At 46.6% G+C, this 144179-nt stretch overlaps 1 protein-coding gene across 1 annotated transcript; it reads right to left on the minus strand.

The window, feature by feature from the left end:
• Positions 1 to 43342: 43342 nt before the first annotated feature.
• On the minus strand, positions 43343 to 104134 carry WNT9A (Wnt family member 9A). The gene is made up of 4 exons (XM_080974247.1): positions 103951 to 104134; positions 53987 to 54246; positions 52661 to 52923; positions 43343 to 46304 (listed from the first exon to the last, which is right to left on the minus strand). Exons 1-4 carry the CDS (start codon positions 104058 to 104060, stop codon positions 45831 to 45833), a joined length of 1107 nt encoding a protein of 368 aa, XP_080830373.1. The 5' UTR covers positions 104061 to 104134; the 3' UTR covers positions 43343 to 45830.
• Between the last annotated feature and the right edge of the window lie 40045 nt (positions 104135 to 144179).

The following is a 144179-nucleotide window of genomic DNA, read 5'->3' on the forward strand; positions in this document are numbered from 1 at the left end:
GGCTGCTGCCAGCCAGTGTAGACAGTACTGAGCTAGACAGAGCCATGGTCTGACTCAATGCAAGGCAACGTGTGTTGCAATGTCAGAAATCACTGCTGAAAAATGCCCTGGGGAGGAGATCCCCCCCCCTTTGTTCCTCTTACAGATCTGTGTGTAATGCAGACGTTGGCCGAAGGCCGGCGATTCCACAATCACTCCGACCAATTCTTCACGCTTGCGCTGCCAGCTCCCGCATCACCCTGAGAAAACGCCTTCCCTTGGCATTCCCTTGCACTTTCTTGGCATGGCGACCCCTTCCATTTCGTTAGAGCTTTTTGCTTTTTTAAAAAAAACGAAGAAGAAAAAAATCTCCCTCGTATCAAATCGCAACCCCAACATCATCTTGCGGTGAGAATTCAATCCCTCCTTTCCCTCTTTTGTTTATTCTGTGGTTAGTGGAAGAGCCAGCGTCCGCTTCTCCTTGACGCTCCCGGCATCCCATAGATGATCCACGCCCCTCTCTCCGCAGAGGACGGCAGAGCAGAAATTAAACGCTTTCGGCCTGCGCTTGTTTGCAAAAGCCGAGCTCTGAGAACAAATAGCTCCCTTCAGCCAGCTGCAATAATCATATTTGTTTGCGCTTGGCACGTATCCTGTCGACTTCAGAGCAAGTTCCATAGCTGTCAAGTGCCCCTTATTTGAAGGGACAGTTCCTTATTCCAGCACCATGTCCCGCTGCTGTCCCTTATTGATGGATGTCCCTTAAATTTCAAAGGAAGCAGCTCCTCTCCCTCCCTCCCTGCTGGCCAGGGGGGAGGGAGGCTCCAACTGTGTTGCTTGGCTGTGTTGCTCACCCAATAAGAAGTCTAAGAATGACTGGGTGGTGGAGCTTGCATGCCTTGTGCTGATCAAATCAGCTGCATTCCCTGGGGACTCGCCTTTGCTCAGCGCTTCCCAGCGGAGAGGTGACAGTGGTTTTGTTGACTTGAGGCTTCGTTCGGCTGCTGGCTGGGCTTTCGGCCTTTGGCTCAGAGGGGCTCAGAAGTTGAGCATACCTGTGCTGAGTGCTCGGATCGGAATCGGATGGATACGTCATTGACGGCCCACTCACCCTTGCCAGCGAAAAGGTCTGTCTGAAGTGGGGGCACATGGTGGGGGAAAAGGAAAGGAGATCTCGTGTGGGGGGGGAGGCTGTGTGTGTGTGGCTAGTTAATGCAAGCTGAGGGGTTTTTTGAATGCCTGACGCCATTTTGTTGCATGTGCTGCTGCAAACTTTGCAGTGCAAAGCCAGGCCGGGGAGCCATCTTAAGTTGAGGCTGCATAGGCCTTGTGATGCATGTGATTCAGATTCTATTCAGTTGAACCTCTGGTTACAAAGTTGGTTGGACAGTGTTCAGACTGCAGGAGGACACGAAGACTGGAGTGCCTGGAACAGGTGAGGCTGCAGGTCCCTTATTTTCAAGGCTGCTGGTCCCTTATTTTCAAGGCTGCTGGTCCCTTATTTTCAAATCTGTAAGTTGACCGCTATGGCAAGTTCGCCGGGGCTCCCGAGACTTTGGGAAGGACCTGGAACCAAGGCGAAGGGGGAATGGGCAGAGGGTCTTTCTGCAGGGACATGCCTCTCAGGATGGCTTCAGGACAAGAGTATGGAACTGGTCTCCGACAATATGCTGCATGGATCCATGTACAGTGGACGCTTAGGTTGCAAATGTGATCCGTGCGGGTTGCGATTCGGCGCTTCTGTGCATGCGCAAAGCGTGATTTAGCGTTTCAGCGCATGCGCAACCGCCGAAACCCGGAAGTAACCCATTCCAGTACTTCCGGGTTTTGGCGGTCTGCAACCCGAAAAAACGCAACCTGAAGCGTCTGTAACTTGAGGTATGACTGTAGTTCATGCACTGAACATAAGAATGTCAGAAGAGCCTGAGGGATGAGGCCAGTGGCCCATCTAGTCCAACTTCCTGTTCCCACACTAGGAAACCAGATTCCCTAAAGAGAAACATGCAAGCAAGACCTGGGCAGAAGAGCCCTCTCCCCTCCTGAGGTTTCCACAACTGGTCTTCAGAAGCACTGCTGCCTCTGACTCTGGAGGCTTAGCATAGCCAATGTGGCTGGTAGCCATTGATACCCTGCTGTCCCATCAGCTTGTCCAGTCACTTTGCTAACTGTTGGCAAGTAACTTCAGAGTCTCCTCTCTTACGGTTCTTTACCAGGGGTCAGCAACCTGTGGCCCATGGGCCACAAGCGGCCCACAGGGGTTGTTTAAATGGCCCACTAGCCACCGCTGAACCGTGCTGCCTGCTTGGCGAGTCCCCACATGCTGCGCTAAACCGGTGCAGCGCAGAGCGGGGACTCACTTCCGCAGCACTGAAAATTGCATCTGTGCATCCACCGGAAATTGCATCTGCGCAGACACCGGAAAACGCATCTGCGCAGATGCGATTTGGCCAACAAAGCAATCTCCGCAGGAGTGAACTGGCCCAGGTGAGGCAAACCTTGCCGACCCCTGTTCTTTACCATTAAACCAGACAAACCTTAGAACAGAGGATGCTCTCAAAATTGGCTGCCATTTTATGGCAGTCAGTGTGGCAGAGTGGGTTGAGTGTTAGACTAGGACTCGTGAGACCAGGGTTCGAATCCCCTCTCGGACATGACGCTCACTGAGTGGCCTTGGGCCAGTCACTGCCTTCTCCCAGCTTAACCCACCTGACAGGGTCATTGAAAGAATTAAAGGAGGAGGAGGAGGACCGCGTGTGCCACCTCAATGGTGATGGTGGCGATAGTTTTCCCTACAAAACCCTGGAAAGATACAACGACCAAGGCATTGTGGGTAAATAAAATGGTGGCCTTCTGAAGGAGCCACAGAACTTATCTCTGCTGCAGCTCCCACTGCTAGGGAGACAAAAGACCCCCCCCCTGCCAGCACCCAATGGCACGAAATAAAACAAATGGGTATCTTGAATGGGAGTTCAGAAATGCCTATTCATTCATCTGCACAATCTTTTTGGGACAGATGAAAAGTGGACCAAAAGGGGAAGCAAGAAGAAATACCGATGAAAGAAGAATGGCAGACAAAATTAATGGACTATACAGAATTGGATAAAATGACAGGAAGGATTCGAAACCTGCGGGACCAGAGATTTACAGAAGATTGGAAGAAATATATGAACAATTTGAAGAGCAACTGTAATCGACAAATTACGCTAGTAGGACTACAAGAAGTTTTGTAAGGTGAAATATTTTAAATATTGCAAAGAAGAGAGAGAAGAGAGAGATTTAAATGTAATAGGGAAAATAAGAAATGTAAATCAAGTAAATAGATTGGAAAATTTTCAGATGTGATTGATGGACGTAAAAAAATAATTGTATAAGATGTTAAAGTACGTTTAATTATTGTTGAAAGTGATATGTTGAAAATTAATTTTAAAATTATAAAAAAGAAAAGTGGACCAAAAGGGGTGCCTTATGGCTCAATTCTACCTTCGCTTCAGATGTTTTTAAGGAGACCCTCAACAGGCGTCCATCAGGGACTTTGCAGCAGTGAATTTCTCAGAATTTCCCGGTCCCTTCCACCTCTGTGCTTCTGCAAATGCACACCCCTAGTCAGTCCAGATGAAGCTACCTGGGATGGGCATGTGGCCTGACTCTGTACCCTTCGTGCGTTCCCCACACGGAAAGCAGATTCCTCCGAGCTCGCAGGCAGCCCAACAGTGCCCCCTGTCGCCAGTCATCCCACCCCACAGCAAGCTGTCATCTGGAAGGAGCCTTCGGACTTTGCTACGGACAGAGACAGCTGTGGAGAGAAAATGCGCCACGTCAGACCTGAGGCCTGCTGGGTATTTGCTCGCTTTCTTTAGGCACAGAGTCTGAGGGCTGCGCGGAATTTGTTTGGGACGCATCCCTGGACATTTGACCTGCCTCTTGTTGAGTGAGGAAACATCAGCTCTGGGCATGCTAGCGATGATCTGCTCTTTGGGAAATGTTCAGCGGAGATGTTGAACTTCCTCCCGGATGGACACCAGAGAGAGGTTTTGGGTTTAATGGCCCAGATGGAGTTACTCATAGCAGAGCTTCTTGCAAGGGTGGGCAGGCAGTGGAAAGGAGGCCGGGGGGGGGGGGGGAGAGAGAGAGAGAGAGAGAGAGAAAGTCCCAACTATTTAGCTTGCATTGTACCAGTGGGGTTGTATATCTATTATCTGAGCTCGTTTCACCAGACCGGCAAGAATAGAAATTCTATGCTGGGGGACACTGAGGGACGGAGAGAAGCACCTTGCCCCAGGGCAGCAAAGGAATGCTTAGTTCTCCTTTGTGCCCATTAGGCCCATTTTACAGATGGGGATCACTAAAGCCAAGGAACTATGGCCATGGCAGGGGATTCTTATGCTGCCCAAACTGAAAGCAGTCCTTGTTCACAGCATGGATTGACTTTGTTTTAACAACAACAACACAATCAGGTGTTGTCTTAATTATATTTTGGGTTTTTGAGAGTTTTTTTAAAAAGCAGTTCCTTATACAGTACAGTCATACCTCGTGTTGCGTTTGCTTCAGAATGAGCATTTTCAGGTCCCGCGGCAACCCGGAAGTACCGGAAAGGGTTACTTCCAGGTTTTGCTGCTCGCGCATGCGCAGACGCTCAAAATGGACGTTGTTCGCATGCGCAGAAGCAGCGAATCGCGACTCGCAGACACGGGTTGTGTTCTGCTCATGTTGTGAACGGGGCTCCGGAACAGATCCCGTTCGCAACCAAAGGTACCACTGTATCTACATGCCTAAGGCTGCAATCCGGAGTGCATACAATTAGTATAGGTAAAGGGACCCCTGACCATTAGGTCCAGTCGTGACCGACTCTGGGGTTACGGCACTCATCTCGCTTCATTGGCCGAGGGAGCCGGCGTACAACTTCCGGGTCATGTGGCCAGCATGACTAAGCCGCTTCTGGCGAACCAGAGCAGCGCACGGAAATGCCATTTACCTTCCCGCCGGAGCAGTACCTATTTATCTACTTGCACTTTGACATGCTTTCGAACTGCTAGGTGGGCAGGAGCAGGGACCGAGCAACGGGAGCTCACCCCGTCGCAGGGATTCGAAGCGCCGACCTTCTGATTGGCAAGTCCTAGGCTCTGTGGTTTAACCCACAGCGCCACCCGCGTCTCAGAGGTACCACTGTATCTACATGCCTGAGTGCAATCCTGAGTGCATACAGTTACCTTACAGTGAATCGTATCGGACTCAGTGGATTTACCTCTGAAGTCATATGGATACGGTGGTGCTGTAAGCGACCCTTTAAGTCCAGCTGGTTTAAAATGGTATCTGACAGAGCAAGCCTGTGCGTTGTTTACTCAGGTGTAAGACCTGCTGAGTTCAGGGAGGCTTTCTCACAGGGAAAATGTGCACAGGATTGCAGCCAGAACTTAATACAAGTAGCTCTATTCAAGTCTGTATTCATAATTTCTAAACTTAATCCGCAACTTGCTATGTATCAGACACGATGAATTTGAAGTCTGCTTTTCTATGCAAAGAAAAAAGTGAATTGGGGGCAGAAATGTCCACCTTTGGAGGCTATTGTACATGCAACACAATGGACCTCAAACTGTGTGTATTATTGTGTAAATAATGAATATTTAGACCCCGTCATCCAAATAGCACTCTCTTTCAATGGATAAAAAGTATGCACTCCAAAGGCATGTGGAGTGGGGAAATGATTAGAGCAGGCTTCCTCAACCTCAGCCCTCCAGATGTTTTTGGCCTACAACTCCCATGATCCCTAGCTAGCAGGACCAGTGGTCAGGGATGATGGGAACTGTAGTCTCAAAACATCTGGAGGGCTGAGGTTGCGGAAGCCTGGATTAGAGGCTTGGGATTACACTCCCAATGGCCTGTTAAGTTGCAAGTAGATGTGTTTTAGTTGTTATAGCCATCGGTTCACAGGTTAAATAAATGGCATGCATTGTGTAGGTTGAAAAATCCTATTTTACGCGGCGCACCCTTTGGATCAGCTGAGTGCAAAACTGTCATTTTAGTTAATTTTTGCGTGGGTGGCGTTCTCACAGAACTGGTGATCGATCTCTCATCCAGGTGTAGAAGCTGTTTGACAGTGGAAGGGATTCCCTCAGAAGTTTTTAAGCAGAGGTTGGATAATAATAATAATAATAATAATAATAATAATAATAATAATAATTTATTTATTATTTATACCCCGCCCAGCTGGCTGGGTTTCCCCAGCAACTCTGGGTTGTTTACAACAGAATATTAAAATGCAATAACCTATTAAACATTAAAAGCTTCCCTAAACAGGGCTGCCTTCAGATGTCTTCTAAAAGTCTGATAGTTGTTGTTCTCTTTGACATCTGGTGGGAGGGCATTCCACAGGGTGGGTGCCACTACCGAGAAGGCCCTCTGCCTGGTTCCCTGTAGCCTCACTTCTCACAGGGAGGGAACCACCAGAAGGCCCTCGGAGCTGGACCTCAGTTTCCGGGCAGAACAATGGGGGTGGAGATGCTCCTTCAGGTATACTGGACCGAGGCCATTTAGGGCCTTAAAGGTCAGCACCAACACTTTGAATTGTGCTCGGAAACGTACTGGGAGCCAGTGCAGGTCTTTCAAGACCGGTGTTATGTTATCTTGGCAGCCGCTCCCAGTCACCAGTCTAGCTGCCACATTCTGTATTAGTTGTAGTTTCCGGGTCACCTTCAAAGGTAGCCCCACGTAGAGAACACTGCAGTAGTCCAAATGGGAGATAACCAGAGCATGCACAACTCTGGCAAGACAGTCTGCGGACAGGGAGGGTCTCATCCTGCGTACCAGATGAAGCTGGTAGGCAGCTGCCCTGGACACAGAATTGACCTGCACCTCCATGGACAGCTGTGAGTCCAGAATGACTCTCATGCTGCGCTCCTGGTCCTTCAGGGGCACAGTCACCCCATTCAGGACCAGGGATGGCCCTCTGCCATGGATTCCCCATTGCTGGAGGTTGCAAGGCTTCTGAATCCCAGTTGCTCCTCAGCTCCTGCTTACCGGTTTCCACTGGGTTATCTGGTTGGCCACTGTGCAAAGACTGATCCAGGGGGCCCTTTCATGTTCTTAAATAGTAGGGACAGTTCCTGGAAAATAGGGGCCACTGGAGCATGTGAAGTGCAGAGACCCCACCCCATCTAATAGCATCATCGCTTTAAAAAGAGATGACTCCTTTGACCTCCCCCATCGGCCTTGTCTATCAAGTTCCTTATAGCCTCCATCCGGCTGCTGTTTCCATATCCCGAGCAGCGAGAGAGAGTTTGTATACAACGCTGTCAACACCCGTACGAGTGGGCGGATTTTCCAAATCATCAGTAACCCGAGTGGCACTCCGAGCCCGAATTCTTTCTTCCTCAGTGTCAACAGCACACGGCCCCGGGGCTATCCCGTTACAAATGATCTCCCGTCCACTTGATGGGCAGAAGGGAACCCTGCCAGCAGTAACTGTGACAGGCTCGGGTGTTTTTATAGGCGCGGTAGTTAATAGGCTGGATAATGTGAAGGATTATCCCCTTTAACCCCAAGACGTCGGAGGCGGTGGCAGTCGAGGGAGAACCCTGTCACAGAAGCCCCTTTAGGGAAGTGGTGGCCAAAGAAGCTTCTGCTCCCAAGTAGGAAGGGGCGAAATTCCCCGTTTCGATTTCACCCAGTTTCTCGTTTTTCAGATCTTAAATTAGGTCCTTCACGTTGCCACGTCAGTTTTTTAGCCATTCATTTTTTAATAAATGTATTTTGTTGCTTATAAATGTAGTGCAATCTGCAACAACAAGAGCAGCCGGTCGGTCGCTTCTTCTCATTCCATTCGTTTTTTTTTAAAGTCCTTGTGAAAGTTCGTCAACATCATAGTGCGAGTTTTCCCCAATACAGTGGTACCTCGGGTTAAGTACTTAATTCGTTCCAGAGGTCCGTTCTTAACCTGAAACTGTTCTTAACCTGAAGCACCACTTTAGCTAATGGGGCCTCCCGCTGCCACCACACCGCCGGAGCACGATTTCTGTTCTCATCCTGAAGCAAAGTTCTTAACCCAAGGTACTATTTCTGGGTTAGTTGAGTCTGTAACCTGAAGCGATGTAACCTGAAGCATATGTAACCCGAGGTACCACTGCATACACTATTTTTTTCCAGGGTAGCATAGTGGTTAGAGTGTTGCACTAGGACCTAAGAGACCAGGGTTGAAATCCCCATTTGGCCATTGGGTGACCTTGGGCCAGTCACTCCTTCTGTCATCCGAACCTGCTTCACAGGGTTGTGGGGACTGAAGGAGAACTTGAGCTCCTTGAAGAAAAAGCTGGGATATAGATGCAAAAGCTAAATAACGTGCGTTTTTTGTAAAGCGATTTCCCCGGGTGCAATACATTTTTCTCAGTCAATGTCACAAAGTATATTCGCTGTTCGTGCACGCTTGACCCCAGTTCAATGCAATCTGTGTTCTCATTACTTGGCCTTGTCTCTTCCCAGGGCTAGCAGAATTAAGGGATGCCAACTATGGAGATGCAAATATTCTTAAATTGCATGATTTGCACAGGATGTGGAGCTGAGCTTTGGATATTTTGTGATGGATTCAAATTACAAGAAAGGAGATTCCAAGTGAACATTAGGGGGAACTTTTTGCCAGCAAGAGCTGTTCAACGTGGAACAGTTTCCCTCGGGAGGTTGTGGACTCTCCTCCTTGGAGGTTTCTAAGCAGAGGTTGAATGGCCATCTGTCATGGATGCTTCAGTTGAGATTCCTGCATTTCAGGGGGTTGGACCCTCTGGGACCCATCCTACCCTACAATTCTATGATTCTAAGAAGATAAGAAGAGCCTGGCTGTTGGATCAGGACCAATGGCCCTTCTTGTCCAGCATCCTGTTCCCACAGTGGCCAGCCAGATACCTATAGGAGGCTAACAAATAGGACATAAGAATAACAGCTACTTTCCCCACTTGTGGTTCCACCTAGCATTCAGCAGCAGAACATGGACTTATCTTCCAACGGGATAGATTAAGAAAAGTGATGGATAATGAATATAATAAGAAGCAAAATGTATAAGGAGATTAATCTAACTAACAGTAGTTGTAAATGAATACAGACAGACAATGAGAATTGTATAAACAGGAGGGTTTATTTGTTTATGGTTATACAAAGGACAAGGGACGTGGGTGGCGCTGTGGGTTAAACCACAGAGCCTAGGACTTGCCGATCAGAAGGTCGGCGGTTCGAATCCCCGCGATGGGAGGAGTTCCCGTTGCTCGGTCCCTGCTCCTGCCCACCTAGCAGTTCAAAAGCACGTCAAAGTGCAAGTAGATAAATAGGTACCGCTCCAGCAGGAAGGTAAACGGCGTTTCCGTGCGCTGCTCTGGTTTGCCAGAAGCGGCTTAGTCCTGCTGTCCACATGACCCGGAAGCTGTACACCGGCTCCCTCGGCCAGTAAAGCGAGATGAGCACCGCAACCCCAGAGTCGGCCACGACTGGACCTAATGGCCAGGGGTCCCTTTACCTTTACCTTTACACATTAGCTAGAGAATGGCATTGCAAAATTCAGAGAAGTGCAGATTTCATAGAACAGGGGTGTTTGGGTTCACATATTGTTTTGGAAGATGCCAATTGGATAGATTTGCCTTCCATTTCTTCTCTATGCCAAGGCTCTTCTCTCTCTCTCTCTCTCTCTCTCTCTCTCTCTCTCTCTCTCTCTCTCTCTCTTTCCTTCCTTCCTAAGATCTGGGTATGCTTTAGGATAATTAGGTAATGAGGGTTGTCAATGGCTTGGAGCAGGTTTCTGCACTCTTTGCCAAGACTAGTGGAGTGGGAAAGAACTAGGAAAGAGAAGATGGGGATAAATTTGTCCCATCAGGTTTTAATAAAACAGCCTGAGGCCGGGTGAGAAGTTGGTGGGGCAATTGCAGCAACTCGCTTGATGTCATCCCAAAGCCATCGCCTACAATTTGAGGGAGTTGGAATGCTCCCTTTGATACAATTTTTGGACCTCCCTCGATAGGGCGGGGGAGAGGAAAGTGTGGGCACGCAGAACAGTCAGGGTCACATATAGTCTCTGCTTAAGAAGAGGGGGTGGGAAAGGAAATGGGTTTGCTCCCGAAATTTCTCAGAATTCACTTTGTCACTTTATTATTTTATGTATTGCAATTATATACAGTGCAATGGTGCTGGAGGAGACTCTTGAGAGTCCCATGGACTGCAAGAAGATCAAACCTATCCATTCTGAAGGAAATCAGCCCTGAGTGCTCACTGGAAGGACAGATCCTGAAGCTGAGGCTCCAAGACTTTGGCCACCTCATGAGAAGAGAAGACTCCCTGGAAAAGACCCTGATGTTGGGAAAGATGGAGGGCACAAGGAGAAGGGGACGACAGAGGATGAGATGGTTGGATAGTGTTCTCGAAGCTACCAGCATGAGTTTGACCAAACCGCGGGAGGCAGTGGAAGACAGGAGTGCCTGGCATGCTCTGGTCCATGGGGACACGACTAAATGACTAAACAACAATGGTGCAATCGCCCTGCCTCCAGCCAGCCAGCCTTTCTTGGTGCTTCTGGCCTCCACTTCTAGGTGATCTCTGCTACCGATGAGAACCTCAACGTACCTAACCAAACTGTGCCTGGACACAAGCTATTGGCAGTGTGATACATTGGGCAAAAGACTTTGGATATAATATACAGCTTGAGGAATGGGAAAGGCTGTGGAATGAAAGGATAAAATTTACAGTCTGTAATGCTTTGAAAGAGAATATGATGAAAATGATGTATAGATGGTATATTACACCAGTGAAATTAGCTAAAATGTATAAGACAAATAATAAATGTTGGAAATGTAAAGAAAAAGAAGGAACATTTTGTCATATGTGGTGGGAATGTAAAAAAGTAAAGAACTTCTTGGAAATGATATATAATGAGATGAAAAAGATGTTGAAATACACATTTTTTTAAAAACCAGAAGCATTTTTACTTGGTATTATAGGTCAGGACATTAATAGGCAAGATGTTAAATTGTTTTTATATGCAACAACTGCGGCAAGAGTATTGTTAGCCCAGAAATGGAAACAAGAAGAAATTCCAACGAAAGAAGAATGGCAGACGAAATTAATGGACTATGCAGAATTGGACAAAATGACAGGAAGGATTCAAAAGCTGCGGGACCAGAAATTTACAGAAGATTGGAAGAAGTATATGAATTATTTGAAGAGCAACTGTAATCAACAAATTACGCTAGTAGGACTACAAGAAGTTTTGTAAGGAGAAATATACGAAGTGTTACAAAGTGGAAAAAGATAGAGATATTGGTTATGAGTTTGAAAAGTAATAGGGAAAATAAGAAATGCATACTAAGAGATTAGACTGGAAAATTTTCAGACAGGACTGATAGAAGTCAAAAAAAATGAATAAGATGTAAAAGTATGCTTAATTACTGTTGAAAATGATATGTTAAAAAACTAATAAAAAAATTAATATACAACAAGCTACTGGCAGTGGTCTCCCCACTGGTGCCAGCCAGGCTAACTTCCAGAGGCAGACAGACTCATCAGACAAAGGCCTCTGAAGCCAATCTCAACTGGAAGAAGTCCATCTGGAAGAAGTCTGTCCTTTAGATAATCTGGGCCTATGCCATCTAGGGAATCTAAAGCAGAGATGGGTAATAACTCTACAGATTCACCTAGAAGTGGCTCAAGGCTTGTTGAGCCTTTGGTGAACCCTGAGAAAGCTCTCCTCCTCCTCTGCCTCTCCAAAGGCCCCAAAATTTACCTCAGATGGCACATCCTTCACCACCCAGTGTCCCATAATACCCAGCAGGAAACAGACAGACTTTTCATGAGGGAAAAGGCAGGCAGGAAATTGAAACTGTGCACCTATATAGACAAAAATGGTGAACATTTTTAAAACTGAAATTCGTTTGTGTCAGGGGTTCAGGAGCAGAGGCAAGGGCAAGGGAGGAAACAGAGAGCGAGGGGGAGGAGGCAGAAGAAAAGATGAGTGATGACGACGACCCGAGATCTCCGAGTCTTTCCAGTGAATCAGAAGATTCACAGAAAGGAGCACCAGTGGCCAGGGCAAGGGGGGAGCCTAGGGGGACACCCCAGGAAGATAGAGCCAGAGGGGACTCAGAGGGGAGCAGTTGGAAATCGGGACCAGCGTCACCGCCAGAGAGCAGGGAAGAGGAAGGGCGCCAGGGATCAAGCGCTGGCAGCTCACAACAGGGGGGAGGGCACGAGTCAGGAGTGGCCACACCTCCATCGGGGAGCGAAGAAACGGTCAGACGGAAGGTGGAAGGTTGGGCGCGCGCGCCAAGTTCAAATGCACAGGAAAGTGGCGCAGTAGGCAGCCCGGAAAGGGAGCCAGGTCCTAAAGCCCGCCGAAAGGAGGGAGAAGAGTCGGGGGGTCAGCGTCAGCGTCAGAGGAATCCCGGAAGGAAGAGACCCCGGGGGGCAGAGGGACCCAGAGAAGAACAGTCAGGCGGAAAAGGTGGAGCAAGGCTAGGATATTAAGTTGGTGTACAAGGGGCGGAGACTCAGATGGAGCTTCGCCGATCTAACCATTAGACGTAGGGTTGCACGCAGCAGCTTGAGAATGGAAACTGTAACTCAATAAAGACTTTTATTTAATGATCGCTGGCTAGCGTGATCCTCTGTGAGCTAGGATCTGGAAGCAACTCTGACAGTTTGTTTCAAAGCAAGTGGGTTTCTGTTTTGTTTTTTAAACCCAATTCTTTGAGAATTTTGCCTCTTTCTAATTGCAAAGAGTAAAAGTAAAGTGGCCCCTGACCACTAGGTCCAGTCGTGGCCGATTCTGGGCTTGCTGCGCTCATCTTGCTTTATTGGCCGAAGGAGCCGGCGTAGAGCTTCCGGGTCATGTGGCCAGCAGGACTAAGCTGCTTCTGGAGAACCAGAGCAGCGCACGGAAATGCTTTTTACCTTCCCGCCAGAGTGGTACCTATTTATCTACTTCCACTTTGACGTGCTTTCGAACTGCTAGGTTGGCAGGAGCAGGGACTGAGCAACGGGAGCTCACCCCATCACGGGGATTCGAACCGCTGACCCTCTGATCAGCAAGCCCTAGGCTCTGTGGTTTAACCCACAGCGCCACCCGCGTCCCTAATTGCAATATGTACGGCCTTGCATTTAAGGAGTATGACCCTTCTTTATTTCCTTTCACCTGCGAAAGATCTCGAAGGAGGATCCCAGGTGGAAAAAAATATCCATCTTGACTCAAGCGAGGAGGACCTCTTTGGAAAAAGTCACGTCACGTCGGGAGATATGGAGCCTCCCTCCGTCTCCTGGCGTCTGTCCTCCCACCTGCTCCAGGAGGTGCAAAATATTCCATGGTCTTTAGCAGAGGCATTCTCCACAAAGGGAGAATGGGCTGGAAATCTCTTTGGGGGAGAAGTCTGCCATTACCGACGTGCCGAAGGGATGGAGTAGGAGGCAAGTTTGGCAGGCAGTTCAAGGGACAGGAGAACAATAAACCAGGCGCGCAAGTGGAAAGTCTATTTCATTTTATTCCCTTCTCTCTCCCCCACCCCCCCCGGTCTTGGGCTGCCCCTGAGCGTTCTTGGGGGCTCGAAATGCAACTGGTGCCTTAGCATCAAGGCAGGAGTGATATCACCGCGCTGATTCATCTCTCTGCAGTTGTTCCGAATCTGAATGGAACTAGGGTTTCCCATCCTCAGAGGATTTGGGCTAGTCAGACAGGATTGCTTGGTATGTAGGGCACTTTGCCAGCCCATCACAAGTGTTTGCGCTGCTGGCTGCTTCGTTCCCGGACCTCCCCCCCCCCCCCTCTTTCCAGAGAACCCTCGCCTTGCAAGCAATATTGGATAATCTTTAATTAGAGTTCTTTACTGCTCTGTGCTTCAGAGAGAGGGGGAGGCTGCTGTGACTCGCAGCGTAAGCCTAAGATGTCTAATCAGAAGGCCTACTGAATCCAATGAGGCTTCCTCCTGGGTAAGTGGGGTCAGGATTGCAGCTGTTACCCAGGCAAGGCTGAGACGGCTACATGGACGGATCACACAGGGTCCCCGGACAATTGACTGTCTATTGATCCCTGTGCCACTGCTGTGATCGCTTCCCCGCTGCCACCAACCCGTTTCTCTTGGGTACACACGGAGTCCAGACAGTTTTAACATTAATCCAAATACAGTGGTACCTCAGGTTACATACGCTTCAGGTTACAGACGCTTCAGGTTACAGCTAACCCAGAAATAGTACCTCGGGTTAAGAACTTTGCTTCAGGATGAGAACAGAAATTGTGCTCTGGCAGCGCGGAGGCAGCAGGAGGCCCCATTAGCTAAAGTGGTGCTTCAGGTTAAGAACAGTTTCAGGTTAAGAACGGACCTCTGGAACGAATTAAGACTTAACCCGAGGTACCACTGTAAACAAGTTTATTTTATAAGCATTAACAAGTTTATGGTTTCGGATAATTTTTCTTGTCAGTTTCTTAATCTTAGTTTCTTTACCGGCCTATACCTTCCTAATAACTTCTAACTGATTATCCCAACTGTCTATCTGACTCCTCTTAACAGATTCTCTCACTCTCTCATATCAAACTATCCCAACCCACAGACTTATCCTCCCTCTCTCTTCTCTAACACCCGACTGACTCCTCAACAACTCTAACTCCTCCCCTTGGGTTCCCACTGCCAATCACTTCACACTCATTTAACCCTTTCCTTATGACCCAGCATGATGTCACCTAGGAGAGCAAACGCCACAGGCGTCACACCAAGGCTGGCACAAACGTGAAGTTGGGAGGCTGGAAGCAGGCGTGGTTGGAGGGCCGAGCAGGCGTGAATGACCACGGCCTGGCAAGGCTTTCAAATCTCAGCTCAAGCATCCATGACAGATGGCCATCCAACGTCTGCTTAAAAACCTCCAAGGAAGGAGAGTCCACAACCTCCCAAGGGAGACTGTTCCACTGTCAAACAGCTCTTATTGTCAGAAAGCCCTTCCTAATGTTTAGTCGGAATCTCCTTTCTTGTAACTTGAATCCATTGGTTCGGGTGCTACCCTCCAGGACAGGAGAAAACAGGCTTGCTGCATCTTCCATGAGACAGCCCTTTGCTTGGCATCCATCTGTCTCAGGAGACAATGGGAAAGTGTGCCTTTGTGGGTGAGGTCAAGCTCTTGGAGGGTTGCAGCGCCTGCTGTGGCAGTAGAGCCCAATGTGGGAGAGACATGTTTTGTTGCAGCGGGAGCAGATGAAGGCATCTGGTTGTGCTACTTAAGTTGCACCATGTCCTTTCTTCTGTCTCTTTCTTCTGTCTCATCTGTCCTTTCTGTCCTTTCTGACCACGTCCTTTCTTCTGTCTCTTCTGTCACTGAGAGCCAGTGTGGTGTAGTGGTTAAGAGTGGTGGACTCGTAATCTGGTGAACCGGGTTCGATTCCCCGCTCCTCCACATGCAGCTGCTGAGTGACCTTGGGCTAGTCACACTTCTCTGAAGTCTCTCAGCCCCACTCACCTCACAGAGTGTTTGTTGTGGGGGAGGAAGGGAAAGGAGATTGTGAGCCGCTTTGAGACTCCTTCGGGTAGTGATAAAGCGGGATATCAAATCCAAACTCTTCTTCTTCTTCTTTTTATTATTCATTTTTTTCTTTTCATTCATTACATACATCTGAAAATCTTAACATTTACTATATATTCCTTCCTCCCTCCCCTCCTAGGCTTCCCCCAACTGGTTTGTTTCTCTTTTCAACCACTTTGCTACCTCTTAACAGTAAACGTTATTAACAACATAACATTAAACTTAAAAACATAAAAAGAAAAGTAAATACACCATAATACTTCTCTATCTTCTAAACAATTTCTAAGCTATGTTTTTCCCAGTAGTGATGTATGGAAGTGAGAGCTGGACCATAAAGAAGGCTGATCGCTGAAGAATGGATGCTTTTGAATTATGGTGCTGGAGGAGACTCTTGAGAGTCCCATGGACTGCAAGAAGATCAAACCTCTCCATTCTGAAGGAAATCAGCCCTGAGTGCTCACTGGGAGAACAGATCATGAAGCTGAGGCGCCAATACTTTGGCCACCTCATGAGAAGAGAAGACTCCCTGGAAAAGAATCTGATGTTGGGAAAGATTGAGAGCACAAGGAGAAGGGGACGGCAGAGGACGAGATGGTTGGACAGTGTTCTCGAAGGTACCAGCATGAGTTTGACCAAATTGCGGGAGGCAGTGGAAGACAGGAGTTCCTGGCGTGCTCTCGTCCAGGGGGTCACAAAGAGTCGGACACGACTAAACAACAACAATAGTGTGAATGTTTATTTAAATCCTGCCATCAAGTCTATCAACTTTCTTTGTTTCTGCAGCTATAATATAAATGGTCCCCATTCTTTTTCAAAGTCGCTGTTGTCATTTTCTATTAGTCTTTCTGTCATTTTTGCCAGTTCTGCATAGTTCATCAACTTCTCTTGCCATTGTTCTTTGGTTGGTATTTCTCCAGTCTTCCAATTTTGTGCAATCAACATTCTTGCTGCTGTAGTGGCATACATAAATAAAGTCCTCTTTTCTTTCGGTATGTCTTGACCTAAAATACCTAATAAGAAGGCTTCTCATGCCCTTCCTTCTCTCTACATTCCTCCCAGTGGTCATTTGAAAATGGCTAGCGTATATCCTCTCCTCTTTCCTAGACTGAACTCCTTCAACCTTGCCTCCTAAGGCTTGGTTTCCAGACCCTTGATCATCTAGGCTGTTATCCTCTGCACACCTTCCGACTCGTCAATATCCTTCTTAAATTGTGGTGCCCAGAATTGGACACAGTATTCCAGGTGTGTCCTGACTAAAACAGAATAGAGAGGGCCTATTACTTCCCTATGGAAGTGAAAGCTGGACCATAAAGAAGGCTGATCACCGAAGAATGGATGCTTTTGAATTCTGGTGCTGGACGAGACTCTTGAGAGTCCCATGGACTGCAAGAAGATCAAACTCTCCATTCTGAAGGAAATCAGCCCTGAGTGCTCACTGGAAGGACAGAACCTGAAGCTGAGGCTCCAAGACTTTGGCCACCTCATGAGAAGAGAAGACTCCCTGGAAAAGACCCTGAAGTTGGGAAAGATGGAGGGCACAAGGAGAAGGGGACGACAGAGGACGAGATGGCTGGACAGTGTTCTCGAAGCTACCAGCATGAGTTTGACCAAACTGCGGGAGGCAGTGGAAGACAGGAGTGCCTGGCATGCTCTGGTCCAGGGGGTCACGAAGAGTCAGACACGACTAAATGACTAAACAACAACAACAATTACTTCCCTTGATCTGGACACTATACTTCTGCTGATGAAGCCTAGAATAGCATTAGGGTTTGGGGGGTTTTGCTGCTGCATCACACTGTAGACTCATGTTTTCCTTGTGGTGCACTTCAGAATTAAAAAACAGTTAAGCAGAGTCACGGTAATAAGGCGGCACTGGAATCAAACATCTCAGGTGTCCCAGGTCAGGTGCATTCTTAGCATTCAGTGAAACCTGTACAATGAGGAAGGATTTCCACAATTTAGGGACTGCCGCAGAGCATGCTCTCTTCTGGTCCACCACTACCCGAATTTCTGAGGGAAGGTAAAACTAGCAAGAGGGCACCTTCTGCTGGTCTTAGCACCCAGAAGGTCTGTAGGAAAGGAGGCAGCTTTTCAGATATTTAGGGCGTAAGTCATGTGCCATTTGCTGCCACAAAAGAAAATATTCATTCGCACGGCACAGAGCCTAACTCTGGAACTTGCTCCTACAAGAAGCAGCGAGATGGTTTAAGGTGCTGGTTTTAACCTTTAAAGCCCTATATGGCCTAGGACCCTCATACCTACGGGACTGCCTCTCCCACGGAGGACCTTATGGTCCTCAAATAAAAACATCTTGGAGGTCCCAGGCCACAGAGTGGTTAGGCTGGCCTCAACCAGAGCCAGGGCTTTTTCGGCCGTGGCCCCAATCTGGTGGAACGCTCTGTCACAAGAGACTAGGGCCCTGAGGGACTTGACATCTTTCCACAGAGCCTGCAAGACAGAGCTGTTCCACCAGGCCTTTGGCCAAGGCACAGTCTGACCCCCTCTCTCCTTTTTTAATCCTCAAAGAACTCTAGCCCAATGATTGCCATGAATTTGACTCTGAATTGATTTTAGAATGAATTGATTTTAGAATGTATTTCAATTAATTGATTGTGATTTTATGTAAACTGTGTTATTTTTACTGTTGTTAGCCGCTCTGAGCCCGGCTTCGGCTGGGGAGGGCGGGATATAAATAAAGAATTATTATTATTATGGCCAAAATGGATGTCTTTGAAAGAGGATAGATAAGTTCACAGAAGAGAAGACAATCAGTAGCTACTAGCCACAAGGGCTAAGTTATGTCTCCACTGCCCCTGAATATCACAGGGAATCACAGTGCTGTGGCACTTAGGTCCAGCTGAAGAGATGCCTGGTTGACTGCCGTGGCAACCGATTGCCAGACTAGATGGACCTTTGGTCAGATCCAGAAGCACTCTGCTTCCCTCTACGCTGCCAACATCTCAAGTGAGAGCCTCGCATAAATCCAGCAACTTTGTCGTTGCCTGCTCTCTGCTGCTAACCCCTGCGGGAGCATCGACCCTTTCGTTCTCCGAGAAAAGCATTTCAGCTTAGATAACATGCTTTGGATAGTTTGATACTGAGCGTCAGTGTTTCCAATTACATCTCCCTGTTTTTATCTCCTTTGTATAATCTATGCAATCCCTCCCGCTAATTGGATCCTTATTTTCCATTTTTAAAAAAGAAGAAAAAAGATTGATTTATTTATTTTAAAAATGCAATGTTTACCCTTCATATTGTTCCTCGCATCTCAGCTGAGCTCCTTGTTATCTTTACTTCTGAAAGATACATTTAGGTTTTATTGGCACAGGCCGGTGTTCAAACCCTCCAACTATTCATCAGAGACCCTGCAATTTTCCATAGTAAATTTGCTAGACAATCAAACACCGATCAACGTTCGTTTACTTTTTTCATCCCATTCCACATACTTTCAAAGAGGGGTGGCGGGGGAGGACAGATTCTTACCTTTCATTCGCAACATGCCCTTAGGATTGGTTCGTATCTGATGATATTCCAATGGCAGCGTGCCCAGACATTTTCTTTTGTATATCATACTTGGCTCTCTCCTCCAGACTGCGTCCAGGCTATCCTCTGATCTCTCAAAGGTTGTTCAACAAATTCTATAAGGGAGACGAGTTATGTTATGTGGAGAGATCTGACATCAAATCAAGGGAGTTGAGATACAGCCTGGTGAGTGATTCTGCAATTTAGTATCCTGTCCAATATGCATGTAAAGCAAAACTGGCTGTAACATCTGAACTTGGGGGGGTAAGTGTGCCAAAAAAATTCAAGCGCATGCGTGTGTGTGCATGCACACACAGCCCATCGTGGGAAGGAGAGGTTGTGTTTATTTCACACCCTGAATGGTGCACACACAATTGTCTGCAGAATTCTGCACCTTCTTATCGTAGAAGCATAGATGTCCTCCATCTTCTCCAACCCACTGAAATGCAGGAATCATAGCTAGTTCTCGTATACTAGACCACACCTCCCCAACTAGGGATGGGGGTAGATTTGATTTTCATGAGAAACTGTCGGGAGCAGGTGCCTGGAGTACGTCAGCAATAATAATAATAATAATAATAATAATAATAATAATAATAATAATTTATTTATACCCCGCCCTTCCCGGTTCAAAAACCAGGCTCAGGGCGGCTAATAACAAATTTAAAACACTTAATTATAAAAGCAGCATAAAATACAGTATAAAAACAGGAATAACAATAAAAATCAAAAATCAATTTGATAAACCCCCAGGGCTAGCTGGCTGAATTGGTCCTACTTGGGCCAACGAAGAGGCCAGGGGAGAATTAGCTGTGGGGTCTCAGAGCGGGTGATCTTCATAAAAGGGGAGGGGGAGGGAAGAGAAGTAAATTTTGCCCCAATGAGGCTGTTCTGGGGACAGAAGATCCCTGGCTTCCCAGAGCCGCCTAAGTCCCCTCCATCCCTGGTTCCTTCCCAACTAATCTGAGCCTCCGTCGTCTTGCCTGCCTTTACTCCGCTCTCTTCATACCTCTTCGTGTTCTGGGAGACCAGATGGGAGGGGAGCTGGTCGCAGCAGGAGGGAGAGACAGCCTGGCTTCCTCACCAGCCAGACTCATCTCTGCCTCTCAGCCTCCCTTCTCTCCAGCCTCCACTGCTGCCTCTAATTCTAGACTGCACTCTGCCCCAGCCTCTCCCAGCTCACTAAGGACACCCCTAATGATAAGAAAAGAATATTTTTTTATATGCCACGGCTGCTGCCAGGTTGTTGATAGCTAAAAATTGGAAAGGGGACGTCGTCCCCACAATAGAGGATTGGTTAAACAAATTATGTGAATTTATAGAACTGGCTAAAATGACAGCAGCCATTAGACGTTAGTCGAATCAAAAACCTAAGAAGGAATGGAACTGCTTAGAAAGTATCGTTCCAAAACCATGATATGCATGGATTAAGTTTGTAAACATAAGGAAAAATTACTGTTAAGATTGTTCGGGGGGCCAAAGTAGTCAACATATATAACACAATGATAATTTCAAAATATATTAAAGGATGTCGAGCTGTGGTGGAGGGAAGTCACTATAATAGAATGATACAGATACAGAATGGAAAACAGAGATTTTATTAATGTAATACATTACACTGCATACCTTAGGCAGTGTTTCTCAACCTGTGGGTCCCCAGATGTTGTTGGACTACAACTCCCATCATTCCTAGCCAGCATGACCAGTGGTCAGGGATGATGGGAGTTGTAGTCCAACAACATCTGGGGACCCACAGGTTGAGAACCGCTGCCTTAGAGCATATATTCCATGTTATAATAATTAAATGAAATAAAGATTTAAACAAAACAAAACAAAACGATCGGTTGCCTCTTCAACTTCTGACACCACCTCTTCCCAGTCTTCTCCCTCTGACTGCTCATCGTCCCCCCCCCCAACCAATCCTCTGGCTCTGAGCCGTCTTTGCTTCAAAGGATCCCCAGCTGGTGCCTCCCACCACTCCTCTAAATCCTGCCAGTCCATGACAGCAACTACGGTATTTTTCACTCTATAAGACGCACTTTTTCCCTCCAAAAAAGTAAGGAGTGAATGAATCTTATGGAGTGAATGCAGGCTGCGCAGCTATCCCAGAAGCCAGAATAGCAAGAGGGATCGCTGTGCTCCCTCTCGCTGTTCTAGCTTCTGGCTTAGTCATGCTCTGTCCCTTCCCCCACCTCCCAGAAAAGCCCGCAAGAGCCGCACTCCCTTTAAAGAGCTGCATGGAGCGTGTGTGCAGTTCTTGGGGGCTTTTCCCCGAGGAGGGAGAAGGGCAACCAGTCAGTGACGGGCTGCCCTTCTCCCTCCTCGGGGAAAAGCCTGCAAGCGCCGCACCCATGCTCCACGCGGCTCATGAAAGGGTGCGCTGAGCAGAGCCTGGGATGCATACAGGCTCTGTTCAGTGCTCCCTTTAAAGAATATTTTTTTTCTTGCATTCCCCCTCTAAAAACTAGATGCGTCTTATGGTGGGGTGCATCTTATGGAGCGAAAAATACAGTGCCCAATTCCCACTTTTCAAAGCAATGTGTGATCCAGAACACATCTACGTTTTTAAATCTGCCAGCCCTCCCAACTGTTCCCAGGCTTCTACCTGAGATGATGGCCTCACCAAGGCTAATGGGCCCTGCCCCTGGCCATTGGCTATGGCATGATGGGATCTGGAGCCCCACAAGATCTGGAGGGCTACAGGCCCCTCGCATCTCAAATAAGGATGTGCAGGTGAGCCTGTTCTGTGCATCCTCGCCTCTGTTGCATGCGCCACAGCCCCTCGCATCTCAAATAAGATGTGCAGGTGAGCCTGTTCTGTGCATCCTCGCCTCTGCAAACAGGATATTGCTGGGAAATGTCAGAGATTTTGCCTAGTTGGGGGCAGCCAGCGGACAGAGGAGAATTCCCACCAGATGGCACGGCCGTGTTTCGGGGACAACGGCCCTCCAGCAACTCAGACCTCTAGGCTCTCTCGCTTTCCCAAAGCCAAGGCAACGTTGGACATTGTGAGAAGGTCCTCTTTTGCCTCCTGATTAAAACAAGCAGAGCGTTTTCCTGCCCTTATTGAATTCAGTTAGCAAACACTCTCCCAAACAAAACCTCCAAGCCGGGGAGCATTGAGGGCTGCACTGTCTCGCATTTGCCAAATGGATTAAGCTACTAAATTGCCGGCTCTGTCAAATACTAAAGGGTTTTAATGCATTGGGAAAGGGATTTTTTGAATTATTATGATGTTGTTTTCCTTTGTGAGGCCTCGAGATCTTGTTCTTAAATCCCCCTGTTTCATTAGGAAAAGCAACAGGGCCTTAAAAAAAACCCCAAAAAACAACGCCACTGATTTGGGGAACTGAGTTATTACTCTGGAAGGTTCTTTCAGTCCTGCGTTACAAGGAATAATCCCACATTCCACAGCATGTTGGGAAATACATTTAAAATAATATAAGTGAGGGCAAAGATCAGATCAGACATTGTGCAGAATTTACATAGGGCAAAAGAAAGGAAAGGAAGGCAAGCATTAAAACCAGGACAGAGAGAGACAATCAGCTTTGGTTTGGATTTTGCTGTGAAACTATGTTTTGCAGGGACATTTCTGGAAGGCTGAACAGTCTCTCCAGTGAAGGCTATAATCAACTGCATGGTGCAAATGGATACGTTCCAATTAACTAGGGGCAGAGGCGGAAAACCAAGGGCCACAATCCCTTCTGGGCGACTTTCCCGAGGCCACAGGTTAGTGTTTGGTGGGGCCAGAGGCAGGACAATGAAGATCATGTTTGCCTTTGAACAGTAGGCTGGTTTCCACAGACATTCGCACTCAGCTCTCTGTCCTCCATTTACACAAGGAAGAGGCACCTTCAGAGTCCAAGGATGCACCTCAGCCAAGCAAAACCCCTCAATGAGGGTGAGAAGTATTGCCAGTAAGTTTGCCACCCGTCGCTAGAAAAATGGGATGGGACCATTTTTGTGTGGGATGCGAAACACAAGAGCAGTCAAGTACAACACTCCTAGAGTGAACATGTTTACACATGGGGAGGAATGTTTGTCCAGCCAGCAGATCATAGAATCATAGAGTTGGAATAGACCACAAGGGCCATCGAGTCCAACCCCCTGCCAAGCAGGAAACACCATCAGAGCACTCCTGACATATGGTTGTCAAGCCTCTGCTTAAAGACCTCCAAAGAAGGAGACTCCACCACACTCCTTGGCAGCAAATTCCACTGTCGAACAGCTCTTACTGTCAGGAAGTTCTTCCTAATGTTTAGGTGGAATCTCCTTTCTTGTAGTTTGGATCCATTGCTCCGTGTCCGCTTCTCTGGAGCAGCAGAAAACAACCTTTCTCCCTCCTCTATATGACATCCTTTTATATATTTGAACATGGCTATCATATCACCCCTTAACCTCCTCTTCTCCAGGCTAAACATGCCCAGCTCCCTTAGCCGTTCCTCATAAGGCATCGTTTCCAGGCCTTTGACCATTTTGGTTGCCCTCCTCTGGACACGTTCCAGTTTGTCAGTGTCCTTCTTGAACTGTGGTGCCCAGAACTGGACACAGTACTCCAGGTGAGGTCTGACCAGAGCAGAATACAGTGGCACTATTACTTCCCTTGATCTAGATGCTATACTCCTATTGATGCAGCCCAGAATTGCATTGGCTTTTTTAGCTGCCACGTCACACTGTTGGCTCATGTCACGTTTGTGGTCAACCAAGACTCCTAGATCCTTTTCACATGTACTGCTCTCAAGCCAGGTGTCACCCATCTTGTATTTGTGCCTCTCATTTTTTTGGCCCAAGTGCAATACTTTACATTTCTCCCTGTTAAAGTTCATCTTGTTTGTTTTGGCCCAGTTCTCCAAAATGTCAAGGTCATTTTGAAGTGTGATCCTGTCCTCTGGGGTGTTAGCCACCCCTCCCAGTTTGGTGTCATCTGCAAATTTGATCAGGATGCCCTTGAGTCCGTCATCCAAGTCATTGATGAAGATGTTGAATAAGACCAGGCCCAAGACAGAACCCTGTGGCACCCCACTAGTCACTCTTCTCCAGGATGAAGAGGAACCACTGATGAGCACTGATGGGTTCGGTCAGTCAGCCAGTTACAAATCCATTGAGTGGTAGCATAGTCAAAACCGCATTTTACCAGCTTCTTTACAAGAATATCATGAGGCACCTTGTCAAATGCCTTGCTGAAATCAAGGTAGGCTACATCCACTGCGTTCCCTTCATCTACCAGGCTTGTAATTCTGTCAAAAAACGAGATCAGGTTAGTCTGACATGACTTATTTTTCAGAATCCATGATAAACTTCCTGTTTCCTTCTAGGCTGGAACAGACTTCCTCTGCATGTGACTAGAGGTGGGTGTGGCCTCACCTGTGCAGGTAATGACAAAAGCACAGGGCAGGGCAGGGCAGGGCAGCCATCTCTCTCTCTGTGACTACATGCATCTAAGAAGCAACATCTGCTTAGCCAAAGATGCCCTTTTGGCTTCCGGCCAAGAGAGGACAAAGGGACTGTCTCCTTATGAGATAGTTTCCAGGTGTATGTTACTTTTCTAAGCTAAGTCTGCCTTCTGGGATCCGATTGTGAAGAAAATGTGAGTAAACTCTTTTTATACTTTTATAGAAGACTGTGTCGTGTCTTATCTTTTATGAGGGAATGAGGGGAAAATACCAGAACAGTTATTATAGAGGCTTTAGCGAGCCTGAGCAAATAATTCCGCTGTGAGTTTAAAAGGGGGGATGTTACTCTGCTAAATTGTGAACTTGTTTACCCAAGTTGGAAAGGCTATAATCAAACAACATATCCTCCCCTGCATCCCTGAACATTCCCACATTTTGAACAAAAGTGTCCCCTGCCTGGTTGCACTTCAAACAGGACGCCTTTTCCCCCTAGATTGAAGCTTGGCCAGCCCAAAATAGTGGTTGTGTCTCTGTTGGTGTGGCTGACAAGGAGCCCAAGCCGACATGAGCAACAATAGAACAAAAGGGGAAGGAGCAACCTCTTCTCCCTCCCTCATTCCTTCCCTCTCACTGGTGCTCAGCTGATGCCGCCAGTCTAGCATGGTGCAGGTCCACCGCTGCTTGGCTCCCTCCATGGCCCCAACATGATTTCTCCTCCTCCTTCTTGCCTCACCCTCCATGCCTGAGTCTCTTCTGGCATCAGCATGGGCAAGAGGCTGGAGCTGCAGCTCACTTCACCCATGGGAGCCAGCCATCTACCCTGGCACCTGCCCATCTACGTGAGCCAGTGTGGTGTAGTGGTTAAGAGCGGTAGTATTGTAATCTGGTGAACCGGGTTCGCGTCTCCGCTCCTCCACATGCAGCTGCTGGGTGACCTTGGGCCAGTCACACTTCTCTGAAGTCTCTCAGCCCCACTCACCTCACAGAGTGTTTGTTGTGGGGGAGGAAGGGAAAGGAGAATGTTAGCCACTTTGAGACTCCTTCGGGTAGTGATAAAGCGGGATATCAAATCCAAACTCCTCCTCTTCTTCTTCTTCTTCTTCATGGGCTTTGGTGACTCTCGAACTCAGGACGCAAGGGAGAAATGCGCTAAGAGGAAGGCACACTTGGCAAACCCTCACCGTGATCAGCTCCCACCCGGAAACCTATGTCCCCACTGTGAAAGGACGTGTGGAACCAGAATTGGCCTCCACAGTCACTTACGGACTCACTGTTAAAACCATGTTTATGGAAGACAATCTTACTCGGCTACGAGGGATCGCCGAAGAAGAAGACGATGTGAGTTGAGGGGAAGAACAGGGCTGGTAAGGTGGTAAGGGAGGTGGGAGGCTTAATGTTGGAGACCCCGCTCCACAAAGGAGCGGGAAGATTTGGTGTAGTGAATGTGTGTGTGCTCCCCCAATTCCCACTCCCGAACTGTCCTCTATTTTGCCCAGCCTTTGATGGCAACCCTAACTGCCAGCATGGGATATGACTTGAGGAGAGATGTGAGGGCCAGACAGAAAGCCCTGGGGGGCCACATCTGGTCTCCAGCCCCAACGTTTCCTAGCACAGACATCAAGCAGACCTCCCTCCCTTTAATTAATCTACTATTAATAGACAAGTAGCAAATCAGGTTTACTTCACTGAGTTTTGCAACAACAGGTCTCTGGCCTGTTCCAGCTCTATGAAAACTGAGGGAGGGATACAGGAGGGAGCAGATTAAGTTGCCATCCTTTGGGAAGGGTGCGACGGCTGGCAAAGATCAGTTTCCTCTGCCCTAAGCACTTCTCGGAGAAAGGAAAGGCGGGCGGTTTTTCAGCGAAGAACAACAGGCCTTATCTTGACCCGAAAATATTATTCTGAAATCTCCCCAGATTGTTTTGCTAATTTCAAAAAAAAGAAAAGAAAGACAGAGAAGGGGGGGGGATGATCAAATAGTGAGCGATTCTTCTTCGTCTGCCAATATTTTTAATAAGCAACTTAGTCAATGTTAGCACAGCTGTTTGTCCAGATCGGTTCTCGGGATGACTCACTTTTGGAAGCGGGCGGCTTCCCGGAGTTTATCTGCTCTTTTTAACACGTGCGGCGAATATATGTCCCCGTCTCCCGTCGCCCAGAAGAGCGAGGGGTGCTACCGGATCCAAAACACACAGGCTGCAAGGCCGAGGGCGAGGGAAAGTGGATCAGAGTAAGCAGGGAAGCAGAAGGAAGGGATCCGGCTGAGGCTCGGTCTCTGGATTTCGATGGGACGTCTGAAACCGGGTTGCGTTTCTCCAGAGGCCACCGTGGCTGCTTTATTCATGGGGAGCTTTGCATCACCTGGTTTCCCCTGTGAGTTGTTGTTTCCAAAGAAGACGTTGACTTCCTGAAGCGGCGCCAAGAGAAATCTTAGCTACAGAGGAGTTTTCAAACGAAACAGGAAGGAGGAGTCTGGGCGTGGCGAAGAGCGGAGGGGGGACTTGGCTCCCCGGTGGATGCTGGCTGAGGATCCAGAGATGATTCAAGGCTAAGAAGGGAGAAACGCGGCGAAAATGTGTGGACGCAAGAAGTAGCTCTTGTGGAAGAAAACTCAGGCGGGGAATCAGAAGAAGCTGCGCCGGGGGGATGTGTGTAGTGGTTAAGAGCAGTGGACTCGTAATCTGGTGAACTGGGTTGGATTCCCCGCTCCTCCACATGCAGCTGCTGGGTGACCTTGGGCTAGTCACACTTCTCTGAAGTCTCTCAGCCTCACTCACCTCACAGAGTGTTTGTTGTGGGGCAGGAAGGGAAAGGAGATTGTGAGCCGCTTTGAGACTCCTTTGGGTAGTGATAAAGCGGGATATCAACTCCAAACACTTCTTCTCACATAAACAGAGAGGGGCATAGCTCAGTGGTAGGGCATCTGGTTTGCATGTAGCAGGTCCCAGGTTCAATCCCCGGGCTCTCCATTTGGGATGTGTATAGATGCTAAGGGAAGATATTTTTATATTTTTATACTTTTCAGGTTTATACATTTTATTAATTTTACAATCATTTTAACATTTCAAAGCTTGACTTCCTTCCCCCTCTTTCTGCAGTTCCTTAAATTTATTTTTAATATCTTCTGCCTGGGACGTGGATGGCGCTGTGGGTTAAACCACAGAGCCTAGGGCTTGCCAATCTGAATGTCAGCGGTTCGAATCCCCCGCAACGGGGTGAGCTCCCGTTGGTCAGTCCCTGCTCCTGCCAACCTAGCAGTTTGAAAGCACGTCAGAGTACAAGTAGATAAATAGGTATCGCTCCGGTGGGAATATATTTATTAGATATTATCCTTCCTCCCTCATGTTTGCGAGTTCAGCAGAGTGCATCCCTTTGCAGCTTAAAGGGGAAGCTTAGATAGGCTAGATTAAGACTTTCGGTTTAAGTAATTCAGGATGCTTTAAGGCAGACTGGGTTCTCATGACATTTAGCCCTTTTCTCCCCCTTAAAACAATAATCACACAAACGGTCTTGTAAAAGGTAAACATAACATTTACTTAGAACACTTGCTGAAGAATAACAGATAGCAGCAGCTTTGTTTAGGCAGGCTTAAAATGGTAATCTACTTACAGAGACATCCTTTAGCTTAAAGTGGTGTCTGAGCTATGGAGCTCAGACATGCAGATGTTCTGCGTTGCTAGAATGAGGTGAAAGAGCAAAGAGGAACTTGCCCAGCCAGGTGAGGAGATTATATGTATGGCTTCACCCTCCTCCTGACAGGGCACAGTGGGAGTGTCTCTCAGAGTCCTCTCTGGGCTGATGCTGGAAGCTGGAGATACTGAGATATGTCTGCTCTGTGATGGAACCCAACCTGTGACTTGGGGCTTCCCTGGAAACCTAAAGGGGAAGCAAAATCTGCTGGGGTATTAATGCTCAAAGATTCTCCATTCTATGATCAGGGTGTGTGTGTGGGTGTGTGTGTGTGTGTGTGTTTAAATACAACCGTATATTCTAAAGATACCACGTTGACTTCCATTCAAAGGAAACTGAGCCTTGGGTAAGTGCTGGAACCCCTGGTGTGTCTTGCCACTTGGAGATCGGGGTGTATAAACATCATAGGAACTTAGGAAGTTGCCTTACACTCACTCAGACCACCATTCATCTAGCTCTATATTGTCTATACAATATGGCAGCGATTCTTCAGGGTTTCAGGCAGGGAACATTCCCAGCCCTTCCTGGAGTGTCGGATGTTTACGGTGCAGTCAACCCAGCAATGCATGCTTGCTAGATAGGAGGTGAAGTGCAGAGTTTTCCTGTAAGTTTCCTAGAGAGGGGGAGTGTCTCCTGATACAGACATATGCTAACAACATCAATAGAAGAAGAAGAAGAAGAGTTTGGATTTGATATCCTGCTTTATCACTACCCGAAGGAGTCTCAAAGCGGCTAACGTTCTCCTTTCCCTTCCTCCCCCACAACAAACACTCTGTGAGGTGAGTGAGGCTGAGAGACTTCAAAGAAGTGTGACTGGCCCAAGGTCACCCAGCAGCTGCATGTGGAGGAGCAGGGATGTGAACCCGGTTCCCCAGATTACGAATCTACTGCTCTTAACCACTACACCACACTGGCTTTCAATAGAATACAAAAGGCCAGTTCTGAGTCCTCAGACAAAGTTTTGCGCTCCCTCATTGCCACACCCCAAAACTGAAATGCTACCTCTCTTAAATTCAGAATTTGGTGTGGGAAGGAATATAGGAACCTACAAAGCTGCCTTATATCGATTCCAACCACTAGTCTAGTTACCTCAGCATTGTCCACACTGACCAACAGTGGCTCTCCGGCCTCTCTTCCACAGAGCCACAACCATTCCCTCAACTGGTGTGGCCACCCGTCCCTTGCCGTTCCCTCGTTTGACCAGAGCCAGGTGGTGGCACGCTTCCGTTCCTGTTCCCAGGTCACCACTTTGAGACCTTGCGAGTGCCTGGCCTAAGCCCCTTTTAAATTTGGAAAGCACAGCTGCAAATCCCGCCTGCATTTAGGCTCCTTAAATCCCATTGATGTCAACGAGGTTTAAGGAGCTTGTGCTGAAGACTGCGCCCCAGTTCCCTAATGGCTGGGCTGTCTCTGTTCTGACACACGGACAAGCGTGATCTTCACAAGGCTTGAAATCCTGGCCCAGAGCTGTCCTTTGAAGCCAAGTCCCATTACGCATTCTTTGCGGGCTACGATTTCCTGCATTGATTAATCAAGTCGTATCCCCACCGTTTGAAGTGTCAGCTGTGTAGTATTGATTAATAGGTCTTCTTCTCTATACGGAAAAGAGTGAGCGGTCCCAGTCTCGACAGTCGCCAATGAAAATAAAACCCATGCTAACTGCTCCCCTCAGATTTATCTGGAGAATTCAGAAGGGGCTGGCAGGGTGTGGCAGAGATGGGGATCTTGAGTGACAATTGACACCTGTAAGGAAAACCAAAACAAAATCAAAGTTGGATCCTTCCCAACAAATGGAATAAGCCTAACACGTTGAAATGTGGAAGGGGCAAGCAGAGGGAGGGAGCAAGGAGGGAACGGCAGACGTTATACTTTCCAGGAGTTTAGAAAAAAAGGACAGGTTCTTTCCACAGTGCGAAGGGGAAACGGGTTTACTAAACAGTGTGACATAACTTGTTTGCCCAGCGCTGAGGCGACAGCTGCTTTTATTACCCTGCGCTACCTCGCAGAGTACACCCCCCCCCCGAGCCTTTTCGAGAGAGGGGCTGGAAAAAAGGATAACGTTTGCGTGGAGCTGGGTGGCATCTCTGGGAGCAGGGAGGGAGCCCCAAGCAAAGCAGACCCACCCGCCATGTGGAGCGTAAACAAACCCTGCTGAGGAGGGAAGGGTGAGGTGGGGGGGAGAGAGAGAGTGAAGGGAAGAAACTCCATCTCCCTTTGCTCCATGCCAGCGAGAAGTTGGGCATAATGTCGACTGACATATGACAGGTACGCCCAAGTTGAATTTGCCTTCCCCACGGTGGTCGCAAAGCCGGTGGAAAGATGGCAGCTCCATCAATGGCTCCTTGTTTGGGTCCAAGAGCTTTTTCTCTTTTTTTGCAGAAAGTATGCACACCAATTAACGGGGGTTGTCGAAACAGGGAGATGTCTGCAGCTACAACCTTTGATGGGACACGGGTGGCGCTGTGGGTTAAACCACAGAGCCTAGGACTTGCCAATCAGAAGGTCGGCGGTTCGAATCCCTGCGACTGGGTGAGCTCCCGTTGCTCGGTCCCTGCTCCTGCCAACCTAGCAGTTCAAAAGCACGTCAAAGTGCAAGTAGATAAATAGGTACCGCTCCGGCGGGAAGGTAAACAGCATTTCCGTGCGCTGCTCTGGTTCACCAGAAGAAGCTTAGTCATGCTGGCCACATGACCCGAAAGCTGTACGCCGGCTCCCTCGGCCAATAAAGCAAGATGAGCGCCGCAACCCCAGAGTCGTCCACGACTGGACCTAATGGTCAGGGGTCCCTTTACCTTTACAACCTTTGATGCCATTAGAAGGGCCCATCGTAGAGGATTTGTCTCGCATCTCAAAGCTTCCAGGTTTGAGTCCTGGCATCTCCAGTCGAAAAGGATCTTGGGTAGTGGCTTTCTCTGTCAGGAGACAAATCAACCAAACTGTTGGGAGCTTTTGATCCAGATGTGGCAAGCAGCTGTCCTCCAGAATCTGGGAGCAAAGGTCACTTCAGACCAACGGTCCGTAGCTCAATTTTGGCTACAGTGAGAGCTGCCAAGGGATGCGGGTGGCTCTGTGGTCTAAACCACAGAGCCTCTTGGGCTTGCTGATCAGAAGGTTGGCGGTTCAAATCCCTGTGACGGGGCGAGCTCCCGTTGTTCAGTCCCAGCTTCTGCCAACCTAGCAGTTCGAAAGCACATCAAAGTGCAAGTAGATAAATAGGTACCACTCCAGAGGGGAAGGTAAACAGTGTTTCTGTGTGCTGCTCTGGTTTTGCCAGTAGCGGCTTAGTCATGCTGGCCACATGACCTGTGAAAATTGTCCGCAGACAAACGGCTCCCTCAGCCAGTAAATTTAGAGCAGGCTTCCTCAAACTCAGCCCTCCAGATGTTTTGAGACTACAATTCCCATCATCCCTGACCACTGGTCTTGCTAGCTAGGGATCATGGGAGTTGTAGGCCAAAAATATCTGTAGGGCCGAGTTTGAGGAAGCCTGATTTAGAGGCCACTAGTTTAGATACCCCTGATCTATAACAAGGGTCAATGGCTTTCCAGAGTTTCAGACTGATTTTATTTAGTAAGAATTGCATCTGGACATTTCTACATGCAAAGAACTTTTTCTTCCACCAGAAGCGTTCACCCAGGCCTCAGCTGACAATACTGGAATCTAGTGTTGATTTGGATTTTAGAAATGGTGGTCCCTTTTAGCAGGTGGGATGTGTTATGCCTCTTCTGATGTATAAGAATGCTGCAATTAGATTCAGCAAAGCTTCTGAATGCTTCTGAAACCACTGGAGGGGAGAGGGATCTTGTGTTCGAATCCTGCTTGCTGGTTTCCCACAGGCACCTGAGAACAGGATGCTGGACTAGATGGCCCACTGGCCTCATCCAGCAACCTCATCTTATGCTCTAGCTTCTATTCTGTTTCAGTTTTAGATTAGTTGTAATTTTTGTACTTATATGCAGAATTCATCATGCGAAAGGCTGGGCTGGATGAATCTCAAGCCGGAATTAAGATGGCCGGAAGAAATATCAACAACCTCAGATATGCAGATGACACAACCTTGATGGCAGAAAGTGAGGAGGAATTAAAGAATCCTTTTAATGAGGGTGAAAGAGCAGAGCGCAAAATATGGTCTGAAGCTCAACATCAAAAAAACGAAGATCATGGCCACTGGTCCCATCACCTCCTGGCAAATAGAAGGGGAAGAAATGGAGGCAGTGAGAGATTTTACTTTCTTGGGCTCCATGATCACTGCAGATGGTGACAGCAGTCACGAAATTAAAAGACGCCTGCTCCTTGGGAGAAAGGCAATGGCAAACCTAGACAGCATCTTAAAAAGCAGAGACATCACCTTACCAACAAAGGTAAGTTAAAGCCATGGTTTTCCCAGTAGTGATGTATGGAAGTGAGAGCTGGAGCATAAAGAAGGCTGATCGCTAAAGAATTGATGCTTTTGAATTCTGGTGCTGGAGGAGACTCTTGAGAGTCCCATGGACTGCAAGAACAACAAACCAATCCATTCTGAAGGAAATCAGCCCTGAGTGCTCACTGGAAGGACAGATCGTGAAGCTGAGGCTCCAAGACTTTGGCCACCTCAGGAGAAGGGAAGACTCCCTGGGAAAGACCCTGATGTTGGGAAAGATGGAGGGCACAAGGAGAAGGGGACGACAGAGGACAAGATGGTGGGACAGTGTTCTCGGAGCTACAAACATGAGTCTGACCAAACTGCGGGAGGCAGTGGAAGACAGGAGTGCCTGGCGTGCTCTGGTCCATGGGGTCACAAAGAGTCGGACACGACTAAACGACTAAACAACAATATAAGACACATTGAGCTATCTTTTTATTTAAAAAATGACTAATTCATATAAATGAATGAATGACTGTAATAATGTTTCAGCTACTGCACCTGACCTCAATTTCAGGGTATGTCAATGGATTCCATCAACAAACGAACTATAAATGAACATATGATATTGCGTATGTGTAGTGCTTTTTTTCTGGGGGGACGCATACCCCTAACCATTTGGTGCACCTAAATTTGGCCTCATTGAGGGGCAGTGTTTCAATATGAGTAAGAAAATGAGAGTACCCCTTAATATTTGTAAGGGGGGGAAAGCACTGTGTATGTGTACAAACTTCCAGCTGCTTTTTAAATGAAAAACCCCAGCCATTCCAATGCTACGTTCAGTAAAGATACGGGAAAGATTACGGCAGGCATAGGCAAACTCCAGCCCTCCAGATGTTTGGAACTACAATTCCCATCTTCCCTAGCTAACAGGACCAGTGGTCAGGGATGATGGGAATTGTAGTCCCAAACATCTGGAGGGCTGGATTTTGCCTATGACTGGATTACGGCCTTCGCCGCAATCACTCTCATCACCCTCTATGATTTGGGGAGGGGGCGCTGTCCAAAGTGGGGACCTTTTCATACTCGTGAAGATGCATTTTAGAAGGTGTGAGTTTCTAAAAGACACAGGGAGCCTCTGCAATTGCAGGGGGCTCCCCATTTCAGCCATTTATTCTCCAGTCTACGGAAAGTCAGGTAACCCAACCACTACTGAGAAGTGAAAGAATGAGAGCATGAGAGCTGTGGTTGTGTCCTGATTAGTGTTGGACTAGGACCTAGGAGGAGGACTAGGACCTAGGAGGAAGGGACGCGGGTGGCGCTGTGGGTAAAACCTCAGTGCCTAGGACTTACCAATCGTATGGTCGGTGGTTCGAATCCCTGCAGCGGGGTGAGCTCCCGTCTTTCAGTCCCAGCTCCTGCCCACCTAGCAGTTCGAAAGCACCCCTAAGTGCAAGTAGATAAATAGGTACCGCTTTATAGTTGGAAGGTAAACGGCGTTTCTGTGTGCTGCGCTGGTGCTGGCTCGCCAGAGCAGCTTCATCACGCTGGCCACGTGACCCGGAAGTGTCTCCGGACAGCGCTGGCTCCCGGCCTCTTAAGTGAGATGAGCGCACAACCCTAGAGTCGGACACGACTGGCCCGTACGGGCAGGGGTACCTTTACCTTTACCTTTACCTAGGACCTAGGAGACCAGGGTTCAAGTATACAGTCATGGGGTAGGAATCATAGGAAGCTGCCTCCTACTGAGCCAGACCATTGGGTCATCTAGCTCAGTGTTTCTCTACACTGACTGGCAGTAGCTCTCCAGGATACCACACGGCGAGTCTTTCCTAAGCTCACTGAGTGACATTGGGGCAGCCACTGCCTCTCAGCCCAACCCACCTCAAAGAGTTGTTGGGGTAGTGATTAAATGAGAAGAACCTAGAACTCCTTGGAGAACTCCCATCACCCCTGACTACTGGTCCTTCTAGCTAGAGATGATGGGCGTTGTGGTCCAACATCATCTAGGGACCCAAGGTTGAGAAAGGTTGCTCTAGGGCCAATCCACAGCCAACCAATGTATGAGGCCTGTGGAAGATGCTCAACCATCTCAATGGTTGCACCAGGGCTGCGGAACTCCTCCAGGTATTACGGGACTACAACTCCCATCATCCCTGAACATTGTTGGCAGGGGTTGATGGGAGATGTAGTCCAAAGTATCTAGCTTAAGAAAGGCCATAGGCATTCTACACAGCCCTCTAGATCAGGGATGGGGAAGCTGCTGTCCTCCAGATGTTTCTCCACTGCAGTGTCCATCTTCTCTGACGTGCTGGTTAAGGTTGATGGGAGTTGGAGTCAGCCAGAGGTTTCCCCATCACTGCTCTAAGGCGGTAGCCAGCTACAGAGACCAACCACCATGAGGAACTGAAATTCATTAAAGGGTTGAGTGATCCTGTTCCCAGCCTGCACTGGAAAGACTTTTGTTTTGTTTTAAACAAGCACATTTGTGGTTTGTGAAATAAATAGGGTGTTTTAACATCTCGGCAGTATGAGGCCCATATGGCAAAAGCCACATTAAGGGAGAGATGGGTGTTGTGCGTCTGTCGTCTTAGTCAAAGAGCCAAAGTAAACAAAGGCATCGCAATATCAGCCTGTATAAAGGCAAGACAGCAAATGACAGGAGGAGGTCTGGATTAAGGCTTAGGGTAAGTACACTGCAGCAACGAAGTCTCGATTTAGGGTCAAAATGGCCCTCACTTTCAATGCATAAATGGATATTTGACCCAACTCAGTCTCATTATACATTTCTGAGAGCAGGTAGTGTCTGCCTTATATGTGGAACCCATTTTCCATTGGAGCTCAATGTCCAGCCGTTCAAAGTCAACAACCCTGAAGAGATATAGATAAGGGAATAAATTCCATCAGCTAAATGGAACTTTGAAGTGAACAAAGAATCTACAAATGTACTGAGTCCAGTTCTGGGCATCACAGTTTAAGGAGGATATTGAAAGACTGGAACACACACAGGATGAGGAGGACCAGGATGGTGAAGGGTCTGGAAACCCAGCCTTAGGAGGAACCATTGGAGGAGTTGGGTATGTGTAGCCTGGAAAAGAGGAGACCGAGAGGTGCTATGACAGGCATCTTCTGATATCCGAAGGGGGGGTCACATGGAAGATGGAGCAAGCTTGTTTTCTGCTGCTCCACAGGGAAGGACTCAACCCAATTGATTCAAAGAATGGAGGTTCGGACTAAACATCTGAAAGAACATTCTGACAGTAGAAGCTGATTGACTATGGAAGAGTCTACCTAAGAAGGTTGTATCTCCTCCTATGGAGGTTTTAAAAAAGAGCTTGCATGGACCATCTGTCAGGGATTCCTGCATTGCAGAGGGATAGACTAGAGAGGACCCTCTAGGACCCTTCCAACCCTACAATTCTATGATTCTAAGAACATAAGTGGAACCTGGCAGTTGGATCAGGCCAATGGCCCATCTAGTCCAGCATCCTGTTATCACAGTAGCCAACCAGATACCTATGGGAAACCTGCAAGCAGGGCATGAGTGCAACAGTGCTCCCCACTTGAGTTTGATTCTGGGGTTGAGGTGCTCATCTCGCTTTACTGGCCGAATAGCCGGTGTACAGCTTCCGGGTCATGTGGCCAGCATGACTAAGCCGCTTCTGGTGAACCAGAGCAGCGCACGGAAACGCCGTTTACCTTCCCACCGGAGTGGTACCTATTTATCTACTTGCACTTTGACGTGCTTTCGAACTGCTAAGTTGGCAGGAGCAGGGACCAAGCTGTATTCAGAGGCAAAACATGGCCTTTTCCTCCATATATTCATCTATTCTGCCTTTCTAAGACACCAGAGTTGGTGGTTATCACTACCTGCCATAGGAGCAAATACTTTTTAAAAAAAAAATGAAGTTTTTATCTCTACAAAATAAAAGAAAGAAAGGTTTAAACATGTGTACATGTTAGTAACACAAAGCATCCCCCTACCTCACCCCCCCACCATTGCTTCGAAATAACTTGAAATGTGAGTTAAAATTTTACTTCCTTCCATCGTTGCTTGACCTTAATTCTATAACTTATCTTTACAGTTGTGTTGTTATATTGTATTTGACATTCTGATTTTACTTGCATTTGTAACCTTTCCCCCTTACAAACCTTCTTTACACATCAATATTTCTGTACCGGAGCAGTGTTTTTTCATATATTCATTCACGCAACTCCATTCTTTTATTAAATTTTAATTTGTTTGACCTCCGATAGCTGTCGTCATTTTGGCCAATTCAACAAATTCAGTAAGTTTGATTTGCCAATCTATTATTGTGGGTATTTTGTCTCCCTTCCAGTTCTTTGCTATAAGAACTCTTGCGGCAGCAGATGCGTATAAGAATATCCTTTTCTTATTTATGGGGATGTCATTTGTTATTAATCCCAGAAATTACGCATCTGGTTTCTTGTTGACCATTTTTAAAAAAATCTTTATTATCGCTTCATGAACTTTATTCCAAATTCCATAGCATAATCATGGACTGTGTGATTGCACTCCACAAATAGTTTAGCTGAATTGGCTATAGAAAGCTTCTAACCCATGTTATCTGGATTGTACTGTACACCAACCTTCTATTACTGGGCGGTGAGGGGAACCTTGTAGTTCAGTTGTTGCTGAACTACAACTCCCATCACCCTTTGCCATTGGCTATGCTTGCTGGGGCTGTTGGGAGTTGTAGTTCAGGAACATCTGGAAGGCTAAAGGTCCCTCACAACTCCTCTATGATTAAGAGTTGGACACAACATCATACTACATAGACAGCTGCTCTACCGGTGGAAAGCACTCTGTTTTTGGAGACTTCTAGAAGTCTTGGAAGACCCATGGGACCCACACTCCCTCCCCCCACCCCCCGGGCCATCATTCCACCTCAGCAAGATATCAAGACAGGCTCCATGATATAATTTAAAATACATTTATTGTTTCATTTGTTCTCATTTGTTATACAAAGATGTTAAATAATTTAAATACATTCTCCACAGTCACTCAAGAATCAGATTTATACCTAAACAAAGCTGTACATATGAGGTAGAGAAAAATAATTTAGGCTCCCATAAGACATTAACCACCCCAAACCCGCCCCCTGGAAAATATAATAATACATACTACAAATCCTTCATATGTCAGAATTTGCTCCTCACAACCCTTCCCAAAAGGAACTCAGTTTGCACAACAAGTCCCCGTTCATGCTTCCTAGATGAAAAAAATGGAATCAGAGACCATTAATGAGCTAAACAATACTTTTTTTTTTTTTACTAAAAATCGATACACCCAAAACAGAAACGGAGGATGCTGATCCAATTCAGATGGCAATTTTAAAACTTAATCATTCATACCCAAAGGCTGGTTTTGTTTGTTTGTTTCATATTCAAGGAGATCACCTCTCCGTGTCTTTCTCCAAAGCAATAAATAGAGGCTGAAACGATGAACCTTGAAATTTAAGAAAAGTGCTGCTGAACACATCTCCTGCAGAGTTCTCCACCTCCCCTCTTGCATTGGCTTAGGTAAACAAGAAGCTCTCTTACACAGACTCAAACCTTTAGCCCATCTAGTACAGTGGTGTCTACACGGACTGGCAACAGCTCTAGAACATTTCAGGCAGAGATCTTTCCCAAACCTGCCCTGAGATGCCAGAACCTGGGAGCTTATGCATACAAAGCAGACACTCTACCACACAGCTACAGCCTTTCGACATCATTTTAAGACTCCCCACCCCTACAATCTCCACTCCAAATTGTGACATGCAAGCGAAAGAGATCCTAGCGATTTTTTTGGCAGGGAGAGAAAACCAGCTGACATGGGGGTGCCATTTTGGCTGTACTTTTAGCTTCAAAAGAGAAGCATTGTACTTCCCCCTTTCCTCACACGTCTTGGAAGTAAGACCCTAACAGGGCCTCTATTCATAACCCTTTTATTACGGCACCTGACATCAACTTATCATATCCTGGGTCCATCTCAAGGACAACCACATGGCTGCCTTTACCATCTGAAAGGACGTTGACAACTTTCTATGCACACTACCAAATCCTCCACCTTCGGCCTAGCCTTCCCCAAGTTGGTGACCTCTAGCTGTTGAACTACAGCTCCCATCGTACCTAACAATGGGCAAAGCTTGCTAGGGTTGGTGGGAATCGGAGCCTCAATACCACCTAGAGGTCAGCAAGTCAAGGGCTGCCTCAGGCAGTCTTAGAAGACAGAACCTGGTGTGGTGTTTTGTGGGTTTGAATGTAACACTGGAAAACCTACCACAAAAGCTGTCTCAGTTACATCAGCTTGGGGAAAGTAGTTTGCAACTATATTATTGAATAGTAATTTATATAAATAATGGGTGCACCCCACTAGAGGAAGAATGTCGGTAAGACAAGGTTGATTGGGCAAGGAGAACCTATTATTATTATTATTATTACTATTATTATTATACATTTATTTATAGCCCGCCTTTTCCCCTGATAGGACTCAATGTGGTTTCCATCAAGACTGAGAGAGAGGAATAGGAAATCAGTGAGAGGCAAGATGGCCACCACAGCAGTCCAACTCATGCACTATCCACTGGTGCTGTGCTCAACCAAGTCTGCTTTGTGCGCAGAACATTCCAGGTTCAATTCCTAGCATCTCCAAGAGGAGCTGAGAATGTTCGCCTCACCTGAAACCTTAGAAAGGGGCCACTAGTTAGGATAGACCATGCTGAGCTAGATGGACCAATGTTATGACTTGCTATGTTATGACTTGCCTATGTTCCAGCCTTCTCTAGGTTGCCCCTAGCTGGCCCTGGGCTAGCACAGCTGTGGCAGGTTCTTCTCCATTCTCTCCCCTTCCTTGATTAGGTTTCATGTGGAGTCAGATTTACACTTTGCCTGGAAAAGACTGACAGTCAAAGTGTACTGTCGCTCCATGTGTCACAAAGGAGCCAATCCTTATGATTGTCACAATAGAACCAGATGCCTTAGATTGAAGCAGCAAAAAGTGTTCTAGACCACCAGGAAAGTGTCTACCTTAAGGCATAACCAATGTGTTAAAACAACACAAGATCATTTTCAGCTTTGGGTCAACGACCTACTTTTGGGCTACAAATAGGAACAGCCCACTGCTAGGTCATGGAACAAAAAAACCCATTAAGAGCAGATATTTCTTGGACCCAGTGAGAATTTGGCAGATGATGAAAAACCCAACTCCATGAACACCATGATCATGACCCAGTACAATTCAATAGGGGAGCAACAGTCTCAACATGCCCATTTAAGTCAATTGGTGACTGCATGGACGGCCACAGGTTCTTTGCAACTTCAGTAGGTTCAACAAAACACATCCTCCTGGGTTTGTTTCGTTTTGTCTTGCAAAAAGACACCCTAATGCTGACTCTCCTGGCTTTCCACAAAACTGCCATAAATATGCAGAAGACAGATGGTCACAAGGGCATCTGCTACAAGGCACCATGGCTGAGCGAAACATCCTCTGCAGTGTGTGCACCCATATTGCATATATATTACTACAAAATATCGTTGTGTGTAGGTATATTAGGAGCATTTGCTAAACATGTTAACTTATGAAACAGCCGCAAGAGATTAAGCAACAAAGAAGCAAAATTGGAAGATGTAGAATACAAGGGATCTGCTGGCCCTCAGCTACTAGAGGACACTTTCATTAAAACTTAATGGAATTTAAGGCCTCTCTTCACCCACCTGGTACCCTCCAGATGTTGTTGGACTGCAACGCCCAGCGGTGGCTGATGTGAGCTACAGTCTAACAACACCGAGAGGTGGGTGAAGGTTGGATTGAGGGCTCTCTCTCTCTCCCTTGTTCTGTTTCATAGGGAGCATCTAAAGAACCAACAGGCTAGCTAGTTACGCAGAACCTGGCGGGCTTTCGACTTGCAGTTCCACAAACAACAGAAATTCCCTCGCCCATCTCCATGACACAAAAAGGTTTTTTCAGAAACCAAGGAGAGTCGAGAGCAGTTCTGAGATCCAGCTCGGGGGTTAAGTCAAAATCAAAAGTCTCACTGGACACAAGCCAGCCTTTGGAAGCTTTTCCAAAGGGTAGCGTGTTGGATCCTGGTCAACTGTCTCTCCACCAACATTGATAGCAGGGGGAGCCAACATATTGTCCTCATATTGTGTAGAGACTCATAACCCTCACCACGCTCAGTCTGCATGGGCCAATGGTCAGGGCTGGAGGGCAGTCTGAATCCTACATAGTATGTAAGACACCATGTTAGTTTCCCAGGATTCAAGGCAAGGAAAGCACTGCACACTAGCATCAACCTTACTGAGGAGGACAACTTGTAATATGGCCTTGGGTTGATGAAAGCCCCATAAAAGCTAGCCCAATCTCAAAAGGGGAATAATAATAATAATAATAATAATAATAATGTGTATTACACCTGCCTATACAATTCAATGCATGTGCCTCAATACTATTTATATATATATATATATATTTTAAAAAACCCACAGGAGAATAAACCTTACTATTTACAATATATATATATCTATATAACATGAAAGCAATAATATTTGCATTAACATAAATACATTTTTAAATACTTACAGAAACACCCGGGCTTCAGTGCGCGAATTATTATACAAAGAGGAGTTTCTCCCACTCAGTAGTTCACTCACTCCTTTGCCTCTCAGCTCAAAGGCCACAATCCTACACACGCTTACTCAGGAGGAAGTCCTATAGAATTCAGCGGGACCAACTTCTGAGCAAACGTGGGTGGGGAAAGACTGCAAGAGATGCTCTGCTTCTCCTTTCTTTGCACAGCTGCACATAAGACCATGTTCACACATCAGGGTAAGCCATGGTTTACTGTGCATAAGCCAATTATGTTCATTTTGCACCTCCCTGCAAGAGTTGGGGAATAACAAACCATGGTAGTTGGCTTGCATTCATTCAAACCAAGGAATAGGATTTATTTTGCTCCCCAAGCAAACCATGATCTGTAGCCAATTATGGTTTGTTTGAGATACACCACAGTCCCTGGTTTAGACATAACACTAGGCAAGGAGTCATGACCCTTTTCCTCTGTACGCAAGAATAGGTGTGTTCATGCAAAATCGCTGACTGTGGTTTACTGTGATGTGTGATCTGGGACAAGGTTTCAACAAGGCAAGCATGTACAAAAAAATGGGGGCCACATTCCCAGAATGTACACCTGCAATTTCACTATTCTGCCTATCTGAAGTCCTAAAAAGTTGGCCTTTTACTACTGCAATGCTCTCAGTTCAGAAGGTTGACACATTTTCACCCACAAGGGAAATCCATCCAGGATTTGGGGCCTAAGACATTTTGGTGTTGGAGGCAGAAAATGCAGAATCCCTCCTTCCCCTTTACTGGGGGTAAAATTACTAATTTGAAGCTGCAGTCCAATGCACACTTACTTGTGCAAGTATCTCAATAGGGCTTACTGAGGAGTAACAATTCACAGGATTGTCTTTGATGGTACACTCAAATTTGCCACCCAGTTAGAGGCTGACCAACTTTGAGATGCAATATAATTTAGGGCTGTGATCCTATGCAGATTTCTACAGGAAGTCCTAAGTGAGCCCAGAGATTTGCTCCTTTTTAAATTGCACAGGACCAGTGATGGTTTCCCCCACGTTTTGAGAACGTTTTTGCAATAGAATGCGGGCATTTTGCGGGTTCCCCCAACTCCAGTTCAAACTGGCATATCAATATTTGCAGCAAAGCTGGGTTCCTACAGTCAGCTACAGCGCCATCCTACCCATACGGGCAAGATGTCAAAGAAAGAAAAAGCCCATTCACACTTTTTGTTTTCCGGTGAACACAACATTTAGCCAGATCTCCATGGCAAAATACCACAGTGGCATCCATTACAAGGGTTTGATTCCTTACAGCCAGGTTTATCACCAGCGGCAATCCATTGAGTGAAACTAGCTCAGTATTGTCTGCCAAGTATCAGACTGGAACTTTTTCCAGCCTGACCTGGAGATATTGAGGATGGAACCTGGGATCTTGTGCAGGCAAAGCAACTGCTCTGCCACTGAGCTACAGCCATTAAGACTATCACCTAGCCAATAGCACTCAAGGTGGGGCTACCCCTTCTTCCACTTAACTTAAAGCCAATTCATTGCACGCTGGTCTCAATCAGGATGGTTTCACAAGAGAGGAACCCCAGCAAAAGCAAGAAACTGGTGTGTGTGTGTGTGTGTGTGTGTGTGTGTATAAGGATGTCTGCCTTTCATCAGCCAGCCTGGGCAAAGATCCAGAAAGCAAGGTCATCTACAGCTGATAAGGGGGACAGGCCCAGGAAGGCACAAGGCTACCCCAATCATGGGGGCTGCACAGGGCAACAGGCAAAGTTGTCGGCTCGGAAAGGGGGGGAAGAAATCCCCTCACTTCCTCTTCAACACAGATCTTTGGGGTCACAGTGTCTTTGGCAAAAAGTTTCCCAGATTATACACTCGTTCTTGCCAATTGCAAGTTGGGAAACACTCCCTAGGGAGAAAAACATAAATGGTGGCCCTCCACACCTCAACACACTCAAACAGGTTTCACCTGGGGCAGCAGAATAGCTCAGTCTGGCCCTGCCCCCAGTTTAGAATGGAGCATAACTGTAATAGTTAAGGTACCATAGCGAGATCAGGCATGGATGAGTCAGTACCCATAGCCCAGGCATAGGCAAACTCGGCCCTCCAGATGTTTTGGGACTACAATTCCCACCATCCCTGACCACTGGTCCTGTTATCTAGGGATCATGGGAGTTGTAGTCCCAAAACATCTAGAGGGCCGAGTTTGCCTGTGCCTGCTCTACCTCATATCAAATTCTTAAGAATCAGTCCCTATATCTGTTTGGTTCTACCCCATTTTTGCATCTGGAAATACATTTTTTCCCCCAATTTGGAGACGGGCAAGATCCAAAGGAAAATTATGTTCCAAGTCGCACATCAAACCCAGCGGGTGTAAATTCAGGTCACTTCACTGAAAAAATGTGGACTGGCCTAAACTTTCCTCCCTGACTATTTGCAATCCATTCTTCCAGTGAGCTAGGACTGAGCTGAGTAGTCCAGATCCCACACACAAGAAGAAAATCTGGAGAATGTGGCATGCGGCATGCATCTTAAATTTTGTCAAAGAAGTAATGATTTGGATAAAGTTATGTGTATGTGCAAAACAAGGTGGGAAGGAGAGATCAAGCATGCTCAAGAGAGGACTGGACATAATACCACATTGAAACCATAAGAAGGTACTTCTGAAAGGCTTAATAAATAAATGTTCCATATTTATATTTAGGCGCATATATATATATATTTATATATATCCACATTGAATAATAGGTTTCTATTCAGCCTTTTCTTAAACCAATTTGCACAGAACTTCAGGACTGGTCCATCTGGTGTGACACCCAAGGACAGTTCAGATTGAGGAGTCTGTTGCATGGAGAGCCACCAGGGCAGAGAGGAAGGGGAATAGGTGTATTTGAGGTTCAACATCTGTTGCAACCGGTCTCATCTGGCCTTCAAAAAGATGGACAAGAAGTACCGTCTTCCAATTTTGCAGAATCCTGGACCAGCAAAAGCAGTCCTTGCCTCTTGACCACCCTCAATCAGTTTTCCAATCTGACAGTATACAAAGCCAGTCAAATCCATCCCCTCCCAGTAGATGCTCAATAATATAGCTTAGATACGAGGCGAGTGGCTACTATTTTTTATTATTATTTTAGAGAAGCGGCAGTAAAGGAAAAAAAGATAGAGAGGGCATCCTTCGAAGATTGGGCAGCCCCAGGCACACAAACGGAAACCATGCAGAAGGTTTTTTTCTTATCCAGCTCCCCACTGAAAACCAGGTCAACAGGTTAAAAAAAAAAAAAGTTTTTTTAAAAAAATGCTACTACTGGAGAATCAGAAATGCTGATCACTGCCTACAGTGGGCACTTTGCCAAGAAGTTAGCTAGCCGCTTCTGATCCAAGTAGTATTGTTGAAGGAGGAAAATCGTCGCAGCCAAGTCATCAGATTTGTAACGTTCCAATTCTAAAAAGCAATGGAAGAATCGCAAGTAGCCCAGACCACCCTTTGGTTTTGGTCACTGCTGTTGGTTCTTTTCTGGCTTCCCTTCCCCTCTTGATGGTTGCCAGTCAGTCACTCAGAACCCAATATTTGCACTGCTGTTGTACTCGATTCCTAAAATGCATGATGCCTCAATCTAGAGACTTCAGGAGGGAAATGTTACAAAGATCATTACAGAGATCTGTGCCGGTATAAACCACTATTGCTGTTGAGTGTAACTGGAATGAGATCCGAAGAGATGTAGAGTAAGTTGGGTTGTGCGATCCGGTCAAGAACGGCTTACGAGGAAAAGTCAAAGCAGCATTGTAGCCTATAAGGCAACAGGGTTTCTCCATAAAACCAGGAAGGCAACTTGCATGTCCAGAAGTTAGGATTTCAATACGTACTGGAATTTAAGGCAGCATCCACAGGGTGAGTTTTGGAGCAATAAGAGGTACAAAATAAAAACAGTAATAATAAGGAGTTATAGAGTGCTGGTGTGTCCCTGGGAAGGTTTAAGAAGGCCTCTAGTGGTTTTCATCATTTACAAAAGTAGATCATGAAGGTGACAAGAAGTGAGAGGGGGATTGAAGTGGGGCAATGCAATGGGACGTCTTGAAATCTGGAAGGAAATCTCACAATGTCTGCTTCAAAGTTGAGGTGGTCAAACCAAACCCTCCACGTTGAGGAACCACAACCGCCTTCCATCAAGCAGGCCACATTGAAACATCCTATTTTAGGAGATCCCAGTATGTAACTTTTTAAACTTTGACTCTCCTCCTTTAAAGAGGTGCTGAAGTCCGACATCACCACCCCTTCCCTTGATACGCTTTCGGTATCGAATTCTTCATAAAACGGGGTGGTGCTTTTTTTCCGTTCCTCACCATGAATCTCAAGGCAGCCATGGAACAAATAGGACAATCCAGATTACAGGCCAGAAGGTTCTCTACCCAAAAGAGAATGCCTGATGTAGCCAAAGTTTCGTGAAGGTCAGTGATGAGGGAAAACCGCTAGGGATCCCATCTCAGTCACCACAAATTATTTTGTTGCATTTTTCGCAACAGCGCACAATTGACACGGACTCCGTGCAATAGGCACTTGTCTCCAGAAGCGTCAGCTGGGTTTGCAGAGAAGGGGGCAGAAGGTCGAGGAAACAAGAAGGCAAGAGTTGGGGGGGTCACCTGTACCCTACAAAGTGCTTACACCATCTCGGCATCGCTTCTCAAGTCAACCGTGAAAAACACCCTTTCAAACCCTGTTTCACCTCCCTGGGTGGGCCCTCTCCCGTCATCAGCAAAGACAATCGGCTGGTGTGCAAGACCCCTCTCGTGCACCACATCAGTCCTTGCACGTGTAGACCTCCTCCCTCTGCGTACACTGTTTGCACTCCACGTAGCAGCACCAGCGGACCTGGCACTGGCAGGGCCTGGTCACCACGCGGCTCTGGGTGTTGTGCCCCCGGCCGCAGCAGATGCTCTCACAGTTCTTGTCCTTGTAACACTTCCTGCCCGACGTGCCGGGCGAATAGCGGCTCACCAGGCAGAAGCTGGGCGAGTCGTCAATGTAGACGAGGTCCGTAGTCCGTGGGATTTGGTCGCCGTGGCCCGGGATGGACTTCTTGGGCGGGGAGATGTCCCCCTCGCCCGTGGCCTCGTTGGTCGTGCTGCCCACTTTGAGGGCCATCTCGTACCTCTGCTTCAGCTGCTTGCCAATCTCGTGGAAGGGGGAGAGCTGCCGCCAGCATGTCCGGACAGTGCAGGATCCAGAGACGCCGTGGCACTTGCAGGTGGTCTCGACGCCAGCTTTGATGACCTGCAGGTAAGGAACTGAGCGTTAATGATGGGCAAGGCAAGCGAGCCGGCAGCAAAATGGTGCTGTGGGGAGCAACTGAGTTCAGGCTTCCAGGCAAATGAACTGTGCCCTCTTTCCTTTTTAAAAAGAACGCTTCTAAAAGCTACGAAGACAAGTGTTCTCTGTTAACATTGACAAGAGGTTCCCAGAACTCTACACATGAGAAGAGGAGCATAGCCTTTGCTAGATCACGTCAATGAGCCATTACGTCTAGCATCCTATTCTCACAGTCACCAACAGGGCCGGATTTAGGTTGGATGAGGCCCTAAGCCAGGGATCAGCAAACATTTTCAGCAGGGGGCCAGTCCACCGTCCCTCAGACCTTGTGGGGGGCCAGACTAGATTTTGGAGGGGGGAAATGAACGAATTCCTGTGCCCCACAAATAACCCAGAGATGCATTTTAAATAAAAGCACACATTCTAATGTAAAAACACGATGATTCCCGGACCATCCGCGGGCTGGATTTAGAAGGCAATTGGGCCAGATCCAGCCCCTGGGCCTTAGTTTGCTTACCCATACCCTAAGCTACTGAAGGTAATGGGGCCCTTTATATGTCCAGCTGTCCCCGTCAACAACAAATTGCCACAGTTTTTTGTGTTGAATATATGCTATATGGTAATTTATGGACCTAACAGGTGGTTGTTGTTGTTTAGTCGTGTCCGACTCTTCGTGACCCCATGGACCAGAGCACGTCAGGCACTCCCTAAAGCCATTTGCATATGCAGAATGTAGGTACCCTATATACAGAAATGAGCAAACCAGTGATATTTTAGGGAGCAGGCTAGCAGGCGGGGGCCCTGACTTACATCATAGGAGCCTACACAACACAAAACACTGTTGCTGCATGTAGGTTTTTATTTGTTTTTTATCTTGTATTTTGGAAATGTACATCCAGTTTCTATTCCTTTAAATTTTTTTTGGGGGGGGGTCCCAAGAGAGTGGGGCCCTAAGCTTGTTTAGCGTACAGTGGTACCTCGCAAGACGAATGCCTTGCAAGACAAAAAACTCGCTAGACGAAAGGGTTTTTTGTTTTTTGAGCTGCTTCGCAAGACGATTTTCCCTATGGGCTTGCTTCGCAAGATGGAAACGTCATGCAAGTTTGTTTCCTTTTTCTTAACACCGTTAATACAGTTGCGACTTGACTTCGAGGAGCAACTCATAGAACGCGGTGTGGTAGCCTTTTTTGAGGTTTTTAAAGACTTTGGTGATTTTTGAAGCTTTTCCAAAACTTTCCCGACACCGTGCTTCGCAAGACGAAAAAAATCGCAAGGCGACAAAACTCGCGGAACGAATTAATTTCGTCTTGCGAGGCACCACTGTATACGTAAATCCAGCACTGGTCACCAACCGGATGTCTCTGGGGAAGCTCAAAAGCAGGGCTTGCAAAGTTATCCCGCCCCCAATGTCTTGACCATTCATTTAACTGGTATAATTCATTTGATTTCCATTCTCTTAGAATACTTGCTCCTCTTTTGTAAGAAGTCAGTATTTTCGTGGGAGCACCCACACTTTGGATGAAATTCAAAGACAATTCAACTAATTCATAGAGGAGAGGGCTGTCAGTGGCTCTTCCTCCACGGTCAGAGGCAGCAACGCTTTTGAGTACCAGCTGATGGAAACCGCAGGAGGGCAGAGGGCTCTTCTGGTCGAATCCTGCTTGTGGGTTTCCCATAAGGGGCATCTGGTCAGCCCCTGTGAGAACAGGAAGATGGACTAGATGGGCCCTTGACCTGATACCAGAAGGCTCTCCTCCTCCTCCTCCTCCTCCTCTTCTGATGAAGCCAGCAAGACTGGGAAGGGCAAACATGGATATTATCCTGCCCAGGGTAACAGCCTCCCCTTTCATGGTGCCCCTCAGATTTGTAAGACACGCTTGAACAGACATACCTCACCGGGGGGGGGGGGAGGTGGAGTGGAAGGGAACGAGAAAGAAAGAAAGAAGGGGTCAGCCCTTTGGGGGATTAAGGAACTTAGCAACGCTCCGGAGAGGTAGTCAGAAAGTTATGCTTAATGATACTTTGCTGAGAAACATGGGCAAGAGGCCGGGGGGGGGGGCGGAGAGGCAGATTTAATTAAAACATCACTTAACTCTGGCCTGGTGGAACAAAATCAAGTGTGCTAACACTCTGACTTTTCATTAATGGGACACAAAAGGGAGAATTGCAATAGAGGGGAGTTGTTGTTTTTCAGGGGAGGGGGAAGGTACCATATGCAGAAGAGAAGGGGGGGCATTGCTGGAATTATACAGCAGCTCGTTTTTAATATACATGAAAATCTTCTAGCAACCTTGGAACATGGGAGGCCGGGAGGGAGGGAGGGAGGGAGGGAGGGAGAGAGAGAGAGAGAGAGAGGTCTTTGGTTTCTCACTCCTGCTTCTTTCTGCACTATCCCATTCCCAAGAATAGTTGAATGAACTGGGATGGATGTGGCAGGAGCCAGGGGGGACGCTTTCATTTTCTTTTTTTAATATAAGCTGCAGAATTCTTAGGCTTGGGGGTTTTTTTCCCCTCACCCAGAAAGAAAAAGAAGGAGCTTGCCCAAGTCCTTCTGGCTAATTACCTCAACCCCCCGTGCCAGACAAGCTGGCCTTGTCACCAGCATTGAGGTCATATCGTAAGCGCTTGAGCGAGGCATGAAATGGGTGCAAGAGGGTCAAAGAGGGCGATTCTTGCACTCTTCTGGGGCAAAGAGACACTGCTGAGGTGGGTGTGAAAAAGGGAGAAATGAAATCCTCACCGGGAAGCAAATTTTTAAAGCGGCGGCAAAGGGGTGGGCTGGACGGCAAGCGTGGCATTGGAAGACTTGCGTCACTCAGAAATTCTCCGGCGCGGGGTCAGGAAAAAGGTTCCCCTTGTCCCCAAAGCAACAAGCAATCCCGCCTGCCAATAGCTCAAAGGGTCGGGAGGGAGAAACCCGTCTACTGAGCCTCAGGAGAGCCGTTACGATCAGAAGCGCAGCAAGTGTGTGTGTGTAATGGAAAACACAACATTCCAGACCGCTGAGAGACCACCAAGCCAGGGCACTGGAGAAGACACTTTCAGAGGGCCCAACAGACCTGCCTATTTCTAGAGCGTATTTCTCAACCGTCACAAAGATGGGGAAGACCATTTGATGCAGCTAACCTTTAATGGCAAACCTACCAGATCTGCACTCCCCGAAACTATACGAGAACCAAAAAATCCACAGCCACGCTTGGAAATGCACACTTCTCCGAATTTTGCAATGTTGCTTTCCAGCCAAGTAACATCCATAGAAATGCATATGTTGGAGGTAAAAAGTGAAAACTTACAAAAAATGCATTCTATTCCAGGAAACAGCTTTGCAAAAGGGTCGTTTTAGGCAACGTTACGAACGGGTGGTTCTAGGAGGAATTTGCCCCCAAAGGCTGGTGAATTTTTAGGACTTAAAAAATAAATTACATGGTAATGTGGAGAACCAAATTTAAGCTTAGAGAAATTGACATCAACTCCCTAATTATCACCTGGGAGTCATACAGTGGTACCTCTGGTTACGTACTTAATTTGTTCCAGAGGTCCATTCTTAACCTGAAACTGTTCTTAACCTGAGGCACCACTTTAGCTAATGGGGCCTCCCGCTGCTGCCGCGCCGCCGCCGTGCAATTTCTGTTCTCATCCTGAAGCAAAGTTCTTAACCCGAGGTACTATTTCTGGGTTAGCGGAGCCTGTAACCTGAAGCGAATGTAACCCAAGGTACCACTGTAGTTGTGTGTGAAGTTACAGAGCCAGAGAATTCCTCAGTCCCCTCAAGAGACAATGCCCAGTATTCTTTGAACAGGGAAAGTTCTGTTAACAGATAAACATTTGAAGTGGGATGGGGCCTGGCCACTAACTAAGCAGAGCAAGACGCCAACAGGGCATGGTTCACCAAGCCATCATGGGCCCATCGCATGGCAGCCGCAGGGCTAAGGAAACAGATTTGGAATGGAGAATTGTGCTGGAGGGAAACTTAGAATAAACTCTATTGAGCACTTGTTATCTGTCTCTCTGGCTAGTCATAGGCTGGGAGCTATGCAGGATACCCAAGGAAAGTCTATTCATACATCCATCTGGTAATTTAACCCAGAGAAGTCCAGCCCACTTGGAAGCATCACTCTGTAAGCTTAAGAACTTGCCTTTTTAATACCAACAAAGAGCCAAAATCCTCAGAGAAAAGTGTTCTGTACATACTACCGCTCCCCACCCCCGCCTGCCATACTCCCACAGAAGTGTGGGGAGACAGGGGTTACTGGTATAGGGTCACCTGGGTCCTAGTTCCACAGTTAAGGAGCTAGGTGGGGAGGAACCAGCATGGTATACGGGTAATAGCATCAAAACTGGTCCTGAGAGACCAGGGTTCAAATCCATGAAGCCCACCAAGTGAGCTTGGGCTGGTCACTCTTCTCACCTAGCCTACCCTCATATAGGACAGGCTCCACATCCACACAAGTCCTGAGCTTTGAGGCCAGCCTTCCCTATCTGGACCCCTCAAGATGCTTTGGCCCACAATTCCCATTCATCCCAGCCAGTGGTCCAGAACATCTGGAGGAGGACACTAAGCCAAGAAAGGCTGTGCTAGGAAGGGGGGAAATAGGACAGAAACCCAATCAAGATCCTTGTCAGAAAGGCCAGCTTTTCTGTTCTGCAAGAACCTGCAGATTCTAGATCTGCCCTGCTCAATGTGCATGCACAAAACATTTCTGACAGCTCTCTGTCTCAGAAAAGCTGCACAGACACCCATGCCCACGCCCCAAAGCCGTTCCCATAGCAACACTCCTGCAAATCTTCTCAGGTCTGATTAACACACTGCTCAAACCCAAATCTTATTAGTGTCAGCTTACCGTGATCAGTTCCCCCAACCCAGTGGAGGCTCTCTTTGTTTGCACTGAAACAGAATCTCAGTGACTTCAACCAGCTTATAGCAGCCTTTAAGTTTGGGGTGCAACTGCACTTGTTGGGAAAGCCGAAGTGGCAACAAGGCCTTTCCGACACAGGACACCACTTTTTTTGGAGGGTTAGACAGCAGGGCCGGGGTGGAAATAAGGTGAATGATCAGATTCTTGAGTTGTTGGAGTGCGATCCCTTTCATTCTCCCCACTTGAACTGCAACAGATTTCCATAGTACTTGTTCTTTTCCTGCAAGAAGTCCCATTTGGGAACACTACAAAGTTCTCTCCAAAGCATCACCTCAAAGGCAAGGGGAGAATTGGCCTTTGATGCAAAACCTGACCTGCCAACTCTGTCTAGAGCAGCCTTTCTCAACCTGTGGGTCCCCAGATGTTGTTGAACTACAACTCCCATCACCCATAGCTAGCAAGGCCAGAGCTCAGGGATGATGGGGGTTGTAGTCCAACAACATCTGGGGACCCACAGGTTGAGAACCGCTGGTCTAGAGAGTGGGGAGAACCACACTGACCAATAAGATACCTGCAAGCAGGACTTGAGCACCTGTGATTCCTAGGAACTGGAATTCAGTAGCATTACTGCTTCTGACCTTGGAAACCATCATGGCTAGAATCCATTGATAGCCTTCTCCTCCATGAATTTGTCTAATCCTCTTTTAATGCTATCCATGTTGGCAGTATCAGGACCACAACAACCCAAGGACTGCTTCTCTCCATAGGAACCTACCCAGACCCTGTGATCATCTTCTGAGGCCCTTCTTCATGTGCCCCCTCCTCGAGAGGTCTGGAAGGTGGCAACACGAGAACAGGGCCTTCTCTCCAGTGGCTCCCCATCTGTGGAATGCTCTCCCCAGGGAAGTTCACGTGGTGCCTTCATTATACACCTTTAGGTGTCAGGCAAGAACCAGACCTTTGGTTGATCTGATTGACATGCTATGCCCTTTTAAAGGGTGGCTCTGTCTTGGGAGAAGGTTGTTATTGGGTTGTTGTTTTTATGTTAATTATATATATTGTAGTTTTTCTGTTGATCTTTTCTGTGAACTGCCCTGAGACCTCCAGGTATAGGACGGTACAGTGGTACCTCAGGTTACATACACTTCAGGTTACAGGCTCCGCTAACCCAGAAATAGTACCTCGGGTTAAGAACTTTGCTTCAGGATGAGAACAGAAATCGTGCTCCGGCGGCACAGCAGCAGCAGGAGGCCCCATTAGCTAAAGTGGTGCTTCAGGTTAAGAACAGTTTCAGGTTAAGAACGGATCTCTGGAACGAATTAAGTACGTAACCAGAGGTACCACTGTATATAAATCCAATCATTCAAGAAGAAGAAGAAGAAGAAGAAATAATAATAATAATAATAATAATAATAATAATAATAATAATAACAACTATCGCCTCCATCACTCACACAGCCTCACCTTCATGCCGACTAGGTTGTTGTGGAAGTCCACCCTGGCTCGCAGGTCCTTGTTGGACTTCTTCCCCAGGAATTCTTTGACAAACTTGTTGCTGTACTTGAGGTTGTCGCCGCAGCCACCCCATTGCCAGGCCTCCCGGTTCTCTAGGTCGGGGGCCTCGTCGCAGGTGCATCGCTCCATCCGCCCGGCACTGCAGGCCTTGGCCATGGCATGTGTGAGTCCTGCCGAAGAGATGGCATAAAGGAAGGCTGTCTCCTTGAAACCTGCAAAGGACAATGGCATCGTTACCCAGAGGAGGATGGCACCAGTTAAGCCTACAGAGCTACAAACACACACACACGGGTTTGGGTTTACATCTTTTAAAATCCTCACTGTATATCTCCACCCCCATCGTTCATCCCGGACACTGAGGTCCAGTTCTGAGGACCTTCTGGCATTTCCCTCCCTGCGAGAAGTGAGGTTACAGGGAACCAGGCAGAGGGCCTTCTTGGTCTTGGCACCCTCCCTGTGGAACGCCCTCCCATCAGATGTCAAGGAAATAAACAACTACCTGACTTTTAGAAGACATCTGAAGGCAGCCCTGTTTGGGAAGTTTTTAATGTTTGATCGTGTTTTAAATATTCTGTTGGGAGCTGCCCATAGTGGTTGGGGAGGTCCAGGGTATAAGTAATAAATTATTATTATTATAATCCTTGTGACTCACAGAGTGTGCACGGAAGCATTAGGACAGTGTTTGCTGAAAATGAAATTCCATAAGCTAGAAAAGGCTGACTAATGTAGGTTTTCTAATAACTGAAGGTGAGACATTTATGCACTGTCTAGCTTCTGCCCCCCTCTAAATGGCAGACAAAGCCAGAATCATGAAAAAAGAGTATTCTCCATGCACGCAACAGGAACCAGCTTTTGCTTAGAGTAGCTTCTCCCAATCTTCCTCAACATGGTGAGTCAGGTGATGTCTCCTCAACCCTTTAATCCCCTGCGAGATTAGGGGAGAGGGGAGCTTGTTGCAGCAGGAGAGGGAGACACCCATGATTCCTCACCAGTCAGACTCATCTCTGCCTCTTGGCCACCTTCTCTCCTGCTTCAGCTTCAGCCTCTGATTCCGGACTGCTCTCTACCACAGACTCCCAGCTCACTAAGCCCTGTTGCCTCTGCAGCTTCTGTTACCTCCTCCTCCTAGTCTGTTCCCTCTTCTCCCTTTGACCACTCATTGTCCCACCACCAACCCCCAAGCTGTGAGAGCACTGAGAGCCAGACAGAGATACCTGGAGGGGTCCAGAGGCCCCCCCACTCCCATTCCACTGCCTCCCTCCTCCGACTGCTCACCTCTCTTCAGAAGGCTGGCCCGATAGCGCCCCTCGAGGGTGCAGTTCCACCGCTCAAAGCGGAACTGGTACTGGCACTCAAGGGCGCTCATACTGATGGCCTCCATGAGGGTCTCGGCCACACCGGGATCTCGCCGGCACATCCTCCGCTGCTTCTTCTCTAGTTTCAGGCGGTCACAGACTTTGTAATGGGCCTTGACGGCAGCTTCCTCCATTTCTGAAGTCAGAGGGAGGATGGTCAGGGGTTCATTCCCAGTCAACCTTTGGGGAAGAGAAGAAGGCGACCCACGTCAGTGATCTTGAGGCTCAGACACAACACGGCCTCAAGCAACGACCTGCCATCATGTACGCCATATCCGTGAATGCCAAGGGGTGTGTAATATCACTTCCGCTATTTCCAATGTCCACGGTGTGTGTGTGTGCCATTCCTTAAATAGCCTTAACAGCACCATCCATGCATAAAGAGGAAGGCAGCAGCAGGCTTGTGGAAACTCAGCAGTTTGAGTAAAAATGAACCAAACCCTTGGGAAAACGGGTTTTTAAAAACCCAGTAATAAATAATAATAATTTATTATTTATACCCCGCCCATCTGGCTGGGTTTCCCCAGCCACTCTGGGCGGCTTCCAACAGAACACAACAGAATGCAATAAAGAAGAGAAGTCAAAATGAGAAGAAAGATAAAATTTTGGAGAAAATAAAAGAGAGTGAGAAGAAACAGAGCAAAACCAGGAGATTTTGAGAGAAATAAAATTATATCAAGTACAATATATGGAAATGATAAATCGGGAAATAGAATGGAAAATTAAACAAATGAGACAAAAAACATTTGAATCAGCTAATAAATGTGGGAAATTGCTGGCCTGGCAAATGAAAAAAGGACAAAAATTAAATACTATCACAAACTTAGAAGTGGAAGGAAAGAATATACATAACCCAATTGAGATTAGAAACTGTTTCCAGAGGTACTTTAAACAATTATACACACAAGGGCCACAGAAAGAAATGGACATAGACAAATTTTTGAAGACAAATGGACTACAAAAAATCTCCCAAGAAAGCAAATTAATGTTGAACTATAGAATATCTGAACAGGAAGTAGAAGGTGCCATTCAAAATATGCAATTGGGCAAATCTCCAGGACCGGATGGGCTGACTTCTAGATATTATAGATCTTTGAAAGAGTGGCTATTACAACCTTTGAAGGAAGTCTGTAATGAAATATTGGAAGGGAAAAGGGCACCAGAGTCGTGGAAAGAGGCGTACATTACACTTATACCGAAAACAGAGACTGAAAAGACTCAGCTTAAGAACTACCGCCCTATATCGTTACTTAATGTGGATTACAAAATTTTTGCGGACATTCTGGCCAAGAGATTGAAAAAAGTATTGATGGAAGAGATCCATAAAGACCAAGCGGGCTTTCTCCCAGGAAGACACTTGTCTGATAATTTGAGAAATATAATTGATATTTTGGAAAAACTAGAAGTGAATATAAATACTAAAGCAGTTCTGATATTTGTGGACGCGGAGAAAGCCTTTGACAACATCTCTTGGAGCTTCATGAAGAAGAACCTACAGGGGATGGGGGTAGGCCAAGGTTTTGAAAATGGTATAGGTGCAATATACTCTGAACAAAAGGCTAAATTAATTGTAAATAAGGTGGTGACGGAAGAATTTAAGATAGAAAAAGGGACATGACAGGGGTGCCCAATCTCCCCACTGCTTTTTATATCGGTCCTGGAGGTTCTGCTGAATATGATTAGAAGGGACCGGTTGGTCAAAGGTATACAGGTCGGAGCCAAACAGTACAAACTGAGAGCATTTGCAGATGACTTAGTATTGACGTTACAGGAGCCAGAATCTAGTACTAAAAGGGTTTTAGAACTAATTCAAGAATTTGGTCAACTGGCAGGATTTAAACTGAATAAGTTAAAAACTAAGGTTTTAGAGAAAAATTTAACACCGATTGAAAGAGAGAGGTTTCAGAATGAGACAGGTCTGACTGTGGTTAAGAAAGTGAAATACCTGGGGATTAATATGACAGCCAAAATGGGAACTTATTTAAAGATAATTATGAAAAATGTTGGACGGAAGTGAAAAAAGATTTAGAAATCTGGTCAAATTTGAAGCTTTCACTGTTGGGTCGTATTGCTGTGATAAAAATGAATGTATTGCCTAGAATGCTGTTTTTGTTTCAAACATTGCAAATTGTGGACAGGATGGACTGTTTCAAGAAGTGGCAGAGAGATATTTCTAGATTTGTCTGGCAGGGCAAGAAGCCCAGAATAAAATTTAAGATATTAACTGATGCAAAGGAAAGGGGTGGATTTGCCCTGCCAGACTTTAAACTTTACTATGAATCAGCAGCTTTTTGCTGGTTGAAAGAATGGCTACTTCTTGAAAACACAGACATTTTGGACTTAGAAGGTTTTAACAATGTATTTGGATGGCATGCATATCTGTGGTATGACAAGGTCAAAGCGCATAAAGCATTTAAATACCATATTGTCAGGAAAGCACTGATTAATGTTTGGATAAGATACAAGGATTTATTGGAAAACAAAACTCCAAGGTGGCTGTCACCGATGGAAGCGAAAGCTCTGAAAAGGCTCAATATGGAGGCCAATTGGCCGAAATATTGGGAAATTTTGGAACAAGATGGAGATAGATTGAAACTGCAGAGTTTTGAGAAACTAAAAAATAAAGTGCGAGACTGGCTTCATTATTATCAGATAATGGAGGCATATAATTTGGACAAGAAAATTGGCTTCCAGGTGGAAAAATCAAAATCAGAAACAGAACTGTTAGAACCCAAAACTAAGAATTTGTCAAGAATGTATAACTTGCTGTTGAAATGGAATACTCAGGATGAAACGGTGAAATCTGTTATGATTAAATGGGCACAAGATGTTGGACATAATATTATGTTTGCTGACTGGGAACAGTTATGGACCACAGGTATGAAGTTTACGGCATGTAATGTCCTAAGAGAGAATATTATGAAAATAATATACAGGTGGTACATGACCCCAGTCAAGCTTGCAAAAATCTATCATTTGCCCGACAATAAATGCTGGAAATGTAAAGAAACTGAAGGTACATTCTTTCACCTTTGGTGGACGTGCCCAAGGATTAAGGCCTTCTGGGAAATGATATATAATGAACTGAAAAAGGTATTTAAATATACCTTCTTGAAGAAACCAGAGGCCTTTCTCCTAGGCATAGTCGGCCAATTGGTGCCAAAGAAGGACAGAACTTTTTTTATGTATGCCACAACAGCAGCAAGAATACTCATTGCAAAGTATTGGAAGACACAAGATTTACCCACTGTGGAAGAATGGCAGATGAAGTTGATGGACTATATGGAACTGGCAGAAATGACTGGCAGAATCCGAGACCAGGGAGAAGAGTCGGTGGAAGAAGATTGGAAGAAATTCAAAGATTATCTACAGAAATATTGTAAAATTAATGAATGTTAGAATGATGTAGGATAGTAATTAAGTGGTTTCCAGCTGTAATGCTTTAAGGGAATATGAAAAAAAGGGTTATAAATAGGTAAAAATTTAATATTATTACCTTTAAAGGATTTGCTGAACCAACAGAATGAAGTGGAATACAGAAAAGGGAGGTATGAGGAGGTCCGGGAAATAAGTCAAAGGAAAATAAGTAATGGAAAATCTGTGTGTTTTTAACTATTTTTATTTTGTATTTTTGCCATTTCTTTTTTCTTTTTCTTTTTTTTCTTTTCTCATTTTCATTGTAATATTTTAAAAAATCTTAATAAATATCTTATAAAAAAAAAAACAGAACACTAAAATACAATAACCTATTAAACATTAAAAGCTTCCCTAAACAGGGCTGCCTTCAGATATCTTCTGAAAGTTTGGTAGTTGTTTTTCTCTTTGACATCTGGAGGGAGGGCGTTCCACAGGGCGGGTGCCACCACCGAGAAGGCCCTCTGCCTGGTTCCCTGTAACTTGGCTTCTCTCAGTGAGGGAACCGCCAGAAGGCCCTCGGCGCTGGACCTCAGTGTCCGGGCAGAACGAGTGAGGACTAAGCATCCTTAGCAGGGATGAAAAACCTGATACAAAGGGAGAAGATTAGGGAATGGATCAGAGTGGTTGGACTATTGAATAGCAGCACTCCACACAACAAGAGTTTTGCTGCAACTTTAACGTAACTAAGGTTTTGCATGGCGTGCCCCATTTTCAAAACCAACCTCGTTCAAAATTAAAAGCTGGCTTTCAAGCTTGCATGCCCCTTCTTGCAGTGAAGTCCCAATTGCCCAGTATGAAAGGTCTGCTTCAGCCTTCCCCAAGCTGGTGACCACCCCCACTCCAGAGGTAGTTGGCCATAACATCCCTGGACGTGGGCTGCACTTGCTGGGGCTGATGGGAAATGTAGCAGAAAACATCTGGAGTGAAGCAAGTTGGGTGGTGGGAGAAGCCTGACGAAGCCTCAAACTCATAGTCAAATGCAAGGGTTTAAGGCAGTGGTTCCCAAAGGGGACAGTATTATCCCCTGGGGGAGTGGTGAGATTACCTGGGGGCACTGGAAATGCACATGACCATCAGACTTCGAAAAGCTGGTACCACTGATTAAGTTCCATTTTGTCAACTCAATTAAACTAAGTAGCTATAATTAGATATAATAGATGAGCAATTCCTTGTTACTGTTTTGCATTTTATTTATCTTCCTTAGTAAATTGTGTAAGTTGCTATTATGAACAATGCTCTTTATAGGGTAGAGGGATGAGTTCATGGAACCAAGGGAGCAGTGGCCACAAAAAGATTGGGAAACACTGGTTTTTAAGCTCGCAGTGGCCACAAAAAGATTGGGAAACACTGGTTTTTAAGCTCTCTAAAGCAGGAAGTGCTAAGGAGCCACACATACTGTTATGTACTGAGTTGAAGAGGATCCAAAATGCAGCAGTCTGATTGGTCCTAGAACAATAGGACCCAAAATGCAGCAGTCTGATTGGTCCTAGAACAATAGGATTCAGAATGCAGCAGTCTGATTGGTCCTAGAACAATGCATCAGTATGACTGGTCCGCAGGAGCCACCCAATCCGGCTCCAGATGGAAGTGAATCCACAACCTGATTGGCCTACAGGAGAATCCTGGAATTAGCCAATCACGTGCAGCCCATTGTGTAAATAATGTATATAAAGCAGATACTTTGGGGGAACTTTCATTCCTCCTCACCACTATGAGCTGAATAAAGAGCATGAAATCCACTCTCGACTCAGAGTATATTTCACATACGCAAAAAAGCAACCATATTTCAACCATCTATTCCACCCACAGAGCAGTCCTTTCTGGAGAGCAGCCTGCTAGCTCCCCTCCCCAATATCCCTGTACCTGCAGCCCACCCAGATCCTGACACGGCTTAAGGGCCCAACTAATTTTTGGGAAGGAAGCCTTCGAAAACAAACAAACCAACCCACCAGGAACATGGGTCCCTCCCTGTTCCTTCTCCCAGAGCTGCTTCGCAACACATGGCCCGGCTGTTCTCTCACAAAACGTGCAGCGAAGTGTAGCCAGGACAGTGTTGCCAGTGCCGGGTGACAACATGCTGGATGGGGACCAGGCTGGCACCGGCTGTGGGGGTGGGGGAAAGAGGTGAACACAAGCAGCAGAAACATCTGTTGGAACTGCGACCAGGATTGCTAGCCAATCACCCAAGATCCTGGCTCAGGCTCTCCTCTAACCAGGTGCCAGGGAGGGTGGAAGCTGGAGAGTCAGGAAAAGCTGCCGTAAAGTAGTTTGGGTACTTTTCCCCAGCGCTAAAAAGAGGAAACACACACACAGAGTCACTTCTGGTGCCAGAATTAGGGATTGGCTAAAACTGCCGGGAACTAAGGATGTTGAGCAAGAATCTTGAAGTCATGCTGGATTCTGGTCCTCAAGCGAGGTCTTTGGTTCAATAAAGAGGCTGTGAATAAGCATGTTCACAAAGGAGGTGGGTGGATCACGCCAAAGACCTGTCTAGCCCCGCATCCTGTTTTCACAGCGGCCGACCAGATGCCCCAGTGATAAGCCGGGAAAGCTGGGCCCAAGCCATAGCTGTCAACTTTTCCCTTTTCTTGCGAGGAATCCTATTCGGAATAAGGGGATTTCCCTTAAAAAAAAAGGAAACGTTGACAACTGTGGCCCAAGCACAGGAGCCTTCTCCCCTCCCAGGGTTTCCAGCAACTAGTATTCGGAAGCGGAATGTCTCTGACAACAGAGACAGAACATCGCCATTGTGGCTAGTAGCCATCTAGAGCTTTCTCCTCCACAGATCTGTCCAATCCTCTTCGAAAGCCATCCAAAGTTGGTGACAACCCCTTGTGGAAGGGAGTTCCATAGTTTAACTCTGTGCAGCATGAAGAAGTAGTGTCCGGAATCTTCCAACATTCCGCTTCAATGGGTGGCACCACTGGAGAATATCCACTTTCTCCTGTTCATGCAGAATTTTAATACACGGGTGGTGCTGCAGGGATGCAGGTGGCGCTGTGGGTTAAACCACACAGCCTAGGACTTCCGATCAGAAGGTTGACGGTTCGAATCCCCGCAACCGAGTGAGCTCCTGTTGCTCGGTCCCTGCTCCTGCCAACCTAGCAGTTCAAAAGCACGTCAAAGTGCAAGTAGATAAATAGGTACCACTCCGGCGGGAAGATAAACGGCGTTTCTGTGTGCTGCTCTGGTTCGCCAGAAGCGGCTTAGTCATGCTGGCCACATGACCCGGAAGCTGTACGCCAGCTCCCTCGGCCAATAAAGCGAGATGAGCGCCGCAACCCCAGAGTCGGCCACGACTGGACCTAATGGTCAGGGGTCCCTTTACCTTTATCATGTCCACCTCCCCTTTAGTAGTCACTTCTCCAAACCCCCAAAGCATTGCAGCCTTTCCACATAGGAAAGGTTTTCCTGCGTTAGGTTAATCTGCGCCTTTTTGATCTCTGGGCTAATTTATTGCAAGTAGTTCTGTGCCAACTATCCTGTGGTGCTTGAAAGGGTTCAAACAAGCCCGATAATTCTTAAACACAGCTGAGCCACCATCTGAAACATCAAAACCAAAGATTACTCCCCCTTCAAAAGATAGAGAGAGAGGGAAACACTCTCCATGGTTGTTGTGGACAAAGGTTTTGTGTACATAAGCAGTACGTTTTTGCTATAGGATTTTGATATTTTGTGGCCCAAGGTACTTTCCCTTTTTAGAAAGTGTTCGCAAGGACAGGAATTACAAGCCAGATCCATGCCCAGGGCTTAGGACATTAGTTAGGAGCAGCCTCTGCATGGCACCCATATAATCCCTTAAAACTCTTTTATGCAATTTATGAAAAGGATGGGGGAAAGGTGGGGGGGTCATGTGCGGTCACTGTGTCAAAAGAGACCCAGCTGAGCCCTCCAGCTTTGGCACAAGCTCATCGGAGTCCCCAACTAGAATGCCAAGAGTGGCAGTGTGTCCTGAACGTGCGTCCGACACGCAGCTTGCTTTGGTGTTCCAGGGGATTCAGAAAGACAGAGGTCAGAGGGATTCATAAGGACAAGAGCTGCTCTATCAAAGGGTTGGGAAACCTTTCCCAGCCCAAGGGCCACCTTCCCTTCCAGGCAATGTTCCAAGGGCCACATGCCAGATGTGAGAGGGGCCAGAGGCAAAACTGGGAGGAGCAGCAAGTGTTAATTTACTTAAGCATGCCTGTAGATCTAGGAAGCAATAGGCATCATCAGAGTTCAAGACAAGTAAAACAGTTACTGCAAGATTAGGAGCATCATCCTGCTAGTGTCTTGGAGTTCTGCAGAATTGAGGCAGCCTTCACCGTGGTGGATAGGACAGATAGTAATAAAGGTAAAGGGACCCCTGACCATTAGGTCCAGTCGTGGCCAACTCTGGGGTTGCGGTGCTCATCTCGCTTTATTGGCCAAGGGAGCCGGCGTACAGCTTCCGGGTCATGACTAAGCTGCTTCTGGTGAACCAGAGCAGCACACGGAAACGCCGTTTACCTTCCCGCCGGAGTGGTACCTATTTATCTACTTGCACTTTGAGGTGCTTTTGAACTGCTAGGTGGGCAGGAGCTGGGACCGAGCAATGGGAGCTCACCCCGTTGCGGGGATTCGAACTGCGACCTTCTGATCGGCAAGCCCTAGGCTCTGTGGTTTAGCCCACAGTGCCACCCATGTTGCAAGAGGACCGATAGTAACTGTAGTCAAAAAAACCTGGAAGGCACCATGCTGGCATAAGCCGGAGTGATAGAATTCAAATTTGTGGCATGCACCTATTTAAGAGGGGGAACCAAATTTGTCATTAGGGGCATCTTTTTTTAATCACGCAAGAGATTCTTGGTTGCAGTAATCCAACCGATTAGCATTCCAGCCCTGCCAACAAACTGGAAAGAGAAGACCCAGCTACAGTGAGGGACTTGGCTGTTTTACCCAAAGACGAATCCTGCGTGCGATGCCTCCTAGCTTTGGCCATGTACTCCTAGGAGAACAACAAGAACTGTTGTTACTCAGAGCTGCTGAAAGCTTACTTGATAAATCACTGAAGATAGGAAGGCTCAAGTCCTCATCGCTAGAGGTAGAGGCCAGGCAAGAAGCATCATTTGCCAACAGGAATATAGGAGGCTGCCTTAGACCACTGGGCCCATCAAGCTCAGTAATGTCTACACGGACTGGCAGCAGTTCACCAGGAAATGCCAGGGCTTAACCTTGAGAACTACCGCATGCAAAAAGCAGGTACTCTACCCGTGAGCTACAGCCTTTCCCCAACAGCAGTGGGGACCCGACTGGTTGGGAGGGGGAAAGAGGATAAGACTAGCACTGCTCATAGACACAATGGCTATGTTCTACCTCCATTGCCAGAGGCTGTGTAATAATAATAAATAATAAGAATAAGAATAAGAATAATAAATAAATAAATTTTTATTTATATCCCATCCTCCTCACCTGAAGCCGGGCTCAGAGCGGCTAACAACAATAAAAGTAACACAGCATTCTAAAATCAATTCATTCTAAAATTAATTCAGAATCAAATTCATGGCAACCATTGGGCTAGAGTTCTATGAGGATTACCAAAGGAGGGGGTCAGGTTGTGCCTTGGCCAAAGGCCTGGTGGAACAGCTCTGTCTTGCAGGCCCTGTGGAAAGATGTCAATTCCCATAGGGCCCTAGTCTCTTGTGAAAGGGCGTTCCACCAGATCAGGGCCACGGCCGAAAAAGCCCTGGCTCTGGTTGAGGCCAGCCTAACCTCCCTGTGGCCTGGGACCTCCAAGATGTTTTTGTTTGAAAACCGTAAGGTCCTCCGTGGGACATACAAGAAGAGGCGGTCCCGTAGGTACAAGGGTCCTAGGCCATATAGGGCTTTAAAGGTTAAAACCAGCACCTTAAACCTGACCCTGTACTCCACCGGGAGCCAGTGCAGCTGGTATAGCACCGGGTGAATGTGATCCCGCGGCGAGGTCCCCGTAAGGAGTCTCACCACGACATTCTGCACCTGCTGGAGTTTCTGGGTCAGTCTCAAGGGCAGCCCCACGTAGAGTGAGTTACAATAATCAGTATGCCTCAGTAGGCCAGCTGCTAGGAATCACAAGAGGGGAGAGTGTTGTTGCACTGAGGTCCCGCTTGCAAGCTTCACATAGGTATCTGGTTTGGCCACCTTGAGAACTGGGTGCTGGACTAGATGGGCAGGGTTCTCTCCATGTTCTCAGGAGGTCCAGGCCTGCCACAGCCCCCTTACAAAAGCTGCTCCTCACGGTGCCAGGAAGCAGCAGTCATGGATCTCAGAGATGCTCAAGGTCTGCCTCTTTTACCTCCTTTGTGCTGGGACATGAAATTCAGAGTCTGCTCTCCTCAACAAGTCTTTTGGGTTTAGGATGGGAACTCAAGATACAGGACGATTCCACCCCCCTCACTTGCAGATATCAAAAGAATGCTTCCCCAATTACACACGAGTTTTGATGTGCCAAGTCCCACCCAAAAACATCAAAGAGCAAAAACACCCATTTAACAGCCAGCTGGCCTGACAGGCCTGATGAGATGCTGAGGAAATATTGCATTCCTGTCCCAAACCTCCCATTCTGGAGGAGTCTTCCGAAAGAGTAAGCTTTAAGAAAATCCATAGAAGAACAACTTGGCCCACATTCACACCACACATCTAAAGCACTATGGTACCACTTTAAACAGTCTTTGTTTCCCCCAAAGTATCCTGGGAGCTGAAGTTTGTTAAGGGTGCTGTGAGTTGTTAGGTGAGCCCTGTTCCCCTACCCAGAGCGATTTAACCATCAATCTTCCTAGGGAACTCTGGGAATTGTAGCTCTGGGAGGTGACCGGTGGAGGTCTCCAAACAGATCCCTTAAACAGTAACTCCCAGAATACCAAGTGGTATGACAGCACTTTAAATGTATGGTATGAACATGGTCTTGGTTTAAGACCACAACCTGTCCCACCATGCGCCACTCGTTGAAACAGGCCAACATAGGGATCTTCTCAGCATTAAACAGAGAAGTGACACAACAACTGGGCTGGGGATCCTGGCGCCCCTCCAGGTGTTGTCGAGCTACAACTATCGTATTTAATAAATCTTTATTGATTTGAATTAAAAAATATAAAAACGCAATGACATTTAATACAGACACAAAGGAAGAAAATAAGAAAAAATAATACTATACGTTTCATATATGTAAATGCCATATCATATTTACAAACTCACAAAAAAGAACAAAAACATTACTGTGAATTAACTAAAAAAGATTTCCACATATTTTCATTTACATTATCTATTCTTTCCTTTATAATGCACAGTCTCAAATTAACTTAATCATTTCCTTATGTCCAAACATAGTATCATTTCCACCTTTTATTTACAAGATTCACTCTAGTTCTGCCAGTAGATTCTTATTCTTACAATAATTTTTAAAGTATTCTTTATATACATTCTGTTTTGATTGCTCTCTTACTCTCCCTGTCATCTTTGCTAGCTGTAGATATTCTATCCTTAGGGATTGCCACACTGCTATTGTAGGTATTGCTTCATTTTTCCAGTTCCTTGCCACTAATATTCTGGCTGCCATCGTTGCATACACGAACATATTGCCAATAGAAATACGAGCTACAACTATCAACACCCCTAATCATTGGCCATGCTGCCTGGGGACGATGGGAGCTGGGAGCCAGCATCGCAAGCCTACCATGGGCTGGTCATGCGACGGTGGGGAGGGGGAGAGAAAGAAGAAAGAGTTCTCTAGGCTGCAAAATGACTTGCAGTATCAATGGAATGTACACAGAGCGGAGAAGGCTGGAATTTCTTACTCTTCATCTCAGGTATCTCCCCTCGCCCCACTTTGCTTCGGCTTTTTGGCACTGCGCTTGCCAAGATTTATTCCTTCCCTCCCACGACTAATGACTTGCTAGATCCATGCAAACCACCTCCAAGATTCTTTGCAGCAACATAGATACTGTTAATTCCCCCCCCCCATTGGATGTGGGCCAGTAAACTGAATCTGAATCCTGAAAAGACAGAGGCATTATGTGTCCCAAGTTCCCACATCTGGGAGGTGGGGAGCCAGGCTGCTCTCGATGGGGTTGTTCTTCCTCGCAAGGAGCTAGGCCTGCAGCTCACGGGCGATCATGGGTTCAACACAGTCACCGGAGGCTCAGGTGGCCTCGGTGGGGACTGCCTTTCTCCCGCTCCAGTTGGTTTGCCGGCGACAGCCCCTTGTATGCCCCATGCTGTAGCAACTTCCAGATTGTATTGGATTGTTAAACCACAGAGCCTAGGGCTCGCCGATCAGAAGGTCGGCGGTTCGAATCCCTGCGACTGGGTGAGCTCCCGTTGCTCGGTCCCTGCTCCTGCCAACCTAGCAGTTCAAAAGCACGTCAAAGTGCAAGTAGATAAATAGGTACCGCTCCGGCGGGAAGGTAAACAGCGTTTCCGTGCGCTGCTCTGGTTCACCAGAAGAAGCTTAGTCATGCTGGCCACATGACCCGAAAGCTGTACGCCGGCTCCCTCGGCCAATAAAGCAAGATGAGCGCCGCAACCCCAGAGTCGTCCACGACTGGACCTAATGGTCAGGGGTCCCGTTACCTTTACCTTTACTCTACATGGGGCTGCCCTTGAAGATGACTTCAACTGGTCCAAAATGCAGCCTTCCAGATTACTGGCTGGTTTCCATTTATATCTCATATAGTCCCCCTTTTAAAACAGCTGCGCTGTTTGCCAGTTCGTTTCTGAGCCCAATTCAAGGTGCTCACATTAGTGTTTGAAGCCCGAAACGACCCACATACCTGACAAATGCCTCCTTCACTGGTTATTCAGAAGCTCAAGGTGTGTGCAGCCAGGGAGAGGGCATTATCTGTGGCTGGACCTGAGCAGAAGGACTCCCTGCCCACAGAGGTGTGTCTGGGAGCTTTGTTATATGGCTTTCAGCAAATGCGGAAGACCCACGTCTTTACCAGGGCTTTTTACAACCCGCCTTATTTCTGCAATTACAACCTGTTCCAAACTTTTTTTAACATTGTGTTTGAGTTGTTGTAACAGGCCCTGGGACCTTGGAGTGAAGGGCAGGTAATAACTTACAAACAACAACAACAATCCTTCAACCTAAACATAACCCATTTGATATTAAGCGTTTCAACTAAGAGGGTCAACACTAGGATCAGAGGGTGGTGGAGACAACTAGCCCACAAAGTCGGTTTACCTGCTTGTTCTCCATCTGCTTAAAACACTATCATGCCACTTTAACCAGAAATGGTTTCACCCAATGAATCGAGGGAGCGGTAGTTTAAGGGTGCTGGGAGTTGGTCCCCTCACAAAGCAACAATTTCCAGAGTTCCCCGGAAAGGAGGATAGGTTATTAAACCCCTCCAGGAATGGTAGCTCTGTGAGGGGGTTTCCTAACCGTGACTGGTTAAAGTGGCAATGGTACTGTTTTAAACGTATTGTACAGATGGGGCCTCTGTTACTATATTACAGTTAAAGCCTGGAGAAAAACTGGATTCTAGAGATTTCGCAATCTACCTATTCCTCCCGCTGAAAGAAAAATACTTCCTTTATTCGCCCAGCCCCTGACTACAATGTATCATCTTGAGTACCACAAAAGGTAGAGGTACCTATTTCAAGTATGTGTTTTTAGAGATATGCATTTTCCCCCAACTGATAATTTTTTAGTGCTTGACATCAACAGTTGATGCCAATACATCCAATAATTAAGCCTAACAGATGGTGACAGCAGTCACAAAATTAAAAGATTCCTGCTTCTTGGGAGAAAAGCAATAAAAAACCTAGACAGCATCTTAAAAAGCAGAGACATCACCTTGCCAACAAAGGTCTGTATAGTTAAAGCTATGGTTTTCCCAGTAGTGATGTATGGAAGTGAGAGCTGGACCATAAAGAAGGCTGATTGCTGAAGAATGGATGCTTTTGAATTATGGTGCTGGAGGAGACTCTTGAGAGTCCCATGGACTGCAAGAAGATCAAACCTCTCCATTCTGAAGGACATCAGCCCTGAGTGCTCACTGGAAGGACAGATCCTGAAGCTGAGGCTCCAGTACTTTGGCCACCTCATGAGAAGAGAAGACTCCCTGGAAAAGACCCTGATGCTGGGAAAGATGGAGGGCACAAGGAGAAGGGGACGACAGAGGACGAGATGGTGGGACAGTGTTCTCGAAGCTACCAGCATGAGTTTGACCAAACTGCGGGAGGCAGTGGAGGACAGAAGTGCCTGGCATGCTCTGGTCCATGGGGTCACGAAGAGTTGGACACGACTAAACAACGGAGAGAAGAAATGCCATGGTACATCTGCATCAGCACAACCAACCTGCCCCAGCTGCAACAAAACATCTCTCTCCCATATCGGTCTCTGCAGCCAAAGCAGCGCTGTAACTCTCCTGTGGTTGGACTTCACCCCTGAAGGCACACTCCTCCATTGTCTCCTGAGACAGATGGATGCCAGCAACTGGGAATCTACAGTTCAAATAAGCAAGAGTATCAGAACTACAAGTTTCCTGAAAAACAGCTCCCCCCCCCCCCACTACTCTGCAGAAGCTCTGAATCATATTTAAGCAGAGCAGATGAATGTTGCTATATCGAAATCTCTGCATATAAATGTGCCCTGTGATCTGGCAGCCCCTATGGAAGTAAAGCAGGGTCACTCTCATAACATGCCACAAGGAGCCATTACCACAGCAGAGTGCTGGGATCTGGAAGTGGGGTGAGCCAGTGCAGGTTTCACAGAGAGTAGCCAGGAGGTAGGGATGGCCACTGACTCGGATGGCTCAAACGATGATTAGACAAATGCATGGCACGAGAGTCTAACTGTGGCTCCTAACCACTGGTACCTTCCCCTGTTGGAAGCAGGATGCTGGGGCGAATGGAGGATGAAATTGATGGACTATGCAGAATTGGATAAACTAACCAGAAGAATTCGAAACCTGCAGGACCAGAGATTCACAGAAGACTGGTGTAAATTTACGGACTATTTGAAAAGTAATTGTGATGACCAGATTACGTTTGTAGGTTTGCAAGAAGTTTTGTGAGGTAAATTATTTGAATTATCGCAAAAATGGTTAAAGAGGTGGATTGTGAGTTAAGATAATTAAAGGCAATAGGAATTTAAGAAATGCAGAAGAAATGATAAAAATGGTGGATCATCAGAGGTGCTGATGGAAGTCCAAAAAGATTGTATAACATGTGAAGTTCTGTGGAATGTATAATAATTGGTATGTTGAAATTAATAAAAATTATAGAGAGAGAGAGAGAGAGAGGAAACAGGATGCTGAGGCTTCCAAGCAGGGAGGGAGCCGCTGTTGCCCTCAGGTCCAGCTTATGAGCTTCTTCCAAGAGGCATCTGGTTGGACATTGGAAGCAGAATGCTGGACTAGATGGGCCTTTAACCTGGGGCAGAAGTTGGGCTCGTCTGACGTTCTCTCCTGCCTTAAGGACAGCTTTCCTGCAACACCCGTCACGGGCCATGTGTGCGTGTCCGTCTCCGATCACTCCTGCCAGTGCCAAACAATACACACACAGCTGACTTTCGTAATCAGCCACCCATTTGCCTCCCTAACACGGCCAGCCTTTTGTTCGGTCTCACCTCCTAAATTTAAAACAGTTCCATGATGGACAGGCCGTCGTGCTACAGGCTGCCACCAGCCCCAATAAGCACGGTCAAGGTTTGCCGCTTATGTGTCTGAGTCGGAAACAGGCCACTGCAGACAGACAAAATGGGCAAAAGGGAGGGATTCGCCCACCAACACCCCAGCTGGAAAACTAGACGCCAAGATATATGGGGAGAAGGGAAGGAGAAGCATTTGGTGCTTATTCAAATGCTGTTTCTTGGGCTAGTTCTGCTAAGGAAGACACCATGCATGGGGGAGCTGAGGCTCCAGAAGCCCAGATGTTTGACGGACTACAGCTCCCATTATCCTTGACTACTGACCACACTGGCTGGGGCTGATGGGAATTGGAGTCCATCAAGACTTGGAGGGCATGGGGTCAGCTACCACTGCAAGACATGATCCTTGATGACATAAAGCAGGAAAGGGCCGCATTCCCTTCTAGGCAACCCTCCAGGGGCCACCTGCCGGTGGTGGGTGGGGCTAGAGGCAAAAGTGGGTGGAGCAATGGATGCAAATTTGTCCTTTGCACAGTAGCTTCTCCACACATTCACACGCCTTTTTCCATCCAGCCGAGAGGCATCCATCAGAGTTTCAAAGACACATTCCAATCAGGGGAAAACAGTCAAGGAAGGAGAGAAGGAGGACCAGTGAGGGGTGTGGCTTAGGGAGAGTTCCAAGGGCCAGACAGAGAGCTGTGGAGGGCCACACCTGGCCCCCAGCCTTGAGGTTTCCCAGGACAAAGGAAAACGAACCATTTTTACTCCATGGCAAAGCAGAGTCCACAGCAGAGTTTGGCATGCCAAGAATTCTCTGGTTCAAACTGCCGGCACCTTCAGGCAGTGGAACAGGAAAATGCATCTCTGTAGTGAGACACTGTAGAACCCATCGGGACAAACAGTCCTGGGTTCAAAAAGTCTAAATTTGTTAAGGCCACCTCACAAGGACAAATCTGCGTTGTGAAGGGAAAGAAAGCACTGCTCATACAAGATACTTTTGCTGGTAGATTTCTGGACTGAATGCCTACAGCACTAACTATGCACTTCCTTCCTGGACAACAGCATGGTGCAGTGGTTAGAGTGTCAGACTAGGACCTGGGAGATCAGGGTGCAAATCCCCAGCTTTCCAGGGAACTCCCTGAGTGATCTGGGGCCAGTCCCTCACTCTTTGCCTAACCTACCTCTCACTGGGCTGTTGTGGGAAGACGGAGAGTGTTGCACACCACCTTACGAGAAAGGTGGGATATGGAGGCAATTAAGGAATAAGATGCACAGAAAATGTGGTTTGGCTAGGAAGGGCTCCCACGGGAGTGTTGCATGAATGCAGCCTCCTCTGCCATCATCACTTCTTCCTCCCCCTCTCCTGGTTTCCTTTATCTCAGAAAAACTAAGCCAACTTAGCTGCAAAGCTGCCAGAATTTGATTCTCATTAGAGCTGTGCAGAAATCCGTCCTCTCAATTTCTCCAGAGTTTCCTTCCCCCTGTGAAAAGAAGCTTCCATTTTTCTGCCTCGTTCTTAGGGTGCTTTAAAAAAAACTCACCGGCTACGGGAGTTCGAGCTTCCCTTATCCCACCAACCCTAATTTTAGCATTCCATTAACTGACACATCACGTTTAAGCCTCAAGGCAATTTGCATGCATGCGGCAAAAACAACTAAAAGGAGGGTTTTGCAAACACAAGGAAAAAACACCCAAGGCAAAGAGACCAATAGAATCATGGAGTTGGAAAGAACCCTGAGGATCATTTACTGTAGTCCAACCCCCTTCAGTTTGTTTCCAGAAAGTACATATAGTGGGGAGGGGCTGTCTTCCATCAGTAGAGATGCTGTTCCACAAAAGCAGGGGCAGCCACACAGAAGGCTCTGCTCTGAGTTGCCATAGAGCTGGCTCCTGGTATTTTAGTGATTTCTAGGAAATTCTGGTGCAGAATGCAAGCTAAACATGATCCAGTGAGAGGTGGATGAGAGTGGGGCGTATGTTTTTCTTTCCAGTAAATATTACCAAATATTATTTCCCAATATTTTTTCCCTGGCTGCCCGCACTTCCTGATTTTAAAAAGTCCCTTGGGAAGAGTTAAGTACAGAAGAGCCTGGCTGCCACTATGACCACTGAAATGGAATTTCTGTTGCCCATTATCCGTGAAGCCAGTGTAACGTATGGAAAAAGTATTGTCTGACCACAAAACTGGTAAGAACCAGTTTAAAGGTAAAGGGACCCCTGACCATTAGGGTCCAGTCATGGCAGACTCTGGGGTTGCGGCACTCATCTCACTTTATTGGCCGAGGGAGCCGGCATGCAGTTTCCAGGTCATGTGGCCAGCATGACTAAGCCACTTCTGGAGAACCAGTGCAGCACACGGAAATGCCGTTTACCTTCCTGCCAGAGCAGTACCTATTTATCTACTTGCACTTTGACGTGCTTTTGAACTGCTAGGTGGGCAGGAGCTGGGACCGAACAACGGGAGCTCACCCCGCCGCAGGGATTTGAACCACTGACCTTCTGATCGCCAAGCCCTAGACTCTGGTTTAGACGACAGCTCCACCCACGTCCAAGAACCAGTTTAGAAGGACCCTAATATTGACTGTCAAGGTGGAAATGACTCCAGATACAGTACAAGGGGGGCTCTGTGTGTATAGTAAAGAAAAATGGGTTGAGCAAGCATTTCCAAGGACTGTGGTTGGATGAGAGGTGGTGGGGTGATGGGGTGGCACAAAGTGACTGGGAAGAGACTGAAACAGCCAAGATGATGTATGTTTTCCTATATGGTGTGTTCAATAATGGAATGCTCCCAGAGAATTATGGACTCTGTTGTGTAACGCATTACTGAATAAACTCTGACCAACTGGTGTGAGCTGCCTCTGTACTTGAATCTGTATGAGAAATTTATCCCATACTTGGACTATATGGAATCGGCGGAAATGACTGGTAGAATCCGTGACCAGGGAGAAGAGTCGATGGAGGAAGATTGGAAGAAATTCAAAGACTATCTTCAGAAACATTGCAAAATTAAAGAATGTTAGAGTGATGTTGGACTGAAAATAAGCGGTTTCCAGCTGTACAGGTTAAAGTTAAGGATAGACTAAGATTAAAGATTAGGATTAAAGATGTTTAAAGAAATGGAAATTTGATATTAAGAGGAAAAATTTTAACGTTATATGATACTAAGACCAAAGATCAGGTTTAAAGAAGTTGAAGTTATATATTTCAATATCTTATTAAAGCTAAAGATTGGGATTAAAAAAGTGGAAAAGAAATTGCTGGACAAACAATTTGGATTGGAATACAAAAGAGGGAGGTATGAGGAAGTCCAGAAAATAAGAAACTAAAAAACGGAAATGGAAAAGAGATATTGTTTTTAATTGTTATGTTTTTTGTTCTTTTATTGTTGAATCTTGCTTTTTGTGTGTGTGTGTTTGCTATATGTATTGTGTATGTTTTTCTTTTCTTTCTTTGTTGTTTAAAACTTTAATAAAAATTATTTATAAAAAAAAATGAAATTTATCCCATACCACCTAGATGCCTGTGGGAAATGAGTTAGCTCAGGAAGTCTTCCCTTGGGATTTAATCAAAGCAGGGGCACCCAGGAACAGTGCCGGGTTTACGTATAAGCTAAACAAGCTATAAGCTTAGGACCCCATTCTCTTGGGGGGACCCAAAAGAATTAAAGGGGGGGAAAACTGGATGTACATTTCCAAAATACAAGATAAAAAATAAAATAAAACCTACATACACCAACAGTGTTTCATGTTGCGTAGGCTCCTATGATGTAAGTCAGGGCCCCCACCTGCTAGCCTGCTCCCTAAAATATCACTGGCTTGCTCATTTCTATATATAGGGTGCCTACATTCTGCATGGCAACATGTGCAAATGGCTTTAGATACCTATTAGGTCCATAAATTACCATACTTTTAAAGCCCTAAACGGCCTCGGTCCTGTATACCTGAAGGAGCGTCTCCACCCCCATCATCCAGCCCGGACACTGAGGTCCAGCTCCGAGGGCCTTCTGGCGGTTCCCTCATTGCGAGAAGTGAGGTTACAAGGAAGCAGACAGAGGGCCTTCTCGGTGGTGGCACCCGCTATCCTATAAGCAGCTATCCTATTTTTTAAAGACATCTGAAGGCAGCCCTGTTTAGGGAAGTTTTTAATATTTAATGCTGTATTGGGATATTTAACACTCAATTGGGAGCCTCCCAGAGTGGCTGGGGAAACTCAGCCAGATGGGCGGGGGATAAATAATAATTTTTTAAAAAATTATTATTATACTGCACATATTCAACACAAAAAACAGTGATAATTTGTTGTTGACAATGGACAGCTGGACATATAAAGGGCCCCATTACATTCAGTAGCTTAGGGCCTCATCAAACCTAAATCTGGCCCTGCCCGGAAAACTGCAAAGCGCAGGTGGCTGGTGATGAGATTTTGCAGCATGGGAAGGAAAAAAAAAACTTAAGAAGTACAATGACACCCTTGCACCACCACCCCATGAGAAAGCTCCTCTCCCCTTGGTAATTTTTGAAGGCAATGCCTTTTGCTCATTTATCAAGGGAGAACAATCAAAAACCATAGGGTAAAATTCTGGCACAGCACTGGTTATCGTAAACAGGATTTCTTGCATAAGCCATAGGTGAATGAGAGCCTCGCTCCCTGTTAGCATTACACACCACTGGGTCAATCTTCTGTGTTAGCTGTTAAATATATATTGGCTAAAACATATAGCTGCATAACGGAGCAAAGCAGCACAATACACAATAACTTTTTGTGTAAAAACGGCCGATGTGCGCTGCGTGAGGACTTCGGCACTTGAAGTCAGGGCTCAGGGGCAAATTCAAAGGGGCTCGTGTTCAGCGAGAGAAACCACTGAGCACTTTGGGCATGGGCATGATTTTGTTTGCACCACCAAGGGAGGGAGGCCGGTGGAAAAAGTGTTGGCACCTTGCTTGCCAGAGATAGCACTTTGTTTGCACCTGCAATGCTGGAACAGCTGCACATCGGATCAAGGGCAAACATGGACTCCATTGCCAACAGCCTGATCAATGGTGGGTATCCCACTGAAAGGCCAACATCTAGTGCATCTTTAAGTGGGACAGGCTGAACACACCTCCAGTTGACTCCACGTAATTGGCCAAAAGACGCCTGCTTCTTGGGAGAAAAGCGATGACAAACCTAGACAGCATCTTCAAAAGCAGAGACATCACCTTGCCGACAAAGGTCCGTATAGTTAAAGCTATGGTTTTCCCAGTAGTGATGTATGGAAGTGAGAGCTTGACCAAAAAGAAGATGTATGGAAGTGAGAGCTTGACCATTAAATGGATGCTTTTGAATTCTGGTGCTGGAGGAGACTCTGGAGAGTCCCATGGACTGCAATAAGATCAAACCTCTCCATTCTGAAGGAAATCAGCCCTGAGTGCTCACTGGAAGGTCAGATTCTGAAGCTGAGGCTCCAATACTTTGGCCGCCTCATGAGAAGAGAAGACTCCCTGGAAAAGACTCTGATGTTGGAGAAGGGGACGACAGAGGACGAGATGGTTGGATAGTGTTCTCGAAGCTACCACAGCATGAGTTTGACCAAACTGCAGGAGGCAGTGGAAGACAGGAGTGCCTGGCGTGCTCTGGTCCAGGAGGTCACGAAAAGTCGTACACGAATAAACGACTAAACAACAACAATTGGCCAAAATACACACAACATTAAATGCGTCTTAGCATTTTAACATGTACTTTTAAAAATGCATCCACTGAAAGGGCAATGATAAATTGAGACCACAGCATGCTGGTGGCAGGGCAGAGTTGGGGGTGGGTAGGTGTTAAACTGGCTACAGTTCAAAGGGAAATCCCTCTACTGAAGCAGTTTGCTTTGGGGGTGGGGAACCCCACACAGCTACCCCTGGGGGTTTCCTCCCAAGGCAAATAGCACCTTTGGAGGAGCAATTTGTCATCCGAGCTGCAGCAGACTGGGATCTTTGCCTTCTAGAACTTAAAACCACTCCTCAGCAAGTGTTGAGAAACGCTGGAAACCAGAACACTGGCCAGGGCAGGCTTTGCTTTCTGAAGGTGGCTTGCCTCTTGATTAAACGGGGATTTGCAACACCCAAGGCAGAGGTGTGAAAAGTTAACCATTTCACCTCCGCCTGTTCTCATGACCTCCCAAGATCAGGACAGTCCAGCGACATAACGCTCTAACTTTGGGATCGGGTTTGCAGTCCTGCCGTTCCGACAGCTGAAGGCAGCACATGCCGTCCCGATCAGCAGGCAGATTCATGACACGAGATCTTTGTCTTTGCATAAGGAAGCCTGAGGATTGGCAAGCAATTGTAGCAGTAAGACAACTCGCCCTCCCAGCTGGACATGAATAGAGAGGAACCCAGACCAAATACTATGTGTGTTAAAGGTAAAGGTAAAGGGACCCCTGACCATTAGGTCCAGTCGTGGCCGACTCGGGGGTTGTGGCGTTCATCTCGCTTTATTGACCAAGGGAGTGGGCGTAAAGCTTCTGGGTCATGTGGCCAGCATGACTAAGCCACTTCCGGCGAACCAGAGCAACACACGGAAACACCATTTACCTTCCCGCTGGAGCGGTACCTATTTATCTACTTGCACTTTGACGTGCTTTCGAACTGCTAGGTTGGCAGGAGCAGGGACTGAGCAATGGTAGCTCACCCCGTCGTGGGGATTCGAACCGCCGACCTTCTGATTGGCAAGCCCTAGGCTCTGTGCTTTAACCCACAGCGCCCCCCGTGTCCCTTACTATGTGCGTTACAGGAGACCTATCAATGGTCGCAATTCACATGCCACAGGATCAGGCAGAACTGTTTCCTGGTCCCACATATGCTGATCAGATAAAACATTTAGCAAAGGAAAAAAGAAAGGAAAGAAACAGACTGTTTTGGTGACCAAACCAACCTTCCTTTGCCCCTCAACCCAGCAATATTTTTAAAAAGTGGCAAAGCACTTCAATCCGATTAAGCTGTGTTCAAACTGCAGTAATTGGGAGCAATCTAGTTATGTAAAGGGCTCCCCCACAGGGTGCCATGAGGGTTTCCTACCCACCTAAAAATAGATCCAAGATTTAGGCAGAACTTACCATCCTGATTTAGACTGACCCAAATACAAGCCATAAAGCAGCATGCATTGTACAGTGAACTGGAAGGGAATGAGAGGAGAGAGAGAGAGAGAGAGAGAGAGAGAGAGAGAGAGGGAGGGAGGGAGGGAGACCATGATCGCAGGAGCAAAAGCCTATCCCATTTCCAAAGCCTGTTAAGTACCCAGGTCCAGAGATTATGGGTGAGGGAGAAATTTGATTCAGTTTGCACTTTACAGTGGTACCTCGGGTTACAGACACTTCAGGTTACAGACGCTTCAGGTTACAGACTCCACTAACCCAGAAATAGTACCTCAGGTTAAGAACTTTGCTTCAGGATGAGAACAGAAATTGTGTGGCGGCGGCAGGAGACCCCATTAGCTAAAGTGGTACCTCAGGTTAAGAACAGTTTCAGGTTGAGAATGGACCTCCAGAACGAATTAAGTTCTTAACTGGAGGTATCACTATACTGAAAACCTAATTCACGCTTCCCGAAAACCATATCCGAACCAGAGGGCAGCTAAGTTTCTTCTTAACAATTTAAATGGCTTATTTTAACAGGTATGTGGTGGCATCGGAGAAAAAGGAGAAGGAAATAACCAAGAACAATGAAGCAACCAAAGGGCATGAGTACAGCAAGTATACATAAAAGCAACAGAGCTGTGCAGAGTTTGGAACAATAGGAGTGTAAAACATAATCACAGCATTGTAGAGTTGGAAGGGACCATGAGGGTCATCTAGTCCAACCCCCAGTAACACAGGAATCTTCTGTCCAATGTGGGGTTCGGACCATGTTCCTAAGATTAAGAGTCTCATGCTCTACCGACTGAGCTAGGAAGGCATATGTCCATAACAAGGCTAGCACAGGATTAAAACATTTCCCAAGATACGTATGGAAAAGGCAAGCAGCCAGGGTAAAAGTTAGAGGCATTTCCAGACAAACTCATGCTCAGCAGGGACCATATTAAGATGTGGGCAATGGTAAAGCAGAGACATCACCATTCCAACAAAGGTCTGTATAGATAAAGCTATGGTTTTCCCAGTAGTGATGTATGGAAGTGAGAGCTGGACCATAAAGAAGGCTGATCGCCGAAGAATGGATGCTTTTGAATTGTGGTGCTGGAGAAGACTCTTGAGAGTCCCATGGACTGCAAGAAGATCAAACCAATCCATTCTGAAGGAAATCAGCCCTGAGTGCTCACTGGAAGGACAGATCGTGAAGCTGAGGCTCCAAGACTTTGGCCACCTCATGGGAAGAGAAGACTCCCTGGAAAAGACCCTGATGTTGGGAAAGATGGAGGGCACAAGGAGAAGGGGATGACAGAGGACGAGATGGTTGGACAGTGTTCTTGAAGCTACCAGCATGAGTTTGACCAAACTGCGGGAGGCAGTGGAAGACAGGAGTGCCTGGCGTGCTCTGGTCCATGGGGTCACGAAGAGTTGGACACGACTAAACAACAACAACAACGGTTGACCTATGCCATGAAAGTCCACCGGACAGCTGCATAATGCTCCGGGTTTTACAGCATCCCACAAAACTCAGATGGTGAATTTTTCCATGAAGTGCAATAGGCACAGCCAATTTTCAGTTTTAATGTTTGAACCATCTTTCCACCTTGGGCCAAAACCAAGCTGGTAGCTAGCAGTGGCTTCAAAACAATCAAGTAGACATTGTGACATCTAAAGTCACAGCAGACCCAAAGGTGCAAACCAATAAGTGAGATCACAAGAGATGCCAGTAAGTCCCTATCGGCAGGATGCAGCTATTTGAAGAAATCTGCATTCTTCTGAATGGTGATGCAGCCCTCCAAGCCAAAAAGCAATTGCAAAAGTTGCATATATTGTGAATAAAAATGCATAGTGAAGACAACATACAAATCTCAGGGGTGAATTGTTTGCAAAACTATGTATTGCAAGAAATGTCCCCTAAAACTGACAAATTTTGCTGACAAATTTTGTGAAGGGCATTTTGTTGTTTAAATAATTACAAACTTGAGGTTGAAATGTGGTGAACTGAACTTAAAATATTGGGGAAATGAGCAACTGGGAAACTGAACAGCGGCAGGTTCATCAATCCCTAGCAGAGATGCAGAGATTTCTCTGAATATTTTGAATATTCAGCCATGTTAACACAGGTAAAGTCCACAGGAACCAAAATGGGACTTCATCCTACAACAGCACTTTGAACAGAGCCAAACAACACCATAAAAACGCTATTTGAGACATTTATATGGCGCTTCCTCATAAGCAGTTCTAAGCTGCGCAAATAAAATAAACCACAGAGAATAAAAGAGTAAGATCGGGATAAATCAGAAAGCCAAACACTGCCTTTTATTTATTTATTTTTTAAAATGATATTTATTGAAAAAAATTTAGAATTACAAAAGAGAACAAAGCAGAAAAAGAAGAAGAAAAAACAAACCACATCAAACAATACAAATTCAAAAAACAAAAATACACCACAAACACACAAAAACAAATCCATCATTCTCGAATCCTCAACTTTCATTACCTTCTTTCTTTGACCTCCTCCTCCTCCCTTTTTTCGTATCCTAGTTGTTAATTGTTGCAGCAAATCTTTTCCATATTTCATAATATTCTGTCGTTACATTACCTTAATCTATTTTCATCTTATCTTATAAAGAACCTTAAAACTTAAAACTTAAATCTTATTTTTACCAACTTCTCATAACCATAATATTCTTACCTAATTCTTTAAACATTTTTGCTAAAGCCAAGTAATTTCGTTCCAACATTTTTCTAACATTCATCAATTTTATAAAACAATCCTAGTAATAAAAAAAAAAGAAATAAAAACAATCCAATTTTCATCCAGCGTCCCTTCCGCCTGGTCCTGGGTTTTGTCAGTCCTTTTAATCCCATTGATCTAGCGCATTAACCTGGTAACCTTATATCCGAGGCCCTTAAGTCCCTTCCATGTCCCTTCCGCGGCTCTTCTTCATATTCTCCTTTCCCTCGTGGGAACTCCAGCTTGGCAATGTTTTTGACCCTTTTCAACAAATCAGCCCCTTTTCCATAGTCCAGACTAAACTCCATGTGGTATTTAAAAACATGTTTCAGAATCCCTCCAAAATTAAGAGCCCCCACAGCCCCAAACATCTCACGGCCCATTGCCACACATGAAAAGTCCAAACATCCCTGCATAGGGGGGTCTATCCAACCCCCCATTTCCAAACCAGTCCAAACTTTATCTTTCCAAATCTGGCTTTTTCCAAGTTCATTTGTCAAATCCAAAAGCTCATGTTCCTGCAGGGCCACAGCTCCCTCCATCTCTGGCTCCCAAGATTCAGCAACATCCTCTTCTCTCATCTGTTCTGTCAGGGCACACTCCTGATTTAATTCCTGGGTGGGCTCCATATAGTTTCCCACTGCCTGTTCAAAAATTCTGATCACATCAGTCATCAAATCCGTCTTCTCATTTAATTGTTCCAGTAGGGCATTTGTTTTACAGAGAGCACACAACAGAGCTTCTGAATACATTGTCCTTCAAGGTCAGAATTCTATTCCCACGATTGTAATCTGTAACAGCTGCAAGCTCCCTGGAATTGGTTACAGTTTCACAGTCTCCCTCTAGGGGGAAAACTTCTATTTGTTCTTTCTTTTAAGGACAAATCTAGCAACAAAGTTTCCTTTTTCAGATATTTTGTCAATATTTGTTCCTTTAAAATGCGAAGGGGAACAGTGGAATCACTATGTTTCTCTTCTTTTAGCTCACTGTCAAAAACGTTTGTCTCTGGTCAATGAGCTTCAAAAAAACATCAGTCCTGACACCCCGCTCCAGGATCAAGACGGTGGAAAGTTACTTTACTTTAAACTCACTTCTGCAGGTTTAAACAGTCCGAAAAAGATCCCCCTTCTTCTCCTGCTTCCGAAGGGGGTTCAACAATTTTAAATGATGAAAGTTAATCTTTTAGAAGCGATTTTCTGAGCTCTAGTTTACCTTGTCTTTGCTTTAATCTGTCTACAAAGAAACGGAAGGCTGACTTCCTGTTTAGACCTTCCCGTTTCAGTGCCAAATTGAAGTAAATTTTTAAGTCCAATTCCTTTCTGCTCGCAAGTCCTTATTTAAAGTCCAATTGTCCGAAATTAAAGTACTCACGGGTGATTATTTTAGAAGCCAAATTTCCCAGGAAAAAGGCAGCACTCTCCGGCAACGGCTATGCGGCTTCGCTCCACGGAAGAAGCAGTTGACTCTCAGCACCGCGCCACTTCCCCCTCTTCGCTTCGGAGCCCGTTAGTGGGTTCCTTTGTGGGTTGGGGGGTGCTAAGGGTGCCCGCCGAGTGCCATGGTCACAGGCTTCATCCGCCTGTGATTTTTGAAAGGGTCCCCACTTCGCCGTAGTGGAAAAGACCCGTTTCGCGTGGAGCTAGTCCCTCCAGATCAGAGGGAGTCCGCCATTGCCGATGGCGCCACCCCAGAAGTCCCTCCAAACACTGCCTTTTAAATGCCTGCTTGAATAAGAATGTCTTTGACAGCTGCCTGTAGCCTTCCAGAGGTCGCTGGACTCCAACTCCCATCAGCCCCAGCCAACATGCTCGACAGACAGGATCATGGGAGTTGTAGTCCCCAACATCTGGAGTGATGCAGGTTTCCTACTCTAGCTCAAATTTAAGGAATGAGGTTTTCCCACCCCACCCCCAAAGCAAAGTTCAATAAGATCAGCAGCCACTGAAGGTGGCCAAAGGAGCTGTGAATTGCAGTATTGTGATAAGTTTCTGGGGGTCCGTCCCCCCTTTAAATCTGTTGAAACTTGGAATCTTTTTGCTCTCGTCACCATTCACCAGCCTTCAAGCCGAGCGATGGGAGTCAACCAAGAAGCCTTGCTTGCCAAACATTTCTGTGTTGACAGCCAAGTTTTCACTCATCTCCATCCATCCCTGAGAGCAGAGGGGGGGGTTTTGGGGGGGGTGGAGAGAAGGATGGTAAAATCATCCTGCCCAAGAGGGCCTGGGATTTTTTTTTATTTAATGAAACTGGAGAGGCTGGCCACAGGAACTGCCCAGGTTTCACACGGCATGTTCCAATGGAATTAGTTCTTGCCAGATTACAACATGCCAGAAGGGGAAAGTGGAGTTATGAGGCAGGGAAAACTGCTACACCCAAAAGGTTTGGCGAGGAGTCAACAGATGGGTTTTTCCTGAAGAAGAGAGCCTGCTTTGAACAGGGCAACTATCACAGCAATGCATATAAAGACACAGGGCCGATGAGTGTGCAAATGGCACACTCCTGGAGGTAGATTATTAGCATCATTGTTGGTGAACAGCTCCGGGGACGCGGGTGGCGCTGTGGGTTAAACCACAGAGCCTAGGACTTGCCAGTCAGAAGGTCGGCTGTTCAAATCCCCGCGATGGGGTGAGCTCTCATTGCTCGGTCCCTGCTCCTGCCAACCTAGCAGTTTGAAAGCACATCAAGTGCAAGTAGATAAATAGGTACCACTCCAACGGGAAGGTAAACGGCGTTTCCATGCACTGTTTGTCAGAAGTGGCTTAGAAATGCTGACCACATGCCCCAGAAGCTGTACGCCGGCTCCCTCGGCCAATAAAGTGAGATGATCGCCGCAACCCCAGAGTCGGCCACGACTGGACCTAATGGTCAGGGGTCCCTTTACCTTTACCTTTACTGGTGAACAGATCCAACATTCAAACACACAACCAAAGAACAAATTTTATAGAGTGGGCAGAACATAAGAAGCTGCCTTAGACTGAGTCAGACCACTGGGTCCATCTAGTTCAGTATTGCCTACACGGGCTGGCAGCAGCTCTCCAGCATTTCTGATGGGGACATTCCTAGCCCTACCTGGAGATGTCTGGGATTGAATCTTGGGTCTTCTGCATGCAAAGCAGATGCTCAATGCTGAGCTATGGTCCTCCCATTTTTCATGCCAAACTTCTGCTAACAAGAAAGACTGTCCCAAGAGAAGTGCACTAAAGACAAAATCAAATGTATCCAAGCGCCATTGGTAACCCAGCTTCAAGTCAAGGATTCTCTCCAGGGAGACCTGGGAGTCTGTGGAATCCAAGCTCTCCCGGATTGGATTAAGACAGAAAACAAAAAGGTATCCAATCAAGCATCAAAGGCATCGTGAGATTTCGCCTTTAGCCAGCCCCTCTCTCTCTGCAAAAGCTTGTCAGCTAATGCAAAATACCAGGTTCTATTATATCATTCCCTCAAGGCAAATTCTTCAGCACTCCTCAGCTGGGAATGTCCCCTTGGAGCACTGCTGCCGTTCAGTGTAGGCAACCTGAGCTAGGTAGACCAATGGCCTGACTCTGTACAAGACAGTTTCGTGTGCTCCTGTTGCAATTTCAGTGTCACCAAAACTGGCATATCAGATGCAGCATGTCAACATTTGTCCTAATTTATGTGATCCCTGATGGGTTGGACTCCAGAGGCGTCGAAGGAGAAAGCAGCAGCCATCAAGGGAAGCCTTAGCTTTGAACAAACACTTGTGCACCTATAGAAACATTTGTCCAGTCAACACAGTTCAGGGGAAAGTTGAAAGCCTATCAGAGTCACTGGTTACAGCCAAGATCATTTAATTTTTGCTAGACTCAAGAAGATCTCTTCTCACTCCTTTGCTACAACATTTCCCAAAGTGTTCTTACAAAAAATGCCTGCGCCCCAAACATCCGGCCGATTTCAAACCAAAGCAACACTGTTCCAGGTCGTGACTCCTTGGAGCCAGGCCCCAAAACCCATTGTCAAAGGTTTCACAATAAAGAGGCAATTAGTGTTCACCTAGGAAAGGGTCGGGACGTGGGTGGTGCTGTGGGTTAAGCCACAGAGCTTAGGACTTGCCGATCAGAAGGTCAGTGGTTCGAATCCCTGCGACGGGGTGAGCTCCTGTTGCTCGGTCCCTGCTCCTGCCAACCTCGCAGTTTGAAAGCACGTCAAAGTGCAAGTAGATAAATAGGTACCGCTCTGGCAGGAAGGTAAATGGCGTTTCCATGCACTGCTCTGGTTAGTCATGCTGGCCACATGACCCGGAAGCTGTACACCGGCTCCCTCGGCCACTAAAGCGAGATGAGCGCGCAACCCCAGAGTGGGTCACGACTGGACCTAATGGTCAGGGGTCCCTTTACCTTTTAAGGAAAGGGTCAGAGCTCATTGGCAGAACATCTGATCTGAATGAAGACAGCCTTGGGTTCAAAAGCGGGCATCTCTTGGTAGAACTGGGCAAGACCGCTACCTGCAGCCACGGAGTGTTGCTGCCAGTCCGTGTAGACAGTACTGAGCCAGATGGGCCAATGGTCTGACTCTGGCTCAAGATAAGGCAGCTTGCTTCACTTTGGTGTATACGCATCACACTGAAAACTCTAGAGGGGTAGCAACTCTTCCAGATTCCCAAGGCAGAACCCTCTTTCGCAGCCACATCAAAATATTTTCACTCGATGGCAGGGGCCAGCTATTGACCTCTCTTGCACCCCCTGCCTTGTACAACATCTGCTCTGCCCCTGAACTGCAGGCACTCCCCACTTTTGCAACAAGCAGAGAGAGAGACAAAGTGGCTCAATTTGGCTCTCGCCGTGTCCACAGCTCCAGTTTCGTGCTTTGCCTCTCGAGTTCAGAGGCACAAGTCTTTTTGTTGGCTACGTCGCTCCAGTTTTTCTGCATTCGATCCAAGCTGGGTCTCTCCTCTTCCCGCGCCGCTACCCTCTCTGCCCCCCCCCCCGCCGATCCCCTCTCTCCCCACATCCCGCACAATCCCCTCGGCTGCTGTTTTGATTTATTCCTTGCCATCTGCATGCAGCAATGTTTTCTAGCGGGCAGATTATACAGGGGAGAGCAAGGAGGGCTCTGTGTGTGTTCTCTCTAGTTAATGTTTCCTGTGTGGTTCAATCTGCTCTGCCTACAGGTATGTTTATTTCACTACTCTAGCAAAACCGGCAGACTTTTTAATGGAACTGTTGATATTTTCTCTGGCTGAACTTCCTGGAGAGGAGAGAGAGAGAGAGAGAGTGAGAGAGAGAGAGAGAAGCAAGCAGCGCATAGCCGAGGTCCTCTCCCAAGCTGCGGCCTAAAAAGCTACAGTCCTCCCCTCCTGGAACTGGAGGTTTCCATTGCATTAGGCAAATTTCTTCCCTTTTACAAGCAGAAGGATACATAAACAAAAAGCTTGGTGGCAGCTGACAAGCAGTTCAGATGGGCCTCGCCTTGCAAGTCAGAGAACACAAGGAAGCCTTGTGGCTCTCTAGTAACGCTCATGTCTTTGCATGCATCACATTCCACGTTCAACCCCCAGGATCTCAGGTATTGGTGGGAGAGACCCTTGTCTATAACACCAACGAGCTTCTGCCAGGTAAGGTGGATAATACCAACCTTCCGACATATAAACCAGCTGCCTATTCACTGCTTCCCCACCCTTGGACCTGCCAATTGTTCAGATTTCGCCCACTTCATCTAAACAGCTCAGGATACGATTTACCGTATTTTTCGCTCTATAAGACGCACCTGACCATAAGACGCACCTAGTTTTTAGAGGAGGAAAACAAGAAAAAAATATTCTGAATCAAATGTTGTTGAAGAGGCTTTGCACGGCTATCTCTAAAGCCAGAACAGCAAGAGGGATAGCTGCGCAGCCTGCATTCGCTCCATAAGATACACACACATTTCCCCTTTTTAGGAGGGGAAAAAGTGTGTCTTATAGAGCAAAAGTTACGGGGTTTTTTTGCCATAGGCCTGATGCAGTTGGAGCAATACAGGACACCCAGCTCCTGATTGTGACAGTCCCTCATCTCAGCAGCAGCTACACAGTCCATAGGTCTCAGCCCAAAAGGGTGTCAAAGCTGGAGAAACGTTCAGGAGGAGAGCGAGCAAGATGCTCAGAGGTCAAAACATGCTCCCTACAAGGAAAGGCTGAAATGGTTTAGAGGGGCAGGCAACATTTTGCACCAGAAAAGTAAACCATCAGGGCGAGGTGGGGAGATCAGAGTTGAGGTTTATGCTGTTTTAGATTCCATTGGAACAAATGGGGGTAGAAACTAACCCCCCACCCACCCAAGCATTAGAACGCGGGTGGCGCTGTGGGTTAAACCACAGAGTCTAGGACTTGCCAATCAGAAGGTCGGCGGTTTGAATCCCCGCAATGGGGTGAGATCCCGTTGCTCGGTCCCTGCTCCTGCCAACCTAGCAGTTCGAAAGCACGTCAAAGTGCAAGTAGATAAATAGGTACTGCTCCGCCGGGAAGGTAAATGGCGTTTCCGTGCGCTGCTCTGGTTTGCCAGAAGCGGCTTAGTCATGCTGGCCACATGACCCAGAAGCTGTACGCCGGCTCCCTCGGCCAGTAAAGATGAGCGCCGCAACCCCTGAGTCGGCCAAGACTGGACCCAATGGTCAGGGGTCCCTTTACCTTTACTAACCCCTCACCCACCCAAGCATTAGAACTCTGGGTCACCATGTGGCATCAGTGAAAGCAGATCTAATTGTACCTTTCAGCTCCTGGTTTCTGGAAGGCAGCATCAAAACAACAACAAGGGTGGCTTTCAGAAATATAAGAGCGTGTCAGACAATTTGCTCACCTAGCTCAGCATTACCTACACTGACTGGCAGCAGCCCTCCAGGAGTCCTTTCCCAACCCAACTTGGTGATGCCAGAGGCTTAACCTGGCACCTGGAACCTTTGGCATAACAATGCACCAGCTCTGCCACCAAGCTCTCTTGTCCAGGGCAGCTGGACAAGTGAGTGGGTGATAGCCAATCAGAACTTTCTGCTTCAGAAGGCATTATATTTCGATATACGAAACAATGGACAGAAATTGCCTTCACACCCCACTAAGTGGGCTTCCCAGAGGCAGTTGGTTTCTCAGTGATTTGGAGTGGGAAACTGGAAAACAGGCAGGAGAGGGCCATTATTTTTCTGCAGAAAATTCTGCTTTGCAAGTTCATTAGTGACAAGGGATGGACACAATTGCAAATGCAGTTATCGGGCAGGTTCAACAGCTTAAGCATTAAACTTTGCTCGCTAAATACAAGCAAAACAGAACATTCCATATAGGTTCACTGTCTAGGACACTGAAAACTTTCCAATGCAAATTACTCTTTGCAACTTTAGCATCATTTGCGTGTGTTTTTTTTTAAAACCCAAATCAAAAATTCCCATCAGGCCTACATCACTTGCTGCCAACATCAGAGACAAGATCCTGCACTCAATGGACTGTTGGTCTGATCCTGCGAGGCTCTTCAAAGCAGCGTTAAAGGGAGACCTGCTTATACCCAGTTCTCCATTGTAGGTCTCCCATAGAATCGCTGACCTGCTTTGACTCAGCTGCCTGGCGGAATCACAGCACATAGTGGCGTGGCAATGCGCCACACACACACACACACCCCTCGCTGAAGCTATTTTCATTCATGGTTTGCTCCTTCAGAGAATAAAGCAGCCCAAGAGGCAAGTAACCAAGGTAAATAAGGCTCTAATGACCAAGGTTTAATAGCAGCCCTACACTCTCTATTACGTCCTGTTTGCATCAACCCAGATTGGGCCAATTAGAGGCAATAGTTACTGACACAGTTCAAGGAGTTAACTCCTTTTGCCCTCCATATCCTGGGCAACCCAAGACTATTCTAACAGTCATCCATGCTCAAGCCCGGTCTACCTTCACAGAGCTTCTCGGCTGCATCAGTCGCAATCACTGAATTTTACAGCATGTTCATCCCTGAAGACTCAAGCAACAAACTGCAACAGGAGACCAGCACTGAGAGCCAAAGACAATAGATGCACAAGTACATTTCTGAGCACTATTCAAAGTGTTGGTGCTGACCTTTAAAGCCCTAAACAGCCTCAGTCCAGGATACCTGAAGAAGCATCTCCACCACCATCATTCAGCCTGGACACTGAGGTCCAGCTCCGAGGGCCTTCTGGAGGTTCCCTTGCTATGAGAAGCCAAGTTACAGGGAACCAGGCAGAGAGCCTTCTTGGTCGTGGCACCCGCCCTGTGGAACGCCCTCCCACCAGATGTCAAAGAGAAAAATAACTACCAAACCTTTAGAAGACATCTGAAGGCAGCCCTGTTTAGGGAAGCTTTTAATGTTTAATAGATTATTGTATTTTAGTGTTTTGTTGGAAGCCACCCAGAGTGGCGAGGGAAACCCAGCCAGATGGGCGGAGTATAAATAAATTAGTATTATTATTATTATTATTATTATTATTATTACAAGGTGTCACAACTGCCACAGCAAGAATATAATCCAGTAGCTTCGAAGGGAAATTACTTTGCAAAGATGGGTATTTTAGGACAACTCACACAGAAATGCTGGTGAATCTTCATGTGGATTTTGGGGGGGGGGTGAGGGGTTTGAAGCAAACTGATGGGGATAACTGAAAAAAAAGAGAAGCTGCAGTTGATGGATTCACCCGTGCCTTAAGAGCAACTACTAAGTGTCTCAATAAAGGCATTTCTTCCAGGCTTCCCTGGGAATGCTGTAGATTGAATTCCAGGCCTTCCACACGGGTTGCAAACCTTTTGCAGGAGAAGGAATATCACAGGGTGTGTGCATTTTTAAGATCAAACTTATTCAATATTGAATTGACATCAAGCTTTCTGTGTGCATGTGCACTCCATGTTTTTAAAGATCAGGAAATTCCAGCGACTTGATATTTTTCAGATAGCGAGTTTCCCAGCTTCGCTTCAGAACTCAGCAGCGTATCTGCTTTAAGTTCATGAACCGACATGGTGGAGGACCTATTGCGTACTCTTAATATTGCAGACGGCTGCCAATTTTGAAGCCAGAGGGAGTAACTCAGTCTTAAAATGCTTTCACACTCCCCAAGTTTTTCTTTATTTTTATTTTTTTTAAAAACCAGAGCCATGAAGTTACCCCACCCTCAACTCTTGCTGGAAAATGAGCGATTTAATATCAGAAACAGAAGCTGAGAACCACATGCAACATGCAAGACATGAAGTTATTTCAACTCCTTGGAACAAGCGCCATAAGGAGATTTTGGTCTGCTTTTTCCATCCGGAGACCAGAAAACCTTGGCATCTGCCAGCCTGTTGAGTCCAGTATTTCTTCCCATCAGTTACAACTGTGCTTCTGCAAACAGGGAAAAAGAAAGTTCACTGGAGAACAGACAAGATTTAAAACCAACATGAGGGCTTGCTTGTTGCCCTATTCCACAGACAAACTGCAGATGGGTCATTCATCCCCTAAAAGGAAGACGCTCAATAGCCTCATCTGCGCTATCTGCCAGGGCTTGGTTGCTATGTCCTTCCCCATGATGTCACTGAATGCTTGCATGCTTTGTGTCATTTCCTGAAGCTTATTCAAAGTAGAGCAGTTCAGGTGGCGCTATGCATGGCTGTGACAACCCAGCCCATTGCTAGGCCAAACTTGACATGATGGAGCAGCCATATACCGTATTTTTCGCTCTATAAGACGCACCAGACCATAAGACACACCTAGTTTTTGGAGGAGGAAAACAAGAAAAAAAATATTCTGAATCTCAGAAGCCAGAACAACAAGAGGGATCGCTGCGCAGCGAAAGCAGTGATCCCTCTTGCTGTTCTGGCTTCTGGGATAGCTGCACAGCCTGCATTCACTCCATAAGACACACACACATTTCCCCTTACTTTTTAGGAGGGAAAAGGTGAGTCTTATAGAGCAAAAAATACGGTATTTCTTTATCCACATGGTTTCCTCGCTCATGTGTACAGGTGAAGTGGACATCTGGGCTGCAACTTAAGACCCAGACATCGAGCTGAGGAGGACTGGAAGCAGAGTGGTCCTTCCAGCAGCTTATATAGGAGAGGGTCCCTCTCCATTGGCTCTGCTGAAGACCAACTCCATCAGGCTGCTCTTTTAAGCATCACCCACAGCTGCTATTCCACCAGGCTACAGCAGATGAAGAGTCATGGTACCACAGGGCTTCTATATCTGCTCTGCTGAAAGACCTGCAACTTCTGGCTCCCCCTCCACATCTTGACACGCAATTTTCGAAGGATGGCCCTGTTTCGGTTCTCAGATCATTTTGGAAAGGGTGAATTTGATATATTCAGCTTTAAACACAAACTGAATTGGTTTCCTAGGTAGTGGCACCAAGGAGATTTTGGTCTGCTTTTTCCATCTGGAGACCAGAAAACCTTGTGGAACGCTCTCCCACCAGATGTCAAAGAGAAAAGCAACTACCAGACTTTTAGAAGACATCTGAAGGCAGCCCTCTTTAGGGAAGCTTTTAATGTTTGATGGACTATTGTATTTTAATATTTCTTGGAAGCCGCCCAGAGTGGTTGGAGAAACCCAGCCAGATGGGTGGGGTATAAATAATAAATATTGTTATTCTTTTTATTATTATTATTATTATTATTATTATTCCTCTCCAATCTCTGGGCACCAGGTTCAATCTCCAGACAGGCTCTTATCTGAAACCTTGGACAGTCACTGCCAGGCAGTGCAAATACTACTGAACTAAATGGCCCATTGGCCTGACTCTGTATAAGGCAGCTTCTTCTGTTCCTTTGCAACTGCTGCCAGTCAGTGCCCAATGTATAGGGAACCAGTACAAGGCAGCTTATTATGTTCCTATGACAAAATACACACAGAAGCTTTATCCCCCCCTGCAAATGTATGTATTGCAGTTAACTTCCTCTCCCCCCCCCCACTCTGAACACTCAGCCTCCTGCCTTGAATGCCAATTAAATTACCTGCTCACAGGAAATGTCCAAATAAGAGATAAAGCACGTGCCCAGTAATGATTAAACAGAAATGGTTTCCTGTTAAGGGGGTACCATGGAAGTCTGCATATTTCCCCTCTACCCCTTCAGTCTCATTGCTGCCACTGCCACATCTACAAGGCTAAGTTAATCATTGGCCTTGCTGTCTGCCTCTTTGCACAGCCACAACTTCGTTTCATTGCAGGTATGCCCCCCCCGCCCTCCATCATCACAAACCTTCCCCAAACAACTGCAGCCTTGTTGCTTGCAAGCCCCACCCACTGCCAGAGTGTCTATGGGGGGGATGTTCACTTTTTATTTATGTACAGTGGTACCTCAGTTGTTGAATGTAATCCATTCCAGAAGACCGTTCGACTTCTGAAACGTTCAGCAACTGAGGCGCAATGGGCGGTCAGCAAATCTCATTGAGAAAAAGGAGAACCGCGCCTCAGAAGCCATTTGACTTCTGAGGCGCATACAAAAATGGAAGCATTTACTTCCAGGTTTTCGACGTTCGGCTTCCGAAATGTTTGGCAGCCGAGATGTCCAGAAACTGAGGTTCCACTGTACAGTGGTACCTCTGGATGCGAACGGGATCCATTCCAGAGCCCCGTTCGCATCCTGAAGAGAAGGCAACCCACGTCTGCATGTCGCGATTCACCGCTTCTGCGCATGCACATGTCATTTTGAGCGTCTGCACATGCGCGAGCAGCGAAACCCGGAAGTAACGCATTCCTTTACTTCCGAGTCGCCGCGGAGCGCAACCTGAAAACGCTCAACCTGAAGCAACTTTAACCCGAGGTATAGCTATGGTTTTCCCAGTAGCGATGTATGGAAGTGAGAGCTGGACCATAAAGAAGGCTGATTGCTGAAGAATGGATGCTTTTGAATTATGGTGCTGGAGGAGACTCTTGAGAGTCCCATGGACTGCAAGAAGATCAAACCTCTCCATTCTGAAGGAAATCAGCCCTGAGTGCTCACTGGAAGGACAGATCCTAAAGCTGAGGCTCCAATACTTGGGCCACCTCATAGAAGAGAAGACTCCCTGGAAAAGACCCTGATGTTGGGAGAGATGGAGGGCACAAGGAGAAGGGGACGACAGAGGATGAGATGGTTGGACAGTGTTCTCAAAGCTACCAGCATGAGTTTGACCAAACTGCGGGAGGCAGTGGAAGACAGGAGTGCCTGGCGTGCTCTGGTCCAGGGGGTCACAAAGAGTCGGACATGACTAAATGACAACAACAACAACTGTATTTTGTGTTTTCCTTTTGCACTTTTATGTTATCCGCCCTGTGATCTTCAGATGAAGGGTGGTGGTGTACAAATTTAATTAATAAATGAACAAACAACATGGACCATGGGCTGAAAATATTTCCCTGATCTAAAGCATTGTAGACACAACCCAAATCTCGAAACAGGCCATTCTGCCCCAGTTCTTCCCGCCTGCATTTTGACCACTGCACCACCCAGCATGGCTTTGCCGTGGACATGGAAGGGTTATGTCAGCAACTGGAGTAACCCCACTAGCTTCCAAAAAAAACCGTGCTGATGTCACGGCATGACATCATGCTGGGTGGAGGCAGCTGTAGTAAAACTGGAGGCAGCTGCAGGACATTTGGGGCTTGTGCTGCTTATGGGCAGGGCAACCCATTTGCAAGGCTTTAGAATTAAGAGGCACTTACGGTTAAGGACCAACCCAAGCTAGAGTATCTAATAAAGCTCAGCTACGTCTTATGTATTTAGAAACCAGGAAGATGCTTGTGCCAAAATGTGGGATTCCTCCCTTTTTGCACGCAGGGCAGAGGCAGATGAAAAACTCTCCCAGTCCCACCCCACTATCCACTGAATCACACCGTCCTCCAGACTTGAATCCGCATGGGGTTGGGGACTCTTTAAAGAGCCGAATTTTGCTAATAAAGATACTAGCTCTAAGCTCACAAAGGAAATCCACACACCCAGCCAAGCATAACAATCGGGCAAATTGCTGAGTATTACGGATACTGTGGTTCAAGCATCTTGCCAAGAGCTGGCTAAACCACCAGGACGACCGACTCGCCGATGCAAAATTTCGTGCTTTGATTTAGATGGGGAAGCTATTTCAGCTTGCATTTGTTGAACACCTTTGGAGCAACTACCAGTACCAGGGGGCAAGGGGAGAAAGAACGCAAGTCAAGCCATTCAGCGCTACTTCCGAAAATGAAAGCAAATTCTCATATCCTCTTCCAGCTATGGCAGAATTGCAGGTTACGTAGACCTTACATGCTTAAAGCTAGGCCTATGCATTGGTGTCAGTTATGGTGCTGGAGAAGAGTCTTGAGAGTCCCATGGACTGCAAGAAGATCAAACCTCTCCATTCTGAAGGAAATCAGCCCTGAGTGCTCACTGGAAGGACAGATCGGGAAGCTGAGGCTCCAATACTTGGGCCACCTCATGAGAAGAGAAGACTCCCTGGAAAAGACCCTGATGCTGGGAAAGATGGAGGGCACAAGGAGAAGGGGACGACAGAGGACGAGATGGTTGGACAGTGTTCTTGAGGCTGCCAGCATGAGTTTGACCAAGCTGCGGGAGGCAGTGGAAGACAGGAGTGCCTGGCATGCTCTGGTCCAGGGGGTCACGAAGAGTTGGACACGACTAAACGACTAAACAACAACAATGCACTCGTGTCAAAACATGATGTCTCTGCATCTAACACACAACATACCACACCCTCCCCATTCAGGTCGGAGGAGGGTGTGTTTGTGTGTGGAATATAGCTAAACACAGGCCAGAGACAGCACCATCCAAGCCCACTAAGTGGGCATCCCCGCAAGGCCAGGCCAGCATTTTGCTGCCCAAGTTTGAGGACAAGACGGCACATATACAAATGTGTCTAAATAAATGCACAGGATTTTTCTTTAATAATGATAATAAATGACACGCTGATGGGGAAATAGAGCATACCAATCTTTCAAACTGGAAAAAAACAAAAATGGAATTGACAAGTTCCGCTCATTCCTATATGTCATGATATACCTAACCCTACATAATCACTCTCCTTTAAAACACACAACTGTTTATGGTTAAGAACCTTGAAAATCCCAGTGGGCACATCACCTAGTGAAGACCCTATCCAGGCCCGCCAACCTACCCCAGGAAAGGAAAAAAAAGAGGACCACCTGACACAGCCTGCTTCTCCCCCAGTTGCCAACACAGCCGAGTTGCCAGACAAGCAGCATAGCTTCGGGCTGACACCATCTCATTAACAGGCAACCATGAAAGATTTGTCCCGCTGCTCCAATTCCTGGATAGGCCGCACATTTGGAAAGGCCAAAAATTCTTTGCTCGAAATAAAAGAGAGGGGAAAAGTTTGGGGTTGCTGGAGATTAGCCCCAGCTGTCTCAATTGCTTCAGCAGACCGTGAAACGGAGCAGCGGTGGCTCAAACAGGCCGCTTCACCCAAGTGACATCTGTTTAACACGGCTGCTGGTGCCCTGGATGCACAAGAGCAACAGTAATAGCTGCTACTAGGAAGGAGACTCGTTTATCAGGATGCTGTGAAACAGGCAGGGAGGTTTGGCTTAAAACAGCAGAGATCTCCAGGGCGTGTATATATACACAGACAGATTGCTTTGATTGTGAAGAAGAAGAAGAGTTTGGATTTGATATCCCGCTTTATCACTACCTGAAGGAGTCTCAAAGCGGCTAACATTCTCCTTTTCCTTCCTCACCCACAACAAACACTCTGTGAGGTGAGTGGGGCTGAGAGACTTCAGAGAAGTGTGTCTAGCCCAAGGTCACCCAGCAGCTGCAGGTGGAGGAGCAGAGAAGCGAACCCGGTTCACCAGATTACGAGACTACTGCTCTTAACCACTACACCACACTGGCTATGACTGACGTGTTAAATCTATTAGAGAGCTGCCATTTACCATGTCAGGCTATCAATCCATCATTGCCTATATTCCCTGGCTGTGGCTCTTCAGGATTTCAGGCAGGATCTTTACCTGGAGATGACGGGGATCGAACCTGGAACCTTCTGCACTCATGCAGATTCTCTACCACTAAGCTACACCTCTTTCTCAAGCCAGGGTCCTCCCTTGTCCCGAATGCAGGGCCCACTTACACACATACCTGCTACTATGATTATTTTGACCATTAAAAAGGTAAAGGGACCCTTGACCATTAGGTCCAGTCGTGGCCGACTCTGGGGTTGTGGCGCTCATCTCGCTTTATTGGCCGAGGGAGCCAGTGTACAGCTTCCGGGTCATGTGGCCAGCATGACTAAGCCGGTTCTGGCGAACCAGAGCAGCGCATGGAAACGCCGTTTACCTTCCCGCCGGAGTGGTGCCTATTTATCTACTTGTACTTTGAGGTGCTTTCGAACTGCTAGGTTGGCAGGAGCACGGACCGAGCAACGGGAGCTCACCCCGTCGCAGGGATTCGAACCGCCGACCTTCTGATCAGCAAGTCCTAGCTCTGTAGTTTAACCCACAGCGCCACCCACGTCCCATTTTGACCATTATTTATTTTCTATACCACCCTCCATCCGATGATCACAGGGTTGTTTACAATATAAAAACACAAATACATAACATAATACAGTGGTACCTCGAGTTAAGTACTTAATTCGTTCCGGAGGTCTGTTCTTAACCTGAAACTGTTTTTAACCTGAAGCACCACTTTAGCTAATGGGGCTTCCTGCTGCTGCCGCGTCGCTGGAGCATGATTTCTGTTCTCATCCTGAAGCAAAGTTCTTAACCCGAGGTACCATTTCTGGGTTAGCGGAGTCTGTAACCTGAAGCATATGTAACCTGAAGTGTATGTAACCCAAGGTACCACTGTAACAGACTAAAACAATGCCCCTCACCCACCCACCGATAGATTGTTTAATTAGCCAAAGGCTCAGGAGAAGAGGAATGTTAAACTTTAAGAAGCAGAGATACTCTTCCACCAAACTACATCCCTGGCCTGCTAAAGTTCCCTGCTGGTCCACTACTGCTCCTCTTATCTAAGGAATTCTGTGCAAGTAGAGATGTAGCCCCAACAAACTGAAGCACCTCTCATTTAATCTCACGGTTAATAAGGGCTTTAAAGCTCAGCGGGAAAACACCTGCTTTGCAGAGATCCTATACCCAATGGCATCTCCAGGAATGTCTGGGAATGTCCCCTGTCTGACAAGCCCCTACCACCAGTCAGTGCAAGATGGGCCAAAAGGCTGCCTTGGTATAAGGCAGCTTTCTGTGATGCAAGTCTGAAGAAGGGCTGTGTGACTAAGCAGAAGAGCACCTGGTTCAATCTCCCAGTAGGGGTGAGGAAGAGAAATCCCTGCCCAAAACAATAATCTGATGTCGACAATAATCTGATGTGGCAAGTCGGCTTCCTCTGCTAAGAACGGAGTTGTGCTACTTCCACAAAGAATTCCTTTTCTTGGTAGCTGCAAAAGATGGAAGGAGGAAGCATCTGCAAAGAATACATTCCAGTGGCACTGTAGGATCTGGAATGATTTTACCACGGGGCTGCACCCAAGCAGATCACATTACCCACCCTGAGACAGGTTAAGTCCACCACACCTGAGATATCTCCCCTCCTACTACAATCTACCAAGAACCAGGATGGAGTTTTTGTTTTATCACCCTCTGCTACCTGGGTTGCCTCCTCTTCCTTTAACCCATCTCTTAGAGCAGGTGTTTTGCATGCAGAGGGTTCAGTCCCTGGCATCTTTCGTTGAAAAAGAACCAGGCAGAAAGTGGCAAGACGGGCAGGAGGGACCGCACATGCCTACCCAAGATCCTGGAATGCTGAGCTGCTGCAGTCAGAGTAGATGCTACTAGGCTTGCATTAAACAAAGTGGGGGCCCACCACAGAGACAAAAAAAAAAAAAAGCAGAGACATCACCTTGCCAACAAAGGTCTGTATATTTAAAGCTATGGTTTTCCCAGCAGTGATGTATGGAAGTGAGAGCTGGACCATAAAGAAGGCTGATTGCTGAAGAATGGATGCTTTTGAATTCTGGTGCTGGAGGAGACTCTTGAGAGTCCCATGGACTGCAAGAAGATCAAACCTCTCCATTCTGAAGGAAATCAGCCCTGAGTGCTCCCTGGAAGGACAGATCCTGAAGCTGAGGCTCCAAGACTTTGGCCACCTCATGAGAAGAGAAGACTCCCTGGAAAAGACCCTGATGTTGGGAAAGATGGAAGGCACAAGGAGAAGGGGACAACAGAGGACGAGATGGTGGGACAGTGTTCTCGAAGCTACCAGCATGAGTTTGACCAAGGCAGTGGAAGACAGGAGTGCCTGGTGTGCTCTGGTCCATGGGGTCATGAAGAGTCGGACACGACTAAACAACAACAACCACAGAGACAGCCCTGCTCTTTCTAGCTACCAGCAGAAGATCTTCGTGGCACTGCTGAGCGGGTTTTCTTATTAACAGACACACGCATCTCCGAGCACCACAACACCAATCCAAACTACCTGCTTTCAGTTAAAGGGCGGAGGGGAGAAAGAGAGAGATATCAAAAGTTTCAAGCACAAGACTTCTGCATCAGGTCAAGCTTGGCTCTCTGCAGTCATAGCACTTTGTATGAAAATTTGTTTTCAGCAGCAGAACCGAACACAGTCCTTTCACACAGAAGTCCACTCCTGGTTATCTTTGTCCGTTTCACCGTCTAACATGAGAGGAGAGAGATCCCCTGAAGATCTACCAGCAGATCCTGATCTACCTTCTGCCCATGACTGCCCTATGAGTAGCCCAGGGTTTCGCTAGCAGGGTCTCCAGACAGCACAGTCTAAAGTAGGACGATTCAGCAGGCGCAACCTATACAGGCAGACAGAGGCTTAAGGAAAGCTGAGATGCCAACAAGACTCACTGGAAAAGAGCATTAAGCACGTTGCAACAGCTGCTGCTGCTGCTGCTGCAGGCCAAGCCAAAGACTGAGGCAGGTGCTGCAGACAGCTCCTGCATTATGGCCGTCGAAACCACACACACATTGCACAGTACTGAGGAAGGTGGCCTATTCCACTAGCTTTAAGCTTTATCAGGAGATTCTGGGGCAAACTCTATTACCATCCCTCTTAAGATAAGAACCACCTGCTGGACCCATCTAGTCCAGCATCCTGTTCACACAGTGGCCAACCAGATGGTTGAAACAGAGAACTGATTGGTTTCTCCCAAGTAACCAGCACAGCTTCCCCAAGCATTTCCTTTCCGCTGTGTCCAATATTTTGCTGCTGATCACACCAAGGTAGGGTTACCAGATTTCCCCGGTTCCCGGAGACAGTCCCTGGATTTGCAAATCTGTCCCCGGGAAAATCTGCTACCAGGCTGGCTCCGGGCTGCTGACTGCCACTGCCAAAGGGGAACTGGGGACGTTCGGCGGTACAGATCTCCTAGGAAGCTGACTTCTACAAACTCAGTCCAATGAGCTCAGCATTGTTTCCACCAGAGATGGGGACCCAGAGCCCTCCACTCTTCCTTGTACACCCATTAGACTTTGCCGGCAAGCGCAGTGGTCCAGAGTGATGGAAGCCATTGTTGAACCAGCCTGGAAGGATCACAGGATCCACCTCCTGTGTCTACACTAGCTAGGAGAGGTTCTTCCCAGGTTTCACACTGGGGTCTTCTCCCCAGCCCTCCCTGGAGATTCCAGGGACTGAAACTGGGTCCTTTTGCATGCAAAGCAGATGTTCTACCATTCAGCTATGGCTACTTCAAACTGCCTTGAGTCAAACTGCCTTGAGATCCTTGGAAGAAAAGGCAGGGATATAAAGATGTAATAAATGGCAAAGGGAAATGCGTGGAAAACAGATTTTGGAACATGCTCCAGAACTCTTCATATTTCCTGCATCTGGACCCTAGTACAAAGAACAAGTTCCCCTTCTGTCAGGATTTTGTGGATTGTGGCCAAGGGAATTTTACTCAGAAAAGACCCACTAAAATTAATGAACCTAAGTTAGCCATGCAGGAGTGTTTTGGATTCGAATACTGTCAGATACAGCCCTATGACCCCTGGCACATGGATCTCCTCCACCATTGCACCTACTGGGACGTCAGCAGTGGACTGAAACATCTACAGGTGTTCTTGCAAAACTGTATCACAGCCAGAAACTGCGGTCTGCTGCTCGCCTATCAGCAGTAAAGCGTATCATTCAGCTTCAGAAACGGCACCGGATTGCTGTGCCCTCTGGAACACATGCCTTCTACATCAGAGTGAGGTTTGTCTTAGCCCAGCCTTCCCTTTCTATCTGGCACCAGTTGCCTCTGGAAATGAGCTGCGTAAGACATAGTGATGATAGCCACCCTCCTTTTCTACCATGAGATGAACTGCTGCCAACACTGGAGGCCCCCAGTGACCTTGCCTGGGCTAATCCAGAAACCATCTTCCTAACCAACTAGGACTGTTGAATCCAGTCAATACTGAAGCTCATACAATACAGTCTAATATTTGCAAGTTAATTGACAGAGGGTGATTTCCTCAGCTGCTTACACTGGGAAAGTCGTAAGAGGCAACAGTTACAGATGTTTGGCCAGACTGTCCCCTACACAATTACCACCAGGTTCCAAGGGACACTTCCGCGCAATGTGTTCCAAGCAGCTGTAGCCAGGACAGATTTGGTGGAAACCGCAAGCATCCTCGCAGCTTGCTCGTTTCTTTACAAAGCATCTTCCAAAAGGCAAAGTCCGTGTTAAAAACACACTTTGCCATAGCCACCACCTTTCCCAAGCACAGAGGATGTAAATTGCCCCAAGTTGTGATGAGGATCTGCTCTGCCCAAGGAATTCTACACAGTCATCATGCCAAAGGTTTTCCCAGTTCCAGCTCCATCACCCAAAAACCTCCTGCCTTCAGTACTCTGCCCATTCTCCCATGCCATCCCATCAGCCTAGAACTGCCTCGGCCTTTTATTCCAAAGGCTTGACCTCATTCCAGCAAGAAGCCTCTGCCTTAACTCCATAACCTTCATCCCACGGCAAAACCAGGCCTGAAGAACATAAGAAGAATCTGGTGGCCAATGGCCCGTCTAGTCCAGCACCCTGTTCTCACAGTGGCCAACCAGATGCAGGATGCATTGCAATAGCGTTTACTCACATTCATCCCATGGCAATATCTCCACTTCTCCCACCCCTCCATTCTTAAGACACCTACCTCACTGCCTGGGCACTTATTTTTCCTACCCTGCTCCATAATGCACCTTGCACAGTTGGAGCTGCTGCGATATCCAAGCCAGCTCAAAACATTCTCGCCTGACATTCTGTCACACCATGTGATGACCAAGAACAAAACCCAGCAGGAAGCAAAGCAAAGAGAAGAAGGCTTGGTCGCAAGGTGATCAGGACCCCACAGGTTTCTGCTCCAGCCACAGGTGTATGAGAACAATATCAGAGCCCAGCTAGATCACACTAATAGTTCACCGGGTCCATCCATCCATCCACAGCCTGGTGCTGTGGCTGGGGCCAATGGGTGCTATACACCAAGACTTCCAGAGGGCACCAGGCTGGGGAAGGATGGGCTTAGTCCAATATCCTGCTTCTGCCTAACCACCAGAGGTATTTGGGAACCCCACAAGCAGCACCTGAAACCATCCGCCTCCCCCATCAACTGTGTTACAAACACTGGGCAAGTCAAGCCTTCAGCCTGCAGTAGAGACCTTAATAGGCATTAACATTTCTGCAGAACAGTCTCTCTCTAAAGGCATGCCCTGAACACCCATTAATGCCCATGCCTGGCGTATTAAGTAACGCTCTTTCCCTGCGGGGTTGCAATGCACCCATGCACATCGCCCAAACTGCAGGAATCTCTGCAATGCCCTGGCTTCCCCTGTTAAAGGCATCGCACACATGAATTAAGTGGCCTTTTCAACAGTCTTGCATGTAGAAAAGATTCTGTGGGCAAGTGCCGTGCTCTGTACCCATGCACCAATTCCTGCACTGCAGGGGGTTGGACTGGATGACCCTTGGTGTTCCTTCGTGGAATGGTAAAGTTGGAAGGGACCCCAAGGGTCATCTAGTCCAACTCCCTGCAATGCAGGAATCTCAGCTAAAGCATCCAACTTCTGCAATTGTATGATAAGCAGATACCTATTCCACCATATGTGGCACCCAGACTCCTCTTGTCCATGCAGAAAGAGATCCGTGCATGATTGTTATGTGCCTGCGCGCACAAACACTTCGGAGTGCTTCTTTTCCAGGTATGATACTTGTCAGGAATCCAAAACATCCATTAAGCATTGAGGTTTAAGAAGAGGCAAGCAATGGCCACGCTTCAAGGAGAGGACCTCAGCAGGTTGAAGAGGTGGAAGTTACAGAGGGAAGCAGGTTAAAGCAATCTCCTTGCATTTTATTTAATTCTTTCTGCAGTAAAACAGAAACCTCATCTTGCTATGGTGCTTGTGGGTTGGGGGGGGGGGTGAGAGGCTGGCTATTTGCCTCCGATCCCAGCCTACAGAGAATGGATCCTCCCAGAGAAACAAAATAAATAGAAATGAACAAGACGAGGGGAGGGAGGGAGAGTGCAAAAAGAAACTTTCCCATGAAAATATTTTATTTTCTTAGAGAACAGGATACACCTGCGAGTCTTAACACCAGAGGGTAGTTGGGGGGGGGTGGTTTTGGTTTTTTTTAAAACTTAATTCATGGATTAATGGACCCCTCTGCTGGCAGGAGCCAGAACTGCACTTAAAACCATCCGCTCCCCACCCCCCTCAAACTACAGTGGTTTTAACAAGTGGTAAGGAAGGTCAACTTTTTACAACTGCATCCAATTGCTCCAATTGCCATCAGGCTTAATTAGAAGTAGGGGCAGCAAAACACAGAGCCACAAGGATACTTTTGATCAAACAGGAGCAGATTGTGCTTCTCTTTCAAACTTCATTAAAACAGGGGAAGACGTAGCAAGTTTTTGGCGGATGGGGGAGTAAGAAGGAGAGAGCAACAGCAGCCACAACAGGACACCCAGCACGCAATAGTTTTGCTCCTTTTTTCCTCTCCGGTGGGAAGGATCTGAGATCAGAAGAACAGCCTTTCGACCTATGACAGCTCCCCACCCATTTTGCATTTCCAGAAAGGAAGCTGCAGAAATCAGAGCAGGCACACAGAGGAGGGAGGATGGGGAGGGACTCAGACATACCAGCTCAGAAGGGTGGGGGACATACTTCCAAGACAGGCCAGTGAGGTTTTTTTAAAAAAAAAATGGGGGGAGGGCACTTTCCCAGACACAGAGTCTTATGAAATACAGGAAGAAGAAAAGAAACAGCTTATTCTCGCTGTTCTCTTTGATTGCCTGCCCACCAAATGCCAGAGCTTAGAAACACATGGCAGCAGTAATCACTATAGCTGGGGCAGGGTGGGAGAGAGAAGGAGCCACACACACACACACACACACACACACACACACACACCAGGGCACCAGAAATGCACATTCCAGACCCTGCAATTGAATCTCGACAAACGCATTCACAGGAGCCCTGATGCCCCTTACAGTAGAAATCTCACACACCATCTCTGCAGCATCAATGTACACCCCTGGTGACTAAAGCTCATTCTCACAGCTGGCTTCCAACGTAAGATCTTGCAGACTAAGTGATTAAGTTCCACCATCTCCTTAGTGGAGCTACCTACCATTCTCATGCAAAATGCCTCCCACCTGTGAACTCCAGGTAAGCAACAAGTAAAAGAAATACTTTGGATTTTCTTACAGGAGCCTGTTCTTGTAAGCCACTGCAGGTAGATATGGAATCAGAAGGCTATATCCTTGATTGGCCTGTAGGGTTGCTGGAGGAGCATGCATCTGGCAAAGTAGACTGTTGCCTTCTAAGTTTGTTCTACAGGGAGCCAGTTTAGCCTCAAAAGGTAGCACAGCTCCACAAGCCACGCCAGCCTACTGCTATAAGGAACAACCAGCATGATCCATCCCATAAATAAAATGCATCTTGCCATTTCCTAACAGAGTCATCTGTAAATTGCACGGCCAGCAAAAAACTCACAAGACACAGAAAGGAAGAGTGACCACAAACATTTAAAACCAATGTCAGCTTGCAGAACCCAGGCTGTTGCCCACCACTAAACGCCACGGAAAAGAAAAATAAATAGAGGGCGTCCAGATCAGCACAATGTTTTATAGCAAAAGCAAAAAAAAACCCTCTCACCTCACTCTTCCAAGCCTGCTCAGCTTCCAGGGAAATTCAAGGCAAGCCAAGCAATGGATATTCTTCCAAAGTGCAAAGCGGAGCGGGGAAAGAGCTCAACAAACTGTTCCCAGCTGACAGCCTGGAACTTCAGACATGAAGTTAACACGGAAAGGGGATGCAGTTCAAGCAAGCCAGGAGCCATGCCTTGAGCAGAAAAGCCAACTCGCCACCAGCAGCATTCAGACTCAAGCCAATTCCTCAAGACCAGCCTAATACCAACTTAAAGCAAATCCACAGGGTTTAAACAGGTTGACATTGCCATCATCTTTGCCCAGGACAAGGCTCATGAGTCACCCACAAAAGCAGAGGAAGGGAGGGTCATTGCTAGAGTGCCAAAGTAGAAGCAAAGACCCAGTCCCCTTAAGCTTTGCCACTTCTCCCAAAACACCCACCACTTTGACACCGGTAGCCCAGGAACAGCATATTGTTCTTATGCAATCTACCAAAGATTTTCATTGCGGGGTGAGGAACACACAATACAATCTTTGGACATTTCCTAACACACATTTAGGAAGGGTCTTCTTTTTTGGAAAGAGCATCAGAAGGGGCTACACAGGTAGTTTGCAAGGAGGAGAAAGGAGACAAAAATTGTGCATTTGTGTTTCTCACCCCCCCCCCAAGAGAGTCACTTGGTTCTACAGGGAAAGTGGCACCCCCAAATTACTCCTCTTCCACTTCCTGTCCCTCCCCTCCAATTCAATGCAATCAGATTCTTAGACGGGTGACTGCGTGGAACAAGGAATCGTTTGCCACTTGTTGCATGCACCTGACCCCAAATAATTTGGGGAGGGGGATAATAAAGAAGGGGAGGATTGGTCTACATAGCAAACAGCCCTGGATGCTACAGAACATCCTAAACAACCTATAATGCGGAGAAGGGAGAGTGAAAACAGGTGGTTCAGGTAAGAGATTCGTGCAAAGTGCACCCCTCATCCCTAAACGTTCCTACAGGGCAGGGAGGGGGGTCTGCAAAAACTTTGCCGGGAGATGTGGTGGGCTTTGGGTGGAGAGAGGGGGGAATACTGAAAAAGGGGTTTTAGTAAGGGGAAAATACAGACTGCATAGAGGCTGGGTTAAGCAGCCTGCACGCAATTTTCTTATGCAGTATTTTGGAGCGGTGCGTTTTACGCGCCGGAGAGAAGCGCTCGCGGGTCGTCCAGCGGGCAGGGACGCCGCCGGAGCGAGCGAGCGAGCAACCTGCCGCTCTCTGCTGGAAGGTGAAGCGGGATTATGGGGCACACCTAAGGGAGACAGAGGCAGCCGGATTGCTGCCAAGTCACGCAGGGGTGGGGGTGGGGAGGGGGCACAGCGGGCGCCCTATATGAAAATGGAAGGGAGAGAGAATAGGGAAGGGCGTCGAGGTTTTGGCTTAAATGCAAAAGTTGCAAAACCTCAGGGTTTGCAAGCAGCATGTTGAGGAGAGGAGGAGGAAGAGGCAGGCTCGACGGTACGGTGATGGGCGCACGCCACGGCTGCGAGGGCGAACACTGCTAGCAGGTTGTAGTGGGGGCAGAGGAAGGCACGAAGGTGAACTTGCAAAAGACAAGCCCCGTTTCCAGGGAAGCATTTTACGAACAAATAAAAAGCGGACAGCGGGTTTGCTCTGAAGCAGGCCCCTCCCAGGTCGAGGGCGCTTTACTCGCGAGGAAGCGCGCACAGCGCTGCAGCCCCAGCCACCGCAACCAGATCCCCTTGCTCCTACCGGCCCCCGAATACCCAGCGGCGCTTTACTTCCCACGAAGCGCAGCGTCGCTTGCGCGCGGGTGAAGCGCAGCGCGATCCAAAGGCAACCGATCCCGGAGCAGCCAGCGGCGGCCCGGGGCTCGCTTCCTCGCGAGCAAAGCGTCGCAGCGCCACGCGATCGCCGGCTGCAGAGTCCGACCCCGCCGCGTTACCTCTGGAGAGGAGATATGGGGGGTGTCAGATAAAAAGCAGCCCCCGAGGTGAGGCAGCCGCGCCCGCCGCCGACTTACCCGAAGTAGGCAAGGGACGGTCCCGGGGCGCCGGCGAGCAGCAGCACTAGGAGCGCGCAGGAGGCGGAGGAGAAGAAGAGCCAGCGGAGCAGGCGGTGTCCATCCAGCATTTTGCTGCGGCGCTCGGGCTGAGCATCTCGTTCCTTCCCCCGCGGAGCCGGATCAGCAGCCGGGCGGCTGGAGGCGGCCGCTTTATAGGGAGGCCGGCGGCGTCCCGAGCCCAGCTGCGAGCCGGGGGCGGGGCCCCGAGCAGGGAGGCGAAGGCCGGGGGCGGGGCCAGGAGGGGAGTCCCGCCCCCTCCGCTCCGCCTCCCTCCCCCCCTCCCCCGCGCTCCGGGTGGAGAGCGGCGCAAAGGAGGCAGCGCTGCGCTGGGCTAGAGCGAGGCTGAGAGGCGAGCTTCGGGTCCTGAGCTGAACACGGAGAGGTGGATCCGAGAAGGGGAAAGTCGATCTTCGGCCAGGGCAGCAGCAACTGGTCTCTGGAACTCCCCGCCTGTTGCCCTGCTGGCTTCGCAGCCTGCTAAAAACTCTCCTTTCTCCCCAACCCCCTTCCCCTTACGCATCAGGAAGAACTTTCTGATGGTAACTTACCTGGCAAGGTGATGGACTTACCTGGCAAGGTGATGGACTTGCCTTTGTTGGAGGTTTTCCAGCAGAGGTCGGGGGGCCACCTGCCAGGGATTATCCAGCAATGATTAGTGTATTGCAGGGGGTTGGACTAGATGACCCGAAGGGGTCCCTTCCAATTCTACAATTCTGTGTTTCCAAGCATTTGGAGGTTTTTTAAAAAAACAACAGTTGATTTTGCCAATATCTTGATGCTTTTAATATGTGCGCTGTTTTTAAAAGCCTGCCATTTTTTTAAAGTGACAGATTTGTTTATTTACTTACAGCATCTATTTATTTATTTTACTGAAGGTATACAGTGGTACCTCTGGCTGTGAACGGGATCCGTTCCGGAGGCCCGTTCACAACATGAAAAGAGCGCAACCCGCAGCGGCGTGTGTGCACGCGTGGATCGTGATTCTCCGCACATGCGCGTGATGTCATTTTGCGCTTCTGCGTATGCAACAACAGCAGCAAGAATACTCATCGCAAAGTATTGGAAGACACAAGAACTTCCCACGCTGGAGGAATGGCAGATGAAACTTATGGACTATATGGAATTGGCGGAAATGACTGGTAGAATCCGTGACCAGGGAGAAGAGTCGATGGAGGAAGACTGGAAGAAATTCAAAGACTATCTTCAGAAACACTGCAAAATTAAGGAATGTTAGAGTGATGTTGGACTGAAAACAAGTGGTTTCCAGCTGTACAGGTTAAAGTTAGGATAGATTAAGATTAAAGATCAAGATTAAAGATGTTTAAAGAAATGGAAATTTGATAATAAAAGGGAAAAATTTAAAGCTATATGACATTAAGATCAAGGATTAGGTTTAAAAAAAAGTTGAAGTTATATATCTTAACGTTTTATTAAATTAAAGATTGAGATTAAAAAAGTGGAAAAGAAACTGCTGGACAAATAATGTGGATTGGAATACAAAAGAGGGAGGTATGAGGAAGTCCAGAAAATAAGTAATTTAAAATTGGAAATGGAAAAGAGAGTTTGTTTTTAATTGTTATGTTTTGTGTTTTTATTGTTAAGTTAGGTATTGTTTTTTGTGTGTGTTGTTTTTCTTTTTTGTTTGTTTAAAACCTTAATAAAAAATTATTAAAAAAGAAAAAAAGAAAGAAAAGAGTGCAACCCGCAGCAGCGTGTGTGCACGCGTGGATCGTGATTCTCCGCACATGCGCGTGATGTCATTTTGCGCTTCTGCGTATGCGCAAGCGGCGAAACCGGGAAGTAACCCTTTCCGGTACTTCCGGGTCGCCATGGGATGTAACCTGAAAGAACATAACCTGAAGTGGACGTAGCCAGAGGTACCACTGTATATATATATATATTTCCTCCCAGGAGCTCGAAGTGCTTCACCTCATTTAATCCCCAGAACAACCCCATGAGGTAGGCTAGGCTGAGAGGCAGTGACTGGCCCCAAGTTACCCAGTGAGCTTCATGGCCAAGCGTGGATTTAAACCTGGTTCTCGCATATCCTAGTTCCACCCTCAAGCTGTTTTTGGCCTACAACTCCCATGATCCCTAGCTAGCAGGACCAGTGGTCAGGGATGATGGGAATTGTAGTCTCAAAACATCTGGAGGGCCGAGATAGAGGAAGCCTGCTCTAGCCACTACACTGCATCATGTTATGTAACCCCCTTAGAGGTATATTTTTGAGGAGGGGTTTAATCAAGCACTGAGACCTCCGGGTATAGGGTGGTATATAAATTCAATTAATAATAATAATAATAATATATTGTATTTTCTTTGCTGTTTTTATTACAGGTTGTTCTCTTTTGTTTGGCATTTATATCTCACCTTTTTTCTCCAAAGAGCTCAAAGTGGTGTACATGGGTTTTTTTCCCCTCTCCAATTTAATATCCGTGTGAGGCAGGCTATTGGCTGAGAGCCAGTGACTGGCCTAAGATCACCCAATGAGCTGCATGGTCAAGTGCAGATTTGAACCCTTTACATTGCCTGGAGACGTGCATGTGGAAGGCGATTAACAATTAAGAATAATAGTAATTAAATATTGCATAAATCTTGTGTGGCAGCGGCTGTTGGGGGGAAAGGCAATCTCAAGGCAGCTTGCAGATAAAATAAGAACAGATAAAATAAGAATAAGATAAAATAAGAAAGTGTGCAGACAATCTCAACAGAAACAGCATGACCCTCGTTAAAAGTGACCAGTTCCCAAAAACCTCTTCACCTGCCAGCAGAAAAACTGTGCTGTGGGTGACGATTAGATTAGGCCTGCTCTGCAAGGGCACCTAACAGAGTGAAGGGGTAGAAATATTGAATGCTCCCCCATATATACGGAAGAAGGAATCGGGAAAACTCCTTGACAGTTTAAGGTTCATAGAATCATAGATAGAACTGAAGAGTTTGAAGGGACCCCAAGGGTCATCTAGTCCAACCCCCTGCAATACAGGAATCTCAACACGTGTTCCCCCATCCAATTTGTAACCAGACCAGACTCTGCTTAACTTTGTAAATGTGCCAGCGGTTTTATTGCTGCACCAATAAGAGGACAGTTCTGTTTCCTGCTGTGCTAGATTTCTTCTTGCAGGGAGGGTTGTTTTTACGGGGTGAGGAGGTAATGCAAGGAACCGTTCAGAAATGGAATCTCCCGAGACAATGCATGTAAACCAATAAAATCTTTAATGAACATAATTTTTAAAAAAGAAAGAAATGGAATCCCCCACCTGCAGCCAGGTGTGAGTTTGGACCCGGTTTATTCATTAAGTGGTTTCATTTGCAGCATGTTTCATTCATGGTTGCTAGCCACAATGGCTATGCTTTTCCTCCACAGTCAAGAGGCTGCTTGCTTCTGAATAGCAGTAGCTGGAAACCACAATATATTTATTTATTTATACATACATACATACATACATATATACATACATACATACATACATACTGGACATACATATGAGACGCGGGTGGCGCTGTGGGTTAAACCACAGAGCCTAAGACTCTTCGAATCCCCGCAACAGGGTGAGCTCCCACTGCTTGGTCCCTGCTCCTGCCCACCTAGCAGTTCGAAAGCACATCAAAGTGCAAGTAGATAAATAGGTACCGCTCCGGCGGGAAGGTAAACGGCGTTTCCGTGTGCTGCTCTGGTTCGCCAGAAGCGGCTTAGTCATGCTGGCCACATGACCCGGAAGCTGTACGCTGGCTCCCTCGGCCAATAAAGCGAGATGAGCACCGCAACCGCAGAGTCGGCCACGACTGAACCTAATGGTCAGGGGTCCCTTTACCTTTACCTTATACATACATACATACATACATACATACATACATACCCTGCCCATCTGATTCGAACCACCGACCTTCTGATTGGCAAGTCCTAGGCTCTGTGGTTTTAACCCACAGCGCCACCCGCGTCCCTTGCTCCATGGTATACTCTTGAAAAAGAGGGAGAAGAGAAGATGGGGAGAGGGCTCTTGCGCTCAGATCCTGCTCGCTGGATTCGCACAGGCATTTGGTTGGCCACAGGTTGCTGGATGGATGGGCCATAGGCCTGATCCAGTGGGCTGTTCTTTAATCAGTTGTTGATTCCCAGCAACTGGTCTATAGAGGAATTCAGCCTCCGACAGTACTTGGCGGAATCCCATGCCAAAACTTTACATCCATAGGCTAAATTTTCAGAGAAGGAAATAAAGGTCAATGCCACCTTCCTTAACAGCCCCCGCACTTCAGACTTTGCTCCTTCCAAGAAGACCATGCATATTTTTTTAAATTTCTGCATGCCATGCGGTTGTGAAAGGACGGTACACTCAGCCAGCAACCCAAAATTAAAATACATTTCATTTTCGGAAAACAATATCGCCCTGTTTTTGGAAGCGGTCCCTCTCTGTGTGCCTGGAATTCAAATATTTGTTTCTTTTACCAAAAAGAACTGAAAGGGTCTCAAATATTTAACCTTTCAGAAATTTGCTATTGTGTGTTCAAAAGAGAGAGGTTTGCCTCTTAGGATGATTAGGCGTAATTCAGTTTGAACGCATTAATTTGATTTAACTGTAGGATTGCTTTCATAGGCAATCCTAGGGTGAATGATTAACGATTTGGGCTGAACAAACTCCACCGGGGCTGAACTTGCTTCTGATAGATTTTGGAGCTGGCGCAATTCACTTCAGCCTGATTTCTCTTAAGATTGTGTTGAGCGGCCTGTCTACACCGGTTCCCCTTTGTTGGATTTAATTTGATCAGGTAACGCAGTGGCGTGGGCCAGGCTCACTCAGCCAATAGCTGAGCTTGATCGGTTGCCTGTTTAAACCAAACATCCACGCAATCCAGTATCAGCCACCAACAAATTCCACAAAGGGTAGCCTGACGCCTACATCATCAAATCAAAGGTGTGTCGGCTGCTGATGTCTTGATCTGTGGCATTGTTGCAACAGAATTGGTTTCGGAATTTCAGGCATCCATGCTTGCTCCATTTTAAGAAAGAACTTTGGGTTAAATGTAAAATCTTCCAGTCCGGGACTTGAATCTGGTTCGGGGGGTGGAGATAGTTTTACAAGTTGTGTGTCCTTGTTTCTCAATTTGACCCTTTAACGTGGTTTTGTATGTTTTGTGGTATTTTATGCATTGTGACTTGCTGTTATTTTTATTGATTATAGATTGGTAATTCTTTATTGTGGCTGATAAGTGTAAACCGTTTAATTATTATTTGCTGGTGTCTAATTTTACTCTTCACAATTAGATTCTGGTAGTTGAATGTTGCTTTGTCTGATAAAAGTTGTTTATTTTAAAGTTATCGACACTTTTTATATTGGATCAGATTGTTGCTGTTTGATGTTTTATTGTGTTTTTTCTATGTGTTGGAAGCCTCCCAAAGTGGCTGGGGCAACCCTGCCAGATGGGCGGGGTATAAATAAAAAATGTAATACCGTATTTTTCGCTCTATAGGACGCACTTTTTTCCCTTCAACAATGAAGGGGAAATGTGTGTGCGTCCTATGGAGCGAAGACGCCATAGCTCCGCGACCCTCTCCCGGCTGGAGAGGTGACGCGCGGCTATGGCAGGAGCCTCTCCGCTGCGCCTTTCCACTGCTCCCTGACCTGCTCTTTGGGGCTGGTGGTGGGCTTCCCCCCGCCAGCCCCAAAGAGCAGGTCGAAAGGAACCTGAAGCCTGGAGAGCGAGAGGGGTCAGTGCACACCGACCCCTCTCGCTCTCCAGGCTTCCAAGGTAGCCGCCTGAACGCACCTTAAACGGCACCTTGTTTTAGAGCGGGAAAACAAGAGGGGGAAAGTTCTCCCCCTCTCTGCACAGCGCCTCCTGCCACTTCACTGAAGAGGCGCTGGGCAGAGAGGGGGAGATTTTTTTTTTCTTGTTCTCCCCCCTCTAAAACAAAGTGCGTCCTATTGTCCGGTGCGTCCTATGGTGCGAAAAATACGGTAATAATATAAGGTCCTCGTACAGCTCATCAGTGGATAGGGCTGAGGACACAGATGCTATTCAGAGATGTGGGAGGGCTCTGCTCGCTTAGATCCTAGGAATTGGAAGTGGAGGGGGTCCTATAGTTGTTGAATGCTGGGGAAAGTGTATAAATCCCAGGTCAAAAATAAGAACTGGATCGGGCCAGTGGCCCATCTAGTCCTGAATCCTGCTTTCACAGTTGCCAGCCAGATGCCCCAATGGTTAGCCCAAAAGCAGGACCCGAATACAACAGCATTCTCCCCACATCTGGTTAGAGGAGAGGATAGTCAGTGCAGGGTTTACGTATAAGCTAAAGAAGCTACAGCTTAGGGCCCCACTCTCTTAGGGGCCCCCAAAAAATCTAAAAGGGAAAAAAACCTGGATGTACATTTGCAAAATACAGTCATACCTTGGGTTACAGATGCTTCAGTTTGCGCGTTTTCAGGATACGGATGCGCCAGAAACCAGAAGTATCGGAACAGGTTACTTCCGGGTTTTGGCGGTCACTCATGCGCAGAAGTGCCAAATCGCAACCTGCATGTGTGCAGATGCAGCGCTGTGGGTTGCGGACATGCCTCCCACATGGATCACGTTCGCAACCCGAGTGTCCACTGTGTAAGATAAAAAGCAAATAAAATAAAACCTACATACAGCAACAGTGTTTTGTTTTGTGTTGTGTTGTGTAGGCTCCTATGGTGTAAGTAATGGGCCCTGCCTGCTAGCCTGCTCCCTAAAATATCACTGGTTTGCTCATTTCTATATACAATGGTTCTCAAACTTAATTACCATATAACATATATTCAACACAAAAAACCAGATACAATTTGTTGTTGACAAAGGACAGCTGGATATATAAAGGGCCCCATTACCTTCAGCAGCTTAAACGTAAATGTAAAGGGACCCCTGACCATTAGGTCCAGTCGTGACCGACTCTGGGGTTGCGGCGCTCATCTCGCTTTATTGGCCAAGGGAGCCGGCGTACAGCTTCTGAGTCATGTGGCCAACATGACTAAGCCGCTTCTGGTGAACCAGAGCAGCACACTATAATGCCGTTTACCGTCCCGCCGGAGCAGTACCGATTTATCTACTTGCACTTTGACGTGCTTTCGAACTGCTAGGTTGGCAGGAGCAAGGACCAAGCAACGGGAGCTCACCCCATTGCGGGGATTTGAACCACCGACCTTCTGATTGGCAAGTCCTAGGCTTTGTGGTTTAACCCACAGCGCCACCCGTGTCCAGCTTAGGGCCTCATCAAACCTAAATCTGGCCCTGAGGATAGTGGATTGATCCAGCATGGTTCATCTTATGTTCTTTATAAGGGGGGGCAGTTTTTGGAAGTATTAACACCAGGGTACTTTCCAGTTAGAGGGACGCGGGCTTAGTCACGCTGGCCACATGACCCGGAAGCTGTACGCCGGCTCCCTTGGCCAGTAAAGCGAGATGAGCGCTGTAACCCCAGAGTTGGTCATGACTGGACCTAATGGTCAGGGGTCCCTTTACCTTTACTTTCCAGTTACTTGGAATATTAAAGGAACAACACATGTGAATTGGGAGCACAGTGGTGGCTACTCAAAGGCAGACACTGTGTAAATTGAAAGACTACACTGCTTAGCTACCCTCACCCCTCCCTAGATAACTGGCTCCACCCACCCCAGAAGGAGGAAAGATAAAAGAACACACCCAACATTGTGTCTGGGATTCAATTACTCCACTGCCACTCTCCCACTGGCTGTTGAAAAATCTAATCAATAAAGACCTGAGAAAATTTAATCATGTATATTTCACAACAACTTGAGTTTCGCCCATAGTGGTAATGTTTTGCCTTTAGGACACACACACACACACATACTCCAGGAAGTATCAAAAGATGTTGAACAAAAAAGAAATGCGTCTCAAATATGCCCCCCCCCCCAAATGGGTTTATTTTAATTGTTAAATATGCTCAACGTATTTTGGCATAAAATAAAAAAAATCCTTCCAGTAGCACCTTAGAGACCAACTAAATTTGTTACTGGTATGAGCTTTCGTGTGAATGCACACTTCTTCAGATACTACCAACACGGCTATCTTCCTATAACTAATATTTTGGCATGACGGCTTAGCCTTAAGAAATAATATTTATTTATTTATTGCATTTGTGTCTCACTATTTCCTCCCAAGGGGCCCGAGGTGATGCATATGTGTCTTCTTCTCCTCATTTAATCCCCACAACAGCCCTGTGAGGCAGTGACAGGCCCAGGGTCACCCAGCAAGCTTTATGGCCAAGTTGAAATTGAACTTTGGTCTCCCAAGAGATGATAATACAAGAAGTGTTCATATCGCTTGAGTAAAAATTGCAACAATACAAGAATTGCTAAATCACACATATAACAAACCCTTAGGATTTATTTTTTTAAAAAATACACTAAAAAGAATCATATTCAAGTGAAATTATCAGTAAGAATCTATTTAAACTACAACCAGCCATATTTTACACACTCTTTCTTTGGTTACCTTGTGAACTGGTCAAGCAAATCTGTTATTTATTTATTTTTTAAAAAACTTGCTGGACAAGAGCTCCTAAGAGACTCACCTGGCATTGCACAACTAGATACTTAATGCCAGACCCAGGTGTCTTAATAATAATAATAATAATAATAATAATAATAATAATAATAATATTTATACCCCACCCATCTGCCTGGGTTTCCCCAGCCACTCTGGGCAGCTCCCAACCGAATATGAAAAACACAATACAGCATTAAAGATTAAAAACTTCCCTAAACAGGGCTGGCAGTGGAAGACAGGAGTGCCTGGCGTGCTCTGGTCCATTGGGTCACGAAGAGTCGGACACAACTAAACGACTAAACAACAACAACAAACAGGGCTGCCAGATGTCTTCTAAAAGTCAGATAGTTGTTTATTTCCTTGACATCTTCTGGGAGGGTGTTCCACAGGGTGGGTGCCACTACGGAAAAGGCCCTCTGCCTGGTTCCCTGTAACTTCACTTCTCACAACGAGGGAACCGCCAGAAGGCCCTCGGCGCTGGACCTCAGGGGTGCAGGAGGAGAAGGAAAAGGAGCATCACCAAACTTCCATATTCCTTATAAATAACCCCTAAATGCACCTTGAGAACCAGTGTGGTGTAGGAGTTAGTTTCTGGCTTCCACCTCCTACCCCTCTGAGCCACCCCAGACCAACTGCAGTCAGGAATATTGCCACCCTGCAGAAATCAGTTATCATTGTTATACCATACATTCTCCAGAAGAGCTTTTCTCCCTTTTTGGAAAATAATAATAATAATCCTCATGTGTGATTATTATGTTTTGGCTGTTGAAGTGCCCTCAAGTGCCCTCCCAGTAGGGTGGGCCAGGAAGGGACGGTATCTTGTGCGCAGCAGTTGCTGTGAATCACAACAAACTCTGGAAACTCAATGTGACGTGGCTGCAAGCGGGTAACGCCGCTGAAGGCTGCCAAGGCTTTGTGTTGCCCTCCTCTGCAACCCCAGCCCCCCTTGGGTTTCCTTGTTGCTCTTGGAAGGCAAAGGGGAGCTTAGAAGAGATGGAAGGGACTCAGGCAGGCAGGAGGGAGACCCAAGAAGGAGGAGAAGGAGTGGAATTATCCAAGCAGGGAGGTCACAGAATCAGCATGACCCCGGCTCCATAGCAAATGCATGGCATTTTTCATTAGTACTCATTTCTAGATTGCCTAGGGAAAGTCAATTCGGTTCATGTTTTAATGAGAAATGACCTAAATCGCACTTCTCGGAGCGATACGCAAACCAGGCTGAAGCCAGCCTTTGAAATTCGCACAGCTCCAAATTTTGCAACTCAGTTCTCCCGCCTCAGTAATGGGTACAATCATGCTTTATATTTGGGGACAGTATGGGGCACAATGCAGATATTATTATTATTATTATTATTATTATTATTATTATTATCATTTATTTATACCCTGCCCATCTGGCTGAGTTTCCCCAGCCACTCTGGGCAGCTTCCAATCAAGTGTTAAAAACAATACAGCATTAAATATTAAAAACTTCCCTAAACAGGGCTGCCTTTAGATGTCTTTTAAAGAGAAGATAGCTGCTTATTTCCTTCACATCTGAAGGGAGGGCGTTCCACAGGGCGGGCGCCACCACCGAGAAAGCCCTCTGCCTGGTTCCCTGTAACCTCACTTCTCGCAGCGAGGGAACTGCCAGAAGGCCCTCGGCGCTGGATCTCAGTGTCCGGGCTGAACGATGGGGGTGGAGACGCTCCTTCAGGTATACAGGACCGAGGACGTTTAGGGCTTTAAATTCCAACACTTTGAATTGTGCTCGGAAACGTACTAGGAGCCAATGCAGATCTCTCAGGACTGGTGTTATGTGGTCCCGGCGGCCACTCCCAGTCACCAGTCTAGCTGCCGCATTCTGGATTAATTGCAGTGAGGATGACATACAGAATGCATTGTATATGGGGAAATGACTTGCAAGAATGTGTGTATTAATAAAAAAATCAACAAAATGTGAATATTTGGTTACATTTGTGTTAAAATGTTGACAATTTTTTGTGAGGATATTTTTTTTTAAAAAAGAAAAACACAGATTGTTGTGGAAATGTAGAGAAGTAAATTTAAGGTTGGAAAAATGAGAAATTGAAAGAACCAGAATTGACAGACTTGTCCATCCCTACCTAAAAGCGTATGTAATTGATGCAGGTCTATGAGATAAGAACTTCAGATTTTCATCAGTTAATCTGCCTGAATAATCAAACAATGAGAAAACAAACTATACTTTAAAAACACATTTGTAAATTAAAAATGGGCTGTAAGGCCAGAAGTACTCAGATCCATCACTGATCTTGGCAAGGAATTGTTGCTCTTCTTTGCAGTGCAAGAACTCTAAATTCATAACCTGTCTTTGAGCTTGCTCTTCTCTCTTCCCCCCCCCACACACCCACCCATTCCATTTTCCTAGCATGTCCTGTCTTTCTAGATCTTAAACCTGAGGGCAGGGACCATTTTAATGCTAATTTTTGTAAGCCACTCCGGGAGTCAAAGGGTGAGGTTCTAAATGCTATCAAGAAATAAATAATAAGTAAATCAGTCCCAATTGCAGCCCTTGTATTTGCAAATCAAGCTATGCATGCATGCATCTGTTTACTTTTGAAAAATTTGCTTGGTTTCTTAATGTCAGTCATGGGGAATATGACGCAGTGCTGGGCAATGAAACCTCACCCTCAGATATAAAGAGCAGACCCCCTTAGTTCACGATCTTGGCTTCTAAAATTTGCCATACTTTCAAATTGCCCACACATTCTCAAGGTTACCACCATAGGCATGAGGGACAGAAACCCGCTAATGAAATTTGGGGTTCATGTGGATTTCTGCACCGTGTGAGTTTCCACTGGTGTGATCCTGGCCCTGGCAGTAGCTCTCGCTTTTCTTGGTGTGCATTCATTCACTTACCCATTCTTGTTATTGTGGCCCCCCCCCCAAAAAAAGAGGGACTTGCATTTTAAGCTGTAACCACAAAAATCTAGAATAAAAAGAGGGGTTTGAAAACGAAAATAAAAACTAATAAACTGATTGAACAGACAAGCTTTTTGACAGATGAAACGGTTGATCCCAAGCAATTGGACAGCACATTTTTTTTAATTATTCATTTTTTTTTTAGTACAGATACTTACCACAATAATATGAATAGCTTACTGCGACTGACAGGCACCATCTCAGAAGAGGCAGTGCAGCAATGGTCTCTTCCCATGGGGCAAGACACCTCTCCTGAGATGAGAGGCCTCTGAAGTGAAAGGTAAGGTAAAGGTAAAGGTAAAGGGACCCCTGACCATTAGGTCCAGTCGTGGCTGACTCTGGGGTTGCGGTGCTCATCTCGCTTTATTGGCCGAGGGAGCCGGCGTACAGCTTCCGGGTCATGTGGCCAGCATGACTAAGCCGCTTCTTGCGAACCAGAGCAGTGCACAGAAACGCCGTTTACCTTCCCGCTGGAGCAGTACATATTTATCTACTTGCACTTTGGGGTGTGTTTTCAAACTGCTAGGTTGACAGGAGCAGGGACCGAGCAACGGGAGCTCACCCCATTGCGGGGATTCAAATCGCCAACCTTCTGATCGGCAAGTCCTAGGCTCTGTGGTTTAACCCACTGCGCCACCAGTGTCCTTGGAACCGCCATCACACAAGTGGAAGTCCTTCCACAGGGCTTCCACTCACAGGGCACATTAGATGAATCCTGCTCATGAGTCTTCCTTTCCTTCAGATCTGGGGATTGAGACGTGTGCAACCTGGCAACCACCGTCCTTCAGACCCAGGAGTTTCTACTCTACAGTATGTTTCCCATGGGCTCGATCCAGTTCCAGGTGCAGTGATGGATGTTAATGGAAATACATACACACACCCCTCTTATCAAGTTCAGCACAGACTGGATGATCAGGTCAATAGTTACCCATGCCAGCATGGGTGTAGCCAGGGGGGCGGTGGAGCAGCTGCCCCTCCTAAATCAGTAAAAATCAGTAAAAATCAATACAAATCTGAGGTTCTGTCTCCCTAACAAATGCCTGCCCCCACCCTCCAACAAAATTCCTGGCTATGCCCATGCATGTGAGCTATCTGTGGAGATCTCCGCAACAGATCAGAAAACAGCTGTAGAGACAGCCACAGCAGCACTATTATTACTATTTACAAATTCATGTAACAGATACAATCTTGCTTAAAATGTGTATAGGAAGTGCAGTGTAAGTGATGGAAGTCAATCAATGAAATTTTATTATTATTTTCATATTGAGATATTTGTAGAATAAATTTGGAAGAAATTCTTCCAACTTTTCTTCTTCTTTTCTCTATTTCTTCTTCTTTTTTTCTCCTCTTTTGTTCCTTTTTTCATATATATGTGCTTATTTGAAATATGTATGTATTTGCAATATTTTGCTTATATTTTGTAACAATTATGTTAAATAAATTAAAATTAAAAAACCATTCCACAAATTCATGAATCAACTTTTATCCATGTCTCAAGGCGATTTACAAATGCACCATAAAAACAATTTTTATTTTTTTATTTATTTATAGTACAAAAAAACAACTGAAGATACAACGAGCACCTACGGCAGAAACCGTTTAGTATATCATCATCGTTATCATTGCCCAATCAAGCTATCTCAGCTTCCGCCAACCTACCTGGGACAATTTGGCATTGTAGTGCAAAGCTCACTGGGAGGACAGATCCTGAAGCTGAGGCTCCAAGACTTTGGCCACCTCATGAGAAGAGAAGACTCCCTGGAAAAGACCCTGATGTTGGGAAAGATGGAGGGCACAAGGAGAAGGGAACGACGGAGGACGAGATGGTTGGATAGTGTTCTCGAAGCTACCAGCATGAGTTTGACCAAACTGCGGGAGGCAGTGGAAGACAGGAGTGCCTGCCGTGCTCTGGTCCAGGGGGTCACAAAGAGGCGGACACAACTAAACGACTAAACAACAACAGTGCAAAGCGGCTGTAGGGTTGCTTCACACATGCAACAGCCGCAAAAGCAGGTCTCTGCCCTCAGGAGAATGCAGCCAAAATTATGATAGCTGGAAAGAGGTAACACCTCTGAGCAGATGGGAGAGAAGAGATAACAGTAAGAAGGTGGTAAACGAAAGCAATTTAGGTTGGGAGTTTGGAGGCATCCAAAGTAGCCCCCACCTCAGTTAGAAAGCCTTCCTACTTGGTTAATGGGTCGGCAACCTCTATTGCTTTAATGGTTAATCATCTATCCACGTGGTTCAAGTGAGTTAACCCCCACCTCCAGATGAAGCTCTGGGTGTCTACGGGTCATGATAAGCCCCACTGGTTCCTTCCATCAGTGAAATGCTACTGACCAGGTGTCTTATTGAGACGTGGTTGAAACTAGAATAACCAAACCAGGAATATCCTGGACAAGTGGGGTGTGTTCACTTCCTTCAAGTGCAGCTAATTTGTGGCTGGTTTCAGTGTGTTGAATCACCCCTTCTCCACTTGCTGCTCACATCAGCATGGCATCATTAGTGACCAATTTGTCTTCCATTGGTGTCCATACCAGGAAACACTGATGGGGGGAATGTCTTTACCCTACACAAAGGTGTTCACACCTTGGCTAGGAGATAGGACTAGATGACCCTTGGGGTCCCTTCTAACTACAGTTCTATGATTCTTTGTAATTTATTATTATTATTATTATTATTATTATTATTATTATTATTATTGGCACTCTTACCCTCCTGGAGATGGCCAGGCAAACCTGGTTATACCTGGAGGTCTGGCAACCCTACTGGAGAGAGCCAGGCAACTCAGAAGGAAGCTTTGCCAACCTGGTACCCTCCAGATGTTTTTGGATCACAACTCGCATCAGCCTTGGGCCCACACAGACTGTCAAAGTCTATGACAAGGGTAGACAACCTGGTGCCCTCCAGATGCTGTGGACTCCAACTCCCATTAGCCCCAGCCAGCATAATCAAGAGTCAGGACCGATGGATGTTGCAGTCCCAAAAACATCTGCAGGGCACCAGGTTAAGAAAGCTTGTATAAAGGGACACTGGTGCCAACCGGTCCACCATACGGAAATCTGCCGCATGATTTTGGGCAGGAAACATTCAAGCGCGGCAGCTTTATCTTGACTTTGAATATTTCATATTGAAGATTTTTATATTTATATTCTGCAAAGAGCCCGATATCCTCCCTGAGCCTGGGGGAATCGGACAAGCTTTTTATATATATAAGAAAAGAAAAGAAAACCCTAAATAAATAAATCGACACGTCCTTCCAGCCTCGGCTTGTTTACATTACTAGTTTATCGCAGGTCAGTCCTGAGTTGAAGTTGATTTAGCCTGCAGGTGACCCACAGCTGGTGCACTGGAAACATCTGGAAATCAGTACAGCCAGGGCCTAGCAGAGAAAGAATGCAGAGCTGCTGTGTTGCCTGACGTTCTTAGGGAAGAAAGGAGACAGTGCCTCACCCTTCATTGGATATTCTTAATAAATGGAGAGCAGAGAGTGCTGCTCTCTTGAACTGACAGATCTTCAGGGCAAGAATGGGGAAGCTCAGGCCCAAATGTGGCCCTCCAGGTCTCCCTATTTGGCCCTCAGAACTCTTCCCGGGAAACACCTCTTGTCCCCATGCCACACCCCTCATGGACCCTGCTTTACACCCCCTTCAAGTGTTCCCATCTGAATAGAATGTGCCTTTGAACTCCGATAATGACTCTTGCTTGCCAGAAGTTAGTGTAGCCCTCCATCTGAAAAAGGGAGTACCAACCGCTGCTGCTTGAACAGCTGTTCAGCCTGCTATCAGCACAATCGGTTTGGATTTTATTAGATCCTGCTGCATTTTATCTTGTTTGTAGAGGATAATATATATTTCTGGTTTTTGCCCCAAGTTTATGCTTTGTTGTTGTTGTTTAGTCGTTTAGTCGTGTCTGACTCTTCGTGACCCCCTGGACCAGAGCATGCCAGGCACTCCTGTCTTCCACTGACTCCTGCAGTTTGGTCAAACTCATGCTGGTAGCTTCCAGAACACTATCCCACCATCTCGTCCTCTGTCGTCCCCTTCTCCTTGTGCCCTCCATCTTTCCCAACATCAGGGTCTTTTCCAGGGAGAAGTTCATGCTTAAGGTGGGCTAAACATTTCAATGAATGTAAAACAGGGGTCAGCAAGGTTTATCTTGCCTGGGCTGGATCGGATCCCGCGGAGATTTTCGGCGTCTGCATCTGCGCAGATGCGGTTTTCAGCACCACGGAAGTGAGTCGCCACATCACGCTGCGCCGGTTTAGCGCAGCGCAAAAGCGAGCAGCTCGGTTCAGGGGCGGTTTGTGGACTGGTTAATCAGTGTAGCTGAGACCGCAGGGACCTCCATTCAGCAGGAAGCACTTGGTCAATCTACAGCACCAAAGCAAAGCATTCTGAGTACTGTAATTACTTACAAGGCATTTTGGCTTTGCAAAGCGTAGACCACTTTAAAACCAGCACAATTATAGTTGCTCCATGGTTTGTGAACCCAAGCACAAAGCAGTTTGATTTGAACCCCCGAGAGAGCAGGGATCTGGCTGTTGTCATCTGTGTATTTGGAAAGATTGGCTGCTGCAATCTGCTCTGTGCAGAGCTGCCCTTGAAGCTGTTGCTATTGCAAAAAACTACTACCACCTACTGCTTTTCAGGGTCTACCAGGAGCACAGACCTGAGTTATATAATTTTCACCTGCTGTGTGTTGGTATCCAAGCACAATTCAAAAGTGCTGACAATTACGTATACAAGCTGGGCTTATAATAGACTCTAAGGGATGGATGGGATGTGGCCTGTTCTGAATGGAGTTACACTCCCTCTGAAGGTCAGTGTTAAGTTGTGGGTGAACATCTCAGACGACACAGTGATTCTTCAAACAGCTCTTGTTTATTCACAGGCCAGAACAGAACTGAACTGAAGGGTTCAGCCAGCCTGCTTATATAGAGCTCCACTACAACGCAACTGTAACACTTTCTGTAACTATCCAGTCACTGAATGTCACTTTCAATCCCTTATTTGCATATGTAGACCTGAGTGAAAACTATCTACAGTATCCCCCTGCTGGCCCAGGGTGAGAACTTCAGTACATAATAGTCAAGTAAATAGGCTAGGGATATGCACTTCCGGATAAGCTACTGTTACTTAAGGTTCCTGTGGCCTCGATGGCACAGACTGCCTTCCATCAGCTTCAGCTGGTGGTTGAACTGCTCCCCAATCTATACAAGGGCAGCCTACTTTCAGTTGTCTGAGCTTTGGTAGCCTCTAGGCTGGACTTCTGCATTTCATCATACATTGGACTGCCTTGGAAAACAGTTTAGAAACTGCAAGTGGTGAAGGAATTGGCAGCCAGGTTGTTGACTGGCTCAGAACCATCCAAACATATATCACCAATTCAAACACAATAGATTTTGACCTATAAAGCATCTGGCTGAGGACCCTTGTACCTCAAGGACCACCTCTTCCCACATGAACCAACCCAGACCAACTTCAATCATCATCTGAGGTCCTTCTTTGTGGGCCTCCTTCATGGGAGGTTCAGAGGGCAGCAACATGACGAGAACGGGCCTTTGAAGTGTTGGTCTCTAGCTTGTGTAATCCAGTGAGGCACATCTGGAACCACATTTATCCATTTTTTTTTTTATTTGAAGGGTAGTACCGTGGCCTTCCAGCTGTATAGCTGTATTTTAGCTTTTTGTTGGTTGTTCTTCATTGCTTTTAAAGTCAGTCGCTTTGGATCACTCCATGAGAAAAGCTGCTGGAAGACCTTTTCCTCCCTTATAACACACCCACCCTCTAAGATTCGTGGTATCATCTACTAAGGTTCTCTATACTCTGGCTTCTTCTCAGTTCACAGTGCTTTTTTTCCTGGGGGGACGCAGGGGTACTCATACCCCTAAACATTTTGTGAATCTAAGTTTGGCCTCAAGCAATGACAAACCTAGACAGCATCTTAAAAAGCAGAGACATCACCTTGCCAACAAAGGTCCGTATTGTTAAAGCTATGGTTTTCCCAGTAGTGATGTATGGAAGTGAGAGCTGGACCATAAAGAAGGCTGGTCGCCAAAGAATGGATGCTTTTGAATTGTGGTGCTGGAGGAGACTCTTGAGAGTCCCATGGACTGCAAGAAGATCAAACCTCTCCATTCTGATGGAAATCAGCCCTGAGTGCTCACTGGAAGGACAGATCCTGAAGCTGAGGCTCCAGTACTTTGGCCACCTCATGAGAAGAGAAGACTCCCTGGAAAAGACCCTGATGTTGGGAGAGATGGAGGGCACAAGGAGAAGGGGACGACAGAGGATGAGATGGTTGGATAGTGTTCTCAAAGCTACCAACATGAGTTTGACCAAACTGCGGGAGGCAGTGGAAGACAGAAGTGCCTGGCATGCTCTGGTCCAGGGGGTCATGAAGAGTCGGACACGACTAAACGACTAAACAACAACAACATTTCAATATGAGTAGGGAAATAAGAGTACCCCTAAACATTTTTTTTTCCAGAAAAAAGGACTGTCAGATTGTATAAATCTTTCACCATTTAAATAAAGGGAATGTGTGTGTGTGAGGGGGGGACATGCTTTTTAATAACATACTCTATGTATCATATTCCAAAAAACATAAACCTCTGTCTTTCCAATTTTTCTTCAATAAACGCTGGGCTCACCATATGATATATTATGATGCTGCAGACTTTTGTAGCTTAAGAAAATTAGTCATAGGGTCTTCTGCAGAACAGCAGTTTTCAAGCCCCGGTGGAAAATATTCCCTCCAGGTTCTTTCCTGTGAGCATCTAATCTATGAATTATTATTATTTTCCTGGAAAACATTTTGATAGTTCAGTAGTTGCTTCAGTTTGCTCTGCAATGTCTAGATGGATGGCTTTGATCTGTTTTACATCGCCAAGTCACTTTGAGCTTCTGATTTTGGGTATTAATGATTTTAAAAAATCAAATCCATTCAATAGATTAATAGCAGAAGTGTGTCTGAAAAGAAACCAAAAGAGTTCAGAGCATTGCAACATTATGGGTTTTTTTTAAATGATATTTATTAAAATTTCAGAAAAAAGAATTACATAAAAACAAGAAAAGCAAAAACAAAAGACAGAAGTAAAAATACAAGAAAAATACAAAATACAAAATACAGAATAAAAGAATAAAAAACGCTTAAAAAGGAAAAAAATAGATCAATCTTTCCATGCCTTACATTCATATCCTTGTTTCCCTGACCTCCTCATACCTCCCTTTTTTGTATTCCAATTCAATTAGTTAATTCAGCAATTTCTTTCCCTCTTTATTTTCTCTTAATCCTTTAACTTAATATACTATAACTTTAAATTTTCACCTGTTATCAATCCATTTTTACATACACCTTTATAGCATTACTGCTTAAACCACCTAACTTCATTCTAACATCATTCTAACATTCATTAATTTTGCAATTTTTCTGTAGATAGTCTTTAAATTTCTTCCAATCTTCTTTCACCAACTCTTCTCCCTGGTCTCGGATTCTGCCAGTCATTTCCGCCAATTCCATGTAGTCCATCACCTTCATCTGCCATTCTTCCAGAGTGGGTAGGTCTTGTGTCTTCCAATACTTTGCAATAAGCATTCTTGCTGCTGTTGTGGCATACATAAAGAAAGTTCTATCCTTCTTTAGCACCAATTGGCCAACTCTGCCCAGGAGAAAGGCCTCTGGTTTCTTCAAGAAGATATATTTAAATACCTTTTTCAATTCATTATAGATCATCTCCCAGAAAGCCTTAATCCTTGGGCACGTCCACCAAAGGTGAAAGAATGTACCTTCAGTTTCTTTACATTTCCAACATTTATTATCGGGCAGATGATAGATTTTTGCAAGCTTGACTGGGGTCATGTACCACCTGTATATCATTTTCATAATATTCTCTCTTAAGGCATTGCATGCCGTAAACTTCATACCTGTGGTCCATAACTGTTCCCAGTCAGCCATCATTATGTTATGTCCAACATCTTGTGCCTATTTAATCATAGCAGAGTTCACCGTTTCATCCTGAGTATTCCATTTCAACAGCAAGTTATACATCTTTGACAAAATCTTAGTTTTGGGTTCTAACAGTTCTGTTTCTAATTTTGATTTTTCCACCTGGAAGCCAATTTTCTTGTCCAAATTATATGCCTCCATTATCTGATAATAATGAAGCCAGTCTTGCACTTTGTTTTTTAATTTCTCAAAACTCTGCAGTTTCAGTCTATCTCCATCTTGTACCAAAATTTCCCAATATTTCGGCCATTTGACCTCCATATTGAGCTTTTTCTGAGCTTTCGCTTCCATCGGTGACAGCCACCTTGGGGTTTTGTTTTCCAGTAAGTCCTTATATCTTATCCAAACACTGAACAATGCTTTCCTGACAATATGGTTTTTAAATGCTTTATGTGCTTTGACCTTATCATACCACAGATATGCATGCCATCCAAATACATTGTTAAAACCTTCTAAATCCAAAATGTCTGTGTTTTCAAGAAGCAGTCATTCTTTCAACCAGCAAAAAGCTGCTGATTCATAGTAAAGTTTAAAGTCTGGCACGGCAAATCCACCTCTTTCCTTTGCATCTGTTAGTATTTTAAATTTTATTCTAGGCTTCTTGCCCTGCCAGACAAATCTAGAAATGTCTCTCTGCCACTTCTTGAAACAATCCATTTTGTCCACAATTTGCAATGTTTGAAACAAAAACAACATTCTAGGCAATACATTCATTTTTATCGCAGCAATACGGCCCAGCAGTGAAAGCTTCAAATTTGACCAAATTTCTAAATCTTTTTTCACTTCAGCCCAGCATTTTTCGTAGTTGTCTTTAAATAAATTCCCATTTTTTGCTGTCATGTTAATCCCCAGGTATTTCACTTTCTTAACCACTGTTAAACCTGTCTCCTTCTGAAACCTCTCTCTCTCAATTGGTGTTAAATTTTTCTCTAAAACCTTGGTTTTTAACTTATTCAGTTTAAATCCTGCAACCTGACCAAATTCTTGAATCAGTTCTAAAACCCTTTTGGTACTAGATTCTGGCTCCTGTAACGTCAATACTAAGTCATCTGCAAATGCTCTCAATTTGTACTGTTTGGCTCCGACTTGTATACCTTTAACCAACTGGTCCCTTCTAATCATATTCAGCAAAACCTCCAGGACCGATATAAAAAGCAATGGGGAGATTGGGCAACCTTGTTGTGTCCCTTTTTCTATCTTAAATTCTTCCGTCACCACATTATTTACAATTAGTTTAGCCTTTTGTTCTGAATAAATTGCACTTATACCGTTTTCAAAGCCTTGGCCTACCCCCATCCCCTGTAGGTTCTGCTTCCAATGAAGCAGAGCATTGCAACATTATGTGTCCCCCATATGGCATTTCTGCAGTGGCCAACAAGATGCTTTTTCTAAGATGTAGCAGCAGCTGTGGGAAAGGCAAATCCCATGTTTTTCTCCTTCTCTCATACGCTAGAACTCTTGGACATCCAGTGAAGTTGATGGCTGGAAGATTCAGGAAAGGTGAAAGAAACTATTTATTCACACAGTTCGTAGTCTAACTATGGAACTGGCTCCCAAAGGAGGCAGCGAGGGCCACCAACTTGGGCAGCTGTAAAAGAGAATTGGACAAATTTATGGAAGAGGCTATCAGTGTCTGCTAACCCTGATGGCTGTGCTCTGCCTCTACAGTCGAAGGCAGTCATTTTTCTGATTACCTCTGAAGTGAAGGACATGAGGCAGGAGTTGGTAATGCAGGTGAGCTGCAAGCAAGCTGCCGGCCAGCTCTGTGGAGGCTCCTTTTATTGACACAATATGCAAACCCAGGCAGATACATTTTGGGCTGTGGCCTTTACACATCTTCCAGTCCCGGGATTATGGGGTGGTACAAAGTTATTTTGGCACCTGCTTCCACCGCGTCGTTTTCCCCTTGCTCAATGTATGACGAAGGAGACAAAGGTCTCAGAGACAAAGGTCACAGACAGGACACCGCAGACTATTGAGACCGCAGAAGGTTAGACAGAGGGCAGGATGTTCAGACAGCTGTGGCTTTATCTGTGAGGGGGAGTGTGCCCCGCACCCCAAGGTCATGCGTGCAGGCAGCTGAGGCTGCCTGCGGGCGGGGAGTGTGCTCCCCACCCAGCAATCATTCCTACAACCTCTTGTTGAGGGAGAGCTGCGTTTGTGCTTGGATCCTGCTTACGAGCTTCCCATTGGAGCATCTGATTGGCCACTGTGCAAAGAGGATGCTGTACAACACAGGCACTTGAGCTGATGGAATCATAGAATCATAGAGTTGGAATAGACCACAAGGGCCATTGAGTCCAACCCCCTGCCAAGCAGGAAACACCATCAGAGCACCCCTGACATATGGTTGTCAAGCCTCTGCTTAAAGACCTCCAAAGAAGGAGACTCCACCACACTCCAGCAGGCTCTTTTGATGCTCTTAGGAGGGATAGCTAACATGGTCCCTTTCAGCTGTTTTTGAACTACAACTCCCATCATCTCTCACCATTGGCCATGCCAGCTGGGGCTGATGGAAGCTGAAGCCAAATATCACCCAGAAGGCATCACAGAACCATAGAATTGCAGAGTTGGAAGGGACCCTGAGGATCACCTAGTCCAGGCATGCCCCAACTCGGCCCTCCAGATGTTTTGGGACTACAATTCCCATCATCCTTGACGATTGGTCCTGTTAGCTAGGGATGATGGGAGTTGTACTCCCAAAACATCTGGAGTGCCAAGTTTGGAGATGCCTGATCTAGTCCAATCCCCTGCAATGCAGGAATCCTGTCCACAACCGTTCCTGGGTGGGCTCAAACCATCAACCTTCTGGCTTCAGCCAGACACACTGACTCATTGTGCTCTATGGCTACTCCTGCCATAGAGAAAAGAATCATATTCTGGGTTGCTCCACTGGATTTATAACACGAATGGGAAGCTGTGGTCCTTTGGATGTTGTTAGGACTCCTCCTCCCATCAGCCCCACCCAAAATAGGCAATGGTTAGGGGTGATGGGAGCTGGAGTCCAACTGGAGCTATAGTTCCCTACCTATGATTTATCATCACTGTCCAGTGCCCACAGTACCTTGCAAACCACAATCAGTAGTTTATTGCAACCCTGGTCCTTCTTCTGCATGATAAAGAGAGACATCTAGTGGTTATGGAGATAACGGCAATTTGCAATGTTGGGGACACTTGTTCGTTGCAACGGAGCTTTGCTTTACACAGAGAAGGCATATTAATTCCTCCAGAAGAGGGTTCTTTCTTCCCCTATATCAGCATCAAAAGCAGCCCTCAGAAGATCTGGTTGTGCTTCCTTGTTTTCATGGGTTCTGCAGGTTATGGAAGGAGGGCAGGTCCCGGTGCGATTCAATCAGTAGCATGTCAACCAAGGCCTGGGATTCAATCACTGTGTGCACCAGGTAGCAAAACCCCCTGTGATTTCAATCAAGAAATATGCCGGGCAGTGAACAGCCTGTAAATCATTGCTAGCAACACATGCCTGCCCACCTGGGTCCAAAGGTCAGGGACTAGCAAATGAGGCGTCCCATGTTTGGAAAGCTGAAGAGCATGATGGACTCAACCACACATCTGCATTTTTAAAATGGAAAGGATCCCCCCCCCAAAAAAAATGTAATTGGATGAGATTGTTCTATCCAGTCCTCAGCGCCCCATTCTTGAGGCCACACACCCCTCTCCAATCACATCCCTGTTTCGCACCCTCTTGTCTGAAATGTGTCCTTAACTGGGACCATGACTCTCGCTGACGTTTGTGTGTATAGTCATCCCTGTCTTTTGCCTGGCAAGAATGTAGCTTACTCAACAAGGGTCATATGGTTGCTCCACCCACCTTTGCCTTAGGCCCCACCCACCCTGGCCAGGTGGCCCCCAGAAAGTTGCCCCTGTGGGAATGTGGCTCTTGGGCTGAAAAACGTTCCCAACCTCTAACCCTAAAACTCAGAAAGTAGGTTCTATATTCTGGCACAGACTTCAAAAAAGATTTAAACTGGACTTTCCACAATTTGTTACTATAGATCATTATCATCTACATGATCATCATTTCCATTTTTATGCAACCCTTTCTTTTATATAAGCCAATGGTCGTGAATACCATCAATATGCAAATATGCAATCTATACAATAAAGCATATTTAAAACACAACCTTAAATACGAAATATAAACAATGTGAGCTGCTGAGATTGCAAGGGGCAGGTCGTCATGTCTCAAAAGCTTCCATATGTCTTTTGTCTTCATTGGAAATCCAACCATGTAGGAGGTAGACTCTCTCCCTCCCTCCCTCCCTCCCTCTCTCTCACACACGCACAGCAAAGGCCATTCCACAAACAAGGTGCCACCTTGAAGAAGCTCATTGGTAACACCATCAACAGGACCTCCCCTACAGAACTCAAAGCACAGGTGGGCTGGTATTGGAAGTTCATAGAATAATAGAATTATAGGGTTGGAAGGGACCTTGAGGGTCATCTAGCCCAACCCCCTATAATGCAAGAATCTCAGCTAAAGCATCCATGACTACCTCGGCTTTAAAACCTCCAAGGAAGGAAAGTCCACAATCTCCCAAGATAGATTGTTCCACTGTCAAACAGCTCTTACGGCTAGGAAGTTCTTCCTGATGTTTCATCAGAATCGCCTTGCTTTTAACTTGAAGCCATTGGTTCGAGTCCTACCCTCCAGAGCAGAAGAAAACAAGCTTGCTCCATCTTCCATGTGGCAGCCCCTGAGATATTTGAAGATGGCTCTCATATCTCCTCTCAGTCTCTTCAGTCACATCTTACAGGATGTGATCCTGTAAGCACGTGGGTCCCAAACCATGTAGGACTTGGTTTGTGAATGGCAAAATCTCAAACTGAGTCAGGTAGCACATAAGCAGCTATAATGTTCCCCTCTTGCCCTCCACAAACCTTGCAGGCTCCCTTCAATGGCAGAAGAGCCAAGCCACTTCTCTCCATAGAGATCAACATGTTCAAAGTTCTTGAGGGCTAATTCCATGGCTTGGAAGCAGGAACTCCTGAATACATCTGCCACAGGGTTGGCCCAGCGCATTTTGATGCTTGAGGAAAATGTCTCCTTCTCCACCTCCTCTGCAGACATCCCTGGGGCGCAAGCCTGGGCAGTGCATCTAGAGGTCCTGGGTTGCCCAGATGACAAGAACCACCACCTCTCAGCCTTGCTGATGTGGTCCAAAGGAAAGCACAGCAAGAGGTTTAGCTCCAGCTTGGATGCAGGAGTTGCTGGAAGGAGGCGTACAAAGCGCCATCCCACAGTCTCAGCAGCTCCACTCTGGATTTGTGTAGGGTTTGCTCCTGAAGATAACCCTCAAGGCAGTGTAGGTTTCGGATCAGAGTTTTCCTTCTAGATGGGCTCCCTTCCTAGGTGGATGAGCCCAATCTGCCCCTTAAACATCACTATTATTACTATTGCTATGAACAACAGCCAGGTTTAGAGCCCTGCTGTCCCTAGACAACATGTGGCTGGGTCTGTGAGCTGCCCTTTTGAATCTCCTACAGTGCCTCAGAGTGGGAAATTCCAAAATACTACCTCAGAACCATCTGTAGCTGGGGTCCCACCAACACAAAAGAGGGTCTACCTCAAACACGGATTGTGGCTTGAGGCAAAATCTCACTGGCAGGCAGCCCAAGCTTACAGCCTTTCTGATTTCGGTTCAGCAGGGAGGAGTGTTTTGCTGATCAGATGGTGCTGACCAGTCGTGAAATTGAGTCAAGGTTGACCTGCAACCCATTTGGTCATGGGGTTAGCCCTGCAACACTGCCACCCAACGTGAGCATTGAAAACATGACTGAGCAAGCTTAGAGGATGGGCCTGGCTTCCTTCAGCATGACAGAGTTCGCTTCCCCCTGCGGCTACCAACAGTTCAAGCTCAGGCCGCTGAGGAAACCTTCTGTTCTCTCGTGTTTTCCTCAGCTCGTCCTTAGGAGTGAGATTCTGCAGACTTTGTTGGCAGGGCAGGAAAGTTAAAACTGTAATGTGGGCCTCCTTGGTTGGCCCTGCCTGGAAGAGAAGGTCATAGCCCAGGTTTGGCCTTGGCCTTCTCCCCTAACAGCCGACGTCAAAATAATTCAGTCAGATGGGGCTACAAGGACCAGAACTTCTTCAGGCTGGGTGTGTTCAGTGGAGCTCACCTTGTGTGGCCCAATTTGTTGGGGCTTTCATCAAGTATGTTTCAGTTGAAATAAATTATCACCATCCCCCTCATCATCATCATCATCATCATATATTCATTTATACCCCACCTTCTCCCCAGAAAGGGACTCAAAGCAGCTTACAGATAAAATAGGAACAGCTAAAATTATTTTAATTGGTTTGTTTTTGTTTGTTTTTTGTCATGCATTTTTGTGTTCTCATTTTGTATTTTTATGTTGTGAACCGCCCTGGGATCTTCAGATGAAGGGTGGTATACAAATTTAATTAATAATAATAAATAATAATCTTTAAAAACAATTAAACATTAATAGAATAAAAACTATAGGTATATATAAAATATATTAAAACATACAGATAATTCAATAAAAACAGCACGCATCAGCCCTTTCCTTACAAGCAGTCAGTTCCCAAAAACCTATTGGAACAAGGTCTTCACCTGCTGGCAAAAGGTCTACAAGGAGAGAGCCAGTCTGGCTTCTCCAGGTAGGGAGTTCCTGAGTCTGGGAGCAGCCACCAAGAAGGCCCTGTTCTGCAGCTCCACCAAGGTCCAAATAAATGGCCTGTGGTGAGGTGTTGAAGGTGGGCAAGGCCTCCTCAGCTCTTGCCTGGAGGTTGCTGTCCAGGCATCAGCTACACACCAACACTTCAAAAGGATCTGAGGACAATCAGTCAGATGGGACAAGTTACTTAGGAAGCTGCCTTCTACCAAGCCTGGTCCACCTAGCTCACTGCTATTGTTCTTCTCCAGAGGTGAATTTCATCCCTCAAGGCTTCCATATCTGATCCTTGGGACACTCCCTTCCCAGGCGATACATCCATCAGTGTTCCTACTCACTTCCCTCCAGGCGTTTTTGTCTGGTTTGAATGTGTACTTGAGTTGTGATCATGCCTCTTGCTTCCTTGGGGTGGAGAAGTGTGTGTGTGCTTGTATAGAAACGTAAGACCATAAGAAGAGCCTGCTGGGTCTAGCCAGTGGCCTATCCAGTCCACCATCCTCTCCTCACAGTGGCCAAACAGAGATGCCCGGTGGAAACCTACAAGCAGGACCCAAGCACAAGAGAATCCTCCCTTCCTGCAGTTTCCAGAAACTGGTATTCTGCCCAATAAAGATTGACCACCTTCCCATTGACTTCTGCTCTTCACCTTGCAAGGGATGTGTGTGCTAGAGCCATTTATGTTATGCTGGCATTTATGTTTTCAAGGGGGAAGCAGCTGTTAGGGAGATCTGCGCTCCTCTCTTTATCAGGCATGGCCTAACCCATGGGTAGGCAAACTAAGGCCCGGGGGCTGGATCCTAGCCAGTTGCCTTCTAAATCCAGCCTGCAGATGGTCCGGGAATCAGTGTGTTTTTACATGAGTAGAATGTGTCCTTTTATTTAAAATGCATCTCTGGGTTATTTGTGGGGCATAGGAATTCATTCATTTTTTCCCCAAAATATAGTCCGGCCCCCCACAAGGTCTGTGGGACAGTGGACTGGCCCCCTGCTGAAAAAGTTTGCTGACCCCTGGCCTAACCAAATCAGCCTGCTTTCACATTCAGCCTGGAGAAGTGTGCAAGGGGCCTCTCAAGTTCTCTCGCTACTTTGTAACATTTTAATAAATGCTAACGAGTTTATTACACTGCTGTCACTTTGCAGCTTTCTCCTGCACACTTGGCCATCAGAACTATGCTTGCAACTTTTGTGTGGGTAGCTCAAAGAGATCTATCACCACCTTGTGGCTGCAAATGCATTTATGCTAGGCTGTGTTGCTGTGTTGCTGTGTGTGTGTGTGTGTGTGTGTGTACGTACTTTCATACACTGCTTTTTCTGGGGGGACGCATACCCCTAAACATTTTGTGAATCTAAGTTTGGCTTCATTGGTATTTCAATATGAGTAGGAAAATGAGAGTACCCCAAAACATTTTTTAAGGGGGGAGAAAGCACTGCTTTCACACCTGGGCCAGAGACAGTGTCAAAATGTGCCTCTTTTTTAACTTGTAGCCATGGGAGTGCTTTGGTGTTGCCTTTTTTATTTTGGTATGGAAGGTAGTCTAAGTTAATTGTGCTGTTTCTCTCTCTCTCAATCTCTCTATCTCTCCCTCTCCCTCTCCCTCTCCCTCCCTCCTTCCCTCCCTCCCTCTCACTTCCAGGCTGTCACTACAGCCTCATGTGATCTCACTGCCTAGGGGACACCTAGGCAGATCTACAGCCATTCCTAGATAGATCCTGGATAGATTACTGCAGTGTGCTCTCTGTGGGACTATACTTGAAGACTGTTCAGAAGCTTCAGTTGGCGGAGAATACAGCTGCCCATCTGCCAGAGGGTGCAGACAAGAGGAATCACAGCACCCAATCCTGAATGTACACTGCACTGGCTGGCAGTGAACTACTGAGCTTAAATTTTGCTATGGGCACAGAAAGCCCTGGAGGGCGGTCTTCCTCACTAGCAGGTGACCTGGGTGTTGCGATCAGCAGGGGATTCCCTACTTGTGGTTCTATCCATAGCAGAAGCTAGGGAGGTGGTAACACAAGACAGGTCACTCTTGGTGGTGGCACCACATCTATGGGACACTCACATCATGGGTGACATTCCGTCTGCTCCCACAGGTAACATCTTTAAGAGCAGGCTTAAGACCCTTCTTCAAGGGCTGCATTCCCCTCTGGACAGTCCTCCAGGGGTCACACCCCAGCAGTGGGCAGGGCCAGAGGCAAAAGTGGGAGGAGCCACTGATGTAAATTCTACCTTTGTACAGTTAGGCTAGTTTCTAGACACAGCCCTCTTTATTCTCTATTTGGACAAACAAGGAGCATTAGCAGAGTTCAAGGACATATCCCAGCCAGGCAAAAACACTCAAAGAGGGTGCAAAGCACAGTTTTTTTGGGGGAAATTATTCCCTCATGTAAGAATATTCCACCCGTTCTATTCATTTATTACATTGTTTAGATCCCATATTATGTGTTGGCTATATGAGGCGGAGGCTGGGAGTCAGCTGTTTTTTGTGTGATTTTCCAGCCCATATCAGTGTTACACTAGGACAGGCTTCCTCAAACTCGGCCATCCAGATGTTTTTAGCCTACAACTCCCATGATCCCTAGCTAGCAGGACCAGTGGTCAGGGATGATGGGAACTGTAGTCTCAAAGCATCTGGAGGGCCGAGTTTGAGTAAGCCTGCACAAGGAAAACATACATGAGAAATGTAAATACTGTAGCCAAATAAATATCATTTGTGAAAGTGATTTTTATAGCTTTTCATCAAAACTGCAATTCCTGGCTGGGAGCAAATAGGCATTCAATAGTTCTGGCCAGGAGGTGGCAGTAGAGATTCATGTGTGTTTATTCCATCACTATGTGGATGCAGGAGGGAGCTTTATACAGAGAGAGGCTATTTGTCCTAGACAGCTTTTAAACCGTACATTTTTAAAACAATATTTTACCACTTTAAATAGTCGTTTTGGCATTGCACAGGGCACAACTGAATTTCAAGACGCCAAGGTCTGCCACTGCAATTGTCCCAACAAAGATCTTGCCTGAGTTAAGAAAAATCTCTAGCCAATCTTGCATGGAACACCACTAGTGGGCACCAGCCTGCAGATCGGAAGGCCATACCTTTGTCCCTCTCAATATGGTGGAATCACTGGCATAGTTACCAGTAATACCTCTCTCTCTCTCTCTCTCTCTCTCTCTCTCTCTCTCTGTTGTGTGTGTGTGTGTGTGTGTGTGGTCACACACAAAATGACATATTTTGCCTTGAAAGAATCTCTGGGAGCAAAAAATTCCAAGCTAAAAGCCCTGGTGCATATATTTCAAATATTTCAAATTCAATTATCCTTCCGGTCTGAGTGGGGCAGGAAGACACATGCTCCTGATTAGGTAAGTGGGGTACTCACAAAAGAAAAAATAAGAGTACTGTATTGTCTATGGCATGTAGGACACGGGTGGCACTGTGGGTTAAACCACAGAGCCTAGGACTTGCCGATCAGAAGGTGGGCGGTTCGAATCCCTGCGACGGGGTGAGCTCCCGTTGCTCGGTCCCTGCTTTTGTCAACCTAGCAGTTCGAAAGCACATCAAAGTGCAAGTAGATAAATAGGTACCGCTCCAGCGGGAAGGTAAACAGCGTTTCCGTGCGCTGCTCTGGTTCGCCAGAAGTGGCTTAGTCATGCTGGCCACATGACCCGGAAGCTGTATGCCGGCTCCCTCGGCCAATAAAGCGAGATGAGCGCCGCAACCCCAGAGTCGGCCACGACTGGACCTAATGGTCAGGGGTCCCTTTACCTTTACCTACTGTCTATGGCAGGGAAGTTCTTACTAAAAGGAAATGTCTTTACAACAAGATATACATCTTCCCTTGCAAACACCATTTCATGTTGAGTCCCACCCCCCACCCCATTATGTTTTTAAATGCAAACATTCCATGCATTCCAGTTTTGGAAACCTTCTTTCAAAAAAGCTGTCCTCCTAGTGGTACAGCAATAAAACTGCTAGCACATTCGCAAAGCTAAGCGGGGTCTGGTTCAAATTGGACAGGGGACTGTGTGTTGAGATTCCTGCATTGTAGGCAGTTGGAATAGATGACTCTTGGGTTCCCTTCAGGTTATAAGACTAAATATCAAGAGGAACTTTCTGATAGTAAGAGCTGTTCAACAGTGGAAGATGGTGGACTCTCCTTCCTTGAAAGTTTTTATGCAGATGACCATCTGTCCTGGATGCTTTAGTTGAGAATCCGGCATTGCAGGGTTTGGACTAGATGGGGTCCCTTCCAACGAAAAGTGCCAACTTTAATAAAATATTGGAGGGGACAGGTAAGCCCCACTCCACATAATCGGTCACAAGATACGGAGGACACATACACACCATTTGAATGGCAGTGTTCATAAACTTGAGAGGCGGCCCCTCAAATATTTTATTGGGAAGCTGAGGGACCTCAACCTCTATGAGTTGACTCCTATGCTTCCAACTCTACAGTTCTATAATTCTATGATTCTACAGCGACTGGGCCAAGGTCACTCAATGGACTTCACGACGCTTCATGGCTGAGCCTATGCACCACATTGACCCTCTATAAAGTCTATATAGTGAAAGAGGTTCTTGCTCTGGTCCACAGACCATTGGTGGTCCATGAGGTCCATTCAGGGTGGATGTTGGTGGAACGGACAAGACTACCTGTATGTGGCTCTGCATTTTATTGGGCTCTGTTGGGAGAAAGGATGAGACGGAAATCTGATAAACTGCCATTCTAAATAATAATACAATCTTTTTCTAAAGATGAAGATCGACTTCATAGAACTTTGTACATAAAGACAGGCATCCAAAAGGCAAGGGAATTTGGAATTAAAATATGAGTGGGGTTTGTGCTTTGTTTTGTAGAACAAGAAAATGAAGCAGTTCGCTGACACCCCCAGCAATACTGAAGTGGTTGTTACACACTGTAGGACAGGGAGAGTTTGAGAACCTGATCTGTTCTCTTGACATCCCCGTGTTGAATATTAGGCTGTAGACTCCTAGGGACAGGGGGCTAACCGCTTATACTTTGCAATTCATCAGGTGCACTGATAGTCTAATAAGGACTTGTAACCTACCTCAGGCCTATACGATGAGAATAAATGAAATGAATGAATGAATAATATGGAAATGAAATGTGGAAAAAACAACTCACCCAACTAAAGGATGTTGAACTTCACACACACACACACACACACACACACCCCAAATAAACCACAGAAAACAGGACAGGTGCCCATTTGTCAGTAACATTAAGATGCCCTCACTTTTCTCTAATTTGTAAACAGTTGGAAAGAATATCCTCCCTCGCCGGAGAGGGGAAAGCCATCTTTTGAAACCCCCAGGGCTGTGACCCCTTGTCCTCTCTGTTTATGAAGAAGAAAGGGAAGAAAGCCACGGAAGGCAAGACTTTTTCTTCACTGACAAAGTTTTCTGTCTTTTGTGATTAAAATGGGGGAGAGGCATTGTAAATCCTCCCCACTTTCTACTTTCTTCTCCCTTTTTCGGACATCCCTCTTACAGAATCTGTGTTCTTCTCCATTTCTTCTTCCAGTATTATGTTTATTATTAATAATAATTATTATTTTTGTTAGCCTTTGGGAGGTAAAATAAAGTTCTTGTTATTAATTTAACTTATGGATTACTTCCCATGAGAAATCCCAAAGCAATTTTATAATACTGTACAATAAAAAGGACAATTTCATTTATAAGCAGCTTAAAAACTGCATATATAAAAATGATTAAAAAACACAAAAACTCATAATTTAAAATATCAGTACATATATCTGAAGTCAATTCAAATATAATACAAGTTGCAACTTGGACACTTCTTGACTCTCTGTTGTTCTAGAGAACCCTTTGCTCTGTGTGTGTGTGTGTGTGTGTATTTGTGCGTTTTTAACACCTTTAGAAATAAGCGTGTGTGTTTTTTAAAAAAAATACCGTACCTCCAAATATAGCTTTCCTTTCCCACTCTGAGTGAAAACAACAGTTCAAACAATTCTTGTCAAGGATCTACTCTTAGGGAAGAACTTATTTTAAGAGGGATTTTCAGCAGTTTAGAGATTAGATTCATCCATTCATTCATTTATATCATATGCTGCCAAAACCAGGACTCAAGGCAGCTCACAAAAATTAAAACAAGCACAGCTAAAACACAGAAAGCTAAAAACCCATAAAAGATAATAACTAAAAAGTACCATAATTAAACTATAATGGAATTGAAATGATGAAAAAACCAAATCTATTAAGAAACAGATAGCAAGATAACTAAAAACAGCACTATTAAAAGCAGCCAGAATAAAACAATCTTTACCTGCCAGCAGAAGGACAGCAAGGAAGGAATCAATCTGACCTCTCTAGGAAGGGAGTTCCAAAGCCTGGGAGCTACCACCAACAAGGCCCTCTCCTGCATCCCCACCAAACATGCCTCTGAGGGTGGCCCGATAAAGAGAAGGGCCTCCACTGAAAATCTCAGAGTTTGGGGAGGTTCAAATGGGAGGGTATGGCTCTTCAGCTAACCTGGGGATAGGTCCACTTTTCTACTAAAGTAATATTCAGAGTGATTTCAATGAAAAATAACCAACATACATTTTCAAAATATTCCATATGCAATGCTAGTTGTCAATCAGGGCAAATGGGAAAGGCCCCAGCAACCTCAGTCTGCCCTCAGCCAACCCCCACCTGCCTGCTTTCTTACAGACAGTCCTGGGCATATGGGGACAAAACTAAAATTCGTTGCCTCTACCTGTCACTGGGTCACCTGCTGTTGGCCTCCCTGCCTTCCACCTACCAGCCCAGATGGTCGCCAGCCACTGCTGTTCATTACAATATCATCAACAACACTGGTATGTCCCAACCACTGCTCTTTTTGCTGTCCTAACAGAGCTTCTTGCTGCAGGAAACTCTTCAGAGTCCCATGGACTGCAAGAAGATCAAGCCTCTCCATTCTTAAGGAAATCAGCCCTGTGTGCTCACTGGAAGGACAGATCCTGAAGCTGAGGCTCCAAGACTTTGGCCACCTCATGAGAAGAGAAGACTCCCTGGAAAAGACCCTGATGTTGGGAAAGATGGAGGGCACAAGGAGAAGGGGACGACAGAGGACGAGGTGGTTGGACGGTGTTCTGGAAGCTACCAGCATGAGTTTGACCAAACTGCGGGAGGCAGTGAAAGACAGGAGTGCCTGGCGTGCTCTGGTCCAGGGGGTCACGAAGAGTCAGACACGACTAAACGACTAAACAACAACAACAACAGAGCTCCTACTGCTGTGACTCATATCCTACAAAGGATTTCCCACAAAGGGTTGTCTTCCCTTAAAGATGGATGTTCTCATGGAATTAAAATTGAGACATGGGGATAGATACCAACTGTTTTTATGGAAAGGAAGCCACTGACAGCTGTTGCAACAATGCCCTGCCAGCTGTATCATGACTCTAACAGTGGCCAGTACATTGAGATGGAGGCTATAGGGCAGTGATGGCCAAACTTGGCCCTCCAGCTGTTTGGGGACTACAACTCCCATCATCCCTAGATAACAGAACCAGTGGTCAGCGATGATGGGAATTGTAGTCCCAAAACATCTGGAGGGCCAAGTTTGGCCATCACTGCCATAGGGTATCTGGCTAAGGGACCAAGCCTAACCCTGAGTCTGATGCTTACTTCTGGGGAGCACTGACCTCAAGGCTAGCAAGGCAGGAACTCTCTGAAGCACTTCCCATTGCACCAGTGCCTTTACACCCAAGGACAACACCTTCAGGTCCACCTTTCTCTGGGCTTGAGTGCCTCCTACCTTTCCAGACCAGCAGCATAGGGAGCACACCAAGCAGGAGGCCATGGAGTACAGGAGAAATACTGGTCTTCAAGCCAGAAGGCTAGACCTTTCCAGAGTTCCACTAGTAGGTGGTGCTTCACTAGAGCAAGTGGCTCATACGGAGCTCTCCATGGTGCTGCAGGCCTTGCCTTCCCAGCTTCTCCGTGGAATGAAAGCGGGGTATTATGGGCGCCAGCAATGACAGCATGTCTTTGGCCACTGTGCTATGGCTCTTCCCTATGATAACTTAACTAGAGAGTGGTCTTCCTAGCCCTGCTATCCAAGATCCATTGTAAAACTGGAGGTAAAGGGACCCCTGACCATTAGGTCCAGTCGTGGCCGACTCTGGGGTTGTGGCGCTCATCTCGCATTATTGGCCAAGGGAGCTGGCGTATAGCTTCCGGATCATGTGGCCAGTATGACTAAGCCGCTTCTGGCAAACCAGAGCAGCGCACGGAAAGGCCGTTTACCTTCCTGCCACAGTGGTACCTATTTATCTACTTGCACTTTGATGTTCTTTCGAACTGCTAGGTTGGCAGGAGCTGGGACCGAGCAACGGGCGCTCACCCCGTCACCGGAATTCAAACTGCCGACCTTCTGATCGGCAAGCCCTAGGCTCTGTGGTTTAACCCACAGCTCCACCCACGTCCCCAACACTGAGATATGACCTCTGCCAGAGCAAAAAAGGGGGGTGAAGGGAGCTGAACCCTCTCCCCATAGATACTTTTCTCCCCAGTCACATTGACATCTGTGGACCCCAATTCATGGAGGAGAGGACTATCAATGGCTACTAGCCATTATGGCTGTGCTGTACCGTCACAGTTGGAGGCAGCAATGCTTCTGAATACCCTTGGCTGGAAACCGGGGCGCTTGATTCCTACTTGCTGGTCTCCCACAAGTATCTGGTTGGGCACTTTGAGGACAGAATGCTGGTCTAGATGGGTTATTGGCATTATCCAGCAGGCTCTTCTTAAGTTCTTAATTGAGGTAAAAGTAGAGCTGAAGGCAGGGGAAGGGTTAAGCAGCAGCACACACACACACACACCTGGCACACACTTTCTGCCTTTGATTAGAGGCCTCCGCAAGGTAGATACCCAACTCTGGGCCAGACCCAGATTTAAGATTCCCTTCCACCATCTTGTCTGGTCAGAGCAGTGGTAGTCAATGTGGTTGCCTCTGGATGTGGTTTGATAGGAACCCACAGCATCCCTGATGTTTGACCATGCTGGCTGGGCCTGATGGGGGGTTGCAGTCCAGTAACATCCAGAGGGCACCCTATTGGCTACTCCAGTACCAAAGGCTCCAGTTGAAGCCTTTGCTCAAGCTTCCTTGTCAAGCAGATGATGACCACTAGGGGGCACACTTGATTGGAAAAAAACACACATGCCCAATCATCTCCAGGGATATCCCTGTTCTCTCCCTGTGGTCCATCACCTGCCTTTTCTGCTATAGTAAGGATGGGGAACTGAACTTGTAGCCCACCTTCCCCAACCATTGGCCATGCTGGTTGGGGCTGAAGATGTCTGCAGGGCCACAGGTTCTCCTCCCTGGGCTAAGGGCTCAGTGGCATTTTTGATAATACACAGCTACATCTGCTTAGCCAGCTTCACCACTGTCCCTGCTCATTGTTGTTTGTTGTTGGCATCCATCTGTCTCGGGAGATAATGGAGGGGTCCGCCTTTGGAGGTGAAGTCAAACTGTTGGAAGGTTGCATCTTCTGCTGTGGCTGTAGAGACCAATATGGGAGAGACATGTTTTGTTGCAGCTGGGGCAGATGAAGGCGTCCGGTTGTGCTGCAGCAGATGCACCATGACATTTCTTCTCTCTGCGCTCCTCCCAGCAGTCATTCCTCCTCTGGTCACAGCTATGGATGCACAACCTCACTGTCTGTCTCCAGGGGCTGCCATCATCTGCAAGGGATTCCCACAGACACAGATTATGCAGACATCTTTGCAGACATCTTTGTAAATTGGCAGAGTTGGTCCACCAATGGATCTGGTGCCTGAACCTAGCTTCCCATACAGCACCTCCTTGGGGATCCTGCCGTCTTCCATTCTGTAGACATGACCAAGCCAATGTAGATGGCGCCAAGACAGGAGTGCCAACATGCTGGGAATATGGGCTTGGAAGAGCACATCTTTGTTTGAAACTCTGTCCTGCCATGTGTTACCCCAAATCCTCCTAATACGGTGCATGTGGAAGGCACAGAAGCATTGCTCCTGACAGTTGCCAGTTTCCCATGTCTCGCTTCCATAAAGCAGCATGCTCAACACGCAAACCTTGTAGACCTTCATTTTGATATCGGATGTTAGCATCTCGCATTCTTTCATACTCATTTAGAGAGGCAAACCATTGCCATAGCTGCCTTGCAAATGCGTGTGTCTAGCTCAGCACTGATGGAAAGGTTGCTGCTTATCGTAGAACTCAGGTAGACAAAATCATCTACAGCCTAAAGCGTGTGGTCGCCAATGATGATGTGCATATGCAAAGTGGGTGGAGCAAGGAATATAAAATTTATTTTTGTACATTATGCTGGTTTCTACAAACTATCCTTAATAATACTAATACTAATACTGTTACTAATACTAATACTAATAATAATATTTTTGTACCCCACTCTCCCCGGCCGGAGCCAGGCTCAGGGCGGCTAACATCATAAAACTAACACAGTATACAGAGAACATAAGAACATAAAAACAGGCAATAAATTAATTAAAATACATCTTAAAATTAGTTCAGAACAAATTAAAATCTGGACAGATGGCAGTCCATGGGTAAAATTGGGAGTGGTTAATATTCTCCAGGGCCAAATGTTACCACTGGTCTTATAAAGGACCTATGAGCGGGCTAGAAGACCTCTTTAATGCTTGTTCTTATACAGAAAGAAAAGAATCAGACTGAACTCCGACCAAAGGCCTGGCGTAACAGCTCTGTCTTGCAGGCCCTGCGGAAAGATGTCAAATCCTGCAGGGCCCTGGTCTCTTGTGAGAGAGTGTTCCACCAGGCCAGGGCCACTGCCAAAAAGGCCCTGGCTCTGATCGATGCCAGTCTAATCTCCCTGGGATCTTCAGAGTGTTATTATTTGCAGACCTTAAGGTCCTCCTTGAGGCATCCCAGGAGAGGCAGTCCCGTAAGTACGAGGGTCCTAGGCTGTGCTGTCTTGGGCATGATGAGAATTGTAGTCCAAAACATCTGGAGAGCCCCAGGTTGGGGCTGCCACAGAGCCTTCAAAGCATTTCTCATGCATTACATCATTGCATTCCTTTAAAAGGAATGCAGTCCCATCGGAAAGATGTAGAAGCCCCTTTCATGTCAGCCACAAGACCTGAATTGTGGCTTTCCTATTTCATAACTCTAGGCTTTTAACCACATTGTTACATTGCTTCATATGCTCAAAGGTCTGTTCCCTCTGTGAAATGTGATGGAAAAAATATCAATGCTAGTTTTTTCCTCCAAGTTGTTTCAAAGCCAGCAGATATTTTGCACCTCTGAAAGCTGGGGCCAGCTGTGTTCTGTCACAAGGGGGCAGGCAGCGAGAAGGCCCTGTTTCTTGTCCATCCCTCCCACCCCAACTCCAAAGACATTTGCTTTCTTAAGAGAGCTTCCACCGGTATGGGGGTCATTAAGGGGAGCATCACAAATGTCTCAGAACGGGGAGCATGGCACAACCCCTTAACCACAAGAGCCCATTTTTGCTAGCTATTTGCAATCATCATTGCCTCTGAGTGTATGCAGAGTACCTTTCCCTCATCATTGAGGAACCGTATGTGGTACAGGAGAGGCCTTCTTTGTTTCTTCTGGTAGCACAGTTCTATAGAGAGGAACAACAGTTCCATATTATTAATCTACTCTACTCAGTTAATAAGGGCCATGTCAGCATCTATAATGGCCACAGGAAAATATATTTTCCATGTCTTTTATCCCCTACAAGAGTAACAACAGCTGGGGCAGAGGAGCGGGGATGATTGCCTGAGAAGAAAAGGGTTAAAAACCCAGAGCTGCTCTTCTCTGCTCTTCAGAGGTTGCTGATTAGCAGAGCAAAAAAATGACATTCTAATCATCTGGGGCCCTACTATTTGCATCATGCCAAATAGTAGTAAATAAACGACTAAACAACAACAACAAATACTTCACAACAACACTACAGAGGAGGATTAGCCAACATGGTGCCATTCAGATGCTGTTGGACTACAACTCCCGTCATCCTTATCACTGTCTGGAAAGCACAATATGCTCAGCTAACGGAACCCACTTGGTTTTGCCACAGCCTGATGATTATTGGCTGGCACCAGCACAGAAGCAGGCTTTTGCACCAGTGGCACCAGTGACGTGGAATGCCCCCCAGCTGCTGAAATGTGAAAGGCTCCCTCAGGGTTGGCATTCTGCCATCTCTTGAAGACGCACCTGTTTAGGCAAGCGTTTCCCTTAAATGAACTTCTGGTTTCATTGTTTTAACTGGTTTTTTTTTTAAAAAAAAGATTTAATTGTTATGCTTTTTAATTGTTTGTTTTATTGTATATTTTAATTAAGGCTGATTTAATGCCCTAGTGAATTTGCTACTGTGTGTTATAATTATGCCGTAAACTGCTCAGAAGAGGCTATTTTGGCATACAAGTAGCATATTACTTAAATCATCATTATCATTCCTGAACATCGATCAATCTGGCTGGGGCTTGAAGGGACTTGGGAGTCCAAACACTTTGAGGGAGATTGTGTTGGCTGCCCTCACTAGTGGATAAGTATTCCTATTACCAACAGGGCAAGAGGTGATGGCTTGTCTCAACCCACCTTCTCTACTCAAAGCTAAGGTAACATTTTCATCCAGGACTCCCTTAGCTTTTTGGGGGAGCCAGCGTGGTGTAGTGGTTAAGAGCAGTGGACTCGTAATCTGGTGAACCGGGTTCGCTTCCCTGCTCCTCCACATGCAGCTGCTGGGTGACCTTGGGCTAGTCACACTTCTCTGAAGTCTCTCAGCCCCACTCACCTCACAGAGTGTTTGTTGTGGGGGAGGAAGGGAAAGGAGAATGTTAGCCGCTTTGAGAATCCTTAGGGTAGTGATAAAGCGGGATATCAAATCCAAACTCTTCTTCTTCTTCTTCTTCTTCTTCTTCTTCTTCTTCTTCTTCTTCGCTGTCAGGCAACACATCTGCTGTGTGGGACATATCTGTGTTAAGGGTAAATGCATACCACCCACAGCATCCTCACACAGGGCAGGGGTGGGGAACGTGCTTTCAACCCAAGGGCCACATTATCGTCCCAGGGTTTCCCAAACTTGGGTCTCCAGCTGTTTTCGGACTACAATTCCCAGCAACCTTAGCTAGCGGGATCAATGGTCAGGGACGATGGAAACTGTAGTTCCAAAACAACTGCAGACCCAAGTTTGGGAAACCCTGATCTAGGCAACTATGTGCCAGTGGCAGGCAAGGTCAGAGGGGAAAGCAGGTGGTGCAATTCATGTAAATGTTATATTTGTAAGGTAAAGGTAAAGGGACCCCTGACCATCAGGTCCAGTCGTGGCCGACTCTGGGGTTGCGGCACTCATCTCACTTTATTGGCCGAGGGAGCTGGCATACAGCTTCCAGATCATGTGGCCAGCATGACTAAGCTGCTTCTGGCGAACCAGAACAGCGCACGGAAACACCGTTTACCTTCCCGCCAGAGCGGTACCTATTTATCTACTTGCACTTTGACATGCTTTTGAACTGCTAGGTTGGCAGGAGCTGGGACCAAGCAATGGGAGCTCTCCCCGTCGTGGGGATTCGAACCGCCGACCTTCTGATCGGCAAGTCCTAGGTTCTGTGGTTTAACCCACAGCGCCACCCGCATGGGGGCTAATTTCTTCCATCCAGACAAAAGAGAGGCATCACCAGAGTTAAGGGACACATTCCAGCTTTTGGGGAGGGGTGGATATTCTGGGTACAACATGAGGTGTGTCATGTGGAGATATCTGAGGACCAAGTAAAGAGGTTTAGAAGGCCACATTTGGTTCCCAGGGCTGAGGCTTCTCCCCACCCACCAAAAAGAAAACTGATTTAGGGATGCCATACGTCCAGATTTTCCTGGACATATTCAGAATACAGCAGTAAGCAGCAGTGCCTGAGCGGAAATCGGGAAAATATATGGGGAAATCCAGACGTATTGCAGCCCATGTTGGCAGTGCCATTTTTGCCATAAAAAATAACTCAAAAACGGCATTTTTTGCGATTATGCGCAACGAGCTCAACAACTTTGCCAAAAAAAAGCTCAACAACCTCCGGATT

Source organism: Podarcis pityusensis (genome assembly GCF_964106645.2).
Source record: "Podarcis pityusensis genome assembly, chromosome: 12".
NCBI lineage: Eukaryota > Metazoa > Chordata > Lepidosauria > Squamata > Lacertidae > Podarcis > Podarcis pityusensis.

What these genes read in the sequence shown, in the direction of transcription:
- WNT9A (XM_080974247.1), bottom strand. Translation starts at nt 104,060, where the DNA reads ATGCTGGATGGACACCGCCTGCTCCGCTGGCTCTTCTTCTCCTCCGCC. An exon ending in GGCCAGCCTTCTGAAGAGAG is followed by an intron (nt 52,924 to 53,986) that starts GTGAGCAGTCGG and finishes TGTCCTTTGCAG; the next exon opens with GTTTCAAGGAGACAGCCTTC. An exon ending in ACAACCTAGTCGGCATGAAG is followed by an intron (nt 46,305 to 52,660) that starts GTGAGGCTGTGT and finishes CCTTACCTGCAG; the next exon opens with GTCATCAAAGCTGGCGTCGA.